This window comes from Phoxinus phoxinus (genome assembly GCF_949152265.1).
Source record: "Phoxinus phoxinus genome assembly, chromosome: 9".
NCBI classification, from domain to species: domain Eukaryota; kingdom Metazoa; phylum Chordata; class Actinopteri; order Cypriniformes; family Leuciscidae; genus Phoxinus; species Phoxinus phoxinus.
In genome coordinates, this window is record NC_136884.1 from 34654246 (window position 1) to 34798424 (window position 144179).

Sequence of the window (144179 nt, forward strand, 5' to 3'; positions counted from 1 at the left end):
GATGCGGCGCAACACTTCTCGTGCGGTGTGTGATACCTCGAGTTGTCATAGACGCGGCGCGGCACTTCTCGTGCGGTGTGCGATACCTCGAGTTGTCATAGTTGCGGCGCTTCTCGTGCAGTGTGCGATACCTCGAGTTGTCATAGACGCGGCGCTTCTCGTGCGGTGTGCGATACCTCGAGTTGTCATAGACGCGGCGCTTCTCGTGCAGTGTGCGATACCTCGAGTTGTCATAGACGCGGCGCTTCTCGTGCGGTGTGCGATACCTCGAGTTGTCATAGACGCGGCGCGGCACTTCTCGTGCGGTGTGCGATACCTCGAGTTGTCATAGTTGCGGCGCTTCTCGTGCGGTGTGCGATACCTCGAGTTGTCATAGATGCGGCGCTTCTCGTGCGGTGTGCGATACCTCGAGTTGTCATAGATGCGGCGCTTCTCGTGCGGTGTGCGATACCTCGAGTTGTCATAGATGCGGCGCTTCTCGTGCGGTGTGCGATACCTCGAGTTGTCATAGACGCGGCGCTTCTCGTGCGGTGTGCGATACCTCGAGTTGTCATAGATGCGGCGCTTCTCGTGCGGTGTGCGATACCTCGAGTTGTCATAGACGCGGCGCTTCTCGTGCGGTGTGCGATATCTCGAGTTGTCATAGATGCGGCGCTTCTCGTGCGGTGTGCGATACCTCGAGTTGTCATAGACGCGGCGCTTCTCGTGCGGTGTGCGATACCTCGAGTTGTCATAGATGCGGCTCTTCTCGTGCGGTGTGCGATACCTCGAGTTGTCATAGACGTGGCGCGGCACTTCTCGTGCGGTGTGCGATACCTCGAGTTGTCATAGACGCGGCACTTCTCGTGCGGTGTGCGATTCCTCGAGTTGTCATAGACGCGGCGCAACACTTCTCGTGCGGTGTGCGATACCTCGAGTTGTCATAGACGCGGCGCTTCTCGTGCGGTGTGCGATTCCTCGAGTTGTCATAGATGCGGTGCTTCTCGTGCGGTGTGTGATACCTCGAGTTGTCATAGACGCGGCGCGGCACTTCTCGTGCGGTGTGCGATACCTCGAGTTGTCATAGACGCGGCGCGGCACTTCTCGTGCGGTGTGCGATACCTCGAGTTGTCATAGACGCGGCACTTCTCGTGCGGTGTGCGATTCCTCGAGTTGTCATAGACGCGGCGCAACACTTCTCGTGCGGTGTGCGATACCTCGAGTTGTCATAGACGCGGCGCTTCTCGTGCGGTGTGCGATACCTCGAGTTGTCATAGATGCGGCGCTTCTCGTGCGGTGTGTGATACCTCGAGTTGTCATAGACGCGGCGCGGCACTTCTCGTGCGGTGTGCGATACCTCGAGTTGTCATAGACGCGGCGCAACACTTCTCGTGCGGTGTGCGATACCTCGAGTTGTCATAGATGCGGCGCAACACTTCTCGTGCGGTGTGTGATACCTCGAGTTGTCATAGACGCGGCGCGGCACTTCTCGTGCGGTGTGCGATACCTCGAGTTGTCATAGTTGCGGCGCTTCTCGTGCGGTGTGCGATACCTCGAGTTGTCAGTTGCGGCGCTTCTCGTGCGGTGTGCGATACCTCGAGTTGTCATAGACGCGGCGCTTCTCGTGCGGTGTGCAATACCTCGAGTTGTCATAGTTGCGGCGCTTCTCGTGCGGTGTGCGATACCTCGAGTTGTCATAGATGCGGCGCTTCTCGTGCGGTGTGCGATACCTCGAGTTGTCATAGATGCGGCGCTTCTCGTGCGGTGTGCGATACCTCGAGTTGTTATAGACGCGGCGCTTCTCGTGCGGTGTGCGATACCTCGAGTTGTCATAGACGCGGCGCGGCACTTCTTGTGCGGTGTGCGATAACTCGAGTTGTCATAGATGCGGCACTTCTCGTGCGGTGTGCGATACCTCGAGTTGTCATAGTTGCGGCGCTTCTCGTGCGGTGTGCGATACCTCGAGTTGTCATAGTTGCGGCGCTTCTCGTGCGGTGTGCGATACCTCGAGTTGTCATAGATGCGGCGCTTCTCGTGCGGTGTGCGATACCTCGAGTTGTCATAGATGCGGCGCTTCTCGTGCGGTGTGCGATACCTCGAGTTGTCATAGACGCGGCGCTTCTCGTGCGGTGTGCGATACCTCGAGTTGTCATAGTTGCGGCGCTTCTCGTGCGGTGTGCGATACCTCGAGTTGTCATAGATGCGGCGCTTCTCGTGCGGTGTGCGATACCTCGAGTTGTCATAGACGCGGCGCTTCTCGTGCGGTGTGCGATACCTCGAGTTGTCATAGACAAGGCGCGGCACTTCTCGTGCGGTGTGCGATAACTCGAGTTGTCATAGATGCGGCGCTTCTCGTGCGGTGTGCGATACCTCGAGTTGTCATAGATGCGGCGCTTCTCGTGCGGTGTGCGATACCTCGAGTTGTCAGACGCGGCGCTTCTCGTGCGGTGTGCGATACCTCGAGTTGTCATAGATGCGGCTCTTCTCGTGCGGTGTGCGATACCTCGAGTTGTCATAGACGTGGCGCGGCACTTCTCGTGCGGTGTGCGATACCTCGAGTTGTCATAGACGCGGCACTTCTCGTGCGGTGTGCGATTCCTCGAGTTGTCATAGACGCGGCGCTTCTCGTGCGGTGTGCGATTCCTCGAGTTGTCATAGATGCGGCGCTTCTCGTGCGGTGTGTGATACCTCGAGTTGTCATAGACGCGGCGCGGCACTTCTCGTGCGGTGTGCGATACCTCGAGTTGTCATAGACGCGGCGCAACACTTCTCGTGCGGTGTGCGATACCTCGAGTTGTCATAGATGCGGCGCAACACTTCTCGTGCGGTGTGTGATACCTCGAGTTGTCATAGACGCGGCGCGGCACTTCTCGTGCGGTGTGCGATACCTCGAGTTGTCATAGTTGCGGCGCTTCTCGTGCAGTGTGCGATACCTCGAGTTGTCATAGACGCGGCGCTTCTCGTGCGGTGTGCGATACCTCGAGTTGTCATAGACGCGGCGCTTCTCGTGCAGTGTGCGATACCTCGAGTTGTCATAGACGCGGCGCTTCTCGTGCGGTGTGCGATACCTCGAGTTGTCATAGACGCGGCGCGGCACTTCTCGTGCGGTGTGCGATACCTCGAGTTGTCATAGTTGCGGCGCTTCTCGTGCGGTGTGCGATACCTCGAGTTGTCATAGATGCGGCGCTTCTCGTGCGGTGTGCGATACCTCGAGTTGTCATAGATGCGGCGCTTCTCGTGCGGTGTGCGATACCTCGAGTTGTCATAGATGCGGCGCTTCTCGTGCGGTGTGCGATACCTCGAGTTGTCATAGACGCGGCGCTTCTCGTGCGGTGTGCGATACCTCGAGTTGTCATAGATGCGGCGCTTCTCGTGCGGTGTGCGATACCTCGAGTTGTCATAGACGCGGCTCTTCTCGTGCGGTGTGCGATACCTCGAGTTGTCATAGACGCGGCGCTTCTCGTGCGGTGTGCGATACCTCGAGTTGTCATAGATGCGGCGCTTCTCGTGCGGTGTGCGATACCTCGAGTTGTCATAGACGCGGCGCTTCTCGTGCGGTGTGCGATACCTCGAGTTGTCATAGATGCGGCTCTTCTCGTGCGGTGTGCGATACCTCGAGTTGTCATAGATGCGGCTCTTCTCGTGCGGTGTGCGATACCTCGAGTTGTCATAGACGCGGCACTTCTCGTGCGGTGTGCGATTCCTCGAGTTGTCATAGACGCGGCGCAACACTTCTCGTGCGGTGTGCGATACCTCGAGTTGTCATAGACGCGGCGCTTCTCGTGCGGTGTGCGATTCCTCGAGTTGTCATAGATGCGGCGCTTCTCGTGCGGTGTGTGATACCTCGAGTTGTCATAGACGCGGCGCGGCACTTCTCGTGCGGTGTGCGATACCTCGAGTTGTCATAGACGCGGCGCAACACTTCTCGTGCGGTGTGCGATACCTCGAGTTGTCATAGATGCGGCGCAACATTTCTCGTGCGGTGTGTGATACCTCGAGTTGTCATAGACGCGGCGCGGCACTTCTCGTGCGGTGTGCGATACCTCGAGTTGTCATAGTTGCGGCGCTTCTCGTGCGGTGTGCGATACCTCGAGTTGTCAGTTGCGGCGCTTCTCGTGCGGTGTGCGATACCTCGAGTTGTCATAGACGCGGCGCTTCTCGTGCGGTGTGCAATACCTCGAGTTGTCATAGTTGCGGCGCTTCTCGTGCGGTGTGCGATACCTCGAGTTGTCATAGATGCGGCGCTTCTCGTGCGGTGTGCGATACCTCGAGTTGTCATAGATGCGGCGCTTCTCGTGCGGTGTGCGATACCTCGAGTTGTTATAGACGCGGCGCTTCTCGTGCGGTGTGCGATACCTCGAGTTGTCATAGACGCGGCGCGGCACTTCTTGTGCGGTGTGCGATAACTCGAGTTGTCATAGATGCGGCACTTCTCGTGCGGTGTGCGATACCTCGAGTTGTCATAGTTGCGGCGCTTCTCGTGCGGTGTGCGATACCTCGAGTTGTCATAGTTGCGGCGCTTCTCGTGCGGTGTGCGATACCTCGAGTTGTCATAGATGCGGCGCTTCTCGTGCGGTGTGCGATACCTCGAGTTGTCATAGATGCGGCGCTTCTCGTGCGGTGTGCGATACCTCGAGTTGTCATAGACGCGGCGCTTCTCGTGCGGTGTGCGATACCTCGAGTTGTCATAGTTGCGGCGCTTCTCGTGCGGTGTGCGATACCTCGAGTTGTCATAGATGCGGCGCTTCTCGTGCGGTGTGCGATACCTCGAGTTGTCATAGACGCGGCGCTTCTCGTGCGGTGTGCGATACCTCGAGTTGTCATAGACGCGGCGCGGCACTTCTCGTGCGGTGTGCGATAACTCGAGTTGTCATAGATGCGGCGCTTCTCGTGCGGTGTGCGATACCTCGAGTTGTCATAGATGCGGCGCTTCTCGTGCGGTGTGCGATACCTCGAGTTGTCATAGACGCGGCGCTTCTCGTGCGGTGTGCGATACCTCGAGTTGTCATAGACGCGGCGCGGCACTTCTCGTGCGGTGTGCGATACCTCGAGTTGTCATAGATGCGGCGCAACACTTCTCGTGCGGTGTGTGATACCTCGAGTTGTCATAGACGCGGCGCGGCACTTCTCGTGCGGTGTGCGATACCTCGAGTTGTCATAGTTGCGGCGCTTCTCGTGCGGTGTGCGATACCTCGAGTTGTTATAGACGCGGCGCTTCTCGTGCGGTGTGCGATACCTCGAGTTGTCATAGACGCGGCGCGGCACTTCTCGTGCGGTGTGCGATAACTCGAGTTGTCATAGACGTGGCGCGGCACTTCTCGTGCGGTGTGCGATACCTCGAGTTGTCATTGACGCGGCGCTTCTCGTGCGGTGTGCGATACCTCGAGTTGTCATAGATGCGGCGCTTCTCGTGCGGTGTGCGATACCTCGAGTTGTCATAGACGCGGCGCGGCACTTCTCGTGCGGTGTGCGATACCTCGAGTTGTCATAGTTGCGGCGCTTCTCGTGCGGTGTGCGATACCTCGAGTTGTCATAGTTGCGGCGCTTCTCGTGCGGTGTGCGATACCTCGAGTTGTCATAGACGCGGCGCGGCACTTCTCGTGCGGTGTGCGATACCTCGAGTTGTCATAGTTGCGGCGCTTCTCGTGCGGTGTGCGATACCTCGAGTTGTCATAGTTGCGGCGCTTCTCGTGCGGTGTGCGATACCTCGAGTTGTCATAGATGCGGCGCTTCTCGTGCGGTGTGCGATACCTCGAGTTGTCATAGACGCGGCGCTTCTCGTGCGGTGTGCAATACCTCGAGTTGTCAGTTGCGCCGCTTCTCGTGCGGTGTGCGATACCTCGAGTTGTCATAGATGCGGCGCTTCTCGTGCGGTGTGCGATACCTCGAGTTGTCATAGACGCGGCGCTTCTCGTGCGGTGTGCGATACCTCGAGTTGTCATAGACGCGGCGCGGCACTTCTCGTGCGGTGTGCGATACCTCGAGTTGTCATAGATGCGGCGCAACACTTCTCGTGCGGTGTGTGATACCTCGAGTTGTCATAGACGCGGCGCGGCGCTTCTCGTGCGGTGTGCGATACCTCGAGTTGTCAGTTGCGGCGCTTCTCGTGCGGTGTGCGGTACCTCGAGTTGTCATAGATGCGGCGCTTCTCGTGCGGTGTGCGATACCTCGAGTTGTCATAGACGCGGCGCTTCTCGTGCGGTGTGCGATACCTCGAGTTGTCATAGACGCGGCGCGGCACTTCTCGTGCGGTGTGCGATAACTCGAGTTGTCATAGTTGCGGCGCTTCTCGTGCGGTGTGCGATACCTCGAGTTGTCATAGACGCGGCGCTTCTCGTGCGGTGTGCGATACCTCGAGTTGTCATAGACGCGGCGCTTCTCGTGCGGTGTGCGATACCTCGAGTTGTCATAGATGCGGCGCTTCTCGTGCGGTGTGCGATACCTCGAGTTGTCATAGACGCGGCGCTTCTCGTGCGGTGTGCGATACCTCGAGTTGTCATAGACGTGGCGCGGCACTTCTCGTGCGGTGTGCGATACCTCGAGTTGTCATAGACGCGGCGCTTCTCGTGCGGTGTGCGATACCTCGAGTTGTCATAGATGCGGCGCTTCTCGTGCGGTGTGCGATACCTCGAGTTGTTATAGACGCGGCGCTTCTCGTGCGGTGTGCGATACCTCGAGTTGTCATAGACGCGGCGCGGCACTTCTCGTGCGGTGTGCGATAACTCGAGTTGTCATAGACGTGGCGCGGCACTTCTCGTGCGGTGTGCGATACCTCGAGTTGTCATAGACGCGGCGCTTCTCGTGCGGTGTGCGATACCTCGAGTTGTCATAGATGCGGCGCTTCTCGTGCGGTGTGCGATACCTCGAGTTGTCATAGACGCGGCGCGGCACTTCTCGTGCGGTGTGCGATACCTCGAGTTGTCATAGTTGCGGCGCTTCTCGTGCGGTGTGCGATACCTCGAGTTGTCATAGTTGCGGCGCTTCTCGTGCGGTGTGCGATACCTCGAGTTGTCATAGATGCGGCACTTCTCGTGCGGTGTGCGATACCTCGAGTTGTCATAGATGCGGCGCAACACTTCTGCCGCATCTATGACAACTCGAGGTATCACACACCGCACGAGAAGCGCCGCATCTATGACAACTCGAGGTATCGCACACCGCACGAGCCCTGTACAACTTTAAATAGGCTTACGTTTTTTCATGTTATTTCTTATTTTGTTTTGAGAATATATGCTGGACATGCTCTTGGTAGGTTTTAAGACTCAACACATTTTGTTTCCTCTGTGTGCAGATACTAGTTGTTGAACACAAGAATGAAGATGGCAAATGGCCTCGCAGCCCTTTTAAGTGAGTGATGAGCTTGTGAATATGAAATATGGATCATATCATTGCTTTAGAATAATATGCTAAAGTGAATGCCCTTAGCTTCTGCCTTCTGAATTTTCTTTAACTCAGTGGTACTTCAAGAGGGTAGACATTGTTGTATAATACAAAATAAATAAATGTAATATAAAATAAATACATGAAATTCAAAGTTTACAATCAAATCTAACGTCAAATCTATGCATCAAAATCAGGAGTAGATTTTTAATCGAATCGTGACCCCAAGAAGATTGTAAATCATTCCCACCCCTGAAAAAGCTATTTACCTGGTTTACGTTCATTTGAGACTGAAGAGAATGAAACTGTTGACCTGGTGCTTCTGAAGTGTAGTTGAGCTGTTGTGTGTTTGTGTCTCTGTATTCATCCAGTAATATGGCAGAAGCCCGAATTTCAGTGGATCAGAATGAGTTTCTGTGTTCAGTGTGTCTGGATCTCCTGAAGGATCCAGTGACCATTCCCTGTGGACACAGTTAAGAGTCTACAGTTGCCCTCAGTGCAGACAGACCTTCAGTCCAAGACCTGCTTTAGCTAAAAACACCATGATGGCTGAACTGGTGGAGAAACTGAAGAAGACTAAACTTGCAACTGACTGTTACGCTGGAGCTGGAGATGTGCAGTGTGACGTCTGTACTGGAAGAAAACGCAAAGCCGTCAAGTCCTGTCTGGGGTGTCTGAACTCTTACTGCCAGAGTCACCTTGAACAACATGAGAGTTTGTTTAAAAGGAAGAGACACAATTTGACTGATGCCACTGGACGACTGCAGGAGATGATCTGCCAGAAACACGACAAGCTCCTCGAGGTTTTCTGCCGCACTGATCAGAAGTGTATATGTGTGCTGTGTACGATGGATGAACATAAAAACCATGACACTGTATCAGCTGCTGCACAGAGGACAGAGAATCAGGTATGAACTTTAACTAGACACTGAATAAATAATGCTCACATCTAGGTTTGTTTCATATTTTTATGTTGGCACCATATTAACATGTAACCAGTGGTGTAGTCTACGTGATACGCAGGTATACGCCGTATACCCACTAGGAAATGCCAAGAATTTCCGTATACCCACTTAAAAAAGCGTGAGGATACGTAACAACTTAGTTTTGTGACAGAACTTTCACACTTTCATTCATAAATTCACCGCGTCTGTGTTTGCAATGGACACAGATCAAATCGCGGAATCCACTCACAACTGTATAAAGCAGAACGTCACGGGATTTGGTCATTTTTTGAATGAATAAATCAAAAGTAGGGCTGTACAATGAATCAAATCTCGACTAGTGTCTGTGAATATTAAAAACTCAAAGAGACTGCAGTTGTTCAACACGTCTCTGGGAATGAGCGCTCAATGGCCCTCATTTATGAAAAGTGCCGTACACCAAATTTCCAGCGTACACCCAAAACCACGGTGACATTATCAATATGGACGTTGGCGTACGGCACGCTCAAAATCCTACGCCAGCTCAGGAGGTGGTGGACATGTACGCACGTTTTGAGTTAGTGCTGAAATGCGCAGAAAAACAATTCCTAACACCACAAAACACACTGACAAACTGAAGATATGATATATTATGACCCACTGTAAAAAAACAACAACATAGAAATGATAAACTTCAGTGTTTATTTTTGTGAGTTAAGCCCGGCAGGCGCGCACGGACTGGGTTCAGTAATGAAAGGCTTTCAATGACCAAAAAATAATTCAGACTGACAAAATAATTAAAATGACATTCTTCTTCTTTTAAATAATAATAATAATAAATAATAATAATAACAAAGACATTCTTCTTCTAAATAACAATAAGCGTAATTAATAATCAAAATCATAATACTAATAAGAAGAATATTACAAATTGTCATGCAATTATTCACATCATCATCACTTGTACACCCCATTACATGCGACGTCATGCGAAATTCAACGCTAATAGTTTCAAAACACGTGCTGTAGAATAATGCATTGTGATAGTTAATCTAATTACGATCGTTTTCAGCCGCAGCATTTATCAAGAGGCAGGTATTGCGTACACCTGAATTTCAAAGGAACGCACAGCTTCATAAATCAGACGGTGAGAGGAGTGTAAGCATAATCTTACGCCAACATATACGGCCGTTTCGACGCAAGATTGATAAATGAGGGCCAATGTGTTTTATCCAGCTGATGTGGGCGTTCACTGGTTTGCATGGATTGCCTCAGATCATTTGCGTTTGAATAGCGCACGCTCTCCGTGGGCGTGTTCAGATTAAAAGATAATGAGCTGAAATGAGAACGACTGACATCTCTCTCTTTTCATACAGATTACATAAACCGAGAGTATTTGTTTTCGTTTTGAATTAGATAATTTAAAAGTACACACTAATTATTATAAAGATATATAGCTAGTGCCTGGGTAAATAGTATTTGCTGCGTTTTGTTTAAGTTTAGAGATGTGCACATAAAAAAGTAGACATTTTACAGTTTATTTTTTCATATTTATTAAGTCTGAATGATTTTTCTGCTATGGGAAAAAAAATCGAGCAAAACGCGCCGGCGCGTTTGTCGACCCCTGAGGGTTAAGGGACCATATTTGCTCCCTAAATTGATTTTCCAATGCATTTCTTACCTTTATGAATACCTTTATCAAATAAATAATGTTTTAAATAAAAAAATTCAATAGAGAATTATACAATTATATGCAATTATGGTTTAAAAAGCACGTTTAGTTCCTTGACCTGTTGTTTAATAGTCAATGTCACGTTTGTGAACAATTGCACTCATGCTCTTTATCAACATTAAATACAAGGGTCAACTTTTTCAACAACTCACACGGTATGTTTTTGTATCCAAGAAAGTTTGAATCTTAAATCAATCTCAATCCACTCCGTGTCTATATTTGTTCTTCATGCGAGTATGTGCTAAATCCCCCTTTTACAAAGGTGCATTGTCAAGAATGGAAGCTTGCATTTTCACTGCAAAAGATGAGGTAATTTGATTGGATGTCATGCATTTATGGTATTTTGCCAGTTAGAAATACATGATCGGTTTTGATATTTTACGGCAGGGTAAAATATCAAAATATCCCCCCCCCCCCCCCCCCCATCAAATTATATAAAGGGCCAATATTAAGAGCATCCTGAACAGCTGCATCACTGTTTGGTTTGGGAATTGCCCCATCTCTATATGTAAGACCCTTCCGCGGATAGTGAGGACAAGTGAGAAGATCATAGGGCTCTCTTTTCCCTCCATATCAGACATTTACACCACACGCTGTATCCGCAAAGCCATCTGTATTGAAAACAACCCCTCACACACACTTAGTTTTGCTGGGTACAAGCTGTATAGAGCTGAAATGACTGTAGAGCTACTCTGACATTTACTGTTATTCATTTGTCATCCAGCACCATCTGAAGGAGACGCAGAGGTCGTTCCAGCAGAGGATCCAGCAGAGAGAGAAAGATCTTCAGCAGCTGAGAGAGGCTGTGGCGTCTCATAAGGTGAGTCTGGAGAAGAAGAGAAGTGTGAGACGTCTCAGTCAGGACTCACTGAAGCTCACTGTGTGATTGTGATGTGTGTCCTAACAGCGCTCTGCACAGACAGCAGTGGAGGACAGTGAGAATATCTTCACTGAGTTCATCCGCTCCATTGAGAGATGCAGCTCTGAGGAGACACAGCTGATCAGAGATCAGGAAAAGACTGCAGTGAGTCGAGCTGAAGGACGACTGGAGCGACTGGAGCAGGAGATCAATGATCTGAGGAGGAGAGACGCTGAGCTGGAGCAGCTTTCACACACACAGGATCACATCCATTTCCTGCAGGTAACAGAGATCTAGAAGAACAGGGTCATAGTGGACTTGAGCAAGAGACTCACAGAGAAACATTTCATGACAGCAGAATGTGCCGTTGACTGAAGTGTTGATCTGTGTGTTCGGTTATTATAATCATCAGTCAGACTCTCATCTGATCATCTTCTTTTGAAAGAAACACACTTACATATGCAGTTCAGCTCTGAAAATCTCTTAGGAAAACATTCTTAGCTCTTTCTTCTGGAAGATATATTTAACTGACAAACACCACTAACTCCACCAACACTTAGGTAAAATGAGAAAAAATATTTTTTGTGAAGTTTGCTATTTACGCCATACTCAAATCAATGAACTTGATCTACCATCTTCCATCATCTTTTACTACAAATTCAGAATTTATTAACCAAAACTGGGTCAGGTGATCTTCAAACAATTATTTTCATAACTGTTTGCACATTGATGAATTTGACCATTTAGACCCCTAAACTGTCATGATCCTGGCTCTCTCCTCCGTCTCTGTCTCCCTCTTGTGGTCACACACTCACAGACACACACATTCACTCACACACACTCTCTCGCCCTCTCATCACCTTCAGCTGTTTTCACTCTGCATTCTCCTCGCTAATTTTCCTTCCACCTGTTCCCTCTTTTCCTCTAATTGTTTCTGCTTCTTCTAGCTCTCTCTCTCCTTGTCTCATTGTCAGATTATTCAATGCTACATGCATATTGCTTACCTCGTGTCTTGTCCTGTCTAGTCCGTGTATTTACTGGCGCTTATTCAACAACAGTACTTTACTTAATAGTGCTTTCAAGTGTTCTCTGTATCCTAGTAAGCTACCTGTCTCCGAGTTCCAGTACAGCACCTGCTTCCAGCGTCTGGATTTTTCCTCTCTACACGTGAGACCCAAGGCTCGCCACTCTCTCTCAGTTTTCTGGCCGCCTCCTGTGCATCGCTGTCCCAGGAGAAGATTTGTGTTCTCGTTTAAAAGCCAGCCGGCTATTCCTGTTTTTCAACGGACACCTCCGAACTTTCTGTTTGCTTACATTTTTGTGGACAGCTTCTATTTTTCATTAAAGACTGTTTTTTGATGTATCTCGCTTTTGGGTCCTCTCTCACATCCTAACATAAACATGAGGTGAGGCTGTGTATTAGCAATTCTTCAACATACTGAAACCACAAAACAAAAAACCTGACCTTGGGATTGAGTCCTAAGAGTCCTTGTAAAGTTTCAGGACAGTGCCACTAACCGGTCAAAATTCATAAATGATGGCCAATCAACTCATAGAGTGAGCAAATCTACTAAACTCTGCAATGTGACACCATTGATGTGCTTGACTTGTTAGATGGACATTTATGTTTTAAGCAGATATTTTAACATCCAAACTATTTCCTTATCATCAGTTCACGTATAACGTAAGTGTCAAATACTAGAATCTGTAGCTCTAATGAACATTATACTAATTGCTTACATTTTTGTATCCAAGTGCATTTTTTCCTTTTTAAATAATTTGATAAATTCATGACATACATCACTTTATTCTATAAAATCTAGTTTAAATCTAGAATTAGTCTGAATTCATCTTTAGTACATTTAAGTAATACATATAATTTTAAACCCCCCAAAAAGGTGGTGCAACTGTCGTAACAACTTAACAGACTAAGAAAACTATTTAAAATGTTGAAAATTTAAAAAAACTAAATACCATGGCATAATTTTAGGTTTAAAACCTTTCATATAAACAAATATAAATATCAGTAAGCTGTTGAGGGTGTCAGGGTGGCACGACCGCAAACATGGCTCTTTTACAAGGTAATAACAGTAAAGATGATAATGCATCATCCAGAGGAGCCCAACTGATCCTTGTGGCAGAGTGAAAAGGTTTGTAGATCTTAAGTACTGGTAAAAACTGCTCATTTCAATTATGGGTGGGTTTGGTACACTGTTTTTATGTCAGGCAGTACCACCTGACATGGAAAGTCAAAAAATTAATTTAAACACTTTGAAATGTTATTTAACCAACTGAAACTTGTTTAAAAAATATTGTTAATGACTCAAATACATGCATTACATCAGTTTTGAAAATATATTTTTTTAAACCCCCTTTTTTAAGCTTTATTCGTCAATGACCCAAAGTGCTGGATTGAGAGTTACTAAAGATCACCAAGAGCTGCTCAAATCTGAAAGGGTGGAGGTGATGAGCTTTGATTTCTGTTTTCTGTAGAGTGTCCAGTCCCTCTCAGCTCCTCCTGAATCTACAGACGTAAATGACAATCCCTCCAGTTCTCTCTCCTCTTTTGATGGCGTGAGAGAAACTGTCCGTCAGCTGAGAGACAAACTGGAGGATTTCTGCAAAGAAAATAAGTTCTCTGACAGAGGTAAAGTCCTGGAGATTCTGCTTTCAGAAATGATCCTCCATCATCTCATATCATGTAGAACAGGGATAGGCAACTTCGGTCCTGCAGAGTTTAGCTTCAGCCCTGATAACAACTCACCTGCCTGTATCCATAGATATCATATAATAAAGGCTAGATGTCTAGTAAGGCTAGATGGCGGCGCTGCTGGCAAATGGAGGTCGACGTTCGCACACGGCGGCCATCTTGCCACAGGGGGCTCGCTCACTCGTAACATTGTGTTTTAATGGTGCACATACTTTTTAAATAACCATAACTTGCACAATTTTCTACCGATTTTCATACGGTTTGGTTTGTTATAAACGTCAGAGATGTAGTTATTCAGCATTCAGAATGATAGCCACGTTAGTAACGTTTGTAAGAAACCAAACCGCTTGTAAATCTGTCAAGATTTCAGCGAGATAAGAGGATTTGTGTTCGTGCAGATCACTCACCTTACTTCAGATCTCGCCAGAAAGCTTCCCTGTGACAAGATGGCTGCCGGTGATGCCGTTCGAGACTCCGCCTTAAGACATCTAGCCTTATATGGATATCTATGCCTGTATCTATCTATCTAGCAATCCTGAAAACATTGATTGCCTTGTTCAGGTGTGTTTAATTAGGGTTGGAGCTAAACTCTGCAGGACAGTGGCCCTCCAGGACCGGAGTTGCCTATCCCTGATGTAGAAGATCATATTAGAAATGTCTTAGGAACGGATGCAAGGATAATTTTCTCTTGACATGATAATCACACTCTTCATGTCTGTTGATTTCCACAGTCACTTTCATCAACATTTTTCCCAGGACCAGGAATGACTTCCTACAATGTAAGTCACTAAGAAAACCAGCAGAAAAACTCAGTGTGTGTGTTCATGTTCTTCCTGGAGAAGGTGAAAGAAAACATGACTGAAGAGTTCATATCATGTAAATGATGATTTGCACAGGATATCTGGTCAACTGCTGATATATTGAACATGAAGAGTTCAGATACATTAAAATATCAGATTCATAATTCTTGATATATCTCCATCAGATTCCCATTGGCTCACTCTGGATCCGAACACAGTGAATAAACACCTCCTTCTGGCTGAGGGGAACAGAGTGATTACTGACACTGACACAGTCCAGCCGTATCCTGATCGTCCAGACAGATTTGATGATGTGCGTCAGGTGTTGTGTAGAGAGAGTGTGTGTGGACGCTGTTACTGGGAGATTGAGTGGAGTGGTGAATGTGTGTTTATATCAGTGTCATATAAGAACATCAGCAGGAAGGGATGGGGTGATGAGTGTGTGTTTGGACGTAATGATCTGGAGTTTGTTCTGCTCTTCCTCCAGTTACACATTCAGACACAAAGACATAGACACTGATCTCCCTGTAAACCCCATCAGCAGGAGAACAGGAGTGTGTGTGGATCACAGAGCAGGAACTCTGTCCTTCTACAGCGTCTCTGACACAATGAGTCTCATCCACACAGTCCAGACCACATTCACTCAGCCGCTCTATCCTGGGTTTAGGCTTTATCCTAGATCATCAGTGAAACTGTGTTGATGAATGAGAACAGACTGATGAAAGATTACCCATAATGCTTTGCGCTGCATGATAAATCAGCAACAGTGAGATGGTATATAATCTCTTATTTTCTCATTTTCTCTACATTACATTAATACTACAGCTGTCACAAAATAACATGCCAGAATAAATGTGTATTGGTGATGCGCAAATCTCACTTATATCCACAGACATTACAATATATCTTCACAAACTCTAAAATGTGAATGCGTTTAAAAAATTATATTTTCATTAGGCACTAATCATTAAGCTACGCAGTTACGGGATCCAATGGAGGCAAAACTGATCCGAGAGAAATTAAAATCTAAATAAAAAAAAATAAAGAAAAATACAGTGTGGGAACGTTTTAGTGAAGTAGTTAACCAGGACCAATCAAGGGCAGAGTATTTGATATGTAACGGTTGTGAAGCGCTGTATGTATATGACAATAAACTAATAAAGTCTATATCCAGCCTTAGCTTGGACTGAACTTTTTTTTTTTTTTTTATGTATGTGTTTGGAAGGTTGCTGTATTGCAGTGACAGAAACCGTGACATTACAATCTAAGTTTGAAGGGAGTAAAGCCCGTGTTTAGGTTAAGGAAATGCCAAATTAGAACTTTTAACTTTAAATAAATGTTCACTTAAACAGTGCCTACTTCAGTGCAATATGTTACCATATCATCACATTTAACACTGAGGATTTGAATAATTGTAATGTGATGATCAGAGAAAATCATAGGTGCGGTTTCTGTGGTTGGGAGGATGATTTAAAGGCATGAGAAATCTGATTTGCCTTGATGTTTTGTCATATAAGAGGTTTTTGTACCATTAAAACCTTCTCATTATAAACAAGGAATTTATTTAATCAAGCTTGAAAAACAGCTCGTTTTGATATTGCAGGATCTGTGTCTGAAAAGTGCTGGCTAATGCTAATCGTAAATTCTCTAAGATTATTATTCACGTCAGCACTAATGATGTTCAACTCCGCCAGTCGGAGATCACTAAAATTAACGTTAAATAGGTATGTGAACTCGCAAGTACGATGTCAGACACTGTAATTTGCCCTGGCCCCCTTCCTGTTCTCCGGAGTGATGAGCAGTGTTGCCAACTTAGTGTCTTTGTTGCTATTTTTAGTGACTTTTCAGAACCCTTTAGCAACAATTTAAAAAAAAAAAAAAAAAAAAAATGTTATATACGTATAAAACGTATAAAATGTTATAAAACGTATATAACAAAGTCCACAGTTACCACAAACAAAACAGTTGTTGCACATACAATTGAAAGTGTAAAGTTTCTTTCAAATGTACCCTTATTTAAGATTAAAAAAGAATCTGTGAGATGTCTACTTTTGTATGTGTCCACTTACAATCAAAACAAAACGTTGTGCTTTTGTAAAATAAACGGGGTGTGCTTTCTGCCTCTCCGTCTCGTAAACTTTTTTTTCTTGAGCACCCCCATACGGAAATGTAATATATGTACACATATGAAATATACATATATGAAATATATCCACATATATAAAATATATATGCCCATATATAAAACCTATTAGAAAATGGAAAATATGACTTATCAAACCAGCCCATATATTTTATGTATGTGTAATAGTGTTTTTTTATATACATGTCACATATATAATTATTAGTTTTCAAATAGAATTTGTGTAGTATTTGTTTTGTTATTATGAGATGGACAAGAAGAGGTAAAATAATAATAAATAATACATTTTATTTATAAAAGATTCAAAAATTAGATTAGAATGAAATGTGGATAATGAGATAGAAATTGAAATGAAATGTGGATATGTAGACTTGATCTGTAGACTTGATCTGTAGACTTGAAATAAATAGTAAATAGTTTGGCATATATAAATTAAACATATCGGTGACATATATGGTCAAAACATACAGTATTATATAAATAATAATCATATACATCATATTCATATATGTCAATATACTCATTTAATATGGCAAATTTATATATGTTAAGAGTGTCACCGTCCCACAGGTGGGACGTTTGCCATTATATTTTTAAAACAATAATATCTTAGTAAAAACCTTAAGTAATATTGACAAACTATATATCATTTGAAAGCTTACAATCTCTAGTTGTCATATTTGGTGACTGATTTTCATAATAAATTACAGAGGAGCTGTAATTTATCAATTTGCAACAATAATATTTTCATACTCCTAAGGTGTTCAGTCCTTTATTTTGAAATAGTGATGAACATGAAAAATCATGAAAAAAATGGTAGAAACCTCAGTTTGTTTTCATGCCAAGAGTTCAAAAGATAGCATTTGTTCAATTATTTTAGAAAAAAGGTCTGAAAATGTTTTAGAAATAAAGAAAAAGCACATATGGAAATGGAGGCGGACTTATATGTGCAGTAATGTCAACTAGTGAAAAAGTGTGGTACTGCGCCCAAACAAAATCTTACTGAAAGCTCATTTTTTGAGATATCAACCTAAAATTTAAAACACAACTTGTTCAGATTTTTGGCTTTGATTTTTGTGCAGTTTTAGAGTTACCCAGGTTTTGAAAAAATACATTTTATATAAAATATGAATAATTAATTTTTTTTATTTATATTTTCATTATATTTTCATTTTCTGTTACACTTTCTTAATTTATTTCACTTCTACAAAAATCTGCCAATTTTCTTCTTTAAAACAAGACCAATCTTACATCCATATTCCAAAGCATTCTTGAGTTACAAACGTGCATTTTCATGTATATTCAAAAAAAGGGGGGTGACACTTAAAGGGTTAAAAACCTATATCAACATATATGTAGAGATACGTATGTGATAGCAATATATTGTCTTATATTTTAGCATATATGACGGCGTCACTAGTATGGAGGACCAAACCTGCAGAAATTAAAAATGAATAGATGAATGAATAAATAGATAAATAAATGTGATAAATAGATAAATAAATAAAGAAATAAACGACTTGATAAAATAAATATGATTCATTTTTAATCAAATTTATTTTTGTATTATTTTTTCCCCTTAATGTATTATTTTCTGCTTTTATACATTTGTAAAAAAAAAAAAATCGTTTTAACTTTTATTTATTCGTTAATTATTTATTTATTTATTTAAATATTTTTAAATTTATTCTTACATTTATTGTTTAGATTTATTTATTTATGCATTCATTTATTTATAGATTTATTTATTTATTGATTCATTTATTTTTACATTTGCGTATGTAACATGGAAATGAGGAAGGCGGTCCTTGTGTAGCTTCAGTGCATCATTGGTTGAGAGCTCACGAATAGAATCGTCAGGCTAGCTAATCGATAGAGAGGAGATTTTTCACAAAAAAATGGCGGCAAGGAATAATTCGTTGTCCAGTTTGCTACGGAATGTGGCAGATCAGCTGGTGAGTTGTAAGTAATTTTCACCTAATCGCATTATGCCGAAATATTTTGTAGCGTCAACTCTTTTTTCAGAAATAATAACACGAAGCTGAAACGACTTATGTGATCCCTCTCAGCATCGTCGACATCCCTCTCATTATCGTCGTCATCGAATGTGGAACCGTCGACGTCAGACGCTGGGTTTATGACACCCAGAGTCAGACACCCAGTGGATGGTTGGTTTTCTACAGTCTAATGACTGTTCTGTAATAACTGACTAGATCTTGACTCTAAATAACTGAAATGGTTGCGTTTCTCAACCACCAATGGCTTCTATGTAAATCGGAACAATCCAGGCGCTTTTGGGAAACGCGGCCCTGGATTTTTCGGTTCTATGATTGTCATCTGGGTAAAAATAAAAATGAAATCCATTCCAGACACAGTATCTGACTGGTTATAAATAACTACCTGGTTATAAATAACTCTGTAAATGTTACATACCTGCAAAATAAACGTTTAATGCTCAACATTTTAAGTTAGTTAAATTGTCATAGAAAATGTTTAATCAAATATTATAGAAATTAATGGTTAGTGATCAGTAGTTTTTTTTTTTTTTTGCCAGCTAAAAGCAAGAAATAAGAAAAAAGTAAAACAATTTGTGTGAAAAATAAAGTGTCAATTTGACAAAGGTCAGAGATTTTTTTTATTGCACTTCTGTTACTATTGTCCCCTTCACTTAAAAATGATGGCTGATTTGTTTACTTTCCTACACTTTCTAGCAGAAGTTGCAAGACTATTTACACCTTACAACAGAGGAAGTGGATTTGCAAGACGGAAAAGCTTGCCTGTCATGAGTCGTGCAGTATCTGCAGCTTTAATAATAATAATAATAAATATAGCTGCAAGCAGCCATTACGGGGCCAAGCGCAAAAGCAGACGACGAGATATGCCTACATGGCTGAAAGTGTGAGACAAACTGCAGCAAGGAGCAATTAAAGACATTTGAAGATGAATTTTGGCAAAATGGTTAAAAATAACATACAATAACTAAAAATATGATTATCACTTTCGACCAATAGGTGGCGCAGTTACGAAACTGATGTGATGTGATCAGAGTGAAGTGACAATGACACATACAAAGTTTGGTGTCAATATGTCAAGGCATTGCAGATATAAAGCCCGAATAGTCATTTTGGCATCATGCCTCAACTTTGCCGCTGCGGTATATAAAAACGGTTTCGTCTATCGACACGAAATCCATAACTTTTACTCGGCACGGTCTGGAGATGACACGATCCAATTTTGGTGAAAATCGGACGTTCGGTCTAGGAGGAGTTCGAAAAAGTATGTTTTAAAAGAAAATAAAGATGGCGGACAGGAAGTTTGGCTGACTATGGCAAAATTTGTATCTATGTTTTCAGCATAACCCAATGAATCTATTGAGATCAGTGTCATTACTATAGGCAAATTTATTCAAAAGTTATTAGCATTTCGTGAAAATTTGTTACAACTTTTGACCAAAAGGTGGCGCTGTCTTTAAATCTGTTGAGTACTTTCAGGACATGGTGTTGATGGCACATACTGAGTTTCATAATGTTACAGCAATGCATTCGTTAAGTATAGCATTTTACATCACTAAACTGCATTGAAGTCAATGGGAATTTCATGTTTTGTTTAGTTTTAGCACCACCAAGAGGCTCAATCCCACAGTCTTTTTTGTGTGTCCTCAGACTGAGCCCATGCATCTGTGTGTCAATTTTGGTGAAAATATCTCAATTAGATTCAACGTTATAGACATTTATGTGAAAAAACACGTCAAAAACGACTGACACGTGACTTTGATTGAATTTTACTACCCCTTACGATCAATATTTTGAGATTTGGGCATTGGCGTATAGCTATCGAACTATGTTTCCAAACTTCTGACGGTGGTTTCGTCTCGATCGGACTAGCGGTTTCGAAGATATCGCCAAATGTTTTTTAAGCGCTAAATTACAACGCTGCACAAACCATATGCCGAAACCTGGCAAGTCTGGTATCGTTGGACTCGGCAACGATTCAGGAGTCTAATGAGATGACTCCCGTGAGAATAAGTTGACCACACCCAAAAATATGAGCATTTGAAAAAAAAAATTATCCACTAGGTGGCGCTGTTTCGAAACTTCTCAGGCTCCTTCAGGGCATTGTACTGATGACCCGTACCGAGTTTCGTAAAAATTCGTTCATGCGTTCAAAAAATACAGCATTTTAGCACATAATTCAAAATGGCCGACAGACAAAATGGCCGATCTGGAAAAATTGGATATCAGTCGACTCGGCATGAAGCCCTGAATCTAACGAGACCACGTTTAGGATTCTTGGACAAACCGTTCAGAAGTTATAAGCCAAAATGGCAATTTTTCATATCTCCGGACCAGTAGGTGGCGCTGCGCCGAAACGCAACATGCAGCTTCAGGTCATGCTTGTGATGACATGTACCAAGTTTGGTCTGAATACGATAAAGCGTTGCGGAGATACAGCCTTACGTCTATTTTCGCAAGTGCTACGTAAAATTTGTTTGTGCGTTTATCAAAAACGGTTAAGCGAATCAACTTGAATTCCATAACTTTTTGTCGGCACTGCCTGAAGATGATCTGGTGCAATTTTGGTGAGAATCGGACAAACCGTCTAGGACGAGTTCGCAAAAGTAGTTTTTTTGGACAATTCAATATGGCGGACATATTTTTTTGACGGAAAATGACGTCATAGAGTGCAATCGAATCGGCATGAGCTCAGAAATCAGAGGGAAAAAAATTTTTGTTGATACGCCTTACGATTCAAAAGTTATTAGCATACAATTTCTGAAACTTTGGACAGGTGGTGGCGCTAGAGGGAATGAGTTAGAAACACCAAAATTGGTGTATTTGATGTTGGGAATGTCCTCTATCAGAATATCAAACCAAAACAACTTTCCCGCATACGCTTCTATGGGCTGCCATAGACGCCCAGTCGGAAGAAGAAGAATAAGAACGGGAACAGATACAATAGGTGCCCGCACCTTCAGTGCTTGGCCCCTAATAATAATTCATTACATTTTATATAGCGCTTTTCTGGACACCCAAAGCGCTTTACATAGAAGGGGGGAATCTCCTCAACCACCACCAATGTGCAGCTCCACCTGGATGATGCGACGGCAGCCATATTGCGCCAGAACGCCCACCACACACCAGCTTACTGGTGGAGAGGAGACAGTGATGAAGACAATTAGTATATATATAGGAGGGTGATTAGGAGGCCATGATGGACAGTGGCCACTGGGCAAATACCTTTACCCATAACTTCTGCTGTCTTGCTGACAAAAATGCAGATTTAGTACCCAGTCGCTGTGCAAAAGACAGATTGTTCTCTGCTGGGTTAGGGGAGAAACGTGTCACCTTTCGAGGTATGTAAAAAGCAGCTTATTGGAATGTTATTGTTTAAAAGCAAGTTTTTTTTTACGCATTTGGATTATTAATTAAGTATCGTCTTTACTGTTAAAGTACGGAGCCCCCCTAGTCCCACTTTGTAAAAATAAATAATTATAACTATCTTGTGGCCTCAAGATAGTAACTCGTGGCCTCAAGATAGTTATATATATATATATATATTTTTTTACAAAGTGGGACTAGGGGGGGCTCCATATTAAAGGGATACTTAAGCCATTTTTTTTTTATAAACTTTGTTCTGCTTAACACAAATAAATACAGTAATTGGAAGAATGCTTGTCAGCAAACGGTTTGGGGCACCATTGTCTTCTATAGTAGGACAAAATAATATGGTTCTCAGTGGTGCCCCAACACTGTTGGTTGCAAATATTCTTTTAAAAACATTCCTTAAAAAAAACAGTACGGTCTGTCAGTAGTCATTTTAAATAAAATGTTAACAGAAGTTGTCTGGAGCTTTCAAAACTGAACTGACCTGTAAGTCAAAAATAAGTGATAACTGTCAGATTTGTCCCAGTATCTTACATTTTATCTTTTTATTATTATTCTTATTAAAGGGTGCCATGCAGATCCCCAAAAATTTAAGGACGTCATCTTGGAGGCTTATGCAAAACTCAGACAAGGTGGTGGCTTTGAGTTATTAAAAATATCTGGGAACACAAGGAGCCGTTATCTTAGCCTGATACCCTGTCCAAATGAGGGATACAATGTAAAGTATTTAAAAGATCCTCAAAACCAAATTGGTCATGCAACCATTTTCATTCGTCCACTTCAACGTAACATTGAAGTTGAACCAGTAAGTTACATCCCACACAGCAAAGGAGTCCGTGGCGGACCCGCCCTCAAGCCGCCAGATCCGCCTGACTGTCAGATTAGTTTTCGCTGCGCTAACAGGATCAGCCCCGCCTCCCGGATCGGCCGGGCCTGCGCTTTTAATCGGCGGACCCAGAACCAGTGTTGCCAGATTGGGCGGTTTTGCATTTGATTGTGCGGGTAAAAATTGGTTTGGGCGGGTGGACAAAATTTGGGCGGGTTTAGGATCAGCTTGGCGGTTTTCAAAAAAATTATAGGCTAATTATTTAACACAACCCAAGTGTGCATGTACTTCATCCAATCAGTCATTGTAATGTAACTAAACACACCCACTGCATACTCGGCTGTGTTGGTGATGTTTACAGTTGACGGGCGGCTTGACGCCAACGTCACGAGTCACAACTCACAACTCACGAGCCAATCGAATGATAGCAGCAGCTGCGTCAGGACTCAGTCACTCATTCATCAGCACTCGGCGGGAAATACATAACGTTACAAATTAAAAAGATGTCGAAGTGGGCAAAATATAAAACAACGTACCGAAAGGAGTGGGAGAGTGATTCGGACCTAAAGCCATGGATAACGCAGTCTAAATCGGATGATAGCAAAGCTCACTGCAAATTCTGCAACACCGACATAAGGGCTCACTTTAAGGATTTAAAGGACCACGCCGAGACCAAGAAGCACAAGATGCGGTGCCTGCCCACAATTAAGGCTTTCACAGTGAGTAAAGCTAGTTTAAGTAACTCGGCGTCCATTTGTGATGACCAGAAGCGCCGTGAACTGCGGATAGCAACATACGTTGCTTGCCACACATCAGTTAATGCCATGGACGACTTATCGGACATACTGAAGGATGAGATCGGAGCATTCCAGATGCACAGAACCAAATGTACGGCTGTCAAGTCAGTTCTTGCGCCATACTTTAGAGAACAACTTCGACATTGGTGACTCGCCTTACTCTCTTTACTTAGATGAAACAACCGACATTACCGTAAACAAGTTACTTTTCATATGTGTAAAATATCGTTCTAAGACACTCAATCGGTTTGTGAGCACTTACCTGGGACTTATCAAACTTTTGGACGCTGATGCTAATGGGATTGTGGATGCGATCATTTGCTTTCTGCAAGCTAACGCGCTGGATGTAGCAAACATGGTTGGCATAGCAACAGATGGAGCAAGCGTAATGGTGGGGAGACATCATTCCGTGTATACGCTGCTCAAACAGAAACAGCCTAACTTACAACTAATCAAATGTGTATGCCATTCCCTGGACATTGTAGCTCACAAGGCAATGCAGCAGCTCCCTAGCAATATTGACTACATGATCAGGGAGACTTACAACTGTTTTGCACATTCATCTAAGCGTCAGAATGACTACCGAACTCTTTATGAGACGGTTAACAGTGGAGGATGTCCTTTGAAAATGCTTTCTCCAAGTTCAACCCGCTGGTTAGTGACAGCAGATTGCATTGACAGAACCCTTGATCAAGAAGATGCACTTACTTTACATTTCAGTGTAGCAGCAAGCTCTGAACACTGCTATGCAGCGCGGCTTCTGAGTGAAATGTACAAAGACAAGACCAACAGCCTTTATCTGCATTTTCTCCGTCCTTTACTGCTGGAAATCAAAGCTGTCAACAAGTGTTTTCAGTTAGAGACCGCTGATAGCCTTGTAGTTTTCCGGGACCTCAACCGGCTGTACAAGTCAACAACACTGAGACGTATAATCAAGCCGAGCGTTTTCCGTATGAATAACGAACAACAACTCAACAACTCACCTAAAATCGTCCAGTATATACCTCTCACCTAAAGATGCTGACCTGGGGACCACATTCAGTCAGAAGTTGGAGGCGAGCACTCTTTCACCTGAGAAAAAGCAGGTGGTCTTAACACGCTGTGTAGACCTCTTAAAAGAACTGGTCCAGTATCAAATGCATTTGCCTGCATCCTTGGAGTTGTTGTGGAAGCTGGAACTCCTGTGTCCCGCTTCTGTTGTGTCAAACAAATCATCCTTCCGAGATCTGCCTAAGGAATTCTTTTCAGGCGCACCAAATTTACTTGAGACTCAGTGGAGAAATGTTGCCTCACCAGGGTTCTCACCTAATTTAACCATTGATGCGTTTTGGTTAGAGGTAGATTCTTTTCAAGATGCTGGAGGAAACCAGCATGATTCATGATTTAGCACTAGGTGCAATTAAAATCCTCACTCTCCCCATATCCAACGCTCCGGTTGAAAGAGCATTTTCGCAAGTCACGCTGCACAAAGATGACACTAGAAATAGAATGGGATTGCCGCTCCTTTCTGGTTTAATGGATGTGCGCTCAGGGCTGGCACGGAATGGATGGACATCGGCTACATTCCGTCCTCCCCAACAGTTGTTGGGGAAGTTTGACGCATCCATGTACTAGATTGCTCAGTCAGACTGTAAATAGTTCTAAAACGTTGCATTCAGATCAGCTGTGTTCTTCAGCATCCTGTCAAGTTACGACAGCCTGTTCTGCTTTTAAAGGTAACCCAGCCGGCACATGACCGACCTTCAACGTTGAAAGATGGTTGAAATTATGTCAGTTGTTGTTTCAACGTTGAAACAACGTTGATATAACGTTTAATGCTAAATGATTGAAAACCAACTGGTACATGACCAACCTTCAACGTTGAAATAAGTTTGAAATAATGACAGTTGTTGTTTCAACGTTGAAACAACGTTGATATAACGTTTAATGCTAAATGGTTGAAAACCCACCGGTACATGACCAACCTTCAACGTTGAAATATAGTTGAAATAATGACAGTTGTTGTTTCAATTTTGAAACTACGTTGAAATGCTAAATGGTTGAAAAAGGGAAGTAAAAACACTTATAAATCAACTTTTTTAAACTGATTTTTTTTTTTTACAAGATCTATATACATTTATATGTTAAATCAATTAATGTATGTACAGGATAAATAATTTCTGCCTTTTAAATTATTATTAAGATCATTATTATTATTTTTACATTTTTATCATTAACCTTAAATATTATCAACAGCATTGCGCTGCTTTACCACACTGAAACTATTCTTATTGGTTATTTAACCTTATTTGCTTTGTTCATGATTGGTTAATCTGTCTGTCATTCACGAAACTGGCCAATGAAACTGCGCGCGCCATTTTAAGTTTGAAAATATGACCGTTACCCTGACCGTCTTTCTGATCGATGTCATTTGAAGCGACTGGCCAACGGAAGAGCGGGATCAAAAAGGTAAGTCTGATTTCACAAATATACGCAAGGTCATGAGTTAAACGCATTATGTCAGTGCTTGGAGAATTGTAAATGCAGTATTTTGAATGAATTTACTATCTCGATATTCAGGGAAGGCTTTTCCACATTTGTGTCGCGGAGGCCTAACGTTAACATACGTTTACAGATGTCGATTGAGGCCTAACGTTACTCGTGAGTCGTGCCGCTTCAGTGTCGTTTTGTGCTTTTGCGGTTGCTACGTCGATTTTGAGAGAGAAGACATTATACGTGTGCACACAGATAAAAAAAATTCAGGAAACAAAGTGTAACTTTACATAAGCTAATTTTTCCGTTTAACAGTCGTCGTCATTACTGTCCATTCACGGTAATATCGCGAGATTGGAAGCGAGACTGGCCAAGGGAAAGAGCATGAAAGAGATGGGCGATATGGAAAACAATATCCAATCGAATTTTAAATATGATTCACAATATTATCACAATTCTTTTCATGTTAGTTTTACTGTTTTGCAAGTTGTCTGAGCAAATAATAGTTTAATTAGACTAATGTTGGGCGATATGCTTTCATAACATCCTATCGTCAGAATTATATCGTCTTTAACAACTATAGAGACATCAGAGGCAGTGGTAATTTCCAGAAAATAACCTATTCATTGCAAATAACTGAACCTACACTGATAAAAATACTAATTTTACAAGAAAATTACAATTGGCATTTAGAGGCTTCTGCATCTGACCTCTTCATATATATATATGTGTGTGTGTGTTTCCCACAGGATTTTGTGATACTTGTGGTGGCATGTGACGTCACAGAACCATTTACATATTTATGATGACATTTTTATTCTGTTGTGATACATAAAACAAGTATAAATAGTAAACACGACCCATTAATATAGGCTACATTGTGTTAACCAGGAATCACTCTTAATATACTCAAATCCTGATTTATAGGCTATAATCGTGGCATTGTCTGATAAAATAAATATACATCTAACTCACACTAAAAAGCAACTGTGTGGTGGTTTTGGCTAGTACCGTTTTATCTCATTCAGCACACTTTTTGCATCATTCGGAGTAACAAACTATGAGCATATTAACAGACGAGTTATGTTCATATTTAAAAGTCTGCATTACATCTAACTGAAAGTGCGGCTCACTGCACAGAGTATGTGCCTTTTGTAGAATTTTAAACCTAAATGTAGGGATGGGTACCGAAACCTGGTATTAAACGGGCCCCGGGGCTGAATTTTGAAAGACCGCTGTATCGATAAGCTCGAACGTTATCGGTTCTGCTGTCGGTACTAAAGAGAAATTAAGAAAATACACATTGGCCTACTATTTATTATTGCTATAAAGACCTTATTTTTTATTTTATTTTTTTTATCTCGCCAGCCATTTCTATGTATAATAATATTAAACCATTTGTCTGTGAATCATTTTTGGTATCCGCAGTCTGAGAGAGAGAGAGACACATAGCGCACAACACGACAGCACTGTAATGAGTGACGACGGAGAACAGAACTAAACATTCAAACGTGTGGTTACAGTTTAGATCTGTGATATTAGTCTGATTTTATTTTATATGTTGGCTTCCAAAGATTATAAAAAATAATATATTGAGGTAAAACCATGAAAAACTATAGTCAACTTCTGTCCAGCGCAACATCCTTCCCTTCGCAGCAGTGCGCTGTCTTTAATCCCTAAAACTCAAACTTAACGACAGAATCAGCACGATCGGTGATTGTTGTAAAATGCAGTATAGCCTACTGTTGCTAAATTGCGGGATGCGTTTATAAAAAGAGCTATTAAAAGCACACAAATCTGCGCAAGAGATGCTGTTCACAAGGCGGCGCGCGCTCCGAAACAGACCGCAATGAGACAAGCAACTAGCAAATTATACTTTGGGTTTCATGTGTGCGTCTAAATCATATGTACACAAAAAATGTGTCAAAATGACCGGCTTGGAGATTCACTTAAACACCGTTTATGTCTTAAATGGACGTAGTTATGGAAATTTTTGAGAGAAAATATGGTGCACCATCAGTATTAGATCAGCACTCGGTCTTAAAGGGGAAGCAGTCTAATTAACATGCTTACGATTTTACTGTGAATCAAACCACCAAAGGCAAAGAGAAAATCACTCACAGCTCTTGAATGAATAACTTTAATAACATTAATCTATCTATGATAAACTATGCAATGTTATTTTACATTTGATTACTTTATTAGATTTCTTTTTAGACCATACCTGAACAGTAGACCTTCCTGAAATTAAAGCACTCTGTAGGCCTATATAATGTGTATCTTTGTAGTCATTCTTCTTGATGTTTCATTAAATGGTTTTATTTTTGTTTTGCAGAACTCTCTCAAATGGAGTCAAGTCTCTAATGAATTTGAAGGGAAAATGTGGGAAGCTCCCATTTTCTCAGACCCAGCTCTTCCAGATCATATGTGGCAAGTAAAAAATGCATGTGTGGTGTTTTGGAAAAACTCATCACATGGTGAAATTTTACCAATTTCACATCTGTTTTTCTTTCATAGCTTATCTGTAAAAAAAGATAGGATTATCTGAAATCGATTGATCACTAATATTTTCATTAATGGAATTAGAGATGTTAACCAATGACCGTTAGAACTATGATTGACCGTATCAATGTTAACCGATCAAAGTTGACGGTAAAAAAAAGAAAAAAAAGTGATCTCTAAATTAGGCTATTACAGACAGTGGACTAAACGCTAGGCTACTACAGTTAGCCATCTCATTCCAAGATCTTTTTGTGTGAAGTGAACAAATCCTTCACACTCAATTTTTCATAACTTGCCTGTTTGAAACATTTTTTTTTTTGTTAAAAACATTTGGCACGAGGTCACAGCTAGAGTTCTCAACGGGCCTGAAAATTACAACCCGACCCGATCCGGCCTGTGGCTTTTAAAGCCCGGACCCGAACTAACCCGACACATCAACATGAATTATCTGCCCGAACCCGGCTAGCAGCTGTATAATCAAATGCGAGTCCCCTTTCTATTTTATAAAGCATATTGATCAGGTATTAATACTGTACATATGTACATGGTCACGGAATCTGACGGGTCAAATCGACCTAGCCTTTTGGAGCAGGTCAAGGGCCGGTGACATCATCGTCTATAATTCAGTGTCTAATATTTTAAACAACGAAGCAGTGCGAAACTTTAACCGGCACATTGGGTGAATGTGGAGCAGGTAGGGGGGCTGAGTGACCTCAGAATGACCAATAAATATTATTTTAATATTTAAGAAACAACCGAAGCAGGTCGGGTGGCTGGTGATGTCATCGTCTATAATTCGGTCAAAGTAGAAAGTCGTTCCTATGTAGCAGCTCTTAAAGTTAGTGGGTTAAATTATTATTATTTTTGACAGAGCCTATCAGTAATGACCAGTGTTGGGGAGTAGTTAACTACAAGTAGCGACGCTACTAACTTAACTACATTTTTCAGTAGCTTGGCAGTAACTCAGTTGCTTTTTAAACAGTGTAGCTTTTCCAGTAGCTAACTACTTTTTGCAGCAAGTAGCGGTGTAGCGCGAGCAAAAGCTACATTGCGTTTTGTCGAGCCGGCGCGAATCAGCGCGATGTCAGGATATTCTTCTTTTAGAGTTGTTGTGACGTTCGCGAACGAACCGATTCTTTTGAACGGCTCATAAACATGAACGATGGGAGCCGAGTCGCGGCTGGAGGGGAGCCGTTCTTTTTTTTCACACAGATGCACACAAATTAGCTCCTCCGCGAGACAGAACAGTTATAGGGGGAGGGGCGCACCCAGCGCAGGGGTGTTGTGTGATGATAGTTGTGTTCCATTTTATTTATTCTAATTTTATCTACAGTAGCTATATATTTAAAACTTTAAATATTTTTTGTTTTCTATCAAAATGTTCTTGTGTGATAACAATGTTCTTGTGTGGAAGTGTTTTAGTAAAAGCTGTTTTGCACAGAAATTCATTGCAGCCGGCTTTGTTTTTGATGTTTATTTGTGAGTAGGTATGAATAACATTTTGGTAAATCCAAAATAGTGATGTCACTGTCTAAGCAGAGGGATGTTGTGCGACCCTATATGGCCACATATGAAAAATGAGGTAATAATCAATATTTCAGAATAATTCAAACTCAGATATTGGTGTGTGATATCTGAGTTTTAATTATTTGACTACAAATCTCACCTCATCATTCCTCCCAGTGATTATTTCCAGGCTAAACTGAGATGTCCCCAAGCTGGCTTCTTAAAACTGACTACTGGTAAATATTTAAAAAGAGCCAAAAATAGATCGCCAAGATCCGGATCCCCTCAAAGAGCCATTTTTTGCCATTACCGCCAACTGTTGTTTAATCACGCATCTTGCGGCTAACGGTTCACTGACGTACAGAAGTGGGTTGACACACCCATATTATCCATGATGGAGCAAGACGTGGCGGCAGATTTGAAGGATGGAGAAACAACTAATGTTAATTACCCATGGCCTTATTTGTCCAAGTTCATATTTGTTGCAATTTTGCACTTTTGACAAACAGTCTGATATAGTTGAGTGTAGTGTGTAATAAAACAATACTCTTTGAAATCATAATTGTATTGCATTGTTTTAAACACTAAATATTTTACTTAAAACATTCCTCAGACACTTATTCAGTTATTTATAATATACGTTGTTCAAAAAAATCAAAAGTAGTTTCAATGTAGCTAGCTACTTTTTGATAGTAACTTGTAGTGTAGCTAACTACTTTTCCAAAAGGGTAGCTTGACTGTAGTTGAACTACTTTAACTTACGAGTAGCTTGTCAAACTACAGTTTCAGAGTAGCTTCCCCAACACTGGTAATGACTCTAATCAGGTTACATAAAGTAATTTTCACAGCATTTTTTTTTTTTTTTTTTACACTGACCATTTTTACATTATTCATTTAGCAGACACTTATCCAAAGCGACTTACAAATGAGAACAATAGAAGCAGTTAAACTAACAGTAGGACAACAATTTTATGTAATTTTTTTTTAATAGAACAGAATAGAATGGAAGAGAAAATTGGTATTACTGGATCAAGGTGTTTGAATTGAAGCAGACATGTATGATGTATAATCTGCGAGAATGACTGAGCTGGCTTATCGAAAACAGGGAAGATACTGTGCATAAGGTTAATTGTGATCCTAATAACTTTGACATCCTTAAAAGCTTTTCTATAAATTTATAGCAATTTTGTTGATCTGGACTGTTTTGATTTTTCCCTTTAGATGCAGTCATCAATGCACACAACACAACCAGTACAAAGGTAATGGAGACCATGTCCAAATATTTAAAATATGCACCAGAGAGGATGGGTGGTGGTGGCCGTAAGAAGACTCTTCCTTGAAGACACCTTTATTTTTTCTTCTTTTTTTTTAATGACTGTTGCTAGTAAAATGTGAAGTTCTACAAAGGACTTCTTACTTGTTCTACAAACTTTCCTTACTTTTACTTGATTCTTTTTCACTTAATTGTTGATATTTTAGAATGTTACCAAATGAGTACATATGTTTTTTACGAAATGAGTACATATGTTTGTTACGAAATGAGTACATATGTTTGTTACGAAATGAGTACATATGTTTGTTACGAAATGAGTACATATGTTTGTTACGAAATGATTACATGTTTTTTACGAAATGAGTACATATGTTTGTTACGAAATGAGTACATATGTTTGTTACGAAATGAGTACATATGTTTGTTACGAAATGAGTACATATGTTTGTTACGAAATGAGTACATATGTTTGTTACGAAATGAGTACATATGTTTGTTACGAAATGAGTACATATGTTTGTTACGAAATGAGTACATATGTTTGTTACGAAATGAGTACATATGTTTGTTACGAAATTATTACATATGTTTTTTACGAAATGAGTACATATGTTTTTTACGAAATGAGTACATATGTTTGTTACGAAATGAGTACATATGTTTTTTACGAAATGAGTACATATGTTTTTTACGAAATGAGTACATATGTTTTTTACGAAATGAGTACATATGTTTGTTACGAAATTATTACATATGTTTGTTACGAAATTATTACATATGTTTTTTACGAAATGAGTACATATGTTTGTTACGAAATGATTACATGTTTTTTACGAAATGAGTACATATGTTTTTTACGACATGAGTACATGTTTTTTACGAAATGAGTACATATGTTTGTTACGAAATGAGTACATATGTGTTACGAAATGAGTACATATGTTTGTTACGAAATGAGTACATATGTTTGTTACGAAATGAGTACATATGTTTGTTACGAAATGAGTACATATGTTTGTTACGAAATGAGTACATATGTTTGTTACGAAATTATTACATATGTTTGTTACGAAATGAGTACATATGTTTGTTACGAAATGAGTACATATGTTTGTTACGAAATGAGTACATATGTTTGTTACGAAATGAGTACATATGTTTTTTACGAAATGAGTACATATGTTTGTTACGAAATGAGTACATATGTTTGTTACGAAATGAGTACATATGTTTGTTACGAAATGAGTACATATGTTTGTTACGAAATTATTACATATGTTTTTTACGAAATGAGTACATATGTTTTTTACGAAATGAGTACATATGTTTGTTACGAAATGAGTACATATGTTTTTTACGAAATGAGTACATATGTTTGTTACGAAATGAGTACATATGTTTTTTACGAAATGAGTACATATGTTTTTTACGAAATGAGTACATATGTTTGTTACGAAATTATTACATATGTTTTTTACGAAATGAGTACATATGTTTGTTACGAAATGATTACATGTTTTTTACGAAATGAGTACATATGTTTTTTACGACATGAGTACATGTTTTTTACGAAATGAGTACATATGTTTGTTACGAAATGAGTACATATGTGTTACGAAATGAGTACATATGTTTTTTACGACATGAGTACATGTTTTTTACGAAATGAGTACATATGTTTGTTACGAAATGAGTACATGTGTTACGAAATGAGTACATATGTTTGTTACGAAATGAGTACATATGTTTTTTTACGAAATGAGTGCATATGGTTGGTCACGAGTTTGGAAATGGTAAGATTTTAGCAAAGCAAGCTTCCAAACCATATTTATTTATATATAGGCTATTGTGTGAATATGTGCAGTGTGTATGAAATTAGAATTTCAAGATTTTTCCCCTCTGCATTCTGATATCATTAAACCCTTTAGAAAGTGCTTTGTTGTTGAATTAGAATTTTTTTCAATAAATTGTGTGAATGTGTAAATGTACAATATAGATGTATATTTATATTCTAAGAAAATGATTTTTCTATTTGGTGTAATTATTCAAAACTTTTTCTTTAGAAAATGAAGCATCTCATTCCTTCACTGCAGATCTAATTGTTAGAATGTTTTTTTTTTTATACCGTCCAATTGCAAATCATGTACAGCAAGTTTTATTAGTTGCTTGAAAACACTAAATATGTACCGATATACTGAATACGCCGGTGAAACAGGGTTACAATATCAACGTTGATTCAATGTGCAAAATCAAAAGGTGATTCAACGTCGACAGAAGACCATAACCCGAAAGGTAATAGTGAAACGGCGTCGTGATTTCAACGGTGAATCAACGTTGTTTCTTCCGCGGTAAAACAACGTCATAATATCAACGTTGATCCGTTTTGCAAAATCGAAAGGTAATTCACCGTTGATTCAACCATGGTACCTGACGTTGTTTCAACGGTGAATCAACGTTGAAATGCCGGCTGGGAAGATATCTCGCTTTCTATTTCACACACACCCGTTAATCAGGAGTAAAATTTATTAGTACTACTAATAAAAATATATTATATAATTTAAATACATATATAATTTATTAAATATAACAAAATAAACATTGGGTATTTAAATTATCGCAAAACATTTAAAATATACACTGTGAAAGTGCATTGTGTGTGTGGTCGCATTTTAGTCATATTTGCTAATTCTCCTTAATTATTGCCCTGTTTTGATCCGTTTACCTGGGAAATGTATTTATTTATTATTTTATTTTGTTTTAAGGAGATTTAAATGGTGCTTATCAACCTTGAATGGCATGGCAATACAATTATATCACATTATTTTGGCAGTCAAATTTTGGGCGGTTTTTTCTTGGAGTGGGCGGGTTTTGGTGAGCCTTTGGGCTGGAAATCACCGTCCCAATCTGGCAACACTGCCCAGAACGGGTCACATACGGATCCGCACTTCGGACGCGCCTAGATAATAACTGCCGCCGTGGGAATTAGTCGATATCCTTCGCGTGAAGTTCGGCTGCCAAGTAAGTGTAACGTTAAGATACATTTTATTAATGTTATATCTGTCATTGAAATATAATCTATCGGTGTAACCTGCTTTGTCGAAGGTTTTGGTAAAATGTTTTGGTTGCCATTGATTGTATAAGGCGTTGCAGTATCAGAATAGCAGCTAGCCTGTGTAGCATAAGCAGGCTAAGTTAACGTTAGACCAGTGCCTGCTTTTAATTCCCATTCCCCATATTCGAGCTCTATCCCGGACGTCCTGTATGTTAAGTTTTAATTTGGGAAAATTATAGCCTTAATTCATTGCAGTAACGTTAACTTGCTAACGATATTTTGGATAATTTGCAGACCGGAGATGTTTGTACGTATGTTGTTGACTCACTATTGGGCATTCAAATGTGATCCGAGTTTACAAGACGATTATGTCTTGATTATGATTAACTTATATCGTTTATGTGACTAATGTGCAGAAGACATCCGTTTTTTTCTGAAATCAAAGAATCACTGACCACCCTACATAAAGTTTAACGTCTCAACATACTGTACAGCGCGACGTATATTCACATGAAATGCAGAGGAACAGGACACTGTAGTTAATAAAAATGTATTATTTACATGTGCTTTAAAGCCTTGCCGGTTTAACATGTCATTCACTGCTGATGCGCTGTTCTAACGGGCGCTTTTCTGAGCGCAAACACCCGACGTGCGCATGCACTAAAAGCGCCTGGATACTGGACTAGGTTATCTTTCGAGTCTTATTGCGCTAATACTGTCAAATACACTCAAGGTTTACATAAACAAAGTTGGTTATGTCTAAAGTGAAAGAACAATAGAAAAAAATTGAGAGAAAATCTGCTTGTCAAATGCGTGTAGACTTTAAAGTGACAGTAGCCCTAATAGTAAACATGCTGCCGCTTGTCCTTAAAGGGACAGTTACCCAAAAATAAAAATCCTGTCAATATTTACTCACTCACTAATGTTGTTCCAAACCTGTATTAATTTCTTGTGCTGAACACAAAAGAAGATATTTTGAGGAGTGTGACTAACCGGGCGGTTGCTGGTCCCCATTGACTACCATAGTAGGAAAAAACTATTATGGAAGTCTCTGGGGTACATCAACTGTTTGGTTACCCACATTCCTCCAAATAACTTTTATTTTCAACAGAAGAGGGAGACTTATTCGGGTTTGAAACGGCTTGAGAGAGTAAATGACGACAATTTAATTTTTTTGGGAGAACTATCCCTGTTAATAAAACAACAAAATACAAAGAGCAAATCACTCACTCTTGACTGAGAACTTTAATTGTAGGTTTTAATAAGAATCAATGTACAATACAGTGAAGTCTATGTTGTGTTTTATTTTCATATTAGTTCATTTAATTATTTTCTTCAATGCTGTTAAATATACCTACAGCTGAAAAAATAAAGCACTGTTTAATTAATTTGTGTATTAAGTAGTGTATCTTTGTTTTTAATTTTTAATAACAAAGAAAATAATGACAACGATTTTTTTTATCTTCGCCACTTTGGACTAATTGTCTGCCATTCTTTTTTATTTTATATTGTTTTTAAAATAGGGACATTAGTTTGGCTGTAATGCTCAGTCACTTGCAAAATAGTAAAACCAACATGAAAAGGAATTGTGATAAAATCGTGAATCATGATTTTCGTGAAAAAAATCGTGATATGTTATTTTTGCCATATCGCCCACCCCTACTTCAAATCTAATTAAAGTAACGTTACAGACCACGAACGCCATGCCGGTGTTTCTGTCAAACTGCTAGCCGTACCACGCAAGCGCAGTGGAAAATAAAACCCACAATCCACTGTTAGAAATACATTTACTGTAATATTTAATAGTTCACGTCTGTCAATCGGAATCACTAAGCTAAGAACTAAAAAAAATATATTACTAAAGAAAACAGACATATTCAGGTTTATTTATTTCACCTCCCCGTTTTGAAATGTGTGTTCCGTGTATGTGCCAGTGTGTTGATGGTAGAATCATTTTATTTTACAGAACAGCGCCATATTCATCAAAATGTTTTATTGCTTCGCCTTAGCTCATCTCGACAGAACAGACTGAGCTATAACGTCATGCCACTTCAGCTGCATACTGGTATCCAAAATCCTGATCACAATTTAACATGATTCTGTTTTCTTTGCAGCTTGTTATTAGATCTTGGGCTGAGGACTGTTCCACCTGTGTGAAGTAAGATCAACATTTAGGATATATCACCAATTGCATCGTTTCATTGTTGGAGCATAAATACTGACGTCATTGCTAAATGCTAAGGTGTTGATATAGACCCTTTCAACGAGATAAACAAAAACTTTAATTTTCTATTTTGTTCCCAATCTACTTCCTCTGCATTAAGATAACATATGGATTGTTAAAACGGAAGCCTGCTGGGAACAACTATGATGCTAGGGCTGGGCAACGATTAATCGCATCCAAAATAAAAGTTTGTGTTTAAATAATATATGTGTGTGTAGTGTGTATAATTATTTTGTATATATAAATACACACATGCATGTATATATTTAAGAAATATTTGAATGTATATACTTTATATATAAAATATTTATATATAATATTAATTATGTATAAATATATATAAAGTATATACAAATATATATAAAGATAATGGAACTCTCTTGAAATGGTCTATAGTAAAGGGCTGTTTTTTTACAGAATCCTCATGTCTTGTCTAGTTAATGACACACCAGTTTGATGCTCTGACTAGCAATGTAGGGCAAGAAAGTTAAGTTTTCTTACGCCCCCATCTGTTAGCGTTAGCTGCCAGTTCGCAAAAATCGGTTTACGTTGTACCAAATGCTGTCGTTCTTTTATCTACCGGCAGCTTCAAACAACAGGGATATGGGCTGATTGACTCCAAATGACTTGAAGCAGTAGGGCTGTAACGATTTACGATATTAAACCGAAGTCGCGACACTCAGATCCACGAACCTGTGTCGCGGTGTGAGAAGGCAGATCGCGATCGACACACCCCTTCCCAGACTTATCTTTCTCGTCCAGAATAGATCCTAGGGCTGTGACAGGGTCTTTTACATATTAGGTATGGGAATTTCAAGCAAAAATAATATTCGAAGATCGCTGGGTATCATTTGATTATTATTCAAAAATCGCACCTCTCCCCCACACGCACGCACACACGCGCGCGCGAGCACACACACACACACAAGCAAACACCAGAGCAAGTGAGCAAAGCGCGCGGTGTTTGCTTGTATGTGTATGTGTGTGTGTGTGTGTGTGTGTGTGCGTGTGTGTGTGGCACCGGCGCGCGCGTGAACTGGAGCTCACCTCATAAACGAATCGAAACTTAGAAAGCTTGAAATACTTTTATGATTTAACGTTAATTCAAAACATAAAGAAATGGCGGCTTAGGCTAATTCGTAGGAAGTGTGCATTTCTCTATATAGGCGCGTTCACTTTGTGGCAAGCGTTATTCCTGTGCTTGAGATGCGGGTCATGCGGAATAGGCAATATATTATTTGTGGTTTACAGCACAGACAGTAAGCCTCGGTTACCTCAGAAGAATTTTTAACATGCTCGAATCATCTCCACAATGGAGTATAGTTCTGTTTGTTTTTCAAAAGTATTTTGTTACAAGAAAACAGAGTTATAGCTTTAGCTATTTATTTATTTATTTGGCTTTTAAAATCCTCCCTCCTCGCAAGAATCGCGGTTTGTATCGAATCGTGGGTCAGAAATCGGTATACGAACCGAATCGTGGGTTTGCTGTATCGTTACAGCCCTATGAAGCAGCATTTAAAAATCTGGTTGTTTAACCCCTCACTGGTTGCTTTCCGAAATGTTTCTTTAGAGGAAATGAACAGAAAGAGTTTGCCAGTTTCCAGCTCCACCATAAGACGGAGGACCCGTGTAGATGTGGGAAAACGACTTGAACAAATTAGGGATGAGGATGACTATCTCAGTCTGACTGACATGAACACAGAGACAGGGCTAAATGACAGACATGAGAATGACAATGACAGTGTAGGATTGTTAGAAGGTTGTCTCAGTTGTGCAAATGATACCTCAGGTATTGCAGCAGGAGCAGTCTTTCACGAAGAGGAGGGTGGCACTGAGTTTGAGTCAGACTATACTGAGGGTCTCTTAGCTAGTGGCAGTGATAGTTCCGAACCTGAAGATGAAATCTATGAGACGTCCTTATCTGACAAGATTGCGGACTGGGCCAGACACTTTGGAATTTCATTGGTTGCTCTGTCTGCCCTACTATGCATCCTTCGCCTCTCCCATCCTGATCTTCCAAAGGATGGCAGGACCCTCCTTAGGACAACAACTAAATATTCCATTCAAGAGAAGGCAGGGGGAAAATACTTCTATTTTGGCATCATCCATTCACTTAGTGCTACACTCAGCGGGTATGCACACACGCTAACTGATGGCTTAACTTTGAGGCTACAAATAAACATAGATGGGCTACCATTATTTAAAAGCTCAAGTGTTCAGCTGTGGCCCATCCTGGGTCTCCTGCTCAGTGTCCCTATGAAAGAGCCTGTAGTGATTGCATTATACTCTGGAGAAAAAAAAACTTCATCAGCAAAAGAATTCCTCAAAGACTTAGACTTACCAAAGAATTAGTTAATCTGGAAAAGGGTTTCTGTTTCGAGGGAAAGACTTTGACGCTTAAACTTGATACAGTAATTTGTGACACACCGGCAAGAGCATTTGTGAAACACACCAAAAGTCATAATGCCTACCACGCCTGTGATAAATGCACAAACCCTGGTAGACATGAACAGAGCCGGATGAGTTTTCCATGTAAAGATTATGCACTAAGGACGGATGCGTCTTTCATTGACAGGTTAGATGAGATCCATCACCATGAGGGGCCACATGCATTTGAGGGTACTGGGGTTGGCATGGTGTCACAGTTTCCCCTAGATTACATGCACCTTGTGTTCTTAGGTATCGTTAGGCGCTTGCTCAATATGTGGCTTTGTGGTCCTCTGACTGTCCGTGTCCCTGCAACTATAGTTGAACAAATGTCCGCTAAATTGGTATCCATGAGGCCTTATATTCCGGTGGAGTTTGCCAGAAAGCCGCGATCTCTTAGAGAATTGGATCGCTGGAAGGCTACTGAGCTAAGGCAGTTTCTTTTGTACACTGGACCTGTAATGCTGGCCAGTTTCCTGGACAAAGACCTGTATCAGAATTTTATGCTTATCTTCTCTGGCATCTCCATCTTAGCAAGCCCTGCTAAGATGGAGACTTTTTTAGGAAAAGCAGACATTTTCCTACCTCACTGATCATGCTGACACTTTACTGAAGTCGTTTGTGAAGCACTTAGCTACACTTTATGGGAGACACCACGTTGTGTATAATGTACACTGCATAACCCATCTGGCAGGTGAAGTTCAGCAGCATGGTTGCCTTGACTCCTTCTCTGCCTTCCCATATGAAAATTATCTACAGAAGATAAAAAAACTGGTTAGAAAACCGGAATATCCTTTGGCACAGATCATTCGTCGTCTGTCAGAAGTAAAAATTCGGGAGGTCACATTACCTGGCAGCACTTTAAGACGGCAGCATTTTGTGGGCCCTATTGTTGGGGGGATGGCCATCAAGGCACAGTATGGCGAGATGTCCACTGAGAAGTGGACTCTCAGAACATCGACTGGTGATAACATCTTCAGGCTTGGAAATGACATTGTCTGCATCCAAAATATTGTGGAATGCATTGGGGGGGGCATTTATGCAATATATAAGGAATATAGAAGGAAGTCATTGTTCTTTAGCTACCCATTTAGCTCGGATACACTGAATATTTACATCATTTCAGAAAAATCTGAGATCATCATGGCTGCCAATGTTTCAGAGCTTGATGGGAAATGTGTCGCCCTGCCCCACAGGGAAGGTTTTGTGGCCTTTCCTCTCCTGCATTAACATGCAAAAAAATGCATTTCAATCAGTTTATTAGTTCAGACATTAATTAGTTAATTACTTCATTACATTAAGATTAATTGATAGTTTTTGTTCATTGTTTTAGTACCAATCATAATCATAGCATGACTAGTTTAGATCAGGGTCTGAGGACTGACCAAAGTTTGACTTGCTGGCAGTGGCTGCATAAGAAAATGAGCTGATAAGTTGCTGTAAGTACTTTGCTGAAGTTAATCATCTTTCAGGTGTCAACTGTCAGTATCCGTGTTGTGCAAGTTGACACTTCACATGAGCCCCTATACACATTATATTTGTGTACACTCGCAATGAAACACAACATTGTGCTTTTGTTAAACTATAAACTCTTGTCAAACTGTAACCTACAACTGTCACCCAACCAAAATCACACACACACACACACACACACACCCTCCCCTCCCCTCCCCTCCCCTCCCCACACAGACAGACACACACACACACAGAATGGCAGAGAGACAGAGAGAGAGAAAAACCACATTCAAACCAAAATATCTGACTTCCTGTTGGTCGGAGCTAATGACTGTAAATGAGAAAGTTGTCCGGATCGATAAGCACAATATACAGACCGAGTTTTGTGACTGTAGGTAAAAATAACCCCCCCACTTTAGTCAAAAGTATCTTGAAAGTAACACACTTCCTGCTGCCAGTTGGTGGCCCTATAACTTTGACTCACAATAGTCACATCCATGTGATCGCCCTCTTACAACAAACACACTGCTGAAGTTTCATCAAGATCAATAAATGTATGAAGACGTTATAACACATCGTGTTTCTCTTTTCTCGCCATAAATTTGTTTCCTCGCCACGGCCAAACCGTTCGAGATATCAAAAAGCCATCCGCAATTTAGCATCCTCAATGTCTTGACTTCATGCTGACCGAGTTTGGTGAAGATCAAATTAAATTTCTTGGAGGGGTATATAAAATTCCAGGGGCGTGCGTTTTCATACAACCCATAATAGCCGACTTCCTGTTGGGCTGGCGTAAAACTTAGAGCACGAAAGTTGTTCGGCCCGATGAGATCTATATGTGTACCGAGTTTCATATTATTACATGCAAACGTGTTTGATATATGGAGCAAGTTTTCGGACCCCGTTAAAGGGGGCGCTGTTGAGCCCCCCTGCCACGCCCGGGTACCAGCTTCAGCCCGGCCCTGATGGCCGCAGGTTCTGACCTGTGTGCAAACTTTCAAGAGTTTTCGAGCACGTTAAGGGCCCCAAAAGTGCCCGAGAAGTCCCACACAGCAGAGAAAGGGTTAAAATAAAGCCCCCCCCTCCTCTCTCACACACAGACACTGAGAGAGACTGGCAAAATTCCCATCAAATCACATTCAAACCAAAATATCTGACTTCCTGTTGGTCGGAGCTAATGACTGTAAATTAGAAAGTTGTCCGGCTCGGGGAGATAAATATAAATACCGATTTTTGTTACTGTAGGTAAAACTAATACCCCATTTTTGACTAAAGGTGGCGCTACTGAGCCCCTTACCACGCCCGTTTCTGAAACTTTGCACAAGTGTACTAGGCAATAAATGTAAAGTGTCTGTCGAGTTTCATGCAATTTCAAGCATGTTAAGAGTCTCAAAAACGTTAAAAAAGAATATTAAAGTTTGATGCGTTGCCATGGCAACAGTATTTAAGATATCAATAATCCTTTCACAGGTCTACATCTGCCGTGTGTTTACATTATACACAAAGTTTGAAGCAAATCGGGTAAAAATAAGAGGGTGATTTTAAAGCATTTTGAAAGTGACACACTTCCTGCTGCCAGTTGGTGGCGCTATAAATTTGACTCACAATAGTCACATCCATGTGATCGGCCTCTTACAGCGAACACACTGCTGAAGTTTCATCAAGATCAGTTAATGTATGAGGATGTTATAACACACTTCCTGTTTCCAATATTCGCCATAAATTCGTTTCCTCGCCACGGCCAAACCGTTCGAGATATCAAAAATCCCCTGGCAATTTTTCATCCTCCATGTCTTGACTTCATGCACACGAGTTTCGTGGTGATTGGTTGAATTTTCTAGGAGGAGTATTTTAAATTCCATTGCATGTGTTTTTTAAACTACGCCAAATAGCCGACTTCCTGTTGGGCTGGGGTAAAAAGTCAGAGCACGAAGGATATATGAACCGATGAGATCTATAAGTGTACCGAGTTTCATATTATTACACGCAAGCGTGTTTGATTTATGGACCAAGTTTTCGGACCGCGTTCCAGGGGGCGCTGTCGAGCCCCCCTGCCACGCCCGGGTCCCAGCTTCAGTCCGGCTCTAATGGCCGAGGTTCTGACATTTGTGCAAAGTTTCAAGAGTTTTTGAGCACGTTAAGGCCCCCAAAAGTGCCCAAAAGGTAGTAATATAATAATAATAATAATAGTTAAGAAGAATAATCCTTTGGAAAACAATAGGGCCTTCGCCTTTTCAAGGCTTGGGCCCTAATGAGTCAAATAACTTCCCTATGTACAAGGAAACATTTCTAACAGGTGCCTACAAAAAGAACTGTAGATATAATGATAGTGCGTAAGAATGTGCGTCTTGACTTAACTGAGTATATGCACAAGATTTTAAATTGCTTGTGTAGAGCACAAAAACCTTAATTAAACAAGTTGATGGATAAATCCCATATCTGCAAGGAAGCAACAGTTATATACAAGAACTGTAGATATGTGAATTTGTATACAAGAACTGTAGATATGTGAATTAATGAATACGAACCACATATTCTGAAATTGTCTGGACTTAAACAAGTCCAAATCCAGTAGATGCTGTGTTTGCACAAGCGTGCAAAGTAGATGTAAAATCACCCATTGTCAGTATGTCAGCAGGAAGCATTAGGGTCCTGCTGCAGGTGGAAGCCTTGAAAAACCTCCCCCTCCAAACTTTAACCTGCAGGCTCTTGGATGGCACCTCCCATCCAGTCCAAAATGTCAAGAGCTTTTGCAGCTGGTCTGTGGTAGCTGTGTGGACAAATAATCACAAGATGCATACAAACAACTCAACACTTTTTGTAAGGTTGTACACACTAACATTTAACAACTTTTTCTAACAGCAACCAACATTAAAGGGTTAGTTCACCCAAAATGAAATTCTGTCATTAATTACTCACCCTCATGTCGTTCCAAACCCGTAAGACCTTCGTTCTACTTTGGAACACAAATTGTGTTTTTTTTTAATGATATCTGAGAGCTTTCTGAACCCTCCATAGACAGCAACATGATTATCACTGTCAAGGTCCAAAAGATAGTAAAGACTGTTGAAATAGTCCATGTGACTACAGTGGTTCAACCTTAAATGTTATGAAGCGACGAGAATACTTTTTGTGTGCAAAAAAACAAACAAAAAAAACGACTTGATTCAACTGTCCGTGGAGTAAACAGTGCAGCGCTTCCGCATTGTACGTCAGAACACCAGCTCACCATTGGCCAGCTTCTGCGTCAGCATCACACGCATGCATCGTGGTGCTCATATGGACAGCAACGGACAATAAAGAATCTCCTTTCCGGATGCACTGCACTGTCTTTACAACGTAAACTGCGTATTTCACTGACGCAGACTAGAAGAAACTGTTGAATAAAGTTGTTATTTTTGAGCACTTCATAACATTAAGGATGAAGCACTCTAGTCACATGGACTGTTTTAACAATGTATTTACTACCTTTCTGGGCCTTGAAATTGGTTGTTGTGTTGCTGTCTATGGAGGGATCGGCAAGCTCTCGGATTTCATCAAAATATCTTAATATATTTTCTGAAGATGAAGGAGGGTCTTACAGGTTTTGACCGACATAAGGGTGAGTAATTAATGACAGAAATGTTTTGGGTGAACTTTTACAGAATTACTGTAATTAAACAAACAATTTATGATAAAGCTTAAAAAAAACCTAAATATGAATAATGATTGTTGCCAATTTGACCATCAAAGTATTCAGTAACAGGAGCTAAAATATTTTTTGACAAATATGTGGAAAAGGCCATTTTACCTTTCTGAATGTATTCGCGTAGAAACCGTATTTGGCGAGTGACAACTTCTGGGCACAATCTGTCATCGTCGTCGTCGTCGTCATCTGATTCAGCAACAGGCCATACAATGTGCTGAAGAATTACCTAAAATTAAAATTTAACAAATCACTAAATCAAACTGCACACGAGGTCGAACTTGCGTCTATTCATGTGAAGGATATACCTCTGGGCCATACTCAGCATCCCTTGCCCTTGGGAAGAGCACTTTAACAGCATCTTCTCTTTCAGTGATAAATGGCCAAATCTTTGTCTCTTTGATTCCACACCTTAGCTGCTTTACTTGACATTTAGTCCTATACAAAACCTAAGGAAATCAAGTACAGTAATAAAACAATATTTTAAGGAAGTGTTTTCTTTACACATCTCTGGGAATTAATGGATCTGAGGAACTCTTATTAGTCACTAAACACCTGCAGTGCAACAATCAGTGTGTCCAACATCAGTTAAGTCAAAATGAACAAGGTAAGAAATAAGATTAGGTATTAAAAGATTAACACTCACAGCATGTTGCAGCATCCTATTAAAGAGCCATTTCCGGTGGTCTTCAGAAAACCCAGGAAGGTCCCACATAACAGAAAGTCTAGTGATTTCCTCCCTTTCCTCCTCAGAAATGTTACGATTCCCTTCCAGCTGATAATTTTTTTTATTACAAGCTTGCAATTACAATACTTCATTTTTATTACAATCAAATCTTAGTATTATATAATGATATATTCAGTATATGAGTTTACCACAGACTGGTATAAAGTATGCAGGAAAATAATGTATCCTATTTTCATTTCCGTATGATGATAGAAATGTTCTGCACCTACCAATTGGATAGTATGCCTCTGATCCAAATCAGGACAGTCCTTCAGATGAATCTCTGCCGTCTCAATGGCACCACCCACCAACACATGGATTATGGCAGGGCTAATCCCAGGAAGCAGAGGGCCACCGTGAAGAAATGAGTGGCCAATCATGCGACCAGCAACAACAAATAAGTCGCTATCGAGCAGAGTTTGACTGCAGCATGGAACAAGGTGATCCTGTTCACCCTCAAACAGGAGTGTTATATCTGCTACACCTGAAAAATAATTGAATGGTACACTATTAATATTCATTAATATTTTTTTTTATAAATTAGGATGATATTGACACAAAATTGCAATTATAGAATGAATACCAAAATTGAGAGAAAAACCCGTCCTCAACTTCTCAATAGTCATACTCAGGAGGTGTCTATTGACCCCATCCCCAATTGCAGCATCTCCTATAGAACATATGTTATGTAAGAGAAATGCTATGAAGACTTTCTGCTAATACATATTAAAAAAATACTGCAACAAATTAAAATGGAAAGGAAAGACCTGAGAAAGGCTTAGATTACAATATTCATAAATCTGCTAACAGTTACCTTCTAATATGCACTTCAGTGGAGCAGCCCAGTTCACTCCCTTTGCCTTGTAAAAAGACAATATGGATCTTTCTTGGTCCTCAGGACTGTCTTTTAAATCCAAGTGGAAACGCAGTGGCTTTGCCTGGCTCTGTTCCCTCAGCAGAGTCCTGCAGAACAATATAGACGCCATGCCTGGATCTAAAATCTTCATCCATTCTGTGATTATAATAAATAAATAAAAACAGTCAACCATTCACATCAACCATTCTCTCATGAACATGAATGAATAAATAAGCTCCCTACATTGTTCCATTATACTTGGTATACTATAATAAATTGTACTTCACAAAGGTTACCGTTTGAATTAGCTCCTGCTTGTTCAGATGAGTCCACAGCTGAAGAAGGTCCAGGAAGTTCCTCTGTCTGATGGGCACTGTTATTGGTGTCATCCCTGGGACTATTTCTTCTTTCAAAAACAAAGTGAATTTCAGGTTTTGAAGTTGTCAAATGTAACATTTTTGGAATGTTTTGCAAAAATACAAGTGATACAACCTGTCAATGCAGAAATTTGCATGGGTTGGGAGTAAATCAGTTGGTATCACTGTCTGGCAAATGGGGCAAGTCTGTAAGTAAAACAAACATTTAAGAGATTAAAACAATTGAAGTGACAATTTTACTATATTTAGAAATATAAAAACATAGATTACCCCAAATGAATCCTCATGTCTGTAACGTGAAATTCTTCAGTATCATCCTCCAGATCTTCCTCAGATTCAGCTTTCTATTTCACAATTTGCATTCATTATTTAATGCTCTCGACTAGATGAAATTAGTGAATAAACATTTCAACAAAATTAGAGAAAGAATATATAAAATAACTTACTGAACATTCCTCTACATGTAATGCCAACATCTGAAGGGGCATTTTCTGGCCACATGACACACAGTTTGCTTTGGGCATTTTACAAAATTCAGGAGCATCGTAGGGTAGGGGTTCTGTTGAAAGTTTCTCTTGAATTGGAACCACATAGAGAACATTTTTGCCATTGTTGGACGCAGATTTTAGTGCACGCAAAGAGTAGCCCTCAGCATCGGTTAAAATCATGGAGAGTTTTCGGCGCCCACTTCCACCTTATTGAATAGAAATGTAAAAATTTGAGTATTGTCAGTTCCAACACTCTTACATGTACATCACAAGAACCCAGCAATCAAGTTTAATTATTTACATAATTTTATCACCCTGATAAGTCATTTGAATTATGTAGGCTATAGCATTTTTTACAATAATCGTTTCAAAATAGATTTACACAAAGTCATACTGGTGTGTCTTTAATGTCTCAATGCTTTATCATATGACAAGTTTTAGGGCTAGCCGATATGACAATATATAACGATGATACAAGATAGTTATATTGTTTTTACAGTGTTGTCCAGTTCTAGTACAGTGCCACAGTGACTCAGGCACATGCCTATGCATTTAAACGCAATTAAGAGATTTAAACATTGGTCAGTATTGTTCTAAACAAGAGTAAGTCATTTTCAAGAAGTATTAATGAAGATGTAATCAATTGTCGCAAATGAAAAAACCCGGCTGTCAAAAAAGTCTGATGCTCAGACACATCAATTTCTTCCTTTCAAACGCTAAGTGAGAGTAAGCAAGTCTCAAAGTAAGATACAATCAAAAGATATTAACATTTTTCAAATGTAATTAGCAGACTTTAAATCCGTAATTAGTATCTTGCTTAAATTTCAATTACTAACATCTCCAACTTCAGACCGAAATATGGTCATATAGCCCCTCTGTAAGAAATTTAAACAGGGAGTTGATAGAAAGTATGTAATGCTTTGGGAGCATACCCATGTTCCCAGGGTCCTATGTTCCCCATATTTATATGGCACATAAGAAACACATGAAAAAGGGGGAAACTATGTTACCCAGTAAAATGGTAGCATTATGTTAACACACAAAGTAAACTTTTTAAACCCTAACCCATGATAAAAAGTTAAATGTAACACTAGCTCAACTGAACAACACAGAGAGAGATCCCTCTATTCACTTGCTTGACTTGAGATTGATTGGTGGAGAAGGTGTATTTAGTGGAGGACTGTCTGTGATTAAATCCAAATAGTAGAGTAGTACAGAGTAGATGTTCAGTTCAGCAAATGATAATTGAATCTGTGATTAGAACATGCTTTATAGGCTGGGGAACATAAGTTATGTGCTCCTTTTGTGCCATATAAATATGAGGAACATAGGACCCTGGGAACAGGAATGAGAGACAAAACTGTGACAAAAGAATGAAAAACTACATAGATTAAACGACAACGACAATTCTCTACTGGAATCTTGTAATAACAATCATATCAAATGCAGGAAAAAATTACAAATAAAATCATTACCAGTGGCTTTGTAAAACATCCAGCTCCTTTTAAGGCATCTTAATTTTGGAAACTCGTTCTCCAGTTGATCAAAAATCTAATGAAGATATAAAAAGTTGTCATTTGTCATACGGTTAGTCATATCAATATATGTGACACGTGCTGGCAAAATGAGTGGGAATGCGCACAGGCTAATTACAAGCTACAACGAGGTAAAATAAGTGAATTGAAATGTGATTTTCAAACTCATGCTGACAAAACGATCTTACTCGCACTGACTGACGCATCCGAAAAAATGTGTGCACAAAAGATCCTATAGACATATACATAGAATTACAGTATTTCAAAATATGTATTCTGGCTAGTATTCACGCAAACATTATCTGTTATGTCTTAAGTGAATGTTAGGTTAACTGTTGGGGAAAAACATCAGGGGCCGTATTTCACAAAGAATTTTATCTTACCACTAGGAGTACTCCTAAATCGCACTAAAAGATTTTAGCTAGGAGTGTTCTCTTAAAAGTTATTCACAACGCCTTTCAGACCTACTCTTAGTAAGGAAAAATGACAACTCCTAAACTAAGAGTGAGTCTTCGTTGCTATGGATGACGTCAATTCTCATGCACGAGCTTCCTTGCAATGATCACGGTGATTGGTTGTTAGATGACAGGGCCATCATGCGAACCAACACAGACGCACCAAATCATGGAATTACGACATCTAAATATGTCTGTGTCCTACACAAAATAATAATAATAATGTAATCGAAATGCATATATAATGACATGTTTGTGCAGGCCCCAGTGAAGTGTAATTCTAAAAAGGCAGAGAGAGAGAGAGAGAAAAGTTGTGAATTCAATTCAATTAAATCAAGGTAGCCTAATACCGTAATGAAAACAGCCACTTGCATTAACACTTGCTTGGTTAATTGACATCCTATTAGCCTAAATAGACTACTTAAAGCAAGGAAATGTTGCTCCTATTGAAGTAATGTAATAGAATGATGGCGGATTATGAACTCGCCAAAACGGAAAAGAAAGTCCAACTGGACGCAGGATCAGTCACTGCTGCTGGCCCAGTTGGTGCTGGAAAAAAAATAACGTAATAAAAGGGAAATTCGGCACTGGGATGCGGATACAACATCGAGAATTGTGAAGTTTGCATCGAACACAATCTGGGTATTGAGTGGGTTTTCTTTCTATTCACAAACACGTCCTCATCCTGACGTGGTGCATTATTTTAATATGTGTCCCGTCTATAGCACCGACCACTCCGGGCACACCGGCAATATCCATAAAGCTGGCTTTGTTTCTTTGGAGTTGGCGAATGTCTAAAGGAAAACTTTGTCGAAAAAGAACTGTCGAATAATATGGGGTCTACAGAGTGTATTACACAATTGCATTTTCCCCGTTGCCAGGTAGCGAAGTGTTATCATACATTTAAATTCGGCACTGATTGGGTTGTTGCGATTAGTTGGCGCTGTTATTGCATCCCTCACAAGATCCACAACAATCAGTATTCCCTCACGGTTAAGGCGGTGTCTTTGTAATAACTCCGTGTCATTGAGTGTCTCCAACACACTGCGTCGCGCGGCGATTTTAAGATCCTTTGTGAATAGGTCTTAGTGAGTTAGGAGTCCTCTCGACTTCTTTTAAGCTGTCCCAGACTTAGGTGCTACTTTTAGGGCTAAAATGCTTCGTGAATTACTCTTAGTGAAAAAATTAGGAGTCCTAAAGTTAGGAGTGACACGCCCATTATTTTTAGGAGTTGCTCCTAAAGTCGCCTGTTAGGAGCTACTTTTAGCCTTAAAATTCTTTGTGAATACGGCCCCTGATGTGTAACATTATATTAGATCTGTGCGGTACAGTAGTTCTTATATAGACTGTCTGTTTCATTGATGTTAATCAAATAATTGTGGTATCAAGTAAAAAAAGTTTAATATATATTTTTCCAATCATATTTGGTTTTATTACGAGGGACTTTAAGGTATGGTTGCTCTGTGATTTTGTTTTGTAACTTTCAGAAAACTGTAGCTCAATAAAAAATTTGTGTCTGATTCCAACAAATAATACATAATTTTTAAGGTTTTATTTAGTACAGAATGTGAACAAGAACTCATTTTTGAAAATTTGCTAATTGCAGTTCATTTTGCCAGCATGGGTCACAAATCCAATAGGGTGTAAATAAGATTGGGCACAACACACAAGGGCTAATTCTAAAATATTTAAGCTATTTTTGTATTCTTATATACATTCAAAAGAAAAAATGTGCGCATCTTATGTTTTTTCTAAAAGACAATCATCTTACCTCATCATGTTTGGCAGTCTCATTGAATGTGATTAGCCTTTTACCAAGTCCTGCATGAGCTAACAGAAGCTCTTCTGAGCTGCTCGGAGTTAGCTTTGGGGTGTTCGGAGCAGCAGGTTCAGATAACACATACAATTGGAGCTCAGTTGTTTTAATCTGTGACATTGTTTGCTTTGGATGTGCCACAAAGCGCTTTTTCCCTCTGGCTTGGTCGGCTTGTGAACCAAACATTGCAGGAAATTGCCTAAATGCACAAACCAAAACAAGAATTAGTAAGTTATCAAATGGTTTGTCAAATCATCCATGAAAGCTTGGTTTAGGTGGAAAACTTAAGTGCATTTCAAGATCAAACAGAACAAAAATGCTTTCATATAAGCCAAACCTTTTGAGAGCCTGGGATACTCTAGCATCAGAAGGGAGGGAGGATGAGGGCAAAGATACAGAGGGAGAGGGGATGTGTGTCTGTGGGGGGTTTGATGTTGAGCGGCCAGGCCCTGGTGTCAGATCCCTGGCGATAATCTGCACTAATGCCCAAGCAGCGCTCTCAACTTGTGCAGAAAGGCCCTGCACAAACAGTAATTTTAACACAAACTACAGCTATAATATTTAACTGGACAGATTGTAGGTTAATGTTGCATCGAGTAACCATTCTATTTGAATACAAGGAATAATAATAATTAGGGCTGCCAATTTTTCACTGTTAATGGGAATTCAGATTCTTTTCCGAGAACTGTTTTTTTTCTGACAGTTCATTTCAATGCTCATCCATGCATTAAAAATTCCAATGGCCATACTATCCATCCAAAAATAATATGCAAGAAGAGAATAAGTGTGCCCCAAAGCATAGTACGTTGAAAGGACTATGTCAAAAGTCCCCGGATGGTCTAAGGTTACTATTTCCGGTAGATTTACGAAGTGTGGATCCGTGCACACTTAAGGAAAATATTGCCCACACAACCCATAGCTTTTGTTACATGTCAGTTACATACTTTTAAGGCGTAACGTTAGTAGAAGTAGGCGAATTGGCCTGTAATACATTGCATTGCATTACAGATAACGACTTGCATTTAGCCCCCTCTTTCAAGTCCTCAGGCTCAGTTCACGCATGATCGTAGTATCAGAGATGGGGCACGGTTTTATTTAATGAATATAAAATCTGAATACAACAAAATGGCATAAAACCAGTCAATATACATATAAAATACTGGCACGGAAGGAAGGCTCAGTTAATAGGGACAAGGCGTCGTTTTCCGGATTCATTACGGGGAAAACCGCATCTCACAATGCAGTGGAAGACCTGACGTTACATACGGGATGATTGTATAATATGGGAAAGTTGGCAACTCTAACGTTACTGAAAATTGTCAGGCCCAGTCAAAATCGCACAACTCCACACATTTCTTCAGAATTGGCTGGCAAAACCATCTTACAATGAATCTTGTAAACGTAAAAGTTAATTTAAAAAGCTAATTCTAAATGTAAAATAAATCCCGATTAGTTATGACAAATATTGACCTAACAGGAACCTTGCTTAACTTCAGTTAATTTATTGTGTTAATTTAGCATCACTCACTTGTCTTGCCTCCTGATCGGCCATGTTGAAGACTGAATGTTGTTGTCTCAAGTTCGGTGTCTGTTCCCGCCGGCGCTCCCGCCCTGGCTGTAAGCCAACACGTGATTGGTTGAAGCGAGAACGTGCTACGATTGGTCAGCTCAATGTGGCCGTTATCTGATTGGCTTGAGTAAACGGTGGGCGGAGTCCACTTATTTGTGGATTTATCTGCACGTCGACGCTAGAAGTGTTTCAAATCCACAAATGCGTGAGGGGATTCACAAATGCACAGGAACCGGCTCACAAATGCGTGCAGTGATTTTACAAATACACAGAAAGCGGTTCACAAATAAATACCAGGTAGAGTTGTGTTTGTGACATAAAACACATTTGTAAATATATTTTTTTATTAGCAAATCTAATTTTATTTATTTGTGAGTTTTATATTTTTTTGTGAAACTCTTTACATTTATTTGTGGATCTTAATCTATTTATTTGTGACTTTGATATATTTTTGTGAATCTCGTTACATTTATTTGTGACTTTGATATATTTTTGTGAATCTCGTTACATTTATTTGTGACTTTGATATATTTTTGTGAATCTCGTTACATTTATTTGTGGATCATAATCTATTTATTTGGAATAATGCAACAATTCTAACCCCATAATATTGACAATATAAAAAGTAACGTTAACACACAATGATAACTTTATAGTTAATTTAACTGTTGTATAAAATAAATAGCACATTTGCAGTTGTGCACAGCACGGTACCCGCGGGGTCTTAAAAGCATTGAAAAAGTCTTAAATTTGATCATCTCAAATTAAGGCCTTAAAAGCCTTGAATTTGGTAAACAAAGTCTTGGATTTCGTTACAAAGGTCTTATATTTTTTTGCTTTTCCTACGATTAAGTTCATACCGTAACAAAATTAACTGTTACTAATGTAGGCTAATTAAAAATTCATGCAGCGTTGAGTGCACCTTCATCCGCGCTTCTTCAGCAGTGTAGAGCGCGCGCGCATGGTTGCCAGATACTATTCATTCAAACCCCAAATCAGAGCTTTTCTGTTAAAAGAACATATTTTCTACACGGTCTTTTCAATAGTATCTGGCAACCATGCGCGCGCACGCGCTCTACTGCTGAAGAAGCGCGGATTATCTGAAAACACAGACAAGCTGGAGTTCAGCGATCTTTATTTGAGATTTTCTACTTAAATTAAAGTGTCATTCAGTCGGTCTGTGTTCTGTCACGAGCCGCTTGCCCTGTTTGTGCGATTAAATCTGCGATCAAAAGTGTTTTTAATGTAGATCATATTATACGAGCAAGAATGCAATGTTTCCCGAATATCCACACGATTTCAAATGTGACATTGATTTTATACAACAGTTAAAAAACAACAAAAGGGTAACATTAAGTGATTTACTGCATAAAACAGTATAGTCAGCTTATTGCTCTATTTTGCAACGAAATCTGTGGCTTTGAACGAATCGTGAGATTCAATGAATGAACGACTCGATGACTCGCTCATAAAGACAGTGAGTTACCGCCACCTACTGGCTATTTTAATATACTATTTTTATTAATATTAAACGTTTTTTAACATTGCATATTTATTGAACATTGTTTTATTTAAAGCATTATTTATGTTTAAAAGGTATTATAAAGGTTAAAAATTTAATGGAAAAATGTATTAAAGGGGGCAAATATTGTCCCTTAATGGAAAAGGTGTGACTGCAGTCTAAGTGGAAGAGCCACTGAGAAACATAGGAGAACCACGGAACTTAGGAAAAGGGATGTGTAGAATTGCACAAGTGCTACTGCTAAAGAGTGCAGTGTCAATTTCTCATAAGCTTAATTGAATGCCCTAGAGAGAATAATTATGACATTTTCTGTCTAAAGACTACATATAAAATAGCTACCTAAAGTAACTGCAGTTTGACTAAAAGTTTGCATTAATAAGCATTTTCGTCTGAAGATGAAGACTAAGACTGAATCAAGAATGGCTGCCAAAATTAACACTGGCCTACACACACGTGCTCACTACAACGGTGTTGCGGATGTATTAAATATGACTGATCATTTAAATAAAATGTTTTATTTAATTCAAGTAGCCTACATGTACATAATTATTTTCTAGGGTTTAAAATTTATACAGATTTGACATTTTCCCCTCATACTTATGTTGGAATCGGTACAAAGTTGGCATTGAATTTCATTTGAAATGGTATTAAAAAGGTCTTAAAAAGCCTTGAATTTAAGCTGGAGGATCCTGGGGGTACCCTGGCACAGGAAAACGGCACTCTTGCTCATGTGACATTCTAATATAACAACATAATATGACTAACTTGCTTGTAAAACCCACGTTTTGCACATGTCAATTTCAACCAAACTATACCACAGAGCGACGCTCTTAAAGGGGTAGATACCCATATACACATTGTAAAAGAAATATTAACTCAGTAGCCTACCCAAGAAACATTATTAGTAAGAGTCTTAAATACTCATATTGAACTTTGAGGGAAAAATCCCAGGGTTACACTAATATACCTTTCCTTAATTTTTTGTAATACCCATGCCTTCTACACCGGTGTGTTTTTGTGTTCATTTCTTTACAAAAAGATTACATAAGAATGATAACATTACTAAACTGATAAGATGTAGGCCTAATTTTTATGATTAATGGTTAGTCATTATTATCAATTAATTTGACCAACGTTTTAAAGCATTGCTAGAGAAAACAACTGTTAATACATTAACAACCTTTGATAAAGTAAAGGTTGTGTATCAAAAATATTTTCAGTTGAGTCAGTATAAAGCAACATCCAAAGCATGCAACATGCAATTTTAAACCTCATTTTGTGCTTACAGGTGCTGTACGTGCAAATGGTTTGTGTCGCACAGCCACCGACACAGACATTCAACGGTATGCCATAAGATGGTTCAACTTGGCTGCAGACCGTGGTGCGGCGAGGAGGCGCCTGACCAACCGGTCTAACCAGGCTGAAGCAAATGATTAGGCTACTTGTGTTTGTTCTTTTGTTAAATAAAATGAATTATTTCCTTTAAATTGTTTCAGTTTTAATTTAAATAGTCTGTCGCAGGCTACACATTGTTTTCCAATTCAGAGACCATGCCCTTTACAAATTCTATTGGCCTGTAGCCTATTTATAATCAGAGAACATCTCCTCTCGTAGCACTACTTACAACTAGTCTTGCTATAGCACTTAGAACTGACACTCGTCTGTTTAAAAACAGCACTCACTGATGCACTTATTCTTATTGTACTAGCTCTACCTTTTTAAAAAAATATATAATTGTTGAGAGAATTGCCTTAAAAAGCAAACTGTGTAGGCTAGCATGTTGTTAGTCGCTTTGGTTAAAAATGCGTCAGCCAAATGTAATATTGTATCACATACCAAAACCCACAGTCAAAGCCTCGGATTTCACAGCCTATTTCTCCTCCTGAAATCTTTAACAAGGCGCAGTCAGTGCAATCACGTTCACACACTGGATTCATTGCATGAATTTTGGATGAGGAGGATGTTATCAGGCAGTGTGGGGGGAAAAGTGGCATTGCAGACGGAATTTTATGAACGGGTCCAAAACGGAGCCGGGGCGGATGTACCCATTTACGTACGGATACGGAAAGGGACCGCAGCGATGTCGGACCGGATCCGCGAGCCGCCACCGTGGCGTATCCGCCGCGGTGTGCAAGTGGACACAGTTTCGGATCCACTTTCTTGATCCGTTCCGGAGTTCACTGTACCTCCGCGGCAGATGCGTTTCGTAGTCAGTTTGCTGTCTGGTATATACTTTCAAACAGGGAATGTTTTAACATTTACATTAAACATGAATGACATGCTGTTTTGTTGTGATGTTTTTTTGCAGGCGAGTCTTCCTAGCAGAGATGAGTTGATTGGACCACCTCAGAAATGCGTTGTGTGTGGAGATGAATTTTCCTTTGCAGCAATCAAGTCTCACAGTGATGAGTGCGGGAGGTATTTGAGGTTTTATTTTTTAAATGTGGAGTCTCTTATGGAAATGTTTATTTATCCTATTGCTGGGTGATTTTTTTGAATTTTATATTTTTTTGTGAAACTCTTCACATTTATTTGTGAATATTAATCTATTTATTTGGAATAATGCAACAATACTAACCCCATACATGAGAGGGATGAATTGATGACAGAGTTTTCATTTTTGAATGAACTATCCCTTTAAACAGTCTGTGTTTACCCCTCTTCTGAAGGTCAGTGGAGGTCAGTGGTGAGGTAGTGAGTGAGAGAGCTACAGAAAGGGCCACTTCAAGCAGCACTGAAAATACAGTTGTGAGGCAGGAAAGAAATGTTGTAAATCCCAGCACCAGTTACTGCACAATGCAAGATCAAGAAAGCATGTCAGTTTCACAGCTCATCACAATAGATGAAGAGAGCACTGAACTTGATGGTTTGTATAGTTGACTTGCCTTTCACTTTAATTCACTATCTTTGAATTATGCATTCATTTGTTTTTAGATTTATTTATTTAGAAATACAGGTATAGAACAAAAAGCAAATCTCATAATGTGCATTTGAAAACACAACATGTGCCTACGGTCTTCAAAGATTACGGGTCAAGGTTTTTATTTTTTTATTTTTGTCTGTCTTTACCTGATCGTATGCCTGTTCATGTTTGTTTCGGTGGATAATGTCTCTGGTTTTAGATTGGAAATTTGAGCCAGATGCAACAGAGGCCTCAAAGAAGTACAGAGAAAACCTTTTGAAGACACATGAAAGGGGAAAGGAGCTCTGTTTCCAGATGGACATGAGAGACAGTCCTGAAGACAGGGACAGAGCAATCTTGACTTTCTACAAGATGGCAAATGTAGAATGGGCTTGTCCTTTAAAATGTACACTACATGGTAGGTAAAGTAAATCCTATAATGCAGGGGTGTACAGCCCTGCTCCTGGAGGGCCACTGTCCTGCAGAGTTAAGCCATGTTTACACGAAGGGAAGACACCGATATTTCCCTACGGTTTGCCCTCTCATTTACACGAAAACTCAGTTTTTATCACAGAAAACGATTATTTCTAAAAACTCCGGCCAAAGTGGAGATTTCTGATAACGCCGGCAATGTGTTGCCGTGTCAACTGGGAGAAATGGGTTCTCAAGCGTCACATTATGCGCCAGAAAATGCCTAACGTCATGTTTAACATCCTGTGAGTGTCCTATGGCATAGTTATGATGGCGCTCGACGGCATATTTATGCAACTTTATTTAAATTACAACTTTTTTTAAAACGATGTTGTGTGCACAATGTTATTATTGAAAACGGAGGGGGTGAAATATTCGTTTCTCTAAATACCACGTGTGAATGTGGCCTTAACCTCCAACTAGCTCCAACAGACTTGCCTTGAAGTTTTTAGTGAGTCTAATGGTCTTAATTAGTTGGATCAGGTGTGGTTAATCAGGGTTGGAGCTAAACTCTGCAGGACAGTGGCCCTCCACAAGCAGGATTGGACACCCCTGCTATAATGTGATACAGTTCTGAATCTGATTTTTGTTTGCGTTAATGTCCTGTTATACCTTTGCCTTTAAGGGGATCCTGCAATTGGAGACGGTGTGACTCGTCATGTTTTCCCAACAATCATGTCAACTCCAGCATGGTTTTGAACTACAACTTGGTTAGTGACCTTTACAATACATGTTCTTTCTTTTTCTGTTTTCTTAGGATAACTTTGAAAGAAGTTTGCAGCAATTTGTTGGCATCAACAGTTAATTACTTGCCATTGGCCTTAGGGTTGATGCATTAAGGTTTCTGCATTTTGTATTATTGTAATGCATGCTGGATCGTTACATGTTGCTTGGATTTATTTCTTTAAGTACCTGGAGGAACACTTCTTTTTGAGGGTGAAAAGGATCACTTGATTCCCTCAACATCACAGAGTCTTCTGGATAGTGACTTCTTTGTGGTGGCAGGCCGTATAATCGGACACTCATTCCTGCATGGTGGTCCATGCTTAACTGGTTTAAGCCCAGCAATAATCCACGTGCTTTTTGGTGGACCCCCTGAAACTGCCACAATAGATATACTGGACTGTGTGGACACTGATGTCCGTCAAGTAATAGAGATGGTTAGTTAATCTTTACTCTTATTAATTTTCATTAAATATATTAGCTGGGAAAAAAAAATGTACTTGCACCAAAAACAAATACACTATGCAGCCAAAAATAAAAAAGTCGTTGTTTAGATTTTATTAGGCAAATACTTCAGAGACTATGATTGGATCATTATTGCAGTGATTATTATCTTTCTAGCATGTTATATGTTTGGCAGCAGTTCTTTAAACCCTCATTGATGGATTGTGTAGCTTTTAATTTCTTATACAACCATGTAGGAGGAAACATCATGGCCATATACTAGGATGACAAAGTCCAGATTCATCAGACTCAAATTGTGAAAGAATGGACTATTAGGAATAATTTTCACACATGAATTGGCACCTCTGAGTCCTGACATTAAACTCAGTGAAAGTCTTTTGGATGTGCTGGAGACTTTACAGAGTGCTCACCTCTTGTGTTGTCAATACAAGATTTACTCTTTAAGTATTTGCCTATTAAAATCCAAACTTTGACACTTTTTTTTTGGCCAGGCAATGTATATAATTATTATTTTATGACCAGTTGGAAGGCACAGGTGAATTGTCAGAGGAGGAAAAGAGGGCTATTACAGACCTTGCAGTGTCCTGGGATTTGCCTGGTGTGACATCAGAGAACAGAAGATGGCTGCTTGACAAACTGCTCATTCATGCAGTGAGTTTGCAATATTGGTTGGAATACTCTTAAAATGTATAAATGTATGTTTCCATTCCAAATTAAATTATGTGAAGGTCCTTGAAAGAACTTCCGAACAAGTGAAGCAGCTTCGGCGGGGTTTGAAGGAAACATTGATCTGTCCTTTGCTAACTGAGAGGAAAGACACTATTCCTCTTTATCTTTCCTAGGACTTGTGATACAGAGTACACCCCACTGGTAAGATATGGACCATTTAGGTAATGTTGTTGAGCTCTACAATTCTTAAGTAATGATAATTTTGTCAATGTGTCAGATGGTTTTAGAGAGGATACTTTGGCCAACACATGATGAAGACAGCGAGGCCTCTCTTGAAGACACATGTAGGCTCACCGGATTCCTTCGCACCTTCATTGGAAATGGTAATTATATGAGAAATCAACTGATTTTTTGCTTTAGATGCTGGATTTTTAAAATGATTTTGTGTTTCTTGAGGTGCACTCATGTTACAGTTTTTTTCGATTGCTAAACGACAGTGAGCACAACTGGAGCTGCATGTGCAAAACTCTAACTACAGTCTGCACAGCAGCAGTTCATGTGGACCAAACTCTAGTTCGTTTTTCATTGCTTGAACACAGTTTTCAAAACTCTACACACTTATCCCATGACTTTAACCACAACCTGCACAACACTGTGGATTTACAGCACTTTGTTCAAATGCTAACACACTGCTGTCAAAACTGTGAACCACACATTCAAAACAGAACAGATTTCAGCCTTGTGTCTTTCAAGGTTACATACACAGCAGAACAGGGGAAGCCAGTAAGAAACCCCCAAGTTTTTTGTCATAGTTTGCGATAACGTTGCTTTTCACCGCTCTGCAGCTGTCACAGATTGGTTTGCAGCACATCGCAGATTTATGGTTTTGTACCTGCCTGCATATTCACCCTTCCTCAACCCAAATAGAGGAGTTTTTCTCTGCCTGGAGGTGTAAAGTGTTTGGTCACCACCACCCACATGACCAAATGTGTCTTTTGGAAGCCATGCGTGCCGGATGTGAGGACACGAGTCCAGAGGACTGCCAGGGATGGATAAGGCACTCCAGAAGGTTCTTCCCCAGGTGCATGGCAAGAGAGAACATTAGATGTGATGTTGATGAAAGCCTGTGGCCTGATGCTGAGAGTCGCAGGATTAGCCCTGCAATTATTTGTTTGAATTACAGTATGTAATAGTTTCTACCTTTTTTTTCTCATTACTGTAATTCTGTAAATTACTACAGACTATTGAAGCAAACTGCTCATTTTCATTTACCTTAAAGAATTGTTATGTTCTAAAAATGTAAATAAATCATGTGAAAGAATGTCACTCTTTTCTTTGAAGAAAATATTGCTTTGTATGAAGTCACTGACATTGTTCAAACTGTAAAGATGAAAAGTTTGTATTTTCTGTATTGGTGTTTTTATCTCAGTGAGGATTGTGCATAGTGTTTGGCTGCACTGAGCCTGTTTTGAGGCACGTGTTAAGAGTTGTGTTGCTTGGAGTGAGTTTTGCAGATGATGTGAACTGTTTAGCTTAAGTGACTGTTGGTAGTGCAGAATGTAGTTAGTTTTGCACATGTAGCTCCCGTTGTGCTTACTGTCGTTTAGCAATCGAAAAAAACTGTAATAGGGCTGTCACTAACGATTATTTTGGTATTCGAGTAGTCAGTTCATTATTCCGACGATTAATTGAGCAATCTGATTATTATTTTATGATTAATTAAAATATCACACATTTGTAAGTGAACAACAGCCTTGACTTAGAATATATATCTACTTATTTTAACAATTATTCATAACAATGAGTCAATAACTGGTTCAAAAGTAATAATCATATGGTTTATTAGAACAAAACTGTTAAAACACATAATGCAATAATATAAAGAATATAACTATGTACATTGTGTAAGGGTTAATGCCTGACGACGGCCGGTTCACACCTCGCCGTCGTCCATTAAAACCTGACAATGGACTCCTCGGAGGGCATTAACCCGCTTATACCATGGTCACTTGCCAAATAAAACATTTTTAAAACATTAGTTTATATTTTAATTAGGCTAAATCTAGTTTTTACAAATAATAACTTGCCTGACGGTTTATTTAGCAGCCGGAGATATTTATAGTCCGCTCAGCTTGTAGAACCCTTCAGGTTCAAAAATGCATTTTTTTCAACTGCCTGTTGCTATGGTTACTCACAGATGTTGTAGGCAGCGCATTTATTTATTAATTTCGAATGGTAAACAGGCAGTTTCAGAACTACTTTACTAGGTGTCCTCTATCACTTTTTAACGGACACCCTGCAGCCAATCAGAATTGAGTATTCACCCAGACCATGGTATAAATTATAACAAGAGCCTGCAGAGGAAACCCGTGGTCTAATGATTGTCTTTACCTCGCAATCTAATCCTTGTTTAATATTGGCTTACAACATTTAATCAAATGTCCACTTAATTTTGTATATTTGGACATTTAGAAATGCTACAGCCACTGTAATTTCTTGAACAAGAACATGCTGAACTTAGAGTGAGGGTTAACTTTTATTTTGAAATAAATTATTTTTAATTAACATTGAAATCCAGTCTGTAAATCTGTGATGCAGCTACAAATCCCTCTTTTATTTATTATGCAGCTTCTTGTAATATCTTACGGTTCCTAATGAAATTCTGGACGGGATGGGATGTGCTGCCCAGGAGCCTAGACGTCGAGGTGGTGGATGGAAACCTACCCAAGTCTTCCACATGCTATCAAACTCTCAAGCTTCCTAGTCATTACAAGAACTACGCTTCCTTTGAGAGATATTTTAGCTGCTATCTGGAGCTCAGATTATGGATTTGGAATGGTCTAAGATTGTTACAAATAATATCAGATGCCATTTTTCAAAATGTTTCATGTCTAAATCGGATATTTAGTCAGAAAATCTTAAACATGTTTGGTATGTTGCAATGTTCAGAGCTTTGGCTATGCCATTTACATTTATTCATTTAGCTGACGCTTTTATCCAAAGCGACTTACAAATGTCAGAGGTCGCACACCTCTGGAGCAACTAGGGGTTAAAGGGTTAGTTCACCCAAAAATGAAAATAATGTCATTAATGACTCACCCTCATGTCGTTCTAAGCCCGTAAAACCTCCGTTCATCTTCGGAACACAGTTTAAGATATTTTAGATTTAGTCCGAGAGCTTTCTGTCCCTCCATTGAAACTGTATATACAGTATACTTTCCGTGTCCATAAAGGTAATAAAAACATCATCAAAGTAGTCCATGTGACATCAGTGGGTTAGTTAGAAGTTTTTGAAGCATCGAAAAAACTTTTTGGTCCAAAAATAACACAAAATAAGACTTTATTCAGCATTGTATTCTCTCCCGGGTCTGTTGTCAATCCTTCACAGTTACGCTGATGGCGTAAGACGCTGATGACGTGTTATCTGGTGCGCCCGAGCTTCATTTATAGACTGAGGGAAACGCACGCTGTAAAAGTGTCTCATCCGCGACATGCACATTTACGCACCATTAAAAAAATGATATCCACGCAAACAATGTAGAATAGCTTGAATATAGCGTGCGTCTCCCTCAGTCTATAAATGAAGCTCGGGCGCACCAGATTGCTAGATTTTCGATGCTTCAAAAACTTCTAACTAACCCACTGATGTCACATGGACTACTTTGATGATGTTTTTATTACCTTTATGGACATGGACAGTATACTGTATATACAGTTTCAATGGACGGACAGAAAGCTCTCGGACTAAATCTAAAATATCTTAAACTGTGTCCCGAAGATGAACGGAGGTCTTACGGGCTTAGAACGACATGAGGGTGAGTCATTAATGACATTATTTTCATTTTTGGGTGAACTAATCCTTTAAGTGTCTTGCTCAGGGACACATCGGTGTCTCACAGTGGATTTGAACCCGGGTCTCTCACACCAAAGGCATGTGTCTTATCCATAGCGCCATCACCACCCCTATGCCATAGCAACATTTGTTATGAAATGTAAGAATTAATTTGCTTGGATGTGCTAAAAAGATACTGTTCTAGACATTCTAGCTACTGTATACTAAGTGGTTTGGAAATATGGAAGAATATTCAATGGTTGCGAGAGTTCATTCATATTAACTGGCACTGTTAAAATGTCCCACTTTTTCTTCCTGGAAATCCAGTCTGTGAATCTTGTAAGCAATTTTTACATGTATTCAGAACTTTGTTGTCAAATTTACACCAAACTAAGCTTTGGTCAAACAAGTTATTTGAAATATTTATTGACCTTGGTACATTACAAAGATTATGTGGCTGTTCAAAGTCATTACACAAGTTCAATAAAAATGTTTGGTTGTCCAATGTCTATGCATGGTTCTTTACTGATTATATTTTTTTGGAGGGTGGTGGGGCATTAGCATTAACATTAATGCATGACTGAGATCAGAACTAGTGAAATACATATTTAAACAATGTTGATAAGAGGTCAAAAACAGGCACATATAACTTTATGCAACATAAGCGCAACTTGCTGATGCTCTCTTTGAAATTGTGTATACCGGTACTTGCTACTCAAGCATTTCAGATAATAACATTACAGTCTCTCTGTACACCTCCAACCAGGGGCGGAGCCAGACGATGTAAACATTCGGGGCTTAGCCCAAATTATGGGGGGTCCGGGGGCATACTCCCCCGGGAAGATTTTTTTTCCCATTTACGTCAGCTAAATGCACTATTTTTCAGGCTGTTTGAGATAATAGAATGCCTAAATATCTATAAACTATCTGGGAAAATGATGATAGTTAGGCATAAAAAAAAAAAAAAACTGGACGCGTGAAAGAAGTGAATTCACCGCGCCGGGCTAGTAAACGCCTCAATCGCCCCACAGGACCTCCAGACGCGCGTAAACGCGTATTCACATTGACTTAAACATTGAAATCACTCGCAACAGATGCTCTATTCGCGTTTGGTGTGAACGCAGCATCCACTTGTCCGCGGTTCGTCCGACGCTGCTTCTGAATCTCTCTCCGGTGTCGTGCCAATGTACTTCTGTTTTATATATTTATTGATTTGCACACAAAAACACAGTAAAGGCACTTGGATAACAATAACAAACATATTTGTATACAACTTTTTTCAAATAGTTTTTTTTAAATAAAAAGTAAAAAAAATAACCAAATAAATAATACAAAATATATATTTATACATTTATTACAATAAAATATATATATATATATATATATATATATATATATAAAATATATATATAAAAAAAAACGGGGGTGCGTGTTAAGAGTTAGGCCTAGTTAGCCTGGAAAAATTGCATAAATGGTTGCCATTTATTGTAAAATTTAGCGAGACTACCTTTCTTAGAATATCTTATTTTTTCCAGTTTTAGAAAAGACATGACATCAGTCGTCCAAAGTGTACTGGATGGAGCATTTGTTGCTTTCCAATTAAGAAGAAGATGGCGTCTCATTATCAAGGAGGTGAAAGGCAGGACCTCTAACTGCGCTGATGAAAAACAATGGTATTCTTGAGGAATACCAAAAATGGCTACATGCGGAGAAACATCAATGGTCTTGAGGAGCACTTTAGACATGGTGTCAAAATAAGTTTGCCAAAAATTTCCTAGGGTTGGGCAAAATAAAAACATATGTGCAAGATTACAAGGCGAGCCAGAGCATCTGTCACAGACATCAATTGTATTAGGGAAAATTTGCGATAGTCGGGTTTTAGAATATTGACATCTGAACACTACTTTAAACTGTATTAAGGTCAAGCGGGCACAGATTGAGGCTTTATGAATATCGTTTAAAACAGAGTCCCACCAGTCAACATCAAAGGCAAAACCCAACTCTTTCTCCCAAGCCTCCTTCGTCCTAGTGACTAAATGATCATCATAATAATAATAATAATAATGCATTTTATTTATAGGCGCCTTTCTCAACACTCAAGGTCACCTTACAAAATCAACAATAAAACACTCAATGCATTGAACATTGATTCAACGAGAACAAACATTATCATAACATAGTAAAACAACAACAACAGCAAAAAAAGAATTAAAAATTAAAAACTAAAGAGAATATGCCTGTCTAAAAAGATGAGTTTTTAATTGAGTTTTGAAAATGGTTATGGACGTGGAGTGTTGAATGTACTGGGGCAGAGAGTTCCAGAGATGTGGGGCTGAATGACTGAAAGCCCTAAACCCCATGGTAACCAGACGGGCATGAGGGAGGATGAGCTGAATGGAGGAGGAGGACCTGAGCGAACGGGCGGGAATCTTGATATGGAGAAGCTCAATGAGATACTCAGGGGCAAGATTATTAATAGCTTTGAATGGGAGGAGGAGAATCTTATAGATGATGCGATATTTGAAAGGAAGCCAGTGAAGTTGCTGCAGGACAGGTGTTATGTGACTGATGGAGGGGGTTCTGGTAATAATACGGGCAGCAGAGTTTTGGACCAGTTGTAGTTTATGAATGAATTTGTCAGGTAGACCATAAAGAAGAGAGTTGCAATAATCTAGGCGGGAGGTGACCAGGGTGTGAACCAGAATTTCAGCACTGTTGGGGGAGAGAGATGGACGTAAACGAGAAATATTACGTAAGTGGAAATATGCTGACCGAGTGATGTTATTAATGTGGGACTGAAATGACAGAGTGCTATCCAGGATGACACCTAGGCTCTTAACCTGAGCGGAAGGGAACACAGATGAATTGTCGATGAAGATAGAGAAATCATTTATTTTAGAGAGGATGGATTTGGTGCCAATGAGGAGGAATTCAGTTTTGTCACTGTTGAGCTTGAGAAAGTTTAAAGAAAACCAGGATCTGATTTCCTGAAGGCAATTAGATAGGGAAATGGGAGGGAGAGATGTAGTGGGTTTGGTGGATAGGTAGAGCTGGGTGTCATCTGCATAGCAATGGAACTGGATGTTATGTTTGCGAAAAATATGGCCAAGAGGGAGAAGGTAAATAATGAATAATAGGGGTCCAAGGACAGAGCCTTGGGGAACACCAGAGGAAAGGGGGGCAGAGTGGGATCTAAATGTTTTAAGTTGTACAAACTGAGTACGACCAGAGAGATATGATTTAAACCAGTGCAGTGGTGTGTCAGATAATCCAAGGGAAGCTAATCGGTCAATGAGGATGGTGTGTGAAATGGTGTCAAAAGCCGTTTGGAGCTTCATAGGACTGGATAGTTTGGAGCATCATAGGACTGGATAGTACCATAGACTTTAGAAATTAAAGATCTTTGTGAAAAATTCAACTGTAAAAGACTGTCCCATTTCTGCTCAGGAGGAATTTGCGGAAAATTAGGAAATAAACATTTTACACAGTTCCTAATTTGAAAATACCTAAAAAGATGTGAAGACGAGAGGCCGAACTCGCTAGTTAGATCTGTGAAAGAACAAAAAAAACCCGTCTTTATAAAAATCCTTAAAACATTTCAGACCCTTATCATGCCATAAAGTGAAAATGGAATCAGTAAATGCAGGTTTGAACGCATAATTCCTCAACAATGGACTTGATATGGTGGGAGTAAGAAATTTTAAATGCTTTCTAAATTGAAACCATATCTTTAATGTGGAAAGAACCACTGGGTTGCTAGTAAAGCCAGAGGGGTTGACTGAAGCCACGCCAGACAGTATTGCCAGTAAAGAGGATGAGGGACATGATTGTATTTCCAACTGACACCAAGGTATATTGACCAATTTTAGCCAAAATAAAGTTTTATTTATATTCGTAGCCCAATAATAAACTTTGAAATTTGGTAGAGAGAGGCCACCATCAAATTTGCAATTCTGAAGTAATTTTAGCCTAACTCTAGGTGTCTTACCGTTCCACAGAAAATTAGATATAACTGAATCAATATTTTTGAAAAAACTTTTAGATAAAAATATAGGTAAGCACTGGAACAGAAACAAGAATTTTGGGAGGACATTCATTTTAACCACATTAATTCTACCAATCAGGGAAAGGGGGAGGGAACCCCATCTTTGGAAATCAGCCTTAATCTCAGTTAATAGGGGGTGAAAAGTTTACATCATAAAGAGTATTGTAGGACCTGGCCACATGAACCCCCAGATACTTAAATCCCGAAGGACTCAGTTTGAAGGGAATATCAGATTGAGAGAGCTGCATTGCTAGGTCATTGACCGGGTAACATTCACTCTTTAAGACATTGATCTTGTACCCCGAAAATGAACCAAATCTATGAAAAAAAGAAAGAATAACAGGGCACGCCCCTACAGGATTTGTGATATACAATAACAGATCGTCAGCGTATAAAGAAAGTTTGAATTAGATCCGGGAACGCGTAATGCCGTTAAAAATGGGGAAACACCTCAAATAAATGGACAGAGGTTCTATTGCAAGAGCAAATAGAAGGGGAGACAGAGGACAGCCTTGTCTACAGCCACGATTTAAAGGTAGGGTTGGTAATCCTGTTCAGAAACATTTTTTATTATACTGGGTGAAATGGTCCTTCCATTCTGATAGTAGTCAATACATTATGTGTTCAGAAAAAGGAATGAAACAAATCTGACCTCTGTAGCAGCTGTAGGACAGTAAAAACTCTGACCAATCACTGCAATTCGGTGCGAATGTAAAGAACCAATCAGATGCCTTCATGTCTCGTGCCCGAGCACCACTGCGTGCACAGCAGTGATGCGCGGGTCAGTGTATAAACAACCCGCACCCGACAGACGTTTTCAACTAACCCGCACGCAACTCGGACCGCAAAAAAAAGAAAGAAAATATTGTACCAGACCCGCGTTTTTTAAAAGTAGCTAGTAAATGCTCATCGCGTCATGGGCCATAGACGGAGGAACTAGGGGTGCGCATTTTTCTGAATGCTTTATGATATAGCCTAGTGTTTTGTAATAAAGACTTGATTTATTCATTTATTTCGTTTCATTTTCTTAACAATTAAGATGCTGCATCATGTGTTTATCCAGTCTAATCGACGTGTGTCTCTCTCCCCGGACTTTCCCAACAAAAATCCCGCCCCCTCTCAGCAAATAGGCTACATAAAACTGACATTACAGAGATACCTGTTTAAAAGTAGCCTATTAAAATGGCACAATGGCAATGCTCAGTTCAACGCGTTGGGAAATCGGGCATTTTGTCCCGCGTCAGCTTTTATTCAAAAGTTAATAACGCGCTCAACATTCAAAAGGTAAATAAGGATTTCCCACTTTCATCTGCAGACTGCTCGTGCGTCATCCTCGCGCATTCAGACAATAAAGTGTAGACCTATGTATTTCATAGAACATCGTGTCTAGTACTATATAAATTACAAAGGTAAACGACCCGACCGACCGCGACCCAAATATCATTACAAATATTTTTGGATGACTCGTAACCGCGGGTAACCGCAGGCACCCGCTCATTTTGGATCAACCCGCGCATCACTGGTAGGTACATGCAGCTGACTCCAAATGTGGATGCGCGTTCATGTTTGTGGGGGGGCGTAGCTTTGGACGGAGCACTGACAGGAGGGGGCGGAGCTTAGAAGAGGTGCCACTTTCAAATCTGGCTAGCTCTCCAACATTACCTACTCTAGCTTTAAGGGAAAATAACTAGATTGAACGTTATTAGTTGTGATGCTGACGCAAGGTGATGTATAAAGAAGACGTATCCACGATATAAAAACATTACCAAAACCAAATTTCGTCAAAACTGCAAACAGGTAACTCCATTCAACTCTGTCAAACGCCTTTTCTGCGTCAACAGAAATTACAACTTCTGGAATGGCAGCGGTTCCCTTCGAATATATAACATTTAATAAGGTACGGACATTATAAAAAAGCTGACGTCCTTTTATGAAGCCAGTCTGCTCCTGAGATATAATTGTTGGAAGCACCTTCTCTAGACGACATGCTAAAGCTTTCGCAAGAACTTTTGTATCGACATTCATCAAAGAGATAGGTCGATAAGAAGTACAGAGTTCGGGATCCTTGCCCTTTTTCAGAAGAACACTAATAGAAGCCTGTCTCAAAGTGAAAGGGAGAGAGCCATTTGACAGAGATTCTACATAAACAGCATGTAATAGCGGAATAAGTTGATTATGGAATGCCTTGAAAAATTCAACCGGGAACCCGTCTGGCCCAGGAGACTTATTATTTTGCATATTTTGTAGAGCCAATGTAAGTTCTTGCATAGTCAGTGGAGAGTCCAACTGACCAATTGCCTCTATGTTCATATCCGGAAAATCTAGGTCTTGCAAAAACGTATCCATATCACTCACGTCCGATAGAAATTCTGAACTATACAAAGATTTATAAAAGGATGAAAATACTGAATTTATAAGGTCAGGTTCCTCTACCAAAATCCCAGACTCGTCTCTAACACGGCGTATTAAACGTGAGGCTGCTTGTCGACGCAATCGGTGAGCTAGCAATCTTCCAGATTTGTCTCCATATTCGTAATATTTGGCCCGAGAATGTAGAAGTAATCGCTCTGCTTCATTAGTTGTGATCAAGTCTAATTCAGTTTTTAATACCACACGCCGCCTTAATAAATCAGGAGACGTGGATGTGGCAAGCTGTTTATCCACCGCTTCCAGATCATCTGATAATTTTTTAATGGTTGACGTTCTTAATTTCTTCAAGTGAGCGGAATATGAAATAATCTGTCCCCTTAAGTAGGCCTTTAAAGATTCCCACAGGAGTGTATTAGAAATGGGTTCTGATTCAGATTGGTTGAGAGATACAAAATCCTCAATTGTACTTATAATAAACTTATGAAATTTATCATCAGAAAAAGAGATATGTTAAATCTCCAGTGGGTGGAGTAACGAGATTCAGAGGAGAACTGAATTTCCAAGGTTAAAGGCGAATGATCTGAAATAATAATCGGATGGTAAGAAGTATCTGTCACCTTGGGCATCAGTCTGGCATCAATAAAAAAAATAGTCAATACGGGAAAATGTCTGGTGCACATGTGAATAAAAGGAGTATTGCCTGCCAGTTGGATTACGAACCCTCCAGGGGTCAATGTAGCCATTGTTGGACATAAAACTACTTAGAGTTCTAGCCATTTGTGACTGATTCAAGTTGGCTTTGGAACGGTCTAGCTGAGAATTTACAACACAATTCATGTCCCCGCCAAGTATAAAAAATACGTCATTTAAAGATGGTAATATCTTAAACAGATTGTTAAAAAAACTAGGATTATCAAAATTTGGTGCATATACGTTGACAAGTAGAACTGGAACCTGGTATATAGTCCCTAAAATGATCAAATACCTGCCGTCCTTGTCAGAAATGATTTTGGTCTGTGTAAATGGGACTGATTTACTAATCAGAATGGCAACCCCTCTGGCTTTAGAATTGAAGCTGGAATGGAATACTTCCGAAACCCAGGGACATCTCAACCGCTCTACAGTTTGCGAGAGAGACCGAGTGTGTCCGTCCGAGAGCGCGCTCGACAGTTCGCGAGAGAGACCGAGTGTGTCTGTCCGAGAGAGCGCTCTACAGTTCGCGAGAGAGACCGAGTGTGTCCGTCCGAGAGTGCGCTCTACAGTTCGCGAGAGAGACCGAGTGTGTCCGTCCGAGAGTGCGCTCTACAGTTCGCGAGAGAGACCGAGTGTGTCCGTCCGAGAGAGCGCTCGACAGTTTGCGAGAGAGACCGAGTGTGTCCGTCCGAGAGCACGCTCTACAGTTCGCGAGAGAGACCGAGTGTGTCCGTCCGAGAGTGCGCTCTACAGTTCGCGAGAGAGACCGAGTGTGTCCGTCCGAGAGAGCGCTCTACAGTTCGCGAGAGAGACCGAGTGCGTCCGTCCGAGAGTGCGCTCTACAGTTCGCGAGAGAGACCGAGTGTGTCCGTCCGAGAGAGCACTCTACAGTTCGCGAGAGAGACCGAGTGTGTCCGTCCGTGAGTGCGCTCTACAGTTCGCGAGAGAGACCGAGTGTGTCCGTCCGAGAGCGCGCTCTACAGTTCGCGAGAGAGACCGAGTGTGTCCGTCCGAGAGTGCGTTCTACAGTTCGCGAGAGAGACCGAGTGTGTCCATCCGAGAGTGCGCTCTACAGTTCGCGAGAGAGACCGAGTGTGTCCGTCCGAGAGAGCGCTCTACAGTTCGCGAGAGAGACCGAGTGTGTCCGTCCGAGAGTGCGCTCTACAGTTCGCGAGAGAGACCGAGTGTGTCCGTCCGAGAGAGCGCTCTACAGTTCGCGAGAGAGACCGAGTGTGTCCGTCCGAGAGTGCGCTCTACAGTTCGCGAGAGAGACCGAGTGTGTCCGTCCGAGAGAGCGCTCTACAGTTCGCGAGAGAGACCGAGTGTGTCCGTCCGAGAGAGCGCTCTACAGTTCGCGAGAGAGACCGAGTGTGTCCGTCCGAGAGTGCGCTCTACAGTTCGCGAGAGAGACCGAGTGTGTCCGTCCGAGAGTGCGCTCTACAGTTCGCGAGAGAGACCGAGTGTGTCCGTCCGAGAGTGCGCTCTACAGTTCGCGAGAGAGACCGAGTGTGTCCGTCCGAGAGTGCGCTCTACAGTTCTACAGTACAGTTTACATGGTTATAAAAGAATGGGGAAAAACTACCTGAAAACTGTTTCTCTGGCAGAGCTACAGGACACACCTGAACCATCACCCCCAGATGGAAAGGAAGGCAGAAGAAGATTGTGGAGGCATGAAGACATTGAGACATTCCAGGTTCCAGACTCAAGTTTTAACCTACCTGATGCTGTAAAGACACCCTTTCAGTATTTTTAAATGCTCTTCACAGATGAGATGATTACACATATCTCTGCAAAAACCAATCTCTACGCTGCCCAGGAGCTGGGAGATCCAATCAGCACCAGTCCTGAAGAGATTAAAAAATTCCTGGCAATGCTTCTCTTCATGGGTGTTTTCAGTTTCCCAGCCATCGATGACTACTGGTGCATTGAGTCACGATTCAGTGTGATAGCCTATATTATGCCAAGGAGAAGATTCAAGCTGTTACGCCGGTACCTTCATTTTAATGATAATCAGCAGTGCAATGGCAGTCCAGACAGATTCTACAAAACCCGCCCCCTTTTTGACATGTTTCGTCAGCAGTGTCTTCTGATCTCATTCACTTACCAGTACAGTGTGGATGAGGTCATGGTGGCGTATAAAGGCACAAGGGCTGGCTCTCTCCGCCATCAAGCCAGACAAGTGGGGCTTTAAATTGTTCTGCCGGGCCAGCTCATCTGGCATCATTCATGACTTTCTGCTCTATCAGGGGGCGTCCACATTCTTCAACGTTGCCCTAACTGAGCAGGAGGAGGCACTGCTTCTAGGGGCCAAACTTGTGACAACACTCTGCAAAACCATCACACTGCCAAGACTTTCAGTCGTCTTCTGTGACAACTTCTTCACCAGTTTCGACTTGGTCCAGAACCTGCAAGATAACCTGGGCATCAGGTGCATTGGCACTGTCCGACCAAACCGCATGGGTGGAGCAACCTTAAAGACAGACAAAGAGCTGATGAAGGAAGGACGTGGAGCTTTTGACTTCATGTCTGCTGAAGGGCTGCTTGCAATGAAATGGTTCGATAATAAATCTGTGAGCCTTCTTACTTCCAACAATCAGCATATGGGAGGCATTGATCTGTCTGACATGCTGGTACACAAGTATAAGACCCCGGCGAAATCCAGGCGATGGTACCTTCCCCTGTTTGGATACATCCTAGACCTCTGCATCTCAAATGCCTGGCTTGTCTACAAGCGGGACTGCAGACTCCTGAAAGAAGCACTGCTGCCTCTCAAAAAGTTCAGTCTGGCAGTCGCACACACTTTGGCTCAAGTCAACAAGCCAGCATCCAAAGGTGGCCGACCTTCATCATCCTCTCCACCACAGATGTCGTCAAACAAAAAGCCACCAAAACCCATTTGTGCTGTTGCATGACCACCAAAAATATTTGTTGTATTTGATTAAATCGTCTTTAAAACTCTACAAAGAAGACCCAGTCTCACCATATACATAATAGTGTCTGTAAAGCTTAGTGGATGTTTTCTTTTTCTACCACTGACATTAAAAAGAAAAAATTATAATAAAATTTTGGGTGAAGTTTTGCACACACACACACACACACACACACACACACACACACACACACACACACACACACACACACACACACACACACACACACACGATGTGTTTGGAGCCATCAATAGCAGCCATCAGATTTTTTTATTGGTCAGGACTGTATCTAAAATACTGTAGGGTCAAATTAAAAAAAAAAATATATTGTTTGTTGTTATCATAATTGAATAAAAATTTTTCCTTTGCTATTTTCATGGTGCGTACCTTAAAATGAAGATTGTTACGTCCCCCAGCTTTGGTGTCTGTTGCTACAGGTGTTTGAGTGCATGCAATGTGTGTGTGTGTGTCTTAATTACAGATGAGCCACACCTGATCGCAGCCTGCTTGCGCTATAACAGGCTACTGAGAGCACACCGGAGTGCGCACACAGAGCCTGGGAATCAAGCTGACAATTTGCTGTCCAGACGTCCACCCGGCAGTAGGAAACGTTCCGCTTCAGCAAGATCTTGGTTATAGTAGCATAACCTACCTAATCTTTGATATATTTTCTGTTAATAAATACCCCTACATTTTTATACGAGCCGATCTGTGTGCGTCTCTCCTTTATGTTAAGGGTGGTGTCCGTCCGCCCGTAACATAGTGGAGGCTCGTCCGAGATCAATATTTGATTTAAATCGGACTTTAGTGTTAAATTGCGGAACTTCTGAACGCTACAAAATTTTGGTGAGTTTTCTGGTGGGCAATTATGGTGATCTGTTCATTTGTTTAGTCGAAGTTTATTTTATTTTGGTGGATATCTCAGGAGGGGGTACCCAGATGCCTCGAGCTGAGTAAGCCACTGAAGATTGCGTAGATATTTAGGATTTTTGTTTTTGTTTTTTTTCATAAATAGTTAGAGTAGTTGGACAACATTTTGCCTATCAGAATACCTTAAGTTGTAGTTTTTGAAATATTGTGGCATATCGCCTATTTAGTGAGCGCTGGTACTAATTACACTAGCATATTGTTTAAATTCGTGGGTGGATAAAAAAAAAAAAGTGGTCGTTTGTAGCCTATTGTGCTTTTTGTTTGACCACTTTAGATATTAGCTACCTTGTAGCTTTGTTGCAGTGAAACTGCTTTGGTGAGTTTTTTCTTCTCCCTCATTATTATTTGTACTTGACTTTAGTGAGTATTTTAAACGTTTTCTCGCGTTTAAAAATATATATTACTTGATATTGTGCGCGTTTTAAACGTCTGCTAGCGTTAAAATGGCAACAGAGGAAGCATTCATTAAAGAACCATCTAATGAATTGCTTTTGAAATTTTCGAAAGAGCAGTTGTTAAATTTAGCTGTAACTTATAAAGTTGAGCTCACTTCTGTTGAAAAGCGTACCAAAGACACAATCAAGGCCGTCTTACAAGCTGCTTTGGTTAGTCAGGGCATTTTGCCTGTAGAGAAACAAACTCCCGTGACTACAGAAGCATTACAACTGCAGATTCGGTTGAGAGAGTTGAGTATTAAAGAAAAAGAAATCGAGTTTGAGCGTGAGCGTATGCAAGCGCAGGCACGTGAGTATGAACTTGAAAATCGATTGCAATTAAGAAAGCTAGAAATCGAGGCTCAGAGGGAGGGTGTCGCTCCTTCTGACCCTACTTCATTTGATGTCACTCGCCACATTCGACTTGTACCACCTTTTGTGGAAAGAGATGTGGAAAAGTATTTTCCACACTTTGAACGTGTCGCGACCAATTTAAATTGGCCAAAACCTGCATGGGCATTTCTCCTGCAATGCGTTTTAGTGGGGAAGGCGCAGGAGGTTTACTCTACTCTAACAGTGGAGGAGAGCGGTGATTATGAAATAGTGAAAACGTCAGTTTTGAGGTGCTATCAGCTGATCCCTGAAGCATATAGACAGAAGTTTAGGAACTTAAAAAAAACTGAGCGACAAACTTTTGTTGAATTCGGTCGAGATAAAGCAGCCTTGTTTGATCGTTGGTGCTCATCACAGCAGGTTGATAATCAGGAGAAATTGCGTGAATTAATTCTTTTAGAAGAATTTAAGAACTGTCTGCCACCTGCTGTGGCTACCTATTTAGCTGAGCAGAAAGCCAAGTCCATTTCAGAAGCTGCTATACTCGCTGACGAATATGTTTTAACGCATAACATCACAAGAGAACGTTTTCGCTTGAAAGTTAACCCCTATATGAAGTAGATGCGAAAAAGAGTGTAGTAAAACAAGAGGACAGACACTGTTTTTATTGTAAAAAGCCTGGGCATGTTGTGGCAGATTGCTTGATATTGAAGAAAAAACAGTCTACAAAACCAATGGGTCTCGTTAGTTCTTCTAAGAAAATTCCGCCCGTCCTTCATGCAGAGTTAAAGTTGGAGAAAACCCAGTCCATGTACGAGCTCTTTATGACAAACGGTACCGTATCTGTGCCTGGTGAGGAGGCTGTGGCTGTGCGCATCTTGCGAGACACAGGCGCTGCGCAGTCTTTTCTCCTTCGCGGCTTATTACCATTGTCTGAAAAGACTGCAACTGGAAGTAGTGTCCTTGTTCGGGGAATCGAGATGGGTTTTCTGGATGTTCCCTTACATTACGTCCATCTTGATTCAAGTTTAGTGTGTGGTGACGTCGTTGTGGGCGTGCAAGACTCTTTACCAATCCCCGGTGTCACGTTTCTTCTTGGCAATGACCTAGCCGGTGGAAACGTGTGGAGCCGTGGCGATGTCCCACCGGAGGTTGTGTCAGTGAAGCTCACTCAAAAATGCGCAGATGAGTGTGCACAAAAATTTCCTGACGTTTTTCCTGCTAGTGTCGTCACTAGGTCGCAGACTAAGAGCTTGCAGAATGCTATACCTTCCGATGACATCGATCTGAGTGACAGTTTTGTCGCTCACCCTGCAGAGTGTGAGAGGCTCTGCGAACCCACTTATACTCAGGGCCGTAGTAGGCATGTGCCTGTAATGAATGATGAGACAAAAGAAAAAAAACAATTAGATGTGTCGTTGTCATTAGAGAAACTTATTAATGCTCAACAAAGAGACCCCACTCTTGTTTCATGTTTTAATGCTGTTCAAACTGCTTCAGATTGTGCAAACGAGAGCCCGACCTACTACATCAGAGATGGTTTGCTTATGCGGAGGTGGAGACCTCAAAGAGGTAATGAGTGGAATGAAATTGAGCAAATCGTTATACCATCTGAAAACAGATGCGCTATTTTGAGTGTCGCGCATAATACTGTTTCTGGCCATTTAGGCGTGACTAAAACCTTCAACCGTGTTCTTCGTCACTTTTTCTGGCCTGGGCTGAAACGCGACGTGCGGCAGTATTGTAAAACGTGCCATATCTGTCAGGTTAGTGGTAAACCAAACCAGATAATTCCACCTGCACCGTTGTACCCTATACCTGCCATGGGTGAGCCTTTTGAGAGGGTAATTATTGACTGCGTCGGCCCTCTACCGCGGTCAAAAAGTGGTTATCAGTACTTATTAACCATTATGTGTACTGCGACTCGCTTCCCTGAGGCAGTTCCTCTGAGGAAGATCACTGCTAGAATTGTGTGCAGGGCTTTATTAAAGTTCTTTTCTTTTGTGGGGCTACCGAAAGTCATTCAGAGTGACCAAGGAACAAATTTTACTTCGCGTGTCTTTTCTCAAGTCCTGAAGTCACTCCAAATTAAGCACCACCTTTCTAGTGCATTCCATCCGGAAAGTCAAGGTGCACTTGAACGTTACCACCAGACGCTAAAATCTATGCTGCGCGCGTACTGTTTGGAAGTGGGTACAGACTGGGAAGATGCGGTTCCTTGGATGCTTATGGCCTCTAGAGAAGTTATACAAGAATCAACTGGCTTCAGCCCTGCCGAGCTAGTGTTTGGTCACAACGTTCGCACGCCTTTAAGTGTCATTAAAGATCAGTGGTTAAGCAAACCTACGTCTCATAGCGTAATACAGTTTATAAGCGAGGTTCACTCCCGACTACACCGGGCACGTGAACTCGCTAGAGAGAATTTAGAAAAAACTCAGTATAACATGAAAACGTGGTACGATCGAAAAGCAAGAACCCGTTCGTTTAAGCCAGGAGACCAAGTGTTGGTTCTCTTACCCGTGCCTGGTTCTGTGTTTCAGGCACGCTTCAGAGGACCATATACTGTGGAAAAGAAAATATCAGATCTTGATTATGTCATTTTAACCCCAGATAGGCGACGACATTCTCGCGTCTGTCATGTAAACATGCTCAAACCGTATCACACGCGTGAATGTGTTAAAAATGACTTGCGTAATCTTGACTTAGCCGGTCCAGTCAAGTCTTCAGTGTTACTTTCTTCACTAGTAGAGGATGATGACGAGGTTACTCCTCCGTCGCGATGTGTGATTGAAGGTCGACTCAATAACTCTGTTATGCTGTCGGACATGGCAAACCATTTACCACATTTAACTCCCCCTCAAACAGCTGACATATTATCTGTACTAAATGATTTCCCTGAGTTATTCGGTGATGTTCCAACTGTAACTACGGTCCTGGAACATGACATAAATGTGGGTGATAATGGCCCGATTAAACAGCACCCATATAGAGTAAACCCAGAGAAGCGCGCGCTATCCTGCAGCGAGAGGTTGAGTATATGGTAAAGAATAAGATAGCTGAGTCTAGTTCTAGCCCTTGGAGCTCTCTGTGCCTTTTAGTTGGCAAACCTGACGGCACTTACCGGTTCTGTACGGACTACAGGCGGGTTAATTCCGTCACACTGCCCGACTGTTATCCGTTACCGCGGATGGATGACTGTGTGGACCGTGTTGGTTCCGCCTCTTTTGTCACTAAAATCGACCTACTAAAAGGTTACTGGCAAGTGCCCCTTTCACTTAGAGCCAAACAGATTTCAGCTTTTGTGACCCCAGATGCGTTTATGCATTATAATGTTATGGCTTTCGGAATGCGAAACGCTCCTGCCTCATTCCAGCGTTTGGTAAACATCGTTTTAGCAGGAATGTCAAATTGTGAGGCATATTTGGACGACATAGTCCTATATAGTACACATTGGTCCGAACACGTTACACAGCTTCGAGAGCTTTTCTGTAGGCTATCCAATGCCAATCTCACAATTAATCTCGCTAAATGTGAGTTCGGAAAAGCCACTATCACTTATTTAGGGCGTGTAGTGGGCAGAGGACATGTTTTGCCAGTGATGGCTAAGGTGGCCGCTATTCAGGAGTTTCCTGTGCCTTGCGATCGGCGCGCGCTACGCAGATTCTTGGGAATGGTAGGCTACTACCGCAGTTTTTGTAAGAACTTCTCGACCGTGGTCTGTCCCCTCACTAACTTATTGAGCCCAAAGACTAAATTTGACTGGACTGAGTCCTGTAATAGAGCATTTGAAAACGTCAAAGCTCTCTTGTTGACTGCTCCCGTGCTAGCTGCGCAAGCCATTTCAGCTTGCTGTAGACGCCAGCAGTGTAGGCGCCGGTGCCGTACTTTTACAATCAGGCACAGACAAACTAGACCATCCTGTGAGTTTCTACTCTAAGAAATTTAGTTTGGCCCAGCAAAAGTACTCCACTATCGAACAAGAGACTTTGGCCTTAGTTCTAGCCATTCAACACTTCGAAGTGTATTTAGGCTCTACAGTACATCCAATTAAGATTTACACTGACCATGATCCACTCAAGTTCCTCAGTCGCATGTACAATTCAAACCATAGGTTAATGCGCTGGAGTTTGCTGCTTCAACCGTTCAACCTCCAAATTGTGCATGTGCGGGGAATTGACAATGTTGTCGCAGATGCGTTATCTAGGGTGGATACTTAATAAACTTAAACTTTATAGAGATTTTTGTCTTTATAAAAAAAAATTTTATTTGAAAGTTAATGTGACCCTTTTGGGTTGAAAATGACCTATATGTTAAGGGATCGTTAATAATACCTTTCTATGTAATTATAATTTATTCTCACATGCAGGTAAGCCTTACTTTAAGGTAATGATTATGTGTAGCGGGACCTCCATTGTCTGGGTTGGTTCGAACAGTGAGCTGAACACAGAACAGAGAGGGAGTTGTCATATTCAATATATGGCGACAGGTCACCATTTTGGGGTGATGATTTTTGATATATTTTCTGTTAATAAATACCCCTACATTTTTATACGAGCCGATCTGTGTGCGTCTCTCCTTTATGTTAAGGGTGGTGTCCGTCCGCCCGTAACAAGATTTTTACCTTTTTTTGGTTCTTGCTTTTGATTAAGTTTAGATTAATTTAGATTTGATTCAGTTTTTTTGGTTCATGTTTAGATTAAGTTTTTTTTTTTTTTCTTTTTTTTTTATGTTGTCTTACTGTATAGCTGCTACCTTGGCCAGAGATTGGACACTTTCTTGTAACATACATTTTAATCTCATTGAGACTTCCTGGTAAAATGAAGGTAAATAAATAAATAGTATTAGACTTTCACATTTAATAACTTGTATTTTTCATTTGTCTTTTGTTCCATGGCATTATGATTTTTTTTCTTTGGATAATATAATGTGTGATGTGATCCTTGATTAACCACCTGTGTATGTATAAAATTGGTTAAAATTTTATTTTTAATTTCTGATGACGAGCCTGCGTTTTCGAATAATCACCTGTGTGAGTACATTATTAAACTTGACCCAATTTGAGCACTGTTGCCAGTTATTTATGTGCTTTTGTCCCGTTTTTGCGGAACTATAAGTTGATGGATGAGATTATGTGTATATTTGGCTGAAAATATGCATCTTTTCATAAACTACATACCAGTATAAACTAAGAGAGTAAGTAAGGAGAGACTGATTATCAGCACAGTTGTTGCTCCAGAGTGAACACTGTAGTGTTTATTTAATATGGTTTAACAAGCTGTTTTATTGACTTCTTTCCGCGGTTAAAACACTGAGCGATTGCATGGGATGTGATTAATTTCAGTAAGTTGTACTGTACATTTCAACATACCTTCTGATGTTCATTCATGTTTGTTTATTTGAGGCTGTAATTACTAGTAAAGAGGAAGCGACGATCGATTCATATGAGATCAAAAGACTATTTAGAAACAAAAATATTAAATTTTTATTTATTTATTGTTGACGTTGTCGATAATGACAAGGTAAAAGCCCGCCCGCACTGACAATTGATTGGTTGGGTCCTTACATGCGCTTCGTGAGGCTCACACGCACACTAGCACACAAACGCAAGGCCTCTCGCTCCCTCTCTCCGCCGTCTTGCTCGCTCTAGATTCCGGGAGATTTTAACTAAGTTGCGGGCATTAGGGAGCCGCTATCAATATGCGTGAGACTTGGGATGTCTGGCTCAGCGCCAGCCAATGCGCAAACGCAGATTTCCTCAGCATGCGCTAACGCCTCTGTGATTTTACGTGATTTTATTCTTTCACAAATGTTGAGCAGTCTGCATGCCTAGGTGCTTGATTTTATACAACTGTGGCCATGAAAGAGATTGCAACACCTGAATTCAATGAGGGAATTTGGAGGGGTGTCCCAATACTTTTACCAATATAGTGTATAACATTCAAAGCTGACTTGTGATATTGCACATAATGTAATTTTCATAACTTGTCTACTTATTTACTGTTAATAACATTTAATATAACTGCCCTGAAGGTTAGGTTTGTCAAAAGTGTAGTTAAACCAGTAATTAAAATATTCCAACTTTGTGTATTCAAATTTGAAGATAAATAGGCAATCCAAATATACATCAATATCATTATATGCACAAATGAGCAACCTTTTTAATGCTTTGTGATAATTATGTCACTGAAATTAATTATATTATTTTCTGAGGAAAAAATCATGACCAGAAATCGGGCCATACCTTCCACACGTTTTCCAAGAGTGACGTCAAAGTGCCCTATTTCTTCTGAACCACATATGCCCACAGGGCCCATGGTCCTATTGTTCGTCTAAGGATGATTATTATGCTTTTTGTAGCTTTTGGGGCTCTTAACACGCTAAAAAACACGCTACATTTTTCACGTCAGAGTCGTTTGCCATTGCTTGATATATCACGCATAGCTGTACGGATTTTTCGTACACGTATTGTTTTTATTGACACAAACAACTTTCACACTGACAATTATTAGCTCAGATCAACAATAAGTGTTTTAAGGCTTTGTATATTTGGGTGTTTTGAACTTCCTAGCGTGTTTAAAATTTAATGAAATTCTGCACACACATCAGAGTTGTCGCCATTAGTTGTAGGAAACAGCTAAGACATAGATGTATAGCAGGAGGGTCTGTAGCGCCCCCTTTTGACTGAAGTGCTGGCGTTTTACTTATAGCAGGGGTGGCAACTTCAGACCTGGAGGGTCACTGTCCTGCTAAGTTTAATTCCATCCCTAATGAAACACACCTACCTGCGTTCAAGAAAACATGAAGACTTTGGTTAGATTGTTCAGGTGTGTTTGATTAGGGATTGATTTAGACCAGGGGTGTCCAAACTCTGCAGAGTTAAGCTCCATCTTGCCTCAACACACCTGCCTGGAAGTTTCTAGTATGCTTAATAAGACCTTGATTAGCTGGTTCAGGTGTGTTTAGTTGGAGTTGGAACTGAACTTTGCTAGGCAGTGGCCCTCCAGGAGCAGGATTGGACACACCTGATCTAGACTCTGCTGGGCAGTGCACATCGAGTTGCACATAGAGTTGCTCATCCCTGACCTGAAGTCACCAAACTTGGTACATATATTGTTCTCCTCAAGGCGGACAATTTTCAAAATCACGTGGATGTGGCTATTGTGGTTCAGGGACATATCTCATCATATCAATTTACCAACTTACATGCATCTGTCCACCGTGTGACGATGGCACTGTAGTGCTTGAGCCTTTTATCACTTTTTACAGTTATATTGATGGGTTTGATGCTTTAAATGTCTAGATGTTTTGATGTCTGTTGCTTTGTGCCATTAAACTAGGGTTATCATGTATTTGTTTTTGGTTTTTACCTTAGATCTGATGATGCTAAAAGAGGAGATTCAAGATCCGAAAACAGAAGAGAAAGATACGTTTGGGAAACATGACTTCACAACTGCAGAAAAATCATTTAGTTGCTCACAGACTGAAAAGACTTCATCAAAAACAGCTCAAAAGACAGCAAATAGAAGTTATTTCACCTGCCAACAGTGTGGAAGGAGTTTCACTCAAAAAGGAAATCTTAAATCTCACATGAGAATTCACACTGGAGAGAAGCCATACACATGTCAACAGTGTGGAAAGAGTTTCACACATAAGGGAACCCTTTATACCCACATGAAAATTCACACTGGAGAGAGTCCTTACACCTGCACACTGTGTGGAAAAACACTGAATCGAAAAGGAAATCTTAACACTCACACATGAGAGTTCACACTGGAGAGAAGCCTTTCACATGTGATCAGTGTGGGAAATATTTCACACGTAAAGAGAGCCTTAATCACAACGTGAGGGTTCATGTAAAAGAGAGCTGTTGTATATGCCGCCAGTGTGGAAGGAGTTTCACAGATAATAAACAGCTTAAGAGGCATGTAAAAACTCACACAGGAGAGAAGTCTTACATGTGCCATTACTGTGGAAAGAGTTGCACAAACAACTCAAACCTTGAAGTCCATCTGAGAGGTCACACTGGAGAGAAGCCTTACAGCTGCCAACAGTGTGGAAAGAGTTTCACTGGAAAAGAAAGTCTTAAGATTCACATGAGAGTTCACACTGGAGAGAAGCCTTACCCCTGCAAACTGTGTGGAAAGAGATTTGCACAACAGGGAACCCGTTATAGCCACATGAAAACTCACACTGGAGGGATTCACGTATCTTTAGTGTGAGAAGAGATTCACACATCAAATAGATCTGAAAAGTAATTTGCAGACTCGTTCAAGAAATTGTAGTGTTCTGAGTGGAGCGATTTCAAAAATCATCTGTGCATTCACTCTGGAGGAAGTAGGGTACCGTGGGTCCTTGAAAAGCTTCTAAAAGCATTAAATTCACTTTCAACAACTTTAAGTCCATTTAGGCCTGATTTAACAGACAGAGCTTAGATTAAGCCAGGATAAGGTTTTAGTTCAATCAGGACATTTAAGTAGCTTTTAAAACCTGCCTTAGAAAAAAAAAACATTACTGGTGTGTATCTTGAGACAAAACAATGGCACTGAACCACTGTCTTAAAGGGATACTTCACCGCTGAAAAGATGAATGTGTATTTAAATTGGGTAATGTATGTAGAAGAAATGTGAAATTATTTTAGAAGTTGGTGCCTTCTAGACTAAGAAAAGCCAGAAAGTGTATTTTTGGCTCATGTGGATGAAAGACAACAACTCCCAGAATGCACTTGCTTCGCTGCCCTACGAGGCCACGCCTACCGGTTACAGAGGCCAGTATCGGAAGATTTTATACAAATAGGTTACTAGTTGACTCGAAACTAAAAAGATGCCTTTTTATCGTAAATCTCTGTGACGAGTCTGCCCGGGCTCTTCCTCCTGACCGCCGGGTCGGGTCTCGCTCCTTTGCTGCAGCGGCTGCTCCGGCCGCCTCTCGTTCCTCCATCGTCCGCGGCTGTCCCTCGCTGTGTTGCGGCTCATGCGGGTGGCCACAAGCGACAGATTTCGGGATGTCCGGGATTCGGCTTTTGGTTTCTGCGGTTCTTCATTTTTGTTTCAATCAGACTGAATTCATTCCGATTGGTGAATCTGAATGTAGTGTTTACATGAACGCTAAACAAGTGATCGGTTGATGTGCGTTTTCCTGTTTTCGTCTCGTTCGGGATCCGTGTGAAGCAGAATCCATGACCTGCAAAGCTGTCACGTACGTGTCAGTGTCAAATAATGTAATAATGTAGGCGTAGGGAATGACGACACTGGAAAGCAGGAACGATCTCGAGGTCTATTCTGGTGCGCGGGTCCGATGCTCGTGGCTGCCTGTGCGGGCCGCAGTGCAGCGGGGAGCAGTTGTGGATGGTAGGGGAGCAGCTGCAGCTGGGGAAGAGAAACCTGCTTGGCGATCAGGAGGAAGAGCCCGGGCAGTCCCAGCCGGACATGTCCCGGAAAAGAGGACGTATGGTCACCCCTACTAAGCTTTCTCCACAGAGCAAGAGCCTGTTAGCTGACACTATTTGTACATTCTGTGAGTGAGATCCCACCCACTATGGGCGGGTTAAAAACATGTGGAACTATTGGGTATCTACTGATACAACGCTTAATGCTAATCGGTAAAGTATCCCTTTAATTTAAGGATGTATTCACACCTGTCTTGTTTGGTTCGATTGAAAACGGCTGACGTTTTTACTTTCATTTTTTGTTTTTATTTTTATTAAATTGTTTAAATGTTCGGCGGTTCCCGCCTCCTCCTTCCCATAACAACATACTTTGTTACATTGACATTGTATCATATGATGCTCATAAGTTTCTTCATATTGCATTAGTAGCTGATAACACCAAATCTCCATGATTAGCCTGTTTTTGCACTTCCTGCTTTTCCCTGCTTGAGAATTTCTGTCCAATGAATGGATGACTTTAGAACATGTGTGGTTTTGTTTACATATTTTGGTTCACTTGCAAAAAGGGCTGTGTGAAAGTGAACCACACCAAACAAACAAAAAATCAACATTGTATTTGGTCTGGACCAAATCAAGTGAACCAGCAGACTAGCAAGAAATAAAATACTGCTGCAAAGTTCTCCACTAAATAAAATAACCAATATTGGCCATGACGCTAGCTAGCGAGAGGCTGGGCTAAAGTTAGCATGCCGTGTATGTGGTGATCGGGCCGAATTTTAGACAACAGTAACTGAACCCGACCCGAGCCCGACAGGAATAAAGATATTTATGTCCGAGCCCGACCCGAGAGTTAAAATCCCTTTTTTTTCCCCCCTCATACTAATGACACATGTACGTTTGTTTGTGTGGAAAGCCCTCTTTTATTAAGCAACTGAAAGGCATTTGGAAATGTCAACAGATGAGCACATCAGCACGCACGGAGAAACAAGCGCTCTTAATAGGTGCATGCGCGTGTACGTGTTTCGTTGTCACAGCAACATAAACAAATTTCCACACACAGGAAGACAGATGTTATGGTAATATTTTACATGTATTTGAATCACAAAAACGATTAATCAGATTTAATCAGTGCAACGCGGAGACTTCCGACACTTAATATGTTCGTGTGGAAACTCGGAATTGATGTATGTTCCGCACACAAAACTAGCCTAATTTACGAGAAAGATTGCATTCGGTGCACATGTGAACCGTACCGAAAGTCCTGTACCGAAACGGTCCGGTACGAATACATGTACCGTTACACCCCTAATAAATACTGTTTGTTTTCGCACACAAACCGCTCGTTTCGTGTCTTAGGCTATCAATGTGTACTTACGATGGGGAATTGTTTAATTTGGACTCTGTGCATGCTCTTTGAGATAGTGACCATAGACCTGCATTATATGACTAACAGACAAGAACGGTTTGACCTAAAAATATCAAAAAGAACGATCTTCTCTGCAACCTTTGAGAGTACTGGCAGTATGCTTATGGGTCTGTAATTACTAACTTCATAATCATCTCCAGATTTAAAAATAGGAGTAACAATGGCTTGTTTCCACGCAGTAGGAAAAACAATACATTCTAATGACAAATTAATTAAATGAGTGATGACAGGGATTAAAGTATCTCTGTGAGTTTTAACAAACATAGTATCCAATTGATGAGCATCTCTACATTTCGAATTTTTCAACGAGCTAATAACTTTGTTGACTTGTGTTTCATTTGTCTTGGTTGTGGGCGGCAGTGGCTCAGTGGTTCATGTAGTTTGTCTACAAACCTGGTTGGTGGTTCAATCCCCGGTTCCACCTGACCAAGTGTCGAGGTGTCCATGAGCAAGACACCTAACCCCAGCTGCTCCCGACGAGCTGGATGGCGCCTTGCATGGCTGACACTGCCGTCGGTGTGTGAATGGGTGAATGTGAGGCAAAAATGTGAAGCGCTTTGGTGGCCATTGGGTCTGTGAAAGCGCTATATAAATGCAGTCCATTGGTTAGATTAAAACCTTTACATACATCATCAATCGGACTAATATTTATTTCCCTTCTCTGAAATCTTTCCCCTAATTCTCTAACTGAGTTAATTAAAAAAACGATTAAAAATAGTAGCAATGGCACAGTCATCTTCAATTTGTTTTCCCTTGACTTTAAGCTTAACATCTCCTATAAAATTTGGTTCCTTCCGTAAAAGAGTATTTATGTTTTTCCAAATTAGCTTACTATTGCCTTTTGCCTTATTCAATAGATGAAGATAATAATTGGATTTGGCTACTCTCCGCTCTCGAATAACTTTGTTTCGCAGACATTTATAACAGAGCCTATCAGTGTCTCTTCCAGTCTTAATAGTTTTCTTTAATGCTGAATCCCTATTCTTCATTAGCTTCCATAAATTCTCATTGAATTCTCAAGTAAATTATTTTTATGCTTGAATTCTTTTCAGAACACTAACAGTAAATTTATCTCTTACAGAATTAATTATATTATAAAATGTATTACAACCATAATCTATATCCTTGGAAGATAAGTTATCATTCCACTTTAGATCAGCTATTTCGGTAACACTTTACAATAAGGTTAATTTATTAAACTTTTCTACTTCCTGCTCAGCTACTGTTCGGACGCTCTTGCTTACTGCTCCGCGCTTTGCTCTATCGCTTTTATATTTTTTATATTTTATCTTCTTTTATCAACTAATTTTAACCTCAGCAAATCAGCACAGTGCTCAAACGCTTGGATTACTACAAAAAAGCTGAATTATTTTATTCGACCAGCCTCCCACTGAAAGCTTACATTCCGGGGAAGAGAAAACACAACTGCATAAGGATAAGAGAAAATGCCTCTTCTGGAATCTACTTGCTGCACTAACTGCCACAGACTTTTACAAAGGATTGCAGTTCTTGAAACAAAGTTATTTGCGGGACCACCAAACCAGACGGAACACACAACAGAGCTCCGTCATGGACGCCCTCAGCATACAGCAGGTGAGCCCCATGAATCTACTGCTCCTCAACAGGCCATACTGAGTGTAGAGAAACAAGCCGATCGACCTACAAATCGATGGCACACACAGGGAGCGAGACCCAAAGGCACTCGACACATCAGATTGTCACGAGTATCACATATTGCCGCAATAGCATCCTCTACCCCAGATACGGCTCTGACAAGGATTGCAAACACTGGTCTCCTACCACCGCCTATACATCTTGAGAACAGATTTGAAGTATTAATGAATGTAAATGAGGAATCTCCAAACGTGATGAATGTGATCGAACACAGACTGAATAAGCCAGTAGCTAACACTGATGCTAACTTGCGCTCAAGGTCGAGCAGACAGCGGCACAGAGCTCAGAGCGCAGCCGAGCACACGACTCTGATAGTAGGAGACTCCATTATCCGAAACACTAGTAGCAGGGATACAACTACGTGCTGCCTTCCACAAGCAACAATTTCTGATGTAAACAGGGAACTTGAGAACATTCTGATGAAACATAAGACTGCAAATCGACTCATCATTCATGTGGGGAAAAATGATATTCATAAAGAGCAGTCAGAACTCCTTAAGAAGGATTTCAATGAACTTCTTGAAACACTTAAAAGACTGAAAGTACAAACATTCATCAGTGGACCACTACCAGCAAGAGGAACAAACAGGTTTTCACGGTTGCTTGGGCTTAATACATGGCTCCAAAAAACCTGCAATATAAAAGGAGTGAACTTCATTGACAACTTCAATCTTTTCTGGAGTCAGAGGCAACTGTTCCAACAGGACGGACACCACCCAAACAAACTTGGTTCAAGAGTGCTAAAGGACAATATCTACTTCTCCCTCAATCATCCTTCTGCAGTGTGTGCCAATCCACTCAACCTGAATGGCACACACACACCTGGACACAGTATGAATGACCACAGGACTTCACTCCAGCACCTGAATGGACATGCGGTTGACACGTCACACAAGGACAATGATAACACCACTCAGCCACAACAACTTCTGCTCACGGACACAATCTCAGCTGAGCCCTGCCCACAGACAGACTGTGACATACTAGAACTGCTCCAAGATTCAACACCCAAGGACGACTTCCTGGAAAACAGCCAGGGAAACCAGGACAGCATATTACAGCCTCCGATAACACCAGAACAACAACAGCCCCTCTCACCAGACACGCTATCTCTATCTCCAGCATCTCCACTTCTGTGCTTCTCAGAGAGAATGGAAAAACTGGTCTATGCTGGAACCAAACTATCCCACTCTTTTGCAAGCCCCCAGATATCAACCAAAAAACGGCAGGCCCAAAAACCACCAAAGCCGGCGGGCCCCGCTCGCCCTCCCCCTCCTCCTGCAAGAGTTCTTCGGGCTCTGCCACAACGATAGGGCTCACACCCTCCTCCTTCTGCTCGAGGTGAACCAAAAACAACTGATACCAGCTCTCAGTGATATGTGTCGGGTCCCCGCTATGATAACAGTAGCTTTCTCAAATGTTTACAGAACAAGCGGGAACCCAGTGTGCCTGTATCTTTCTCTATTGCTGTTCGATTACATGATAGAAAGTCTAAGGCCTTCAAAAGCCGTACAGCAAACCCATCTAATCTGGTGCCTATTACACGCCAAACTAAGACTCCTGTGCGGACAAAAAGTAAGACTGTTAAGTTAGCACTCTTAAACATCTGCTCACTTAAAAATAAATCACTTCTAGTCAATGACTTAATAACCACATACAACCTGGATTTTATGTTTCTAAATGAAACTTGGCTAGAAGACAACTGCAGTGCAACTGTCCTCAATGAAACATCACCTCCTAACTTCACTTTTATGAGTGTCTGCAGAGCGGGTAGGAGAGGTGGGGGAGTAGCTGCTCTTTTTAAAGATGTCTATCCATGTAAGCAAATATCATTTGGTAATTACCCGTCTTTTGAATATCTGGGTATTGTGTTAAAAGGTGCTCCACGCATTTTACTAATCATTGTTTACAGGCCTCCAAAATACTCTTCAGCCTTTGCTGAGGACTTTACAGAACTGCTATCAACCATTTCCTCAGAGTTTGACTGTTTTGCTATTGCCGGAGATTTCAACATTCACATAGACAATGCAGAAAACAATATGGCAAAAGAAATCAAAACTGTTTTAAAAACTTTTGATCTGACTCAGCATGTACATGGACCGACACACAATCGTGGACACACTCTAGATTTACTTATCAGTAAGGGTCTAAACATTTCATCGATTGTTATTAAGGATGTAGCACTGTCTGATCATTTCTGTATTTTCTTTGATATATTGATCTCTCCTGCCATTGAAGCTAGATCTGTGTCTGTCAAAAAGAGATGCTTAAATGAGAACACTAGTGTACTATTTATGAAGGCTATATCTTTAACACCAAGCATATCTGCTGACTCTGTTGATTTTCTCCTTGATTCTTTTAACTCAAAAGTTAAAAGTGTAATTGATGATATTGCTCCTGTGAAGGTCAGGAAGAGTGGTAGACAAAAGGCACCCTGGAGAAACTCAACAGCAGTGCAAAATATGAAAAGACAATGCAGAAAAACAGAGCGCATGTGGCGGAAGACAAAACTTGTAGTCCATTATAACATCTACAAAGACACTATCCATGCTTTCAATATGGAACTAGGCAAAGCTAGACAAACTTCTCAAATATTATAAACAGCAACTTAAACAACACACGCACTCTTTTTGCTACTGTAGAGAGACTGACAAACCCCCCAAGCCAGATTCCCAGTGAAATGCTCTCAGACAGCAAGTGCAGTGAGTTCGCTTCTTTCTTCTCTGAGAAAATCAATAATATCAGAAAGGTGATCAGCACATCCTTGAGTTGCACTGGGGTCAGACAGATCAGACCACAACCTGAGAAAGTAGTTACTATGTCTGATTTCAAAGAAATTGATGGCAAAATTTTGGAAGAAACCGTACAGCACCTTAAAACATCAACCTGCGCCCTTGACGCTCTTCCCACATCTTTCTTCAAAAGTGTGTTAAACAGCTTAGAAGCAGATCTCCTAGAAGTGGTAAATGCCTCACTTCTCTCTGGAAGTTTTCCAAACTCCCTGAAAACTGCAGTTGTCAAACCCCTCCTAAAAAAGAGTAATCTTGATAAGACTATATTAAGCAATTATAGACCGATCTCAAATCTTCCTTTCATTGGCAAGATCATTGAAAAAGTTGTTTTCAATCAGCTGAACAAATTCTTAAGCTCGAATGGATACTTTGACAATTTTCAATCTGGTTTCCGATCGCATCACAGCACAGAGACAGCGCTCATAAAGATAATTAACGATATTCGCTTAAATACTGATACAGGCAAAATATCAGTGCTGGTACTACTCGACCTCAGTGCTGCATTTGACACTGTTGATCACAACATACTTCTTGACAGGCTGGAAAACTGGGTGGGTCTTTCTGGGATAGTCCTAAAATGGTTCAGGTCATACTTAGAAGCGAGAGGTTATTATGTGAGTATAGGAGACCATAAGTCTGAGTGGACATCCATGACATGCGGAGTTCCTCAAGGCTCAATTCTTGCGCCACTCCTATTCAACCTGTACATGCTTCCAATGAGCCAAATAATGAGAAAGAACCAAATCTCTTACCACAGCTATGCAGACGACACACAGATCTACTTAGCCCTATTGCCTAACGATTACAGCCCCATTGACTCCCTGTTCCAATGCATTGATGAAGTAAACAGCTGGCTGTGCCAAAACTTTCTTCAGTTAAACAAAGACAAAACTGAAGTCATTGCGTTTGGAAACAAAGATGAAGTTCTCAATGTGAATGCATACCTCCACTCTAGAGGTCAAACAACTAAAAATCAAGTCAGGAATCTTGGTGTGTCTCTAGAGTCAGACCTTAGCTTCAGTAGTCATGTCAAAGCAATAACTAAATCAGCATACTATCATCTAAAAAATATTGCAAGAATTAGATGCTTTGTTTCCAGTCAGGACTTAGAGAAAATTGTGCATGCTTTCATCACCAGCAAGGGTGGATTATTGTAATGGACTCCTCACTGGCCTTCCCAAAAAGACCATAAGACAGTTGCAGCTCGTACAGAACGCTGCCGCCAGGATCCTGAGCAGAACCAGAAAATATGAACACATCACACCAGTCCTCACGTCTTTACACTGGCTTCCAGTCACATTTAGGATTGATTTTAAAGTATTATTACTGGTATATAAATCATTTAATGGCCTAGGACCTCAATACATTGCAGATATGCTCACTGAATATAAACCCAACAGATCACTGAGATCATTAGGATCACATCAACTAGAAATACCAAGGGTTCACTCAAAGCAAGGAGAGTCCGCTTTTAGCTATTATGCCAGCCGCAGCTGGAACCAGCTTCCAGAAGAGATCAGATGTGCTCCTACAGTAGCCACATTCAAATCCAGACTCAAAACACTTCTGTTTAACATTGCATTTACTGAATGAGCACTGTGCCACTGTTCGTCCGACTGTTTGCACTGTATTTTATTTTATTTTATTTTTTATTTTTTACTCTAAACTGTTTTAATTATTCTTATTTCTTTTGATTATTTTAATTTCTTCTATGTAAAGCACTTTGAATTACCATTGTGTATGAAATGTGCTATATAAATAAACTTGCCTTGCCTTGCCTAAACATTAGTTAATGTATTAACTTACATGAACTAACAATAAGCAATACATTTGTTACAGTATTTATTCATCTTTGTTAATGTAAGTTAATATTAATAAAGCTGTTCATTGTTTGTTCATGTTAGTTCACAGTGCATTAACTCATGTTAACAAGATTTTAATAAAGTATTAGTAAATGTTGAAATTAACATTAACAAAGATGAATAAATGCTGTATAAGTGCAGTTCATTATTAGTTAACGTTAACTAATGTAGTTAACTAATGAACCTTATTGTAAAGTGTTACCGCTATTTCCTCATCAAATGCTACAAATTTTTAGGTATAAAATGAACAACATTGGTAGAGGTTATTTGTTTGTTATGATTACATTCTTTTAAAATTCCTGTAAGGTGATCATAGAATGTATTGTTTGCAGAAGGGGTCTATATACTGCATATATTGCAGTCTATATATACATAAAATAATAAATGACATTTGAGGAAATAGAATAATTTTCAACTCCACAAACGTCTCATGAGTTAAACAATTAATGATGTCTTTAACATTTATTAACATTCCCCCTCCCCTTCCAGAAGATCTATCCCGTCTAAAACATTGATATCCAGGCATGATAAATACACTAGAAGATGATGATTGTTGCAACCACGTTTCAGAAATACAGAGGAAGTCCAAATTTGAGTTGGATAATAAATGAGACAACTGTTCGCTCTTTGCAGCAATGCTTCTGATATTCAATTGTCCACCAAAAAGTCCTCTCGGTTTCACTTTCGGATCCCATAGGACCTTCGCATGATTGGCAGTCTGAAAGATCCTACATAGTGTCTGCTTTCTTACTGCAGGATTTCGACACGAGGAAACGTTTGCATTATACATTGATGCCTCGTTTGATCTTGTAAAATCACTGGAAAGCAGTAGCAAGTTAAGCAAAAAAACATGAGTCTTTTGAGTAGACCCAACGGATCCCGGCTGTCTAGCGGTCTTTTATTCATATCACAGCGCGTCCATGATTAAAAACAGATGAATAATTTATTTAGTAATGATAAGCTTTTATCTTACAATAATTTAAAAGAGAATTTTAATTTAGAAGGCCGGGATCATTTCTGGAAATATTTGCAGATTAGAAATTGTTTGGTGGCAAAGGTTTCCATTGGACAAGACAAGAATGTTTTAGAAAAATTTTGTGAACTACCAAGACCCCTTCAAAAATCATCTAAATTTTATTAACTCTGTTTAAGGATTGATGATAAGAACTGTGAAAACTTGAGATTGATTTGGCAAAGAGACATTGATAGTGACATAGATAAGGATACCTGGAACAAAGTTTTGTCCAACAGTGGAAGGTACATAAGGGAAGCAAGAGGTAAATTCATCCAGTATAAGGTGTTACATCGGTATTATTATACGCCAGTTCGACTTTTTAGAATGGGTTGTCTAAACAATAATATATGTTGGAAATGTAAACAAGAAACTGGCACATATATGCATGTTCTTTGGCATTGTTCAAAGATTCAACCTTTTTGGGAAATTGTGTTGAAATATCTTGGAGAATGTTTGGGATTTGACCTTCCAATTTCATCAAGGATTTGCCTTTTAGGAGATAAATCTGAGATTCCCCAGATTAAAAATAATGAGTTTTCCCTTGTTACTGTGGGTGTAATTACGGCAGTACGATTGATACTCCGATTTTGGAAAGATATTCAATGTCCTTCATTTAAAATGTGGATTGAATTTATGGTGGATACTGTATCATATGAAAGAATGTTAGCTAAAGTGAATGGAAAATATAGAGATGTTGACATGTGGGAGAAGTTTATTCAGTTGGTTACTTTGAAGGATGACTAAATGCTTGAATGGTAACTTGCCTACACTGTTGTGTATAAAGTGTAATTTCTATAATTAGTATTATTATTATTATCTTGATTGTTGTACTTATTTATTATTATTTTTATATATATTTTATTTTTATTTTTATTTTCCTGGAAACGCTTTCAACACGTTTGCGTGTCGCGTGAAAAATAGGCGTCGGTTCTATTTCTAGTAAGCACGCATTTTCGGTCACGCAGGCAGTTTGCAAGCTCTAACCTGTTAACATGGGAGCCAAAATAAAATCGGACACGCCACGCAGCCAGGGAGTAGCCGGCAGGGAAGGCGCGGCACTGAACTCTGGTCTCAGGGAGAAATTTGATGCAGTGGCAGATACCATAGACAGTAAAAGAAACACAAGGTCAGCATGCAGAACTGTCTGTTCGATCTAATCGCTCTTTGATAGTACTTTGATATCATACACTGACCGGTCTGTGCAGCGCTGCTTTAAGTCGAAAAAAAATGTAGACAGATTCTATTGACATTTTTAGGCTTGGAAGAGACACTTTTCTGTTTCCAAGCCTTACATTAAGTGACTTGGATCAAAACAATAAAAACATACCAGAATAAAAATGGTGTGATGTGTGGAGGCCACAAGGTTCAATTCCATATCCCAGTGCCCTAACAATGACCAAAAACAGCTCAATAGCAAAACAAGTTCTTTATTTAACAAATGTGGGAGGATTTCAAGGCTTCAAGAGGGGACAAGGCCAAAACAACAAACATAAACCCTCTAACTATTAGGGAGAAACTAACTAAGCTACAAAAAAGAAAAGAAAACATAAGTACAATAAGAATACACTAACTCCCTAACTAGCTTAAACAAGAGAAAACTAGATATAAAAGAAAATGGCACCCATCTCTCTACTAATCCTTTCCAAAGAATAAACGTGGCGAGCAGGACGAGGCCGAAGGCCGTGAGAGAGCGGTGCGAGGCTGGTGGCGTGATTAATAATGTGCGACGGGAATTACCTTGGGCCTCAAGTTGCTCTAAATAATTAATTTGCCAAAAAAATAACACTTTATTGCTTATACTTAGCATCTGTGACATGATTATATACATTGTTTTGCAAATATGTACAGCACAGATACACTCAGACAGTCCAAGTATACTAAGTATACCATTTGGGTCGATTTCAATCTCATCAAGTTTCTTTCCTTTGTAGTCAGACAGTGTTCCTTTCTCTATGGCCATTAGGACTTTACTCATTTTTGCCAGTGTTGTGGCAAAAAAATTTAAACAAACATCATCACTGAGTAAAAGACACTCTGAATCCAAATTAAAGTTTATAAAAGTATTTATTCCCTTGCAAGAGAGATCCTCGTCACCAATACACATGTGTGAGTCAGTGAGGAGCGATAAGGAGAAGCAGTGCCTGTCTATTTTATATCTTATTCCCTTCAAGGCCTTATTTCTTCCCTCCCCTCACAGGAGAGATACCAGTTTGTTTTTTCTATTCTTACACTGGCCCTGAGAGGTAAATGCCCCCCTTGACCAATAGAAAAGTTCCAATACACCAGCTGCAGTGTTCCCTTTGGTAACCGGTAATACTGTCTGTGCATTCTGATATTGAAACCAAGGAAATCAGCCAGTTGGTCTGATTCATTCTCATCAAGGTTAAGAATTTTAGACTTGGTTGCTATGTGTTTCCTGAACCTAGTTGATGACAGTGCTTCAGGGTTCTTTATGCCACATTCGCAAGCAGCTTTGTTGATGCACTCTCCTCCTCGGTAGGCAGACAATGCTCCACATCTGCCAAACATAAAGGGATTCTCTGCTGGAGCACCACAAAGCTCACGTGTTTCAATGAGCAGCTCCATGGCAGAAACCATTGAAGGCTTGAGGAGCACAGGAACCTTTCTGCCTCGTTTACCACGGATCTCAACTCTTGTGAAGTGCAGACTCCTCTCAAACTCAGACAGACAGATAGCAATGTCTTTACTATCTGTAGCTCAGGCAATGTGGCAATGTGTAGCTCAGAAGAATCCTTGCTTTAAAAGCTGACAAAAGCATCCGGGATACCTCACCTTCTCTCCTTCAGTTGAACAGGATGACCTGGGACAGCGTCACCTTGGCTAGAGCAGTGTAGCTGTCAGCAGAAGGGCAAGATCTGAGCTTACTTAGGAGCTCATTGTGTTTCTTTTCAAGATGTGTGTGCAGGACTTTGACATCCTGAGTGAAAGGAACGATCTGTGGTGCGTTCCACTTGGCTTCTTTCAATGTAGTTATAGCACCAGCAGAAATGTACTCATTCCACCTTGCCTGTTGTATTTTCCTGAAGTCTCCGGCACACTCAGCACAATCATAATCTCCATTCATCATGGCATTGCTCTCAACTACAGATCTTGTTTAAAGAATGCCCAAGTTTGAGAGCTAAAGAAGGAATACGGTAGGAGTTTTTCTCTTCATCGTAACCAAATTCAACTTTAAAGGGTTAGTTCACCCAAAAATGAAAATAATGTCATTAATGACTCACCCTCATGTCGTTCTAAGCCCGTAAGACCTCCGCTCATCTTCGGAACACAGTTTAAGATATTTTAGATTTAGTCCGAGAGCTTTCTGTCCCTCCATTGAAAATGTATATACAGTCTACTGGCCATGTCCATAAAGGTAATAAAAACATCATCACAGTAGTCCATGTGACATCAGTGGGTTAGTTAGAAGTTTTTGAAGCATCGAAAATACTTTTTGGTCCAAAAATAACACAAAATAAGACTTTATTCAGCATTGTATTCTCTCCCGGGTCTGTTGTCAATCCTTCACAGTTACGCTGATGGCGTAAGACGCTGATGACGTGTTATCTGGTGCGCCCGAGCTTCATTTATAGACTGAGGGAAACGCACGCTGTAAAAGTGTCTCATCCGCGACATGCACATTTACGCACCATTAAAAAAATGATATCCACGCAAACAATGTAGAATAGCTTGAATATAGCGTGCGTCTCCCTCAGACTGTAAATGAAGCTCGGGCGCACCAGATAACACGTCATCAGCGTCTTACGTCAGCAGCGTCACTGCGGAGTCCTGAACGCAGATTGACAACAGACCCGGGAGAGAATACAATGCTGAATAAAGTCTTATTTTGTGTTATTTTTGGACCAAAAAGTATTTTCGATGCTTCAAAAACTTCTAACTAACCCACTGATGTCACATGGACTACTTTGATGATGTTTTTATTACCTTTATGGACATGGACAGTATACTGTATATACAGTTTCAATGGAAGGACAGAAAGCTCTCGGACTAAATCTAAAATATCTTAAAGTGTGTTCCGAAGATGAACGGAGGTCTTACGGGCTTAGAACGACATGAGGGTGAGTCATTAATGACATTATTTTCATTTTTGGGTGAACTAACCCTTTAACAGCTGCTATGACATGTTTGAAGTTGGCTGGACAGATGAAGTCTACCTGTCACAGTGTCTGGTTTGTGTATTCCTGGTGTCCACTAGATGTCCTCTTCCCCACGGTGTCATCCACATTCTCACTACATTTCCCATGATCCTGTCTGTCACTTAGTGTTCATTATGTTCAGCTGTTTCTTGTCACCTTAATTAGCCCTTGTGTATATATACCCTGTCAGTTTCAGTGTTTGTCACGGAGTCCTTGTTAATGTCCCCACACTTCCGTTTCTGTTCCTGCCTGTTACTGTTCGTGTCTTGTGTTTTGGATTGCCTTATTGGACTTTCGACCCTTGCCTGGACTGACTGTGAGTACGGATTACCCTTCAATAAACTACTGCACTTGGATCTGTCTTCTCGTCTTGTGTGTGATCGTGACAGAAGGACTCCGTCACAATGCAAGGATCCAGCGGTATGTTTTCCAACTTCTCTTCCCCAGCCATCGAGCGGGAGAGGAGGGATTGTTTTGAGGGGACCCGCCTAGCCATTTTTCGTGGGACCCGGGGAGGTCACAGAGGAGGAGGTGGTCGAGAACAAGGCCAACACCACCCTCCACCTTGGCCCCCCTTCGTCCCTGGACTGGTGAGGGACGGATTAGAGCCACCATCTCGCCATCGCGGGCGGAGAAGGGGAAAACGCACGTCTGCCCAGCCAGAGTTTGTTCACGTCCCGTCTGCCCAGCCAGAGTTTGTTCACGTCCCGTCTGCCCAGCCAGAGTTTGTTCACGTCCCGTCTGCCCAGCCAGAGTTTGTTCACGTCCCGTCTGCCCAGCCAGAGTTTGTTCACGTCACGTCTGCCCAGTCAGAGACTGTTCACGTCACGACTGCCCAGTCGGAGACTGTTCACGTCCCGTCTGCCCAGTTTGAGACTGGTCTAGAGATGCCCATTTGTGGGGCCGCCAAGGGTATGTTGGACTATTTGGAGCGTCTGGCTCGGATCCTGGACATGCCAGTGTCTGCTGTTCCTGGGTCGGAGCCAGTGTCTGCTGTTCCTGGGTCGGAGCCAGTGTCTGCTGTTCCTGGGTCGGAGCCAGTGTCTGCTGTTCCTGGGTCGGAGCCAGTGTCTGCTGTTCCTGGGTCGGAGCCAGTGTCTGCTGTTCCTGAGTCGGAGCCAGTGTCTGCTGTTCCTGAGTCGGAGCCAGTGTCTGCTGTTCCTGAGTCGGAGCCAGTGTCTGCTGTTCCTGAGTCGGAGCCAGTGTCTGCTGTTCCTGAGTCGGAGCCAGTGTCTGCTGTTCCTGAGTCGGAGCCAGTGTCTGCTGTTCCTGAGTCGGAGCCAGTGTCTGCTGTTCCTGAGTCGGAGCCAGTGTCTGCTGTTCCGGAGTCGGAGCCAGTGTCTGCTGTTCCGGAGTCGGAGCCAGTGTCTGCTGTTCCGGAGTCGGAGCCAGTGTCTGCTGTTCCGGAGTCGGAGCCAGTGTCTGCTGTTCCGGAGTCGGAGCCAGTGTCTGCTGTTCCTGAGTCGGAGCCAGTGTCTGCTGTTCCTGAGTCGGAGCCAGTGTCTGCTGTTCGGATTTCGGTGGTCCGGAGACGGAGGAGGAGAAGGAGAGGAGCCTCTTCATCGGGTCGTCTGGTGGGTGCTAACCCAGAGACCAGCCCGGAGGTAACTGCCATCCCTGAGGTAACGCCCGAGCTGCTCGCCCTGCCGGCCCCGCCCGAGCTGCTCGCCCTGCCGGCCCCGCCCGAGCTGCTCGCCCTGCCGGCCCCGCCCGAGCTGCTCGCCCTGCCGGCCCCGCCCGAGCTGCTCGCCCTGCCGGCCCCGCCCGAGCTGCTCGCCCTGCCGGCCCCGCCCGAGCTGCTCGCCCTGCCGGCCCCGCCCGAGCTGCTCGCCCTGCCGGCCCCGCCCGAGCTGCTCGCCCTGCCGGCCCCGCCCGAGCTGCTCGCCCTGCCGGCCCCGCCCGAGCTGCTCGCCCTGCCGGCCCCGCCCGAGCTGCTCGCCCTGCCGGCCCCGCCCGAGCTGCTCGCCCTGCCGGCCCCGCCCGAGCTGCTCGCCCTGCCGGCCCCGCCCGAGCTGCTCGCCCTGCCGGCCCCGCCCGAGCTGCTCGCCCTGCCGGTCCCGCCCGAGCTGCTCGCCCTGCCGGCCCTGCTGGTTCCTGAGCCGGTGGAGCCGGTGTCTTTTGCTGTTCCTGAGCCGGTGTCTGTTGCAGTTCCTGAGCCGGTGGTGTCTGTTGCAGTTCCTGAGCCGGTGGTGTCTGTTGCAGTTCCTGAGCCGGTGGTGTCTGTTGCAGTTCCTGAGCCGGTGGTGTCTGTTGCAGTTCCTGAGCCGGTGGTGTCTGTTGCAGTTCCTGAGCCGGTGGTGTCTGTTGCAGTTCCTGAGCCGGTGGTGTCTGTTGCAGTTCCTGAGCCGGTGGTGTCTGTTGCAGTTCCTGAGCCGGTGGTGTCTGTTGCAGTTCCTGAGCCGGTGGTGTCTGTTGCAGTTCCTGAGCCGGTGGTGTCTGTTGCAGTTCCTGAGCCGGTGGTGTCTGTTCCAGTTCCTGAGCCAGGGTCTGTCTCTGTTCCGCCTTGGTCTTCACCGCCATGGCCGCCCGAGTGGTCGTCTCCGCCGTGGCCGCCCGAGGGGTTTTCACCGCCCTGGCCGCCCGAGGGGTCTTCACCGCCCTGGCCGCCCGAGGGGTCTTCACCGCCCTGGCCGCCCGAGGGGTCTTCACCGCCGTGGCCGCCCGAGGGGTCTTCACCGCCCTGGCCGCCTGAGGGGTCTTCTCCGCCCTGGCCGCCAGATGGACTGTCGTCTCCGCCCTGGCCGCCAGATGGACTGTCATCTCCGCCCTGGCCGCCAGATGGACTGTCGTCTCCGCCCTGGCCGCCAGATGGACTGTCATCTCCGCCCTGGCCGCCAGATGGACTGTCGTCTCCGCCCTGGCCGCCAGATGGACTGTCGTCTCCGCCCTGGCCGCCCGATGGACTGTCTGCTTCGCCACGGCCGCCGGTTAGATTGTCATCCCCTGTTCCTGTTCCCCTTCATGGTCCTGGCCCTCCATCCCTCCCCCTGATCCTCCACCTTTCTACCTCCCGCCTGGACTCTTGTTTTGTTTTTGTTTTTTTGTGGGTCTTGGAGCGTCTGGTAGCCGCTCCGTAGAGGGGGGATTATGTCACAGTGTCTGGTTTGTGTATTCCTGGTGTCCACTAGATGTCCTCTTCCCCACGGTGTCATCCACATTCTCACTACATTTCCCATGATCCTGTCTGTCACTTAGTGTTCATTATGTTCAGCTGTTTCTTGTCACCTTAATTAGCCCTTGTGTATATATACCCTGTCAGTTTCAGTGTTTGTCACGGAGTCCTTGTTAATGTCCCCACACTTCCGTTTCTGTTCCTGCCTGTTACTGTTCGTGTCTTGTGTTTTGGATTGCCTTATTGGACTTTCGACCCTTGCCTGGACTGACTGTGAGTACGGATTACCCTTCAATAAACTACTGCACTTGGATCTGTCTTCTCGTCTTGTGTGTGATCGTGACACTACCATTGTTCTCAGTGGGGTAATCTTCCTTGCTTAAAGAAGAAGTCTGGCCACTTCTCTCATCTTCTGTCTGATGTAGTCATGTTTTGTCACATCAGACCCCATCCTGTTGAACATGTGCTTACCAGCTGCATGATGCATCTGTCAGTATGAACTATACGCAAAACTTCATCATAGTTCATAAAGGACAGTATTTTCTTGAAACCTTTGCTCACTTTTTCTTGAAACTCAAGCCGACTGGTGTGTTTAGAGCACACCGAGATCGAACACTTTGCATCATCATCTTTAAGTTTCAGGGGACAGTTTTTGATGTTTACAAAGGCTACGCTTGTTATAAAGCCCTTGGCAGTAAATGCAGTGAATAAATTATTTGGCTATTTGTCTGTGTGTTGGACGGTAGCAGGCAATCATCTCCCCATGTCCTTGCCTCACCACATCTGTGTTGTGGGCAAAGTTGCCCCTTTTTCTAAGGAGGTTTACCTGGACTCGTCTTTCTTTGGAATGTTTTGGAAATGCTACTGCCTTTACATCCAAGATGTACAAATTCAAGATGTCTTGAAAATGGCGTAGAGCAATAAAGGCAATACTGCTTCTTGTTGACAAAATAAAAGTCATCACCAGACAAGGTGTTTGTCTCTTTAGATTGGTATTTCATCTTTTTTGGTGATGGTGCTGTTATAAATTGATCAGATGAACTACCTGCCTCGTTGGGAGATGTTGGATGTTTTAAAACACTTTTGACAATGTCATGTCCAGAAGAAATACCATCCGATTCATCTGAACTGATTTTTGGTATGTAGTCAACATCGCTGTAGTCTGTGTCACATACGGCACTTCCTGAATACTGAATGAGAGAATTTAACACTTACTCAAGGCAGTGGTTCCTGTAACATTACGTTTCATTGTATTGCGGATACTGGCAAGCAAAGTCATAATTATGCAAAAAATTTGCATATAAAGTATCACATGGCAAGTCACATACCAGTCTTTTTCTTGATGGCCTTAAAGAGGATATCTGGAAGAGGAGAAATACAAACACATATACATAATATATAATTTCATATAATCTAATGTTAGTTATACCAGTGCAATACACCCAGACCATACTGAAGAATAACAAATTTTAAGAATCTATTTCATTTTAGGTTTAACTGATGATTATTGAGTTTCCAGCAGTAGATTCCGGCAAGACTTGTAAATGAGTCGAATCACTGAAATTCCCACCTTTCAGCCTAGACGTTGTATCGTTAGGTTGGAGACTTTCACCTTTTGTCTTTAATGGCTCTGGGATGGCCATTGGAACCGGAGTTCCTGGCCAGAATCAGCATGTGAATAGTTATGCTGATTCCTAGCTCAGACGTTGAAGCATCAAGATGATTGGATTAGCTATACAATAGAGTGTTCGGTTTCTCTGGAGCAATCCAGATGCAATACAGGTTTTTCGTATGATTTGTTTGAATTTGTCTCCACCCCCCAGAAGTCTCCGCCTCTATGTAATCCCTCCCCCTTGGAATGTACTGTATTAGAGTTAGACTGATTTTGGAACATGCAGCTCCGGTCAATAAAGAAGAACTTCTAATTTGAACGTGATCCAACTGTCTCACTGGTCCTTGCTTCGATCAAAGAAAAACTTTACAACAGAAATAATTCAGCAAATTAATCTACCCACCTCCCTTAATGAGAGTGTCTCAGACACCTGTGATGAGTGAACCACCGGTGTTGATGCAGCACACGGTGAAGATAAGGGTGGAGCTGGAGAAGATGAGGATGATGAGGGCTGCGCATAAGGCGGCGATGAGGGCTGCCCAGGCGAGGATGAGGAGGATGAAGGCTGCGCAGGCAAGGCTGAAGGTGACGTGATGAGGCCAGGGCAGGAGGGCATGAGGTTGATGAGGCCATTATACAGGTGAACACAGCACAGGGTGCCGATGAAGAGGGTGCATCAGATGTGGATGCGACTGAGGATGACTGTAATCGTCTTGATTGAAACCACTTCTGCAGATATATATAAAGAGGTATTTAGTTTAAACAAGAATAAAATGTACATTAACAATATTGAAAACTGTGGCACCCATATAAGACAAGAACAAACACTCTGTAGGGGTGAACAAACAATAAAGAAACATGTTTGCAAAGATCATTAAAACGCCTGCCAGATGGTAGTAGCTGGAATGGTGATGGAAGGGGTCGGAGGGGTCCTCTATGATCAAGGTGGCTTTCCTGATCACTGAGCAGCTGTACAGCTCAGATAAGGAGGGATGGGGGAGCCAGTTATTTTGGCAGCGTGATTTACTATACATGAAAGTCTTGTTTTGTGTTTTATGGTGAGTTGGTTGTACCGAAGAGATATTGAAAGTGAGAACTGATTCAATGAGGGAGTGGTATACAAAAATTAACATGTCCTTGCTGATCTGAAAAGTTCTGCGTTTTTTGAGCAGGTGGAAACGTTGTGCTTTTTTGTATGTTGTATCTGTGTGTTGTGAGAAGGACAGGGAAGTGTCTATTTCTGTGTCCAGGTATCTGAATACCTGCACTTGCTCCACTGGCTGACCCTGGATGCTAAGTGGCTGGAACAGAGGTGATGCATTGTCTCTGCCCCCACAGCATTGCTCCATTGTTTTTGTAATGTTGAGCTCCAAGGAGCGCTCCACAAAAGTTTGCGACAAATTATTTACTACCTCTAGCTGTAGCGAGTTTTGGCATCAATGTTAGACATATGTGCAATCAAAGACTATTCCTGAGTTCGAGTATTCCAAGAGACTCTAAGCTCATTACCTTTTGAGTTTGACCTTCAGTTGCCTCCAGGGATTATTGGGGTTGCACACGTGTATAAATAAAGTTTGAGTTTAAATTGTATTCTGGTCTCCTGTCCTGGTATAGCGTGACAGAATACCCGGCCGCACACCGTGCAAGCTCCAACGGCACTGAAGGTCACCTCGCTCCTCATCGCAACATTTCACGTTTTCCTTCAGAATGTGCTGGGATCGGATTGCGGCAATAGCTCAGGAAAGCTGTGATCTTTTTGAGTTCACTATTAAGTTTTGCTCACTGGCTGTTGACTGTGACCTGAGTGATGAGACCATAAAAGCTTGTTACAAGATCGGGGCCAGATACGTCGACCCTCAACCGCTCCCCGATGTCTCGGGTATGTACTGGAGGGAGGCAGTTTCCGTTTGCTGGGAGAGTTTTATCCCCAAATATGCGGTTTCCTCCGAACCAGAACCTCCCATCAGACCCACCAAGCCCGCTCACCTCATCAGCCCAGTCCAACCCACTGAGCAGGAACCACGTGTTCGTCCCGGACCCGATGCGGGGATTGTCGGGCCCAGAGCCCGAAAACTGGTTTCTAATAGTGCCGACCTGACGTCCAAATTATTTGATCCAGCTTTGATGTCCGTCCGGGGAGCTCGCAGGTCTGCTCCACGTTCCACCAAACCCACCGAACCAGCAGTCGAGCCAGAGCCAGTCGTCGAGCCAGAGCCAGTCGTCTGCCCAGTCGAGCCAGAGCCCGTCGTCGAGCCAGAGCCAGTCGTCTGCCCAGTCGAGCCAGAGCACTTCGTCTGCCCAGCCGAGCCTGCTCGTCACGACTGCCCAGCCGCGCCACCACTTCCTACAACGCCCCTTCACCGATGTAAGAGGAAGAGGACCCGTCAGGCTTGCCAGACTTCGGAGGATGCACCGGGAGTCGTCGCCCTGCCTGCGCCGCCCAAGCGCCTCGCCCTGCCTGCGCCGTCCAAGCTGTCTGTCAAGACTGAGTCTCTTCATGCCATGCCTGTAGAGCCAGAGACCGTTCACACCAGCTCAATCGACCCTGTGTCTTCTGAAGCGCCGGATCCGCCCTGGCCCCCTGAAGCGCCGGATCCGCCCTGGCCCCCTGAAGCGCCGGATCCGCCCTGGCCCCCTGAAGCGCCGGATCCGCCCTGGCCCCCTGAAGCGCCGGATCCGCCCTGGCCCCCTGAAGCGCCGGATCCGCCCTGGCCCCCTGAAGCGCCGGATCCGTCCTGGCCCCCTGACCAGCTTGCTCCGCCTGGACCGCCCGAGGGGTGGTCTCCTGCTCCGCCATGGCCACGTCCCCAGCCTGCACCGCTGTGGCCCACTGCTTTGTCTGCACCGCTGTGGCCCACTGCTTTGCCTGCACCGCCGTGGCTCCCTATTCTGACTGTCGAGCCAAACTTCAGACTTAGATCTGACATGTAAGTCAGATATATGTTGGCCCTAGAATACATCGTTCGTAGGTGACACAAGCCACAATTCACCAAGCACCCACTTACTGGGTGTACATGTACCTTCTGCAATCTATTGTGTGGCGTATTGCTGTACAATTGCACAAACGTTAGGGAGTAGCCAAGCTCCGCCTCCTTAAACACCCCCGTAGTGCCCTGGAGATATCCAGATCTCGATGATCGAGATTGGAGGAGAAGTTTGCTGTCTCATTCATTGAAAGAGCAGAAAACAGACTCCCTCTGTTCCCCACCACCTCCTGGACACCATAATGCGAGCACATTAAATGGATCCTGGGGTCTTTTGCATCAACATTGCATGCAGTGTATAAAGACACACACACACACACACAATGTACCCAGGATCCACAATGCTGGTGTAATCAACGATAGCATCCTTTTTTTTTCAATGTTCTGCCCTTCAGTGACCTTATTAATGCTCTTCTGCAAGAGCATAAACACAAATCCCTGGTCATCATCAAGCACATTAAAACGTGACAAATCATGAAAACTAGCCTTCTGCATTGATCGCAGCAAAGACTAATTCGGTTACAACTGCATTCAAAATATCTGCAGTTTTCACCTGTGCAGTGATTTTGTTTCTGAACATGTCGTTGATTCCACCATTTTTTTTTGGAACAACTGACATGTTCAAAAAATAGCCACCATCGACATGCCCCACCGTCCAACCACTGCAGTTGCGCAGAGCAGAGATTTATTTTTCTGTGAATCTGCTCAATTTTACATGCTTTTTTTAAAATCTCAAAGTGATCATGTGCACCTGAAATTCAGGTAGCCACTCCACACAACTCCTCCACCTCCACAACCACCCCATCAATGTCGTACGTGTAGTGTCACAGTCTGCACCTGTGCAGTGAATGGGGATTTTTAAATCCTTAGCACACAAAAAAATCCTCCATTCCAGCATACAGTGAAACAGCAGACAAAATACTGTCTGTGTTCACTTTTCCGGTCTCATACCGCTCTGACATCTTCCAACAATCTCTGATTAATATAATATACACAAGGGGTTGAACGGTACACAGAAGTCACGGTTCGGTTCATACCTCAGTTCAGACATCACGGTTCGGTACGAGTTCAGTACAATGGAGGGAAAAGCAAAACAAAAATGCAGAAGGCAATTTTTTTTTATTGTGCATGTCTCAGTCTGTACCACCTAGTGTCATACAGTCTCTCCCCTGAGCAGCTGCAACAGCCTGAAGTGTGTAAAGTAAGATGTAAACAGTAAACAATAAGTACCCCACATCATCTCCAGACTCCATCTGTAACTTGTAAACAAAATAAGACAATCAGCCATAAAACTGAAAATACAGCATCTCTTATAAATAACCTTTTTTTTTTATGTGCGGATGCACGAGTGTGAAGGTGCGCGCGGCAAACATTTCATCATTGCGGTCGTGCACGTTGGGTGTGCAAGGCCCATAGACAGTATATTTGTTAGATTATAATTGCACCCCCCCAATTATAATCTACCCCCCCTCCCCTTACAGGGATAATCAACCGATACATTGTAAAGACAAACTGAGAGGAAACAAGTGCGAGTGCACAATATGTTTATTGATTAACAAATACTCTAGGTTGATGACAGGCAACGGATTCCTCATGATGAGATCGCCAGGAACACAGCAAGAGGAGGGCGTGACACAGGGGCTGAGACAGGCGATCCGTGGTGAGATCGGCGGTGAATAATCCAGTCCAGTCCAGTGCAGTGCAGTACAGGCGAAACACGAGGGGGTAACAGGAACCGGCACGCAGACGGGGAAACATCAAACAACGATCTGACAAACATGAGACGAAAGACAGGGCATTAAATAGGCTGTGATATCACCCTCAGCTGCCGCTAATCAGGATGATCAGTGACAACGCCCACATGAAACAATGAAAGAACTGAGACACACCCACACCCACACACACGTAAACACACAGTCTAGAATGAGACAGCGGATCTACCAACCGTGACATACATGTACCACAAAACAGGTAAAAACATTTAACAAACACATGAAACTTTATTATTATTAAGACAATTTTTTTAGTATTACAAGTTTTAAAAAACGCGCACTGCTCAATCAGTAGTTGTAGGTGTGTTGTTCAGGTGACTGTCTTCCAGTGTCGGAGAAGGGCTTCATAAGCCATTTCTGCATTGGGTAAGCGGGGTCACCGATTAGGTTGTATCCAACATTAATGCCAGAGATGATAATTTTGTTTTGTCCATGTAATTCCCCATCACTTAGGCCCCGTTTACACGATGGGAAAACGCAGATATTTCTCTGCGTTTTGGCCTGTCATTTACACGAAAACGCCGTTTTTATCCCAGAAAACGATCATTTCTAAAAACTCCGGCCAAAGTGGAGATTTCTGAAAACGCCGGTTATATGTTGTCGTGTCAACTGGGAGAAACGGGGTTTTAGGTTCTCTCTTGTCGATTCTGAGGATTCTGATTGGCTTGCATGGCTTTATCCTTCTCCTTACACTGCCGCCCATAGGTTTAGCATAGTTATAAAGGCGCTCGACTGCGTATTTATGCGGGTTGTGTGCACGATGTTATTATTGAAAACGGAGGGGGAGAAATATTCGTTTCTCTAAATACCCGGCTATGTGTAAATGTGGCCTTAGTTGCTCCCATAAATTGGATTGCCCTAGCACTCTTGCGTCATGCACACTCCCTGCATAGCCCACACACACATCCCAAAACAGGCCTCTGCCATCTACAACTCCTTGCAATATAATCGAGTGCCACCCTTTCCTGTTAAAATAGTCACGGGGATACTCCTCGGGTGCAATGATTGGGATGTGGCTTCCATCTATTACACCAACACACTGTGGTATTCTCTAGCGGTTATGGAAGAAGGTGGACATTTCAACCAGCTTAGCAGCATCTGGAGTGGTGATGTGTTTAGAGAGCAAGACCTTTATGACCGAGTCACAGAAATCCTGAACACAGTTAAACACTGTGCTTAGACCTAACCCAAAAAGGTGGCTGATGGTCCTATACTCAATGCCGGTAGCCAGTTTTCAGAGAGCAATTGCAACACGTTTTTTCACTGGAACAGACATACGATAATTGGTGTTTTTTTCTGCCCATGGGATGCCTGACTTGATCGCATATGTATTCAAAAGACTCCCGGGACATTCGAAAGTTCCCTACAAACTGTGTAGGGGTGAAATCTGGAAAACTGTGTCCCACCAATAGTGTGATCGGTGGTATGCCCAGACAACATGTGTCCTCCTCCGCCTTGCCCTCAGCCATAATACAATCTGCAAAAATAAAATCCTGTATCATTTGGTTTGTTTAAAGTTGGGCTACAGTATTACATCCACACACACACACACACACACACACACACACACACACACACACACACACACACACACTGGGGTGACCAGATTTCCAGGAACTAAGACATAGAAAACATGCACATTGTAGCAGAATTTCTTTTGCTGTTTGTGATTAACCTGATAAACACTAAAAAGTCTCTGTGAACTGATTATTTTGTTGAGTGTTTATTAAAACTATTAAACAATTGAGTAAGAGAAATAAGAAAAATTGGTGAGGTAGTCAGAGTTGTGTTAATAGATAAGTTTTGTTTAAATTTCATATAAATAATATGAATTATTTATTAACTATTAAGCCTATTTTTTCAGAAAATGTCCCTGCACATCCCTGGCTAGCGATATAGCCTAACCGTTAAAACAAGATGGCATAGTTAAGAAGAGGCTTTGCAACAATGTTTACAAATATACATTGTAACGCTGGCTGCACAGATAATGCAGACGCAGACCGCAATGATTGACTGACACACACACATTGTTAAAATCATCCGCTGGACGCTTTATTAGTCTTTCTACATGGGTTTATTTAGTGATCGGGCTATAATTAGACCACGTCGGCTAAGTTATGTAATCGCTGACAACCGGGACAATTTCATAGTGGTTGGTGTAAACCGGGACATTTTAGCGTCCTGACACGACAGTGTTTTTCTCTGAACTCTGGACACGCAACTCAAAATCGGTTGTGTCCCGGTCAAACTGGACGTCTGGTCCCCCTATTTTAAACACACAACATTCATTTCATAACTTAGAATTCCCTTTATGAGTAACGTTACATGACAATAACGTACACTTGAACTTGAACTATACCGCTATGCTATAACGTTAGATGTTGTCATCGCAAGCCAGCAAAAAAATATTATAATAACAGTCAAAACATCCAAGATAATTATCTTTCTTTTTGAACGTATCGTCCATAGCGATCATGAAGAGCTGTCAATGCGCGTTTTTGAATTGCAGTGTTAATTTGTAAAGCCAGGAGCAGGAGTATTGATGTATAGTTCTCCATTGCTGCTATGGTTGTCATGCCGCGTTGCTAGGACAACGGAGGTAGCCCTACTCTGGCTCTACAGTCTGTGGAAAATCGAGCCGGTTCTTAGATACGAATAGAACCAGCACCAAACTGGCAAAAGCACCAGCCCAGAACCAGCACCAGCTCTGCCTTGGTGGAAAAGAGATATATGACGAGTCACGCAGGCCCTGGGCTACTCCGCAGCGGCAGCGATCCGAACCAGTGTAAAATAGTCCCAATGTAAACACTTATTATAGGAGTACCATAGTGGTTCAGGATAAGACAAAAACACGGATTGGAAAATGGATTCATGATGAACTCATTATATATATTTTTTTAATTTTGAACAGAAAAAAGTTAAGAACTTTTATTTAATGCTCATTGCTCAAAACTTTTCAAAATATAACGCGACCCCCCCCCCCCCCACCACCCACACACACCCACACACACCCACACACACACCCACACACACCCACACCCACACACACACACACACAAACACACACAGAGCTCGCTGATGCCCCCTTGTGGGCCCCGACCCCCCTGTTGGGAACCAATGGTTTAGAGGACAATTACACCGAGTCGCACCCTGTCGTTTCAAAGAATAGTACGAGCGAGCGCGAAGTAAATGCCTCGTCCATTGTTACGACCCTGCGTTATACTTGCTCGCCTGCGGGTGGCGGTGTTCTTCCTGGAGAGCGTGGGAGATCGCACACCCCTGTTACCTGTTCACCACTTGATTGTGAAGAGGATAAAACCTTGGACTCAAACACTCCTCTTCACTTCGTCCAGGGGATTGACGGCCTCTGGAGAAGTCACTTGTTTTGCAAACCTTTGTTTGTTTACAACACATACCAACCTTTTTCTCCCCCCCAATCAGGATTATGATTTACCCCTTTGATTTTGAGCCCTAGACTTCGTTATATTAAGTTATTTGTACTTTTGAAGACTAATAAAATCTTGCAAGTCATTATATCGGTGTACTTGATATACACTGAATAAACCACCACAACCCTCTGTTCTGCCTCCACACACCAACTAAGCAGCTGCAGTCTGTGACCCTCTTAATACAGACGATGTCTGTAAACAAAGGAAAAAAAATCTGCCGTTCCCACACTACTCAAATTCAGTTAATTTCAACCGAGAAATATAAATTTTTAAAGTTGAAATATGTTGTAAAACATTAAAAAATAAAACGTTTATTCCCATTATTGCTCTGGCAAAGCAGCGCACGCTCTTCATTAAGATCTAATCACAGCTGTGATTGTACAGGCGATCGCCTCGTTCAGATAATGTTGCACAATTAAGATGAAAAATGACACACACAGTATTATGTAAGTCTAAATAAATTGTTTTAAATATTGACGTTTATCGTAAGTTTCAAATAAGTTTAATTTGTCTAAACTGCGTCTGGCCATTATTTTCTGACAGCACGTGGAGAGACTGGGGGATTTATATGACGTCCACCTGTGAATGCACACACACACACACACATGATGGCTGGATTGCGTTTACATTACACTGAGATCACAATGCGTCCTCAACTCCCTCTGAACCTGGACACGCTGATCGATAACATTCCCATCAGAAACACGTGTACACTTGTCTTTTCAATGTGTGTGTGGACAACATCCGGTCACATGTTAATGCCAAGTGTAAACGCAGCCATACTGGCGCCCAAACTACGAGGAGAGACGATGCTGGAGCAATATCCTTGCCTCTGGCACTGCACAATTAAAGCACCTGTACAGCGTTAAAAACTCCTCGTCCAGCAAAGAGTGCTTACATATTGAAGTCTATCCTCTCTTTTAAAGATATGGCGAAGGTTGTTCATGCTTTTGTGTCATCCCGTTTGGACGACTGTAACGTGTTGTATCTGGGCGTGAGTCAGGCCTCTCTCTCCCGTCTGCAGCTCGTTCAGAACTCGGCTGCCAGACTCTTAACGGGTACTAAGATTATTACTATTATAATATTATATAAGCACATTACTCCTGTGTTAATCAAACTGCATTGGTTACCCATACGATACAGAATTCATCACAAAGCGTTGTTGTATGTTTTTAAGTCTCTGCATGGCCTAGCACCAGAGTATGTTACTGATTTAGTCAATCCGCTCAAATGATCAACTGCTCCTCATGTTTCCGCGATCCCGTTTAAAACGTAAAGGTGATCGGGCTTTCTCTGTTGCAGCTCCTAGGCTCTGGAACGGCCTTCCTCTGTCTGTAAAGACTTCTCCTTCATTGGGTGTTTTTCAGAGTGCGCTTAAAACACATTTGAAAATGCTTTGTAAGCTGTGTATATGTCATATGTTTGTATTGGTTTTATTTTTATTTTCTCTTTTAGATTTTTCTGTACAGCACTTTGGTTCCACTTCTGGCGTTGAACGTGCTCTATAAATAATTTTGAGTTGAGTTATTTGATCAATGCTTCAACAATTGCACAATTCATTGTGATATCCAGATAAATGTTAATCACCCCAATCGTTCAAAAAAAAAAAAAAAATGTATTCATGTTTTGTGAAAACCACATAAAGTAAAGATGTCGTTTTCGCCTTGGCTCAAACAAGTAGGGGAGAGCGGGGCACAACGTAACACTTTTTGACTTTCTCAGTTTGTGTAAATCTACTTAGGGTTCAGAGTATTTATTTTTCCCCACATTAATTTCCCACATGTCTAGTACAATTATGTGGTTTTGTTTTATTTAATAAAGTGTATACTTTTTTCTTGATTTTCCCCCGAAATAATGGAAGCGAAATGTGACAACATGCCCCATAGGTGGCGTACATTGTAACATCACCATATGACAGCTTAAAATGCTATCTGATCTAATAAAAAAATATCAAACCAAAATATTTTCTCAATAAAATACAATTATTTACTTTTTCATATAAAATAATGGCATTTTTTAATAATTAAAAATAAACTCATTTTTGAGTTTGACAACAAACACACCGGAAAACACAGCTATACAGCATAGTTTAAAACAAAATAACAATTAATAATTTCTGAACATTGACTCTGTCTTTATTTACATGTTTCTCATGTTTTCTCAATAGAATTCATAAAAGTATAGAATATAATAGCATATTTCTAATAGGTGCACATTGTAACGCAGTGTGACAACATGTCCCAGCTGCACAACTGGGATTTAAACCCTGCTAGTGTCTTCTACAGGTTAGCGAAGCATTAAATAACTTTTTCAACTGTTAAATAACAGATTGGAGATTAAAATAATATCAGATTTGTCTAATTCAAAATAAACACAAAAAATAGAGATGAAAAATTTCCTTAAGTAAGAAATGTACGTTTACTATGGTCAAGTACATGTTCAGTGATATCTTACAAAGATTTCAGAATTTTGGCACAATTTTTATCTGTATAGTGTTGATATGGCAACCAGTAAATACACCAAGTTTCGTCATGCTGGCATGTGTGGAAGTATTTAAAACAAGTGTGTTACAACTGGCCCCGCGTTACATTGTTCCCCGCGCTCCCCTAGCTATAATGATGCGTCAGGAATGACCCAAATAACTGCAGCAATATTACCTATTTGTTTGTCTTTGTGTTCTTAAAGTAGGCTGTGGCCCTTGTTTTTGTACAGTTTTGCCTTTTATTCCCACATATTAGATGTGGTACAACTCTTTCATTGGCAGTTTTTATATTTTCATCATATCAATGTGACAACATAAACATCTGACACAACTTTATTATTTCTATTTGTTTTACGCCTGTAAGTTTGTGTGCGCTTTTGTGACTTTAGCGTGTGAACGGGACTTTTATTTTGGTATGCTGATGTGACGTCACAAGGCTGCGTCGCGCTGCTGCACTGTTGTGATTCGGCTGAAGAAAGGTTTGTGTTTTAAATCTTTTTAAGTATTCAATCTATGCAAACCTTTCCGATAATTGTATAGTTTAAGAACTGTAAAACGAATGAGTTTTTTTATATCCTTGTAGCTACTTATGTTTATGAGTAAAACGAGTAACAGTAAAATATGCGTCTCATTAGGTCCCTATATATATCGTGAATCAGTTTATTATCAGTGAATCAGCAGCAAGAGTGCAATAGTTTAATTATGTTATGATTAATTCTACCTACTTATTCAATTACGTGTTTATTTACTCCCTGTCATATTTTGACAGTCCTCCACGTGCACGCGCACGACGTCATTTGCTGACATTGGTGCTTCAAAATGAATTGAATATGTTGTGTTGCCCTTTTACTTAAATTTTATTGATATAATGTAGTTACTGTAGTCTTGTGTGGATTATCATTGTTTGTTAAATGTTTTGAGAACATACTGAATTGTTTTGTTTTTTTGAAATTCAATGAAAAAAGATTAATAAAACAAATAAAAAAGTTCAGCACTGTTTGCTTTTTAAAGCTTTTTGTAACCAAATCTTGTCACAGCACGACACATGTTCAAGTCGTCTAATTTTTTTCATAAACCAACAGGGTATGAGTCACATGGGTCTTGTAATCTATTATTTGGGTGTAAATAACAGGAACCGTAGTCCCTTGTGCAATAAAAGTAAAATAACTGAGCACAGTGAAAAAATGTCCGCTTTAAAACAATTTGAGTAATGGGTCTTTGGCAATTGTCAGCCAATAATTTAATTATTAACTTAAATTAACATTGTAATACTGATGTTAGTATTATCATATGTGAAAGGTCTGGTATATAGGCCTATACACATATATTGATTCATTAAATTTATCATAAATGACAGTAAGTTATATTAACATTGTTTTAAAAAAAAAAAATATATATATATATATATATAGTCAAATAATCATGGGAGACAAATGTATCACGATTTCCCTACAAGAAAGGCAAGGCAAGTTTATTTATATAGCACATTTCGTACACTATGGCAATTCAAAGTGCTTTACAGAAAATAATTAAAATAATCACAAAATAAAAGCAAGAAAAATTTAAACGGGTATAAAAGAAATGAAAAGGTAAGCAGCACAACCGTTTTTTTTAAATCATTGATCGTAATAATAAATCATCATATTATAAATATGAAGGATTTCTGAAGGATAGTGTGACACTGGAGACTGGATAATCAGAAAACGGGAGTATTTGAAACCTGAGAAAATGGCACCCTGTTAAAAAATAGTTACATAATTTTTTTTTTTTAATTAAGCCTTGCCAACAGAATGAAAGCCGATTAACAAAGACTGCATCATTTTATAGTTAAATGGCCCTGAGATAAAACTTTTTTTTTGCAGTTTACTGTTTTTTTTCAATGGCGACGTGTAACAAGTGTAAAATAGATCAGTTTTCTTAACGCTTTCTTGAACGTTCGATGTTGCCGTGGTGTATATAAAATATGTTGGAGAAAAGATTGTTTATTAAAAGCTTTGCAGAGTAAACAGTGCAGAACTATTTATTTTATTCTTATTTTATTTGTCATATTTGAATTGAATTCCAATTTAATTAAATTTCACAGAAGGTAAGGCAATAACTACATGAAATCAATTAAATGAAAGACCAACACAAACATTGTCAAAACAAAAATTGTTCAGACACCCTGCTATCCTCACTTACATGAATGTTTTAGTGTCCTGCACCCACTAGTAAAAAAATATTGTCTGAATCAATTCTGGTTTGACTGTATATTAAAGCATGTATTTGCACGCAGCGATGTCATTAAATGACGTAATGCTCGTGCGCGCAGAGGGCTGTCGAAATTCGGCACAACCCCGGCACTAGAGGAGGGGAAAGTAAAAACTGAGTGAGCTTTTGACTTCTTCACTGTATTAACAGTGCATTAATTCTCTCAGACACAACGAGTCTTGGATCTAACTCAACATAAGATGATAGCGGTTTGTCTTAGTGATAGTGAAAAAAATAGAAGAATCAAGTTTTTTTTTTTTTTTTTTTCAGTGTTCATCGATGATTATTGTGCTGTTCGGGGGCCTATTAAAGACTGTTATTATATGATTAATAATCATATAATTAATAATGATTTGTCAGAGTACAGGGTGCATTAGTGCCCGCCCACTTTTTCAGAGGCACTGGTTCTGGAAGTATTTTTTCCATTCGTTTCTCCCATGGGGATTTAAAAAAAAGTCTTTGTTAAAGAGTTATATGAACCAAATTATTATCTTGATGTTGTTTATTTTAATAACTAAAGTGTTAATCTTGTCAAGGGCATCAGCTATGGCTTCTAATTCTCTTAAATTTATATTAAAGGGTAGATTGATTATGATTTCACTATTTTAACTTTAGTTAGTGTGTAATGTTGCTGTTTGAGCACTAACAACATCTGCAAAGTTACAACGCTCAAAGTTCAGAGCAAAGGGAGATATTTGCTTTTAAAGAAATCGCTTTTTAAGGACTACAACAAACGGCTGGTAGGAACTACACGACATTCCTCCCGGGTTAGTGACATCACCAACCCTTGAATTTACATAAATCCCGCCCCCCGGGAACACGATTTATAGATTATCATGACAGAATATGCTAATTGCAGATAGTTAACTCCACATCAGCAACATACATTCATCAACTAACCATTCAGAGACGTCCTGTTGCTTCTACATGTTGTCACTTCTTCTTGAGTCTCTCCATCTTTGTCAAACTCCGGTTTGAACATAAAAGGCGAAACGTTTTTGAAATGTTCTGTGCATGTCTGTGTCAGGTAATCTAAGCTGCTAACACACAAGCTCTTGAAGCTCCACCCCCTGTGCCGGGAGCAGCAGCTCATTTGCATTTAAAGGGACAGACACAAAAATATCTGTGGGGTATTTTTAGCTAAAACTTCACACTCTGGGGACATCAAAGACTTATTTTACATCTTGTGAAAAGGGCATTATACCACCCCTTTAAAATGGCCGTCTTGGTTTTTATCCTTGTAAACATATCCTAATATTCCTGCTGTGCACATCTGTTTTTATGACGTAAGTTCAAAGAGAGCAAGTGACAAATATCAGTATCGGAATCAGCCAATAGCCTAGTTGTGTTAAAATTGGTCCCGGCCAAAAAAATATAATAATCTGCAAATATTAAATACCAAAGAAATTATAACTAATGATGAAAGTGGTGGTAAATGCCCTTTTCACAAGATGTAATATAAGTCTCTGATGTCTCCAGAGTGTGTGTGTGAAGTTTTAGCACAAAATACCCCACAGATATTTTTATATAGCATGTTAAAGTTGTCATTTTTTGAGGGTTTGCAAAAACGCACCGTTTTGTGCCTGGCCCTTTAAATGCAAATGAGCTGCTGCAGAGGGCGGGGCTTCACGAGCTTGTGCGTGTTAACACCTGCGATTACCTCACACACACACACTAAAATGACAGAAACTGTTCTGCCTTTAATGTTAAAATCAGACAAAGATGGAGAGACTCAAGAAGAAGTGACAACATGTAGAAGCAACAGGACGTCTCTGAATGGTTAGTTGATGAATTTATGTTGCTGATGTGGAGTTAACGATCTTCAATTAGCATATTCTGTCATGATAATCTATAAATCGCTCGTATAGGAACTGTTGTGAGATGCACACAGAGTGACTTTCTATTGCATGAGAAAAGACAGATGCTAAAGTTTGAGCTGACTCACAAATGTGCTCGACTACAGCAACTCTTCCTCTTCTCAACATGGACTGTGTTCCCGGGGGGCGGGGTTTATGTACATTCTAGGGTTGGTGATGTCACTAACCCTGGAGGAATGTTGTGTAGTTCCTACCAGCCGTTTGTTGTAGTCCTTTTCTTTAAAAGCAAATATCTTCCTTTGCTTTGAACTTTGAGCGTTGTAACTTTGCAGATGTTGCTTATGCTCAAACAGCAACATTACACACTAACTACAGTTAGAAAAGTGAAATCATACTTAACCACCCCTTTAATTTGTAGTGCTAATTTTGAGTGGAGGGAATTAAGATCATCAACTATCACTCTGAATGACTCCCTTTCTAGGGAGATGATTTAGACTCACCCAAAGATACAGTGGGGAGAACAAGTAGGCTATTTGATACAGGTTTTCCCACTTACGAAGCATGTAGAAGTCTGTAATATTTAGGGGCCAAGCACTGAAGGTGCGGGCACCTATTGTATCTGTTCCCGTTCTTATTCTTCTTTTTTAGGGGCCAAGCACTGAAAGTGCGGAGGCACCTATTGTTTTCGTTCCGGTTCTTATTATTAGGGGCCAAGCACTGAAGGTGCGGGCACCTATTGTATCTGTTCCGGTTCTTATTCTTCTTTTTCTTCCGACTGGGCGTCTATGGCAGCCCATAGGAGCGTATGCGGGAAAGTTGTTTTGGTTCGACATTCTGATAGAGGACAGTCCCAACATCAAATACACCAATTTTGGTGTTTCTAACTCATTCCCTCTAGCGCCACCACCTGTCCAAAGTTTCAGAAATTGTATGCTAATAACTTTTGAACCGTAAGGCCTATCAACAAAATTCTTTTTTCCTCTGATTTCTGAGCTCATGCCGATTCGATTGCACTCTATGACGTCATTTTCCGTCATAATAGTTTTCCCGCCATTTTGAATTTTCTGAAAAACCTACTTTTTCGAACTCCTCCTAGGCCGTTGCTCCGAATTTCACGAAAATTGAACCAGATCATCTCCAGACCATGACGACAAAAAGTTATGGAATTCAAGTTGATTCGAATTACCGTTCTTGAATACCGCGCAATTTAATTTTACGTTGCGCTTGCGAAAACAGATTCAAGGCTGTATCTCCACAACGTTTTATCGGATTCAGACCAAATTTGGTACATGTCATCACAAGCATGACCTGAGGCTACATGCTGCGTTTCGGCGCAGCGCCACCTACTGGTCCGGATATATGAAGAATTTATGTTTTTGCTTATAACTTCTGAACGGTTTGTCCAAAAATCACAAAAGTGGTCTCGTTAGATTCAGGGCGTCATACTGATTTGACTGATATTCAATTTTCCCATATCGGCCATTTTGGCTGTCGGCCATTTTGAATTATGTGCTAAAATGCTGTATTTTATGAACGCATGAACATATCGTTACGAAACTCAGTATGGGTCATCAGTACAATGCCCTAAAGGTACTCAAAAGATTATGAGACAGCGCCACCTTTTGGTCAAAAGTTATAATGAAATTTCCAAAAATGCTAATAACTTTTGAATAAATTTGCCTATAGTAATGACACTGATCTCAATAGATTCCTTGGGTTATGCTGAAAACATAGATACTAATTTTGCCATAGTCAGTCAAACTTCCTGTCCGCCATCTTTATTTTCTTTTAAAACTTACTTTTTCGAACTCCTCCTAGACCGAACGTCCGATTTTCACCAAAATCGGATCGTGTCATCTCCAGACCGTGCCGAGTAAAAGTTATGGATTTCGTGCCGATAGACGAAACCGTTTTCGTAAACCGCAGTGGCAAAGTTGAGGCACAATGCCAAAATTACTATTAAGGCTTTATATCTGCAATGCCTTGACATATTGACACCAAACTTTGTATGTGTCATTGTCACTTCACTCTGACCACATCACATCAGTTTCGTAATTGCGCCACCTATTGGTCGAAAGTGATAATCATATTTTTAGTTAATGTATGTGATTTTTCAACCATTTTGCCAAAATTCATCTTCAAATGTCTTTAATTGCTCCTTGCTGCAGTTTGTCTCACACTTTCAGCCATGTAGGCATATCTCGTCGTCTGCTTTTGCGCTTGGCCCCGTAATGGCTGCTTGCAGCTATATTTATTATTATTATTATTATTCTGCTTCTTCCGACTGGGCGTCTATGGCAGCCCATAGAAGCGTATGCGGGAAAGTTGTTCCGGTTTGACATTCTGATAGAGGACATTCCCAACAGTAATTGCACCAATTTTGGTGTCTCTAACTCATTCCCTCTAGCGCCACCACCTGTCCAAAGTTTCACTTATATTATGCTAATAACTTTTAAACCGTAAGGCCTATCAACAAAATTCTTTTTTCCTCTGATTCCTGAGCTCACGACGATTCGACTGGACCCTATGACGTCATTTTCCGTCATAAAAATATGGCCGCCATTTTGAATTGTCCAAAAAACCTTCTTTTGCGAACTCGTCCTAGACGGTTTGTCCGATTTGCACCAATATTGCACCAGATCATCTTCAGGCTGTGGGGACAAAAAGTTATGGAATTCAAGTTGATTCGTCAAACCGTTTTCGATAAACGCGCAAACAAATTTTACGTAGCGCTTGCGAAAACAGACATAAGGCTGTATCTCCGCATCGCTTAATCGTATTCAAACCAAACTTCCTACATGTCATCACAAGCATGACCTGAGGCTACATGCTGCGTTTCGGCGCAGCGCCACCTACTGGTCTGGAGATATGAAAAAAGGCTATTTTTGCTTATAACTTCTGAACGGTTTGTCCAAAAATCACAAAAGTGGTCTCGATAGATTCAGGGCGTCATGTTGAGTTGACTGATATCCAATTTTTCCATATCGGCCATTTTGGCTGTCGGCCATTTTGAATTATGTGCTAAAATGCTGTATTTTATGAACGCATGAACGTATCGTTACGAAACTCAGTATGGGTCATCAGTACAAAGCCCTAAAGGTACTCAAAAGATTATGAGACAGCGCCACCTTTTGGTCAAAAGTTATAATGAAATTTCCAAAAATGCTAATAACTTTTGAATAAATTTGCCTATAGTAATGACACTGATCTCAATAGATTCCTTGGGTTATGCTGAAAACATAGATACCAATTTTGCCATAGTCAGCCAAACTTCCTGTCCGCCATCTTTATTTTCTTTTAAAACCTACTTTTTCGAACTCCTCCTAGACCGAACGTCCGATTTTCACCAAAATCGGATCGTGTCATCTCCAGACCGTGCCGAGTAAAAGTTATGGATTTCGTGTCGATAGACGAAACCGTTTTCGTATACCGCAGTGGCAAAGTTGAGGCATGATGCCAAAATGACTATTCAGGCTTTATATCTGCAATGCCTTGACATATTGACACCAAACTTTGTATGTGTCATTGTCACTTCACTCTGACCACATCACATCAGTTTCGTAACTGCGCCACCTATTGGTCGAAAGTGATAATCATATTTTTAGTTATTGTATGTGATTTTTCAACCATTTTGCCCAAATTCATCTTCAAATGTCTTTAATTGCTCCTTGCTGCAGTGGGTCTCACACTCCCAGCCACTTTGGCATGTCTTGTCGTCTTGCTTGCGCTTGGCCCCGGTGATTGCTGCTTGCAGCTATATTCTTTTTTTTCTTTTTCTTCCGACTGGGCGTCTATGGCAGCCTATAGAACCGTTTGCGGGAAACTTATGAAAATTGGCACAGTGATAGAGGACAGCCTGAACTATCACCATAGCAAATTTGGAGTCTCCAACTCATTCCCTCTAGCGCCACCAGCTGTCCAAAGTTTCACTCATGTTTATGCTAATAACTTTTGAACCACAAGGGCTAGAAACAAAATTCTTTTTTCCTCTGATTCCTGAGCTCACGACGATTCGACTGCACCCTATGACGTCATTTTCCGTCATAATAGTTTTCCCGCCATTTTGAATTTTCCGAAAAACCTCCTTTTTCGAACTCCTCCTAGGCCGTTGCTCCGAATTTCACGAAAATTGAACCAGATCATCTCCAGACTGTGACGACAAAAAGTTATGGAAATCAAGTTGATTCGAATAACCGTTCTCGAATACCGCGAAAATAAAATTTACGTAGAGCTTGCGAAAACAGATTAAAGGCTGTATCGCCACAACGCTTTGTCGGATTCAGACCAAATTTGGTACATGTCGTCACAAGCATGACCTGAGGCGACATGCTGCGTTTCGGCACAGTGCCACCTACTGGTCCGGAGATATGAAAATTTGCTTATTTTACTTAGAACTTCTTAACGGTTTGTCCAAAAATCATAAAAGTGGTCTCGATATATTCAGGGCGTCATACTGAGTTGACTGATATCCAATTTTCCCATATCGGCCATTTTGGCTGTCGGCCATTTTGAATGATGTGCTAAAATGCTGTATTTTATGAACGCATGAACGTATCGTTACGAAACTCAGTATGGGTCATCAGTACAAGGCCCTAAAGGTACTCAAAAGATTATGAGACAGCGCCACCTTTTGGTCAAAAGTTATAATGAAATTTCCAAAAATGCTAATAACTTTTGAATAAATGTGCCTATAGTAATGACACTGATCTCAATAGATGCCTTGGGTTATGCTGAAAACATAGATACCAATTTTGCCATAGTCAGTCAAACTTCCTGTCCGCCATCTTTATTTTCTTTTAAAACCTACTTTTTCGAACTCCTCCTAGACCGAAGGTCCGATTTTCACCAAAATCGGATCGTGTCATCTCCAGACCGTGCCGAGTAAAAGTTATGGATTTCGTGTCGATAGACAAAACCGTTTTTGTATACCGCAGATGCAAAGTTGAGGCATGATGCCAAAATGACTATTCAGGCTTTATATCTGCAATGCCTTGACATATTGACACCAAACTTTGTATGTGTCATTGTCACTTCACTCTGACCACATTACATCAGTTTCGTAATTGCGCCACCTATTGGTCGAAAGTGATAATCATATTTTTAGTTAAAGGGCATATTGCAGGTTTTTTTTTTTTTCAGAATTAATATATAACCTTGTATGAAAATACCATATGAAAAGTAAATGCACGATTAAAAATTGTTTTGCCAGACATAAGGGCACAAATTCAGTGGAAAACGTGACCGTTTCCTTGACCGTGTTGAAAAAACGTTTTTTTTTCACCACCGCGTCATATTACGTCAAAATGGGGAGTCGTTTGCCGGGCGCTGCGTTCGCTCAGTGCAGAATAGGCTGGTATTATGTTGAAGCGGTCGTGATTCAGTGTGTTTTCGGTGGTTATTGTATTTCAATTAATAATTATTGTGATAAATGACTGTGAATTATGGCCTGTCAGGACATCGAGTCCACAGGTTTCCGAACAAGATAAAGGATGGTGCTTTCTTCCGTGTTTGTGTGCGTTTTGTGCAGGGTAAGAGACGGCCTTCGCTTCTGCGTCTGCTTTGAAAAACGCGGTAGTGTGTAGCGTTCACTATAGACTGCATGATTATAATCCCGGCAATATGATGAGTTAACGTTACGTTATATGATGACGGCGATATGTGCACACTGTCCCGGCTCCTTCATCGGGTCGCCCTGTCCGCCGTCAGCATGTGGGTCGGCCACCGGTGGGAAACATGACGGTCACGGATCCGTCAGAGATCACTTATTGTACATTTGTTTTACAAAATGTGCCTTGTCTTAATTTAATTCATTAACGTATCCTCCATAAACTTGTAATGTCTTGCAAGTCTGCAGCCGACACTTATTATTATTATTATAATATAATATATTATGTTCATTTTCAATCTGTACTCCAAATTTTAATGTTTGTGTTGGCTGCTTCTACATACATACAAAGTTTTTATACAGTAAGAAAGTTGTGATTGTGATTATTTTTTTATTCATTATCACCAAATGGGGCCATTCAAAACCTTTATAATGTCCCTCTTTCTCTGGAAACTGTCTCCTAATGGCTGACATACACGTGCAGGTAAGGGTCTAAACACTAGCTTTGCTATTGCCTGACACATAATTACAATATTGTGATCTGAGCATAGTGTTATACATATCGTCGGCTAACGTGAATACATCTATAAGCTAACACTGTTCTCTCACCGAGACCCGACTCCTGCCCTGTTCTCCTCAGACCACAGCTCAATGCGTCTCCTCTGACCGTTGTTTTGTCTAATCCTGACCTGTCTACTCTCTTGGCTTCATATAAGGCTCATAATTATATGGCTGAGGTCCGTCATACGAGTAAACATTTAGGCTACAATTTCCTCAGCGTCCGAACTGTCATTGCGATCCATTGCTTTCCTATTGTTTACTTTGACCGCTCTCCCCCATGATACGTCACTTCCGGTTTGGCAGTTTTCAAATGCGGAAGTAAAATTTTCTCACAAAAACGACTCCAGAAGCCTAAATAGCGTTTTATAAGTATATGTTTATATTTAAATCTAGTTCCTACATTATTGTTCTATACATTGGCGCACTGGGTACTCTAACCTGCAATATGCCCTTTAATGTATGTGATTTTTCAACCATTTTGCCAAAATTCATCTTCAAATGTCTTTAATTGCTCCTTGCTGCAGTTTGTCTCACACTTTCAGCCATGTAGGCATATCTCGTCGTCTGCTTTTGCGCTTGGCCCCGTAATGGCTGCTTGCAGCTATATTTATCATAGGTACTCTTCAACTGTGAGAGACGGAATCTAAAACAAAAATCCAGAAAATCACATTGTATGATTTTTAAGTAATTAATTTGCATTTTATTGCATGACATAAGTATTTGATACATCAGAAAAGCAGAACTTAACCTTTGTTTGCAATTACAGAGATCATAGTTTCCTGCAGTTCTGGACCAGGTTTGCACACACTGGGGATTTTGGCCCACTCCTCCATACAGACCTTCTCCAGATCTTTCAGGTTTCGGGGCTGTCGCTGGGCAATTTGGACTTTCAGCTGCCTCCAAAGATTTTCTATTGGGTTCAGGTCTGGAGACTGGCTAGGCCACACCAGGACCTTGATATGCTTCTTACGGAGCCACTCCTCAGTTGCCCTGGCTGTGTGTTTCGGGTCGTTGTCCTGCTGGGAGACCCAGCCACGACCCGTCTTCAGCGCTCTTACTGAGGGAAGGAGGTTGTTGGCCAAGATCTGGCGATACATGGCCCCATCCATCCTCCCCGTGATACGGTGCAGTCGTCCGGTCCCCTTTGCAGAGAAGCATCCCCAAAGAATGATATTCCACCTCCATGCTTCACGGTTGGGATGGTGTTCTTGGGGTTGTACTCATCCTTCTTCTTCCTCCAAACACGGCGAGTGGAGTTTAGACCAAAAAGCTCTATTTTTGTCTCATCAGATCACATGACCTTCTCCCATTCCTCCTCTGGATCATCCAGATGGTCATTGGCAAACTTCAAACTGGCCTGGACATGCGCTGGCTTGAGCAGGGGGACCTTGTGTGCGCGGCAGGAGTTTAATCCATGACGGCGTAGTGTGTTACTAATGGTTTTCTTTGAGACTGTGGTCCCAGCTCTCTTCGGGTCATTGACCAGGTCCTGCCGTGTCGTTCTGGGCTGATCCCGCACCTTCCTCATGATCATTGATGCCCCACGAGGTGAGATCTTGAATGGTGCCCCAGACCGAGGGAGATTGACCTTCATCTTGAACTTCTTCCATTTTCTAATAATTACGCCAACAGTTGTTTCCTTCTCACCAAGCTGATGCCTATTGTCCTGTAGTCCATCCCAGCCTTGTGCAGGTCTACAGTTTATCCCTGATGTCCTTACACAGCTCTCTGGTCTTGGCCATTGTGGAGAGGTTGGAGTCTGTTTGGTTGAGTGTGTGGACAGGTGTCTTTTATACAGGTAATGGGTTCAAACAAGTGCAGTTAATACAGATAATGAGAGGAGAACAGGAGGGCTTCTTAAAGAAAAACTAACAGGTCTGTGAGAGCCAGAATTCTTACTGGTTGGTAGGTGATGAAATACTTATGTCATGCAATAAAATGCTAATTATTTTTTTAAAAATCATACAATGTGATTTTCTGGATTTTTTTGGGATTCCGTCTCTCACAGTTGAAGAGTACCTATGATATAAATTACAGACCTCTACATGCTTTGTAAGTTGGAAATACAAATACTTGTTCTCCCTATTGTATAGTTTGGATGTGCTTTTCTTTCTGTTAATTATTATCTTCTTAAACAGGACAAACACAGAAAAATTCCTGGTGAAGCGACGGAGATCCATGTGACGCTATTATAAAGATGGCGTTTATTAAAGAGGAGAGTGAAGACGTGAAGATTGAAGAAACATTCAGAGTGAAACATGAAGATACTGAGGAACAAACACAGATGGTGTTTATTAAAGTGGAGAGTGAAAACATAAAGATTGAAGAAACATTGACAGTGAAACATGAAGAAACTGAGGAACAAACAGGTTGGTTTCATTCTCAAAGCTGATCTCAGTCATTTGATCCTAATTAGAATGTCCAGCTCTACAGAAATTAATTATATTTTTGAAGAGGGCAGGGCTCGAGACTGAGACCAAATGGTTGCATTTTGCTAACTTTTTTCCTTCCGGTGTGACACAATTTTGTTAGGGGTCGCACTGTGCCACCAGCACATTGCCCAACTGATAAGAGCTGCCTTTTATGTTGCATGGGAATCATCAAACGGCAAACTAAACGAAAGTGAAACAAAACTGCGCTTCTTTTTAAGCTAAGAACAGGTTCTACTCACGGGCCGATCTGGATCACGTGACACTGTTACTACACAGCGCTGGGAGATCCAGTGAGAAAGCGTTTTGAATTCACCACAGTATTAATAACATTGCTACTGCAAGATCTAGTTGGATCTGTTATAAACCACAGATATCAGATCAACAGCACTGACGTAGAAACCAAGAGAAACATTGTGCCATGAGCGACCAAGTTATAAAAGGCTTTATAATCCACAAATTAGGATGAATTCAATGTAGGAATGCTAACTGTAACCATGATATTGTGGCAAAAACATTTTTTTTGCGTTATTCATGTGCAGGAGTCAGTCTCTTCCCAGAACAGTGTAACAAGGTTTGTGTTCAGGGATGAAGTAAGTATGAACCGGCAAAACTTTAACCCTTTAGTTAAAAAATAAACAAACACAAAGCAAAAGTAAAGCGCCCATCACGTACGACTGCCCCAAAAAACAAAATGCAACGTAAATGTCCCAGGACTGGTCCTCTCTCTTCCTTAACTGTACGTTCACACCGCCGCCGGCTTGAGCTTCCAAAGTTGCCGGAAGTCATTCATATTCAATGGAAGCAGGCTTCTCTCAGCTGCAAGGAGTGTCAAATCCCTTGGCGTCGTGTTTTGGGCGTTTTGAACAACCAGAGCGTCAATCAGAAAGTTGATAGTAGCTCAACTTTATGGTAATGAGCTATGACGCGGTTCAGCGGCAAGCAGCGGCAAAACGCCAGCAACCAATCAGAATATAGTTCTTATTCGATCTACGTCATCGATGTTCGGCGGCCATGTTGTTGACATAGAACCCACGGCAACTGTCAGTCTGTCAATTGACAAGCGAGACAGGGTCGGTATTATCCATGGTATTATCGCTATATATATTTTTTTTTAAACAGCGCGATGGTGTGTTGTGTAATACACGGCTGTTCTAACAACAGCAAGAAGAAGAAGTTAGTTTTTATGCAATACCGACTGTCAGAAAACGTGAAGGGAAGGAGACAGAGGAGTGAGCCAGCGCAGGAGAGACTCGTGGCTTGATTTAATATTGACTCATTTGGATAAATATTAGGTAGGCTACACAAGATAGGCATTCATTTTTCTCAAGAAAAAAACAACTCACTTAATGCTGTAAACATACAGAGAAAGATATGCGTTTTTTTTATTATAATAACTTTAATGATATAAGTAAAAATATAATATGTAATAAAGTGCACATATATTTAGCAAAATACTCTCTATTGGCGCTTTTCCACTGCATGGTACGGTACGGTACGGTACGGCACGCTTTGGCGCTTTTCCACTGCATGGTACAGTACGGCTCGGTTCGGTACGGCTCACTTATGGCGCATTTCCACTGCATAGTACGGTACGGTACGGCTCGCTTCGGCTCGCTTTAAATGGTACCACCTCTGTTGAGGTTCCAAGCGTACCGTACCGATACTAAACGTGACGTGAAAACAGTGCAGATCACTGATTGGTCAGACAGAATCGTCACTTCAGCGTCATTGTATTTGCAACACGAGACATTAAACCCGCTAGATTTAAATAGCCAGACAACAGCCAACGCAGTAGCAACTGTTTTTAGAGTATTAACTTGACAAAATAAGTTACAAAAAAATCAAAAAAGAAATGGCTGAATCGTGGTCAGTGGACGAGGTGCAGACGTTCCTCTCGTTGATTGCCGCCGGACCTACAAACAGTGTAGGGACAAAGAGGCGACAACTATTAACGATCAGTCCCACCCACTTTGAAACGGTACTAACTGCAGTGGAAAAGCAACCGAGCTAAAGCGAACCGAGCTAAAGCGAACCGTGCCGTACCGAGTTGAGTCGTACCACGCAGTGGAAAAGCGAAGCGAGCCGAACCGTTCTGCGCCGAGACGAACCGTACCGAGCCGTACCATGCAGTGGAAAAGCGCCATATAGCTCTTTTTTTCTAGCCAAATTATGGTCATCAAATGGCTTAGGCTAAATGTTATGTGACATAATTGTTCTCCAGCTGTTTTATTGACCCCTTTGTTTGTTTGTTTGGTCGATATTATGTATGAGGAATATACATTTCGGTAAGTTGTACTGTATCTTTCAACATTGTTCATTTGTGTTTATTTACTAGCTAACGTTAGAGATGATAGGTTCACGTGCCGCTAGGGATCTGTCGCGTCACATTTACAAGTGCCAAAACTGTATGGTCAGCAGCCATATCACACTGTTGCCCAAGAATGGTTTCCCACTGAAGCTGAGCGGGGCTGAGCCTGGTCAGTACCTGGATGGGAGACCTCCTGAGAAAACCAGGTTGCTGCTGGAAGAGGTGTTAGTGTGGCCAGCAGGGGGCGCTCACCCTGTGGTCTGTGCAGGTCCTAACGCCCCAGTGTAGTGACGGGGACACTACACTGACAAAGAGCGCCGTCCTTCGGATGAGACGTTAAACCGAGGTCCTGACTCTCTGTGGTCATTAAAAATCCCAGGATGTCTTTCGAAAGAGTAGGGGTGTAACCCCGGCATCCTGGCCAAATTTGCCCAGTGGCCTCTGTCCATCATGGCCTCCTAATCATCCTCCTATATATACTAATTGGCTTCATCACTGTCTCCTCTCCACCAGTAAGCTGGTGTGTGGTGGGCGTTCTGCCGCAATATGGCTGCCGTCGCATCATCCAGGTGGATGCTGCACATTGGTGGTGGTTGAGGAGATTCCCCCTTCTATGTAAAGCGCTTTGAGTGTCCAGAAAAGCGCTATATAAATGTAATGAATTATTATTATTATTATTATTTATTGTTTGAATTTCGTAATAAAAGTGACAGAACCTGAGAGCTGAGACTTTTTATATCATATCACTGCTCTGTCTAGTCTGTCGGTCTCTGTGTCCTCTTTGCGTCGCAATTTTTCTGCGCGTGAGAAAATGGATGTGTGGCGTGAGAGCGTGTGAAAAGTGTGCTTCACGGTGAATGCGTGAGTTGGCAGCTCTGAATAAATATCCGAATAAGTTACGGCTGGCAATAAGGACGAATCTTTACTAAAGGGCTATTTGATTGATATGGGTCCACTCCAATCAAGCTGATCTTCTCTTGATACCGACGAGATGAAGCCATTAGGCTACGGCTCCCCTCAACTAAAATCTGGCTACGGGCAGGACCGATGTCATGTCAACAATATGGCCGCGGTTAGCTACTTCCGGTGTTTGCGAATAAGGCCTATAGACGTCCGTCGCACTGGCTGATTCCGGAGAAACATACGATGTAAACTTTCGTTCGATATGCCTGTAGGGTTCCTGTGCACGACGGGCAATAACGTAACTCCGCTTTGACTGTCGAGAAGAAGTCTGCTTTAGAGCTTGCATCAGTGTGGGTTCTGCAAAAGTGCGCATCGAGGGCACATATCAACCACAAAGTATGAGTGAGCACCCTTCTGAAACCTAAAATGACAAATTAGACACCCTACAGTCTCATGGACTTAACGGACACATGAAATCAGCAGCCATTGTAAGTACACAACACCTAAAATTCCTATGAAGTGTGGTATATATATTCATTGAAATTACTGTACTTTAAAACACTTGTTTAAAAGAAAAAAACACATGTATACATAGTATAAAACACTAGATGGCACAATATACCAATTTTTAATAGTCTTTATGCCCCCCTCCCCACACACACAGTGTGTGTGCCCTCCCTCCCCTCCCCACACAGACACACACAGGGGGGGGGGGGCTGTCTGTGTGTGTGCCCTGCCTCCCCTCCCCACACAGACACACACACACACACACAGAATGGCAGGAGGAACTCTGTCAGAGGGAGGCAGAGAGAGACAAAACCACATTCAAACCAAAATATCTGACTTCCTGTTGGTCGGAGCTAATGACTGTAAATTAGAAAGTTGTCCGGCTCGATGTGCACAATATACATACCAAGTTTTGTGACTGTAGGTAAAACTAACCCCCCCAATTTTGTCAAAAGTAACACACTTCCTGCTGCCAGTTGGTGGCGCTATAACTTTGACTCACATTAGTTATATCCATGTGATCGGCCTCTTACAACGAACACGCTACTGAAGTTTCATCAAGATCAATTAATGTATGAAGACGTTATAACACATCGTGTTTCTCTTTTCTCGCCATAATTTCGTTTCCTCGCCACGGCCAAACCGTTCGAGATATCAAAAATCCGTCCGCAATTTAGTATCCTCAATGTCTTGACTTCATGTTGACCGAGTTTGGTGGCGATAGGATAATTTTTCTAGGAGGAGTATATAAAATTCCAGGGAGATGCGTTTTCATACAACCCATAATAGCCGACTTCCTGTTGGACTGGCGTAAAACTTAGAGCACGAAAGTTGTTCGGCCCGATGAGATCTATATGTGTACCGAGTTTCATACTAATTCATGCAAGCGTGTTTGATATATGGACCAAGTTTTCAGACTCCGTTAAAGGGGCGCTGTTGAGCCCACCTGCTACGCCCGGGTACCAGCTTCAGCCCGGCCCTGATGGCCGCGGGTTCTGACCTGTGTGCAAAGTTTCAAGAGTTTTCGAGCACGTTAAGGGCCCCAAAAGTGCCCGAGAAGTCGCACACAGCAGAGAAAGGGTTAACATAAAGCCCCCCTCCTCTCTCACACACACAGACACTGAGAGAGACTGGCCAAATTAAAAGTTTTTCCCATTCAAACAAAAATATCTGACTTCCTGTTGGTCGGGGCTAATGAGTGTAAATTAGAAAGTTGTCCGGCTCGAGGAGATCAATATCCATACTGATTTTTGTTACTGTAGGTAAAACTAATACCCCATTTTTGACTAAAGGTGGCGCTACTGAGCCCCTCACCACAGCCGTTTCTGAAACGTTGCACATATCTACTACCTTATAAATGTAATGTGTCTGTTGAGTTTCATGCAATTTGAAGCATGTTAAGAGTCTCAAAAACATCAGAAAAAAATATCAAAGGTTGATGCGTTGCCATGGCAACAGTATTTAAGATATCAATAATCCTTTCACAGGTCTACATTTGCCGTGTGTTTACATTATACAGATGAAGTTTGAAGCAAATCGGGTAAAAATAAGAGGGTGATTTTAAAGCATTTTGAAAGTGACACTTCCTGCTGCCAGTTGGTGGCGCTATAACGTTAACTCACAATAGTCACCTCCATGTGATCGGCCTCTTACAGCGAACACACTGCTGAAGTTTCATCAAGATCAGTTAATGTATGCAGAAGTTATAACACACTTCCTGTTTCCAATATTCGCCATAAATTTGTTTCCTCGCCACGGCCAAACCGTTTGAGATATCAAAAATCCCCTGGCAATTTATCATTCTCCATGTCTTGACTTCATGCTGACCGAGTTTCGTGGTGTTTGGATGAATTCTCTAGGAGGAGTATTTCAAATGCCAGAACATGCGTTTTTAAACTACCCTAAATAGCCGACTTCCTGTTGGGCTCGCGTAAAAAGTAAAAGCACGAAGGATATATGAACCGATGAGATCTATATGTATACTGATTTTCATATTATTACATGCAAGCGTGTCTGATTTATGGACCAAGTTTTCGGACCCCGTTCCAGGGGGCGCTGTCGAGCCCCCCTGCCACGCCCTGGTACCAGCTTCAGCCCGGCCCTAATGGCCGCGGGTTCTGACCCGTGTGCAAACTTTCAAGAGTTTTTGAGCACGTTAAGAGACCCAAAAGTGCCCGAATAGTCGTAATAGCCTTTAGGCTTGGGCCCTAATAATAGCTAATTATTCTTTTTTTCCCCGACCAAATGTGACAAACAAAAAAAATGCTGTCATTATAAAAGGTTTCTAGTGTCAATGTATTGCTTGTTTTTTTCTGTTTACATTTCATGTTGTGACACTTCTCTTCTCCCGCTGCTACGTCAGAGCGGCCAAAGCGTCAACAAGCTTCCCCGTACTTTTTGACAAGCGTCCTTGACAGGGCGGCCAGATTGCAGCTCAAGTCGGCGGCGGTGTGTACGTACAGTTACTGTCATCACTCTTCCTTTTATCCTCCCGGAGCTCCTCCCTGAGAGATACAAAGCCAGTGTGGTGCGCAGGTGAAGCTTGTTAGGCCACCGGCCACGCTCCGTTCTCATAGCTTTAGGCCCCGTTCTGCTTGCCACAAATGATAACTCCAACCGTCCTTCCTCAACTTCCCCCTTTTCTCCTCGTAAACAACCCCATTCCAAACTATCTTGATCAAGCAGATAAATAAATATTAGTCTCCACCACCACCAACAAAAATAACACTAATGTAATGAATTAGTCCACTTTGGTGGCTGAATGGCACCCATTGCAAGTCCACAAGAATTAAAGTGCATAGGAAGTGTGCTATTTGGGACAGGACCACACAAGTGCCAGTCTTCAACATAATGAAAACTCAAAACAGAAACTCTCTAAGGGGCTGTTTACATGACAACGTCTTTAACTAAAGACTACGGGTGTCAATTGCTGCACAGTTACTAGAAATGTTTACCTTGGATATTATACAATTTGCATGTATAAAAAAAAATTGTACAAAAAAAAAAAAAGGTTTCCAAATCTAACTTTGAACCAATTCTGTAGAATGGCTCATATAGCCTATTTGAACATAATTTGTTTCCAGGTATGACTATGTACTAAAAATGTGCTTTTGACTTTAATTTATATTGTGATTATATATATTAATTTATTTATTTTGTCCTCACATTCTTTCTTGTGTGACACACCTGAATGAAATGTTCATTATGCGGGGTCATTATTGTGGGTCATTGTCTTACTATTCATCATGGTGTTGGATCGTCCACGCCCATTGCGCATATTGCCTTCCCAAACAAAAAGTGTTTTACAAAATGTAAATCAATGTATTGTTTTATGTGAATGATTAGGCAGGATGATTTTCAGATCATTTTGAAGGAAAAACTCTAGGCGACAACATCCATTACTCAAAAGTATTGTGAACACATATTTACTATGTGTTTTGTGGCGTTATTTCAGACACTTTAATTTTTTGTTTTTTGAATAACCATGCATAAACATTATTCTCTCAAAAATACAAACATGTACATGCATGTTGCGCACATATTATGGTAGCCCCGTTTGTGATAAATAGAGTGTAATTACACCTTTGTCATTAATATTTTATAAGCAACTGAAAAAAAACACAAATGTCAGGGCATGTCCGAACATCTCAAGGACCCCAAAAACACCTTAGACCTCAGAGGGTTAAGAGCTAAGATGCATCATTATCTGGAAACCCGGCCCAGGGTTGTCCAAACTCGGTCCTGGAGCTGCCTATAGCCTCAGCAATCCTTAAGACATTGATGAGCTTGTTCAGGTGTGTTTGGTTAGGGTTGGAGCTAAACTCTTCAGGACAGCGGCTCTCTAGGACTGAACTTGCCTACCCCTGGGTTAGATTGTGTTTGATTAGGGATCGATCTAGACTAGGGGTGTCCAAACTCTGCAGAGTTTAGCTCCATCTTGCCTCAACACACCTGCCTGGAAGTTTCTATTATTCCTTGCAAGACCTTGATTAGCTGGTTCAGGTGTGTTTAATTGGGGTTGGAACTGAACTTTGCTAGGCAGTGGCCCTCCAGGAGCAGGATTGGACACACCTGATCTAGACTCTGCTGGGCAGTGCACATAGAGTTGCTCATCCCTGACCTGAAGTCACCAAACTTGGTATGTGTATTGTTCTCCTCAAGCTGGAAAACTTTCAAAATCACGTGGATGTGGCTATTGTGGTACAGGGACCACATCACCATGAGTTGGCCTCCTTAATTTACCCACTTGAATGCATTTGCCAACTGTGTGACGATGATGCCGTAGTGCTTGAGCCTCTTTTCACTGTATTATATACTATATTTATGGTATTAATGTCTGTTGCTTTGTGCATTAAACTGGGGTTAACATGCATTTGTTCTTTTTTTTTTTTTGCCTTAGATCTGGTGATGCTAAAAGAGGAGATTCAAGATCTGAATGATACAGTAGAGCAAGATCAGTGTGAGAAACATATCACAACTGCAGAAAAATCATTTAGTTGCTCACAGACTGAAAAGACTTCATCAAAAACAGCTCAAAAGACAGCAAAGAGAAGTTATTTCATCTGCCAACAGTGTGGAAGGAGTTTCACTCAAAAAGGAAATCTTAAAACTCACATGAGAATTCACACTGGAGAGAAGCCATACACATGTCAACAGTGTGGAAAGAGTTTCACACATAAGGGAACCCTTTATACCCACATGAAAGTTCACACTGGAGAGAGTCCTTACACCTGCACACTGTGTGGAAAAACACTGAATCGAAAAGGAAATCTTAAGACTCACATGAGAGTTCACACTGGAGAGAAGCCTTTCACATGTGATCAGTGTGGGAAATGTTTCACACGTAAAGAGAGCCTTAATCACCACCTGAGGGTTCATGTAAAAGAGAGCTGTTGTAAATGTCATCTGTGTGGAAGGAGTTTCATAGACAAGAAACAGCTTAAGAGGCATTTATTAACTCACACTGGAGAGAAGTCTTACATGTGCCATTACTGTGGAAAGAGTTGCGCAAACAACACAACCCTTAAAGTCCATGTGAGAGGTCACACTGGAGAGAAGCCTTACAGCTGCCAACAGTGTGGAAAGAGTTTCACTGGAAAAGAAAGTCTTAAGATTCACATGAGAGTTCACACTGGAGAGAAGCCCTACCCCTGCAAACTGTGTGGAAAGAGATTTGCACAACAGGGAACCCGTTTTAGCCACATGAAAACTCACACTGGAGGGATTCACGTATCTTTAGTGTGAGAAGAGATTCACACATCAAATAGATCTGAAAAGTCATTTGCAAACTCATATTCACTCTGGATGAAGTAGGGAACCCGTAGGTCCTTTAAGCTTTTAAATGCATTAAAGGGTTAGTTCACCAAAAACATGAAAATTTATAAACAGTAAGACTTATTATCTTAGGAACACAAACAAAGATCCTTTTAATGAAATTTGAGAGCTTTCTGTCCCTCCATAGACAGCTACACGACTACCATTTTGATGCTTAAAAAAGTTCATAAAGAGATTGTAAAATGAAATTGAGCGAAGAGGAAGAAAGAGCGAAGAAATTGAGCGTTATCAAATTTTCTGAAGAGGCACGATCACTTTATATGATGAACAGATTGAATTTAGGCTTTTATTCACTCAAACACATTCATTCACAAAATGGAAGCGCAAGCATATGTGCTTGACATGCGAGAACCAATGAGGTTCATTCTCGTGTAGCACGTTTGACCTTTCGCTAAAACCAATGAGGATTGTTCTCGCACATCAAGCAGGTTCGGTTGAAGTTCTGTTTATACGTATGTGAATAAATGCCTGGATTAAATCTTTTCATCATATAGTGATCATGTCTCTAAAGAACATTTTGGTTAAAACCCTCAATTCATATGGATTAGTTTTACAATCTCTTTATGAATTTTTTGAAGTGTCAAAGTGGTGGTAGTTGGGTAGCTGTTAATGGAGGGACAGAAAGCTCTTAGATTTCATCAAAAATATCTTCATTTGTGTTTTTAAGATTAACGAGGAGAGGAAAGTCTTAAATGTTTGCAAAGATTTTTGTTTAATTGAAGCGTAAACAAAGACCCTTGAAAAGGCAAACATGATTTTGATTGGCTGGAGATTGTGATGGTTACTGATTTGCATAACAGCTGGCAAGAGTGATTGTTTATGAACATAAACATGCTCATAGTTTATGTTGCGCTTTAGTGAAGCGATATACAGCGCGTGCCATTAAAGAGTGCGTGCTACTAGCAGTTTAACACCTGACAGGAAAGTCCGTTTTTCTGAGTTGAGAGACTTTTTATTGCAGCGTACACTTACGTCACTGATTGTTCCTATTGTGCCTTTCACAATGTAACATGCTCTAAACACACATCTTAAGCACCCAGAATAATATAAGTTGCCTTTTTTTTGTAATCGCAGGTTTGAACGATTTACCTAATCGTGGCATCTGTAATCGCGCTTAGAAATTCAATCAATTGTGCAGCCCTAATTTTTGACGACTTTTCTGTTGCCGTGTTCCTGCTGCTTAGTCCGCTGCTTCAATTATTGTATTTGCCAACAAGACACTTCTGTCAATTGTTAGACATTGCAGCAGATTGTATATGGCTCAGATGAAGTAGTTCTCAGTGTCCACCAGGTTATTCATCTCACAGAGGAGCACAAAGCACTCAGTCCTCTTGATAATATGAAGCGGTTGATTAGAAAACCAGATTGCCTTTACAGCAAGTTGTCAAAAGAGCAAAAGAAAGTGCATTCGTTAACTGTATTCAGATTGGCATAGACATTGTAGATATTAAGGACATAATCAAACAGAATTAAATAATTCATATAGCGTCTCAGAAGGTCAGAAAAATAGTCGTTCCATACATACATGTGACTCCTCTAAAATAGGCCTTTATTGCAGTCCGTGTGTTGTCATATCCGGCATTCCCTGCTGCATCATTGTCAGTGGAAGGTCACCAGTTATTGCAAGAAAATTAAACTTAGTTGAACTTGACATTTTATTAGCCTTACCATATGTGTAATCTTCCATTTTAACGAGTTACTGGCAGAGGAATAATTGGAATACACTATTTTAATTTGATTTTTAATGTTATTATTTTTATTGTTGCAAACATGTTTATTATGATTAATCTCCAATTTTTGTTTACAATATAATGCTAACCGATCATTGCACTAAAACCCAGAGGATCTGACTTGTTTAAGATGATCAAACCAGTTATTTTTGAATAATCGACTCTAGGCTGGAAATACTCCTTTATTTGAACAACTTCAATTTAATCTAATACTTCATTATTGTATAATCGCGGAGTCATTTTATTCTACTATTTTGAAGCTTCTGCTTTTTGAGCGTGGAAGTGTGATTGAGCGTGATAAAGGCCAATTGCAATGGCCTTCCTTCTTTGTAGATAAAGTATTTGTGGTGAGCACAGATGGTGGCTGTAGTGTCAGGCTTTTGGAAGTGTTTTTAAATGTGAACAAACATAGAATATTGAAAAAAAAAAACGGTATAGTACCATAAATTAACCATAACTTGTTGTGGTGTCCTTCAAGTGACTGAACATTGTGAGGTTGGGGAGTGTAGAGATGGTTTAATCCAGGTAAGGACCTACACTGCATCTCAGAAACCCTAGAGAAAGCAGAGAAATAACAAAAAAGATCTCCATACATCTGAGGTAACTTCTGAAGATGAGGGCCATGATGAAATAATCAAAAGGAAGGAAAAGTTGATATAACTTTCTCAGTGTTGTCCTATTGAGAAGTAATATGAATGTTTCACTTCACAGGCGTAATCCACGTTTCCTGAATAGTATGGAGAATGATTCCGATAGAAATGATGCGCCAGGAAAAGAATCACGGTTCGCAGCTTCCCCTGTGGCTGATTCTCCCGGTAATCACGCAGTCTAATTCTTGTATCCTTTCCTTTTTATATATATATATTTTTTTTTCAATTTTGAATGCAATTTTTTGGGAGATTTATATATATATATATATATATATATATATATATATATATATATATACCTCTAAATTACTAGATTTGACTAGAACTTAAATTCAAAATAACTCCAAAACATGCATAACCCAGCTCAAATCATATCAACCAATGGTTTAACGCCCAGGAGGAGGTACTCCGAGTGGAGTGAGCTCTCATATCCTAAGACTATAAGACCAGAGGTGGACACTGACAGTAACAAAGTAAATTTACTTGAGTACTGTACTTAAGTACACTTTTTGAGTATGTGTACTTTACTTGAGTCTTATTTTTTCTGGAAACTTTTTACTTTAACTTCACTACATTTGAAAGACAAATATAATACTTTACTCTACTACATTTCTGTCAAGGTCCTTGAGTAGAAAGTACATAGTAACATCAGTCAGGGATGATTTTGGTTGGAAATGAAAATCAGGTTGAAAATGAAAATGACGTCAGAAACCAACATCAGTCGGGTTCTGACGTCAACCCGACTTTCATTTCCAACCACAATACAACGTCTGTCCAACGTCGGAGATTAACGTCAATCTGATTTTGGATTCTGACATCAACCTGATTTTCATTTTCAACGTTGGGTTTGGTCTTCTAAATACGAATGTTGTCATTGTTTTGGAGCACACTAGCTTATAGATAACAGTAAGGCTAACATATTCATACTAAAAGCCAAAAAACTTTAAATAGGGCACTATTTCCGAAACCATTATGGACGTTATTGAGTGATTTATTCAATCTCATATTTAATCCCACTACTGGAACTGTGTTTTAGAAATAAATTTGATATTGATATGAGGGTAGGTAGGCAGGCATATATTCAGAGGCATAAGCAATGCAACAATAATAAAACACAATGCATTGACATTTACTTTTTACTTATGATACTTAAGTAAAAGTACAGAATTACTCGTTTTCAAAAATACCTAAGTAAAAATCGGTCTTTACAACTTTTACTTGTAACGGAGTAATATTTGACCGGTAGTACTGTAGTTTCACTGAAGCAACGAAGTTGAGTACATTGTCCACCTCTGTATAAGACTATGACATACACAATCCAGTGGGCCAACCTCTGCTTGGAGACAGCCTTTCCCTTCTGCCGGACTCCGTCAAGTCACCTTCATTTATATAGCGCTTTTAACAATATAGATTGTTTCAAAGCAGCTTTACGGTGATAATAGGAAATGAAAGTAACAGCGATTGTTTTGGCTTTACAGCAGCTCTAGAATAAAGTTATTGTCCAGCTAAAGCTAGTTTTGGATTGATTCGTACTTATCGAGAAAAGGTCTGATAGGGTCAGACAGGTGTTCAATTTTTTTTTTCATTTCATATTGTATTTAAATAAGTCAAGCACTTTTCAAGTACCTCTTCGGTAATATTGCTGTTTTCAAGGGTTTTCCAGGACTTCAATTTCAGAAAGTCGAATTCAAGTTCTTCAGGTACTTTAAGTACCTTGTACGAACCCTTCCTTGTAGAGGGCGCTCTCGCTGAATGTGCTGATTTGCTGCTCAGGAAACATTTCTGATTATCATTTTGAAAACAGTTGTGCAATCATTCCGCTAAGATAAAAAAAAAAAATTCATATGCACCAACATTGTAATATGGTCCAATACCAATACGTTGAAGATCATTTTCATGTTCACCAAAAGCTGGCAAATGACAGCTGGACATAAGTTTAAAAAGGAGGTGTTTAACAGACAGATAACATTTCATCTCCAGAATAATATTTTGAATATGTTGTTTGAAATGTAATTTTAAGTGTATAACCACTTAACATTATTCATTTCTATATACTGTATGTGTCATTTTAGTAAGTTTGAGTTGCATCGGAGTTTCCTAATCAGTGTATAACTGATTTTTTTGCAGGTGTTCAGAAGATACCCATTGAGAAAAAGAAAAAAAAACACAAGAAACCGCAAAAAGTGTGCTGGTCAAATGCTGAAGTTGCAGCTGTAATGAAACATTTTAAGGTACATATAACCAAAGGAAAACTGGCCACAGCGACTGAATGCCGGCAGTGTATAACCGCTGAAGATCCTGTTTTGGCAAGGCGCAGTGTACAAAAAATACGAGATTTTGTACGAAATCGAGGAATTAGTTTGAAAAGGAAAGTCCAAAATAAGTGATGTTACATCATATGTCTCAGTTAATGCCATTCTAATAAGATTATTACTTGGTTGTTGTTTTTGTTATTTTCATTCTATAGCAAAACATGTTTTGTAAAGAACAGTTAAACTTCAGGGTTAGTTAAACTGCTGCCTTAAGGAATTGTTTGTAAAAAACAAAAAAAACAATTCTGCCTTCATTTCCAGACTCTCTTTTTTGGGGGGTGAACCACCCCTTATAAATCAGTTTCTCTGCGTGTTGTAGCACTTATGGCATTTTCAGTATAATTGGTTAAAACTGTAAAAACTCTTAAAAGTTGTAATTAAAGTACTTCTAAAACACTTTGGTCCCTGTAAAGTTTTAAGTTATTTTATGTATTGTATTGGAAATCCAGTACTCTTTAATCACCCAGGTCTTGGTAATGAACCATATTGTCTCATTTGTCTGTTGCGTGTGATAATGTGCCTGTAAAACACATTGGTCCCCGTAATCCAGAGAAATGTTCCCACAGTTTATCATCACGGCATACTGTGTGCTTCACAATAATTGTGAAATTCAAGGCGAGGTGTATGAAGATCGAGATCCACAGTGCATTTATTCCCCACAGCCAGAGGAAGTAGTTGAGTGCATCGACAGTGCAGGCCTGAGAGTGAGGGAAGCCCTTGCTTGTGTGGTATTTTATTAAAGTATTGGTTTCCCCATGTTAGTTATACTGTATATTCAATTGCTAACTAGTACTGTACAGCAAGAGAAGACATAACACTTCAGAAATTAAACTACTATGTTTATTAAATTGCTTTGAACTAATTTATTTTGGGCTCTTTATTATAAAATAAAAAGTACTAAAAATGACACATCAATTGCAAAATTCAAAGAATCAACATTTCCGAAAAATTATTTTGCTGAAATCTTTAGACACTCAGAATTTCCTTTCTTTAAATATGAATATTTCACAACGAAAATCAGCTCTCAACTAGTGGAACAAGAATGCATTCAGGCATCAAATAGCATTTATAAATAATACTTCTGTAACATTAGGACAATTAAAAAATTATTCAGAAGTGACTTAGTTGTTCTTTAAATTGTACACCTATTGGATTTGGGTTAAACACTTATGGTAGCACTGTTAATGATTGCAAAATTTCATTATTATTTATGTCCAAGAAATGTTTGTTACAATCGTGGATCAACTGGATACATTACAAACATATTCTTACAGACACAAACTGTCCCTTTGCAAAAGAATTCAAATTTCAATGGCTATTACATATTGAATAGCTATAACACTTACATACATACATACATACATGCATGCATGCATACATACAGAGGTGGGCACAAATACATAAAAAAAACTATTTTTGTTACAAACTACAAATACTGGCTCATGAAATGTAACAAAATAAAATACAGAATACTGATGTGAAAGTAATTAGTATTTTGAAAATACAAAAATACTACCACAATAATCTTAAGTCTTTTTTTATTACTGAAAGGTCAATAACACAATTAGTAGCAATAACACAAATATGAGAAATGTGTAAATTCAAAATGGCGAAGTAGCAAAATAAAAAAGCATGGGCCTTTCACTAAATCTCTACAGGGCCTGAAATAGCTCCCTCTGACGTAAATGGCATGTATAGCTAATAAGTTCACATCAATGGTGTGGTAGGCTGCCCTTAACTCTCTACTGCACACATTATTATGCAATCATGGAAACATTTTTTACAGTGTTTTTTATATATTTAAAATAGACTCAAATTAACATATTTATATATTTTTTTTTGCAACATTGTGCGACAATGGAACAGCCTGATGCGTTTTCTCCCAAAATGACATGAAATTCATAGATGATTACAGACCTGTCTTTTAGAAATGAAATTGTTTTTATTATTTACATTTTTTTCAAGAGCTTTGTGTACAAAATATGAAACTAATTTTCAAAGTATTATTTCAACAACATTTACAAAACATTTGACGCAAACTCATAAGAACTGTTCAAGTGAAACTACTCAATGTGAAATGATTACTTCAACAACATTTACAAAACATCTGACACAAACTCATAAGAATGAGCCTAATCGTCGCTCATCCTCACTTTCATGAGATGGCATAACCACTTGTACCCTGTACATTTCAGCCCTCCTCTCAGCCTTGCCATAGAACACTGACGGCTTCATCTTCTAAACAAAATAAGCGTATATATTTTACTTATATACTTTACTTTATAAATATATACAAATATATATAAATATATGAGTAGAATACAACCATACAACTATATCAGTGCATCCATACATTGTCATTCATACAAAGCTACTCTGCATTAGCATGGGCAAAATATTGTTCCATTACCGCACAATATTGCCATATGGCAACATACCTATTTTATTGAATAAAAAGGTAATAGTAGAATCAAAACAATGTGACAATGATTGAAAAAAATATTAGAACGTACCCCAGATGCTTGATATAATTTTAAATTCTGAAGAAATATGAAAAATTTAGGAAAATCTTCACATAGTCACAAGCACTTCTTCAGCAACTGGAGTCATTAAAAGTGTGTGAAAAGAATGACAGTGCAAGGGTGTGTAGTGCCATGTGATGTCATCAAAGCATTTCATTGGTTACCACCAGGTTCTACCATGAATTTAAGACCAACCAGAGCTCATGTTTATTTTCAAACTTTAAGAAATGTCCAAAGAAAGGGTATGTTGCCATATGGCAACACTGTGCAGTAGAAGGTTTTAATAGCAAAACGTGTTTGATGTAGGCCACGTAGCCATATTATCACCGTTACTCTACTTATAAGCGTAGAGACATTTCCTCACCACTGGCTAAAGGAGGGGAAACAGTCATACATCTATATTTATGTTATGTGCACTAACAGCTTTAATGAGGAACTTTATTGAAAGGTCAATAACAGAAATAGTAGCAATAACACAACTATGCTACAAAAGAGAAAACTAAACCATTCTGTCATTTAGACTAGTTGTTTTTAAGTACAACCAACTTCTCCAATAATTCAAGAGTTAATCCCCTTCTATGAGGGCGGTAGACCATGCCTGCAAAAGAAAAGAGACGCTCAACTGGTGCTGATGATGGCATAGTGGTGTTGAATCTCACGAAGAGCAGCTTGATACGAGTCCAGTGAAGCCAGGTCCTTTCTGGGGTCCTCCGGGAAGTGAAGGGTCTCTAACTCTGCTTTGCTGTGGCTTGGGAAGACCTCTGTGTCCATCTGGTTGTTGATTCCTGTTGAGAGTGAAGACAATAGAATCATAAAAAACAAACATTGTTATTCATATACTTTCATACACAAGGTAACAATATGACATGAATAACTTCTCATTTAATGATTAACACCTGGAATTGCTGTTTGCTACAAGCCTTCTGAAGTGGATACATTTTCTCCTTACCTTGATCAGAGAAGACAAAGGATTCATCTTCATTCTCCTCAGTGGTGCTTGTTGATGCAGCATCACTCTCTGACAGAAGACCAAGCTCTTTAGATGCGTGCAGAATGAGTTGATGTATCCTCACATGTTAGTCTCAAAGGCAACCACCTCATCTTGAAAAATTGATGTGTTACTGTAGCAAGGATGGCTTTACATCCGTCTTCAGCTGCAGGAAGTTGCTGAACCTCCTGTCAAAGCCAGCTAAGGTAGCTTGCATAATGTGTGAGCAGTACCGCAGGTTTGAAGCTTGCAGGTCTTGTAATTTAGCTTGGACAGCAAAGAGTCGGTAAAAGCTCACGATATAAACATGCATTTTGCTTTTGAAGGCCATAGTAGAATCGCGCTGCGTGCGCAATTATTGAAAAACAATAGGATTGATGATTATTTTATACAAAATCCGACGGAATATCAATATTTATCATATGTAATACGTTTAAAAACGAGTAAAAACTGCAGATGGATGTTATATTGTGAACACTTGCTTAGCATGGAGATTTCAGTGGAGTTACGACAGACGCGCTGTTTCATAATAGGTATGATGTCCTTTTATGATCAACACAGTGCATTGATATATATGTATATTTTTCACAAAACACTTTACCTTAATGCCGTTTTTAAGAGGAGCAGCGCCACTTGTTCTCCTGTGTTCAAAACTCATTCACTTCTTGGAGGGAGCCCGGTCAGGTCTACAGGGTGGCACGTGATTTTCGTGCATCTCACCTGGACATTGCCATTGCCTAAGGCCCCGACTTGCATGGGGGGCCCCCTTAAAGGGCACCTATTAAGACATTTAAAATGTTCCTAATGTTGTTTAGGGAGTCCCCAACAACAGTTTTACATGCATGCAATGACAAAAAACACTTTTGTTGTCGTATAATATGCATTTATTTTTACCTGATTTGCTCACCGAATCCCAAATGATTCGTTCAACGACTCACTTTCCAAACCCCTCCTTTGCGCGACGCTAATCTGCGTTGATTGGTCAGATGACCCAGCAGTGTTTACAGAGATAATACTTATTGTTTAACACGGAGTACAATGATGCTTTTATCAATTAAATTGTGTCATAATAATGATTAGCCTATAGTCCACTGCTTTGTAGTTTGTAGTAAAAAACTAAAAATAAGATGAAGAATTTAATGTTATGTTAGCGAGCATATAGCCCAGAGTTCATATTGTAAAAGCACAATCAGTCTTTGTTTGCGTTAGCCCGATGCATAAACATAACGTTTAAAAGAAAAATTTGCAGTTACGTTACTACGAGGTATTACTCTATTCTTTAAGACAACTCCGAAAACAACGACAAACACTTCACATATCTCAATACAATTGTCATTGAAGACCTAGAAGCTAAACGGTGCTTACACAACAAACAAAATAATAATTAGGCATGCTACATAAAACATAAAAGCAACAATTATTAATAACACTTACAGGTTGTGATACGGAGGAGGAAGCTGATGCAAATACACTTAGAAATGAACCTTCCTTCAATATCATCCGGCTCGCGAATCCAAGTTTGATTGCATTTAAAAAGCAATCGTCTTCAAAATGGCGCGAACAAAGCACAAGGCTCGGACTATACTTCTGTGGTATAGTTGTATATATGAATTGTAGCCACTTAGTCTTCAAATGCTCCTCCTTGGGCAGATGAAAAAAGTTGGCTTTTGAGTCGCACTTCAGAACACAGCGTCTCGTCGCCATGATATTTTCCCTGCTGGCCTTGGAGCGCAATAAGTGGGCGTGTCGTATTCAAATAACTTTACAAGTTGACGTCATCTAGTCAGAGAAAAAGCTTCGGTCTTCTAACGATTCATAAAAATGACTCCGAGTCGACTCTCACTTTTAAAAGACAATAACTTTATATACGGTGCACTTTCATATTTCAAACTTTGCAGGATGTTTTTGTTCACTTAGATCTATGTTACACACTACATCAGGGTTCCTCAATTAGTTTTTACCAAGGGCCAAATTCTGCCAACAATATAAAGCCAAGGGCCACCGACCACGGCCTCAATGTTTGCTCTGCTTGTTGTTGTTTTGCTAAAAGAGTCACATCACAATATAATTATTCTGATTTTATTTATTATTTTCTTTTTCTCATTAGTCTGTTTTATTCAAGCAATTATAAGCATTTTTCAGATACAGAAAACGAAAGAACTTTGCATGGTGGATATTAAAAACAAATGAACAAACAACAACTCTGGATCTCCATGTCTGCATGGGAGTCGACTGATCCTGCTCATCACCACACTGGATCTCTTCT

The 144179-nt window shown here is 41.0% G+C and overlaps 3 protein-coding genes and 1 pseudogene across 4 annotated transcripts; 3 read left to right on the forward strand and 1 right to left on the reverse strand.

Moving 5' to 3' along the window:
• Window positions 1–7734: 7734 nt before the first annotated feature.
• LOC307004547 (tripartite motif-containing protein 16-like) lies at window positions 7735–15084 on the forward strand (annotated as a pseudogene). The gene is made up of 5 exons (XR_013800701.1): window positions 7735–8267; window positions 10739–10834; window positions 10922–11155; window positions 13367–13574; window positions 14569–15084. The product of XR_013800701.1 is annotated as a tripartite motif-containing protein 16-like (transcript).
• Window positions 15085–21737: 6653 nt separating this feature from the next.
• LOC307004549 (uncharacterized protein) lies at window positions 21738–61665 on the forward strand (the record flags this gene model as incomplete). Its single annotated transcript, XM_079623867.1, has 10 exons — window positions 21738–21879; window positions 22477–22715; window positions 55784–55893; window positions 56145–56341; window positions 56598–56795; window positions 57474–57558; window positions 57758–58008; window positions 58559–58906; window positions 58983–59088; window positions 61334–61665. 6 exons carry the CDS (start codon window positions 21738–21740, stop codon window positions 57545–57547), a joined length of 960 nt encoding a protein of 319 aa, XP_079479993.1. The 3' UTR covers window positions 57548–57558; window positions 57758–58008; window positions 58559–58906; window positions 58983–59088; window positions 61334–61665.
• Window positions 42997–46101, reverse strand: LOC307004020 (uncharacterized protein; the record flags this gene model as incomplete). Its single annotated transcript, XM_079622961.1, has 8 exons — window positions 42997–43214; window positions 44235–44358; window positions 44438–44578; window positions 44776–44904; window positions 45087–45340; window positions 45458–45526; window positions 45671–45819; window positions 45995–46101. 8 exons carry the CDS (start codon window positions 46099–46101, stop codon window positions 42997–42999), a joined length of 1191 nt encoding a protein of 396 aa, XP_079479087.1.
• Window positions 61666–112366: 50701 nt separating the features above from the next.
• On the forward strand, window positions 112367–139258 carry LOC307004119 (uncharacterized protein). Its single transcript, XM_079623069.1, has 5 exons — window positions 112367–112473; window positions 124366–124596; window positions 132777–133617; window positions 136153–136256; window positions 138219–139258. The coding sequence occupies exons 2-5, from the start codon at window positions 124425–124427 to the stop codon at window positions 138476–138478; spliced, it is 1377 nt and encodes a 458-aa protein (XP_079479195.1). The 5' UTR covers window positions 112367–112473; window positions 124366–124424; the 3' UTR covers window positions 138479–139258.
• Window positions 139259–144179: the final 4921 nt, after the last annotated feature.

What these genes read in the sequence shown, in the direction of transcription:
- LOC307004119 (XM_079623069.1), top strand. Translation starts at nt 124,425, where the DNA reads ATGGCGTTTATTAAAGAGGAGAGTGAAGACGTGAAGATTGAAGAAACA. An exon ending in AGAAACTGAGGAACAAACAG is followed by an intron (nt 124,597 to 132,776) that starts GTTGGTTTCATT and finishes TTTTTGCCTTAG; the next exon opens with ATCTGGTGATGCTAAAAGAG. An exon ending in CCCTGTGGCTGATTCTCCCG is followed by an intron (nt 136,257 to 138,218) that starts GTAATCACGCAG and finishes ATTTTTTTGCAG; the next exon opens with GTGTTCAGAAGATACCCATT.